Here is a 144179-nt window from a genome sequence, read left to right on the forward strand (position 1 = left end):
TCTTCCATGGTATTTTCACGAAGATGTTTATTGTTAAACATAATTCTTGTGACTGTTTTGCGCGTTTTGCACCTTTGCCTCAATAAAGTGTGCACCTGTTCACAAATCTCTGCTCTCCTGCACCTGACTTCGCTACCAGTACGCACACACCTGACACCTCCCCCTTTTTCCTTCAAACATAACGGTGGTCATTATGGCCAAACAGTTCTATTTTAGTTTCATCAGACCAGAGGTCATTTCAAATCAAATCAAAGTGTATTTGTCACGTGCGCCAAATACAACAGGTAGACCTTACAGTGAAATGCTTACTTACAGGCTCTAACCAATAGTGCAAAAAAGGTAGTAGGTGAACAATAAGTAAGTAAAGAAATAAAAACAACAGTAAAAAGACAGGGAAAATAACAGTAGCGAGGCTATATACAGTAGCGAGGCTATAAAAGTAGCGAGGCTACATACAGACACCGGTTAGTCAGGCTGATTGAGGTAGTATGTACATGTAGATATGGTTAAAGTGACTGTGCATATATGATGAACAGAGAGTACCAGCAGCGTAAAAGAGGGGTTGGGGTGGGGTCACAATGCAAATAGTCCGGGTGGCCATTTGATTACCTGTTCAGGAGTCTTATGGCTTGGGGGTAAAAACTGTTGAGAAGCCTTTTTGGCCTAGACTTGGCACTCTGGTACCGCTTGCCATGTGGTAGTAGAGAGAACAGTCTATGACTGGGGTGGCTGTGGTCTTTGACAATTTTTAGGGCCTTCCTCTGACACCGCCTGGTGTAGAGGTCCTGGATGGCAGGCAGCCATCGATGAGAATGGGGGGGTGGTCGGAAGTCTTGGTTACTTTGAGGGATAGGTTGTTATTCTGGCACCACCCGGCCAGGTCTCTGACCTCCTCCCTATAGGATGTCTCGTCGTTGTCAGTGATCAGGCCTACCACTGATGTGACATCTGCAAACTTAATGATGGTGTTGGAGTCGTGCCTCGCCATGCAGTCATGGGTGAACAGGGAGTACAGGAGGGGACTGAACATGCACCCCTGGGGGGCTCCAGTGTTGAGGATCAGCGTGGCAGATGTGTTGCTACCTACCCTCACCACCTTGGGACAGCCCGTCTAGAAGTCCAGGTTCCAGTTGCAGAGGGATGTGTTTAGTCCCAGGATCCTTAGCTTTGCGATGAGCTATGATGGTACTATGGTGTTGAATGCTGAGCGGTAGTCAATGAATAGCATTCTCACATAGGTGTTCCTTTTGTCCAGGTGGGAAAGGGCACTGTGGAGTGCAATAGAGATTGCATCATCTGCGGATCTGTTTGGGCGGTATGCAAATTGGAATGGGTATAGGGTTTCTGGGATAATGGTGTTGATGTGAGCCATGACCAGCCTTTCAAAGCACTTCCTGGCTACGGACGTGAGTGCTACGGGTCTGTAGTAATTTAGGCAGGCTGCCTTCGTGTTCTTGGGCACAGGGACAATGGCGGTCTGCTTGAAACATGTTGGTATTACAGACTCAATCAGGGACATGTTGAAAATGTCAGTGAAGACACCTGCCAGTTGGTCAGCACATGCCCGGAGCACCCGTCCTGGTAATCCGTCTGGCCCCACAGCCTTGTGAATGTTGACCTGTTTAAAACCTGTTGGGGCTAGGGGGCAGTATTTGCACGGCCGGATAAAAAACGTACCCGATTTAAACTGGTTACTACTCTTGCCCAGTAATGAGAATATGCATATAATTAGTAGATTTGGATAGAAAACACTCTAAAGTTTCTAAAACTGTTTGAATGGTGTCTGTGAGTATAACAGAACTCATATGGCCGGCCAAAACCTGAGAAGATTCCATACAGGAAGTGCCCTGTCTGACAATTTGTTCTCCTTCTGTGGCATCTCTATCAAAAATACAGCATGTCTGCTGTAACGTGACATTTTCTAAGGCTTCCATTGGCTCTCAGAAGGCGCCAGAAAGTGGAATGATGTCTCTGCAGTCTCTGGGCGAAAAACAGCAGGAGTTTTTGTGAGTGGTCAGGTAGGGAACAATGACACTGGAGATGAGCGTCCACGAGAGGACTCCATGTTTTTCTTTCAGTCTTTGAATGAATACAATGTCGCCCGGTTGGAATATTATCGCTATTTTACGAGAAAAATCGCATAACAATATATTTTAAACAGCGTTTGACATGCTTCGAAGTACGGTAATGAAATATTTTGAAAACAATTGTCACGAAATGCCGGCGCACGAACAAAACGGAGCTATTTCAATTTAACTATGGATTATTTGGAACCAAAACAACATTTGTTGTTGAAGTAGAAGTTCTGGGAGTGCATTCTGACGAAGAACAGCAAAGGTAATCCAATTTTTCTTATAGTAAATCTGAGTTTGGTGAGGGCCAAACTTGGTGGGTGTCAAATTAGCTAGCCTTGATGGCTGGGCTATCTACTCAGAATATTGCAAAATGTGCTTTTGCCGAAAGCTATTTTAAAATCTGACACCGCGATTGCATAAAGGAGTTCTGTATCTATACTTCTTTAAATAATTGTTATGTATTCTGTGAATGTTAATCGTGAGTAATTTAGTAAATTCACCGGAAGTTTGCGGTGGGTATGCTAGTTCTGAACATCACATGCTAATGTAAAAAGCTGGTTTTTGATATAAATACGAACTTGATTGAACAAAACATGCATGTATTGTATAACATAATGTCCTAGGAGTGTCATCTGATGAAGATCATCAAAGGTTAGTGCTGCATTTAGCTGTGGTTTTGGTTTTTGCAAGCGTCCCACCTTGCCCAGGGAGGTTAAAGGTCTTACTTCGGCTATGGAGAGTGTGATCACACAGTCGTCCAGAACAGCTGATGCTCTCACGCATGCCTCAGTGTTGCTTGCCTTGAAGCGAGCATAGAAGTAATTTAGCTCGTCTAGTAGGCTCGTGTCACTGGGCAGCTTGCGGCTGTGCTTCCCTTTGTAGTCTGTAATAGTTTGCAAGCCCTGCCACTTAGGACGAGCGTCGAAGCAGGTGGAGTATGATTCCATCTTAGCCCTTTATTGATGCTTTGCCTGTTTGATGGTTCGTCGCAGGGCATAGCAGGATTTCTTATAAACTTCTGGGTTAGAGTCCCACACCTTGAAAGTGGCAGCTCTCCCCACCTCCAGTTGACTCTCCAAAAAGTACGATCTTTGTCCCTATGTGCAGTTGCAAACCATAGTCTGGCTTTTTTCTGACAGTTTTGGAGCAGTGGCTTCTTCCTTGCTGAGCGGCCTTTCAGGTTATGTCGATATAGGACTCGTTTTACTGTGGATATAGATACTTTTGTACCTGTTTCCTCCAGCATCTTCACAAGGTCCTTTGCTGTTGTTCTGGGATTGATTTGCACTTTTCGCACCAAAGTACATTCATCTCTAGGAGACAGAACGCATCTCCTTCCTGAGCGGTATGACGGCTGCGTGGTCCCAAGGTGTTTATACTTGCATACTGTTGTTTGTTCAGATGAACGTGGTACCTTCAGGCGTTTGGGAATTGTTCTGAAGGATGAACCAGACTTGTGGAGGTAAACAACAAAGAAATTCTGAGGTCTTGGCTGATTTCTTTTGATTTTCCCATGATGGCAAGCAAAGAGGCATTGAGTTTGAAGGTAGGCCTTGAAATACATCCACAGGTACACCTTCAATTGACCCAAATTATGTCAATTCGTCTGTCAGGAAGCCATGATATCATTTTCTGGAATTTTCCAAGCTGTTTAAAGGCACAGTCAACTTAGTGTATGTAAACTTCTGACCCACTGGAATTGTGATACAGTGAATTCACAGGTAAACATCCAACTGTACATACTGACTCAGTAAATACAAAGTAATACAATGTAATTATATAGTAGTCATCTTTAGTCCTAAAGGTTAGTATTGAGGACCTTATAAGTACAAGATACTTTTATTTATCTATTACCATGTACTTACTACATGAATAACTTCAAATCAATCATCCTGACTTTGGTATTCTCACATGTTGTTTCTACAGTATGTACTTGTCTGATGGGTTGTAATGCTAGTTGACCCTCTCCTGTACAGCTCTCTGAGGGGTTGTATTGCTAGTTGACCCTCTCCTGTACAGCTGTCTGGGGGGTTGTAATGCTAGTTGACCCTCTCTTGTACAGCTGTCTGGGGGGTTGTAATGCTAGTTGACCCTCTCTTGTACAGCTGTCTGAGGGGTTGTAATGCTAGTTGAACCTCTCCTGTACAGCTGTCTGGGGGGTTGTAATGCTAGTTGACCCTCTCCTATACAGCTGTCTGAGGGGTTGTAATGCTAGTTGACCCTTTCCTATACAGCTGTCTAAGGGGTTGTATTGCTAGTTGACCCTCTCATATACAGCTGTCTGAGGGGTTGTAATGCTAGTTGACCCTCTCCTGTACAGCTGTCTGAGGGGTTGTAATGCTAGTTGACCCTCTCCTGTACAGCTGTCTGGCGGGGTTGTAATGCTAGTTGACCCTATCATGTACAGCTGTCTGGGGGGTTGTAATGCTAGTTGACCCTCTCATGTACAGCTGTCTGGGGGGTTGTAATGCTAGTTGACCCTCTCATGTACAGCTGTCTGGGGGGTTGTAATGCTAGTTGACCCTCTCCTGTACAGCTGTCTGAGGGGTTGTAATGCTAGTTGACCCTCTCCTGTACAGCTGTCTGAGGGGTTGTAATGCTAGTTGACCCTCTCTTGTACAGCTGTCTGGGGGGTTGTAATGCTAGTTGACCCTCTCCTGTACAGCTGTCTGAGGGGTTGTAATGCTAGTTGACCCTCTCCTATACAGCTGTCTGAGGAGTTGTAATGCTAGTTGACCCTCTCTTGTACAGCTGTCTGAGGGGTTGTAATGCTCGTTGACCCTCTCTTGTACAGCTGTCTGGGGGGTTGTAATGCTAGTTGACCCTCTCCTATACAGCTGTCTGAGGGGTTGTAATGCTAGTTGACCCTCTCTTGTACAGCTGTCTGGGGGGTTGTAATGCTAGTTGACCCTCTCCTATACAGCTGTCTGGGGGGTTGTAATGCTAGTTGACCCTCTCCTATACAGCTGTCTGAGGGGTTGTAATGCTAGTTGACCCTCTCCTGTACAGCTGTCTGAGGGGTTGTAATGCTAGTTGACCCTCTCCTATACAGCTGTCTGAGGGGTTGTATTGCTAGTTGGCCCTCTCCTGTACAGCTGTCTGTGGAGTTGTAACGCTAGTTTTAAAGCTGATCTAAGATCATATTTTACAGTCAAGTTTATCTTTTGAGTCTCACAGCTGTTTGTCACTGGAAAATTTAGACAAAGCTCTCACATGTTGTTACAGTAACCAGACATTTTGTTTGTAAGACTATTTTATTCTAAAATGTATTTCTGTATTTAGTCCATTCATGGTAATACTTTATTTCAGCACTCTATGTTAATATTGTCATTCCTTGATTCACACCATGTCATCGATAGAGTTTTGGGTCATCTCCAAGTCTGGCTTCACCATGTAGTGCACACATTCATAATAATTAGTAGTGGGCAAAAACATCCATAATTCGATATGAGCAAGGCATTTGTGAATCCAATCCTTGTCATAGCTCATCATCTCTCATTATTTCATCATGATCATAGCCCGATCTACCATCAGTGTCCAATAACTAGGCACTCAGTCAATGTTCATAGTTCAATCTTACATGAGGATTCAGCATCCCATAACTAGGCATCAATCAATGTTGAAATAGTTAGGTCGCAGCCACGACATAAATGTAAAATTAAAAAAATGTAACTTAGAAAAAGTCCAGTGAGCTTAGATATGGCTGTACCTAAAATTGGGAAATTGTTGAGCTGGCATGGAATACTCCATCAACCCATTCTAATCAATGTGGAATTTTTAAAAATAATTTGTAAACTTAAATATTGAACTTTGAAACACAAATAGCTGAGTTGATCACACGAGAGTATATTTTGCAGAGACTGCTTGTGTCACGTCCTGACCCTAGTAAGATGTCATTTTCTATAGTAGAGTAGGTCAGGGCGTGACAGAGGGTGTTTTGGGTTTATCTATGTCTATGTTTTAGTTCTAGTTTTTCTATTTCTATGTTGGGGTTGTTTGGGTTGATCTCCAATTGGAGGCAGCTGATCCTCGTTGCCTCTGATTGGAGATCGTATTTAAGTAGGGGTTTTTCTTCCTGGGTTTTGTGGGTAGTGGTTTTCTGTTTAGTGTATGTCACCTGACGGAACTGTTGTCGGTCGTTTTGTTTAAGTATATTCAAGTAAATATGAGCACTCTACACGCTGCGCCTTGGTCCCCTTTATACGACCCGTGTTACAGCTTGGTGGTTTAAAAAGTCATAGTCAGTAATGTAATAATACTCTTAGCAAAAATGATTATTTTTCATCATTTTTAATTTAAAATATATATAATCTATGAGAATAGAAGTGCATTCGGAAAGTATTCAGACCCAAAACTTTAGAAAACTCTGTTGGTTTAAAATGCATGTCTCATTAACACATTTCCCAGTGTGCTATCACTGAAATAACAGCCAACAATTGTCAATGTTGATATTCTATGTAAGGTTGTGATTCGTTGAAGTTGATAATAGATTGTTTCTTTTTTTTAACATATTTTTTTGGACTATAAATGGAACTAACAGAAATCGTGAAAATGGGTTTGCCCTGGCTACACTAATGAGAATGTTGTATCTCTTTATCTGGTCTGTGGTTAAAGATTTGATAGAACTCACTGTCTTGTCGTGTGTAACGAGTGTCGTGTGTGGAGGACCAAGACGCAACAGGGAAGTGTATACTCATCTTCTCTTTTTAATATAAGAAGGAGAAACAAAAATAAACACGTATACAATTAACAGAAACAACACTAACAGTTCTGTCAGGTGACAAGCACAAAACAGACTACAACTACCCACAATACAAACACACCCCTAATTATAGGACCTTCAATCAGAGGCAACGATAGACAGCTGCCTCCAACTGAAGGCCCCAACACCAATTAACTAAACATAGAAATACAAATGACTAGACAGAACATAGAAATAAACTAACATAGAACAATAACAAAAACCCTTGACTAATAAATCAAATACCCCTCTCTACATGGACACATACACACAACCACCCTGAACCACATAAAACAAATCCCCCTGCCACGTCCTGACCAAACTAAACACTAACAAATAACACCTTTACAGGTCAGAATGTGACATCGTGCCTGGAGAAATAGTTTTAACATTCCACTCCATTTCAACATGATACTGATATGAGAGATTGACATAATAGAAGAGATAATCCAGATAATCCATTGCAGCAGTAGCAGTTAGCTAGGGGGGCAGCAGCAGTTAGGTAGCAGGCCAGCAGCAGTTAGGTAGCGGGGCTGCAGCAGTTAGGTAGCATGGCAGCAGCTGTTAGGTAGCGGGGCAGCAGCAGTTAGGTAGCGGGGCAGCAGCAGTTAGGTAGCGGGGCTGCAGCAGTTAGGTAGCGGGGCTGCAGCAGTTAGGTAGCATGGCAGTAGCAGTTAGGTAGCGGGCTGCAGCAGTTAGGTAGCGGGGCAGCAGCAGTTAGGTAGCGGGCCAGCAGCTGTTAGGTAGCGGCGCTGCAGCAGTTAGGTAGCATGGCAGCAGCAGTTAGGTAGCGGGGCTGCAGCAGTTAGGTAGCGGGCCAGCAGCTGTTAGGTAGCGGGGCTGCAGCAGTTAGGTAGCGGGCCAGCAGCTGTTAGGTAGCGGCGCTGCAGCGGTTAGGAAGCATGGCAGCAGCTGTTAGGTAGCGGGGCTGCAGCAGTTAGGTAGCGGGCCAGCAGCTGTTAGGTAGCGGGGCTGCAGCAGTTAGGTAGCGGGCCAGCAGCTGTTAGGTAGCGGCGCTGCAGCAGTTAGGTAGCATGGCAGCAGCAGTTAGGTAGCGGCGCTGCAGCAGTTAGGTAGCGGGCCAGCAGCAGTTAGGTAGCGGGGCTGCAGCAGTTAGGTAGCATGGCAGCAGCAGTTAGGTAGCGGGGCAGCAGCAGTTAGGTAGCGGGGCAGCAGCAGTTAGGTAGCGGGGCTGCAGCAGTTAGGTAGCAGGGCTGCAGCAGTTAGGTAGCATGGCAGTAGCAGTTAGGTAGCATGGCAGCAGCAGTTAGGTAGCATGGCAGCAGCAGTTAGGTAGCAGGTCAGTAGCAGTTAGGTAGCGGGCTGCAGCAGTTAGGTAGCGGGGCAGCAGCAGTTAGGTAGCGGGCCAGCAGCTGTTAGGTAGCGGCGCTGCAGCAGTTAGGTAGCATGGCAGCAGCAGTTAGGTAGCGGGGCTGCAGCAGTTAGGTAGCGGGCCAGCAGCTGTTAGGTAGCGGGGCTGCAGCAGTTAGGTAGCGGGCCAGCAGCTGTTAGGTAGCGGCGCTGCAGCGGTTAGGTAGCATGGCAGCAGCTGTTAGGTAGCGGGGCTGCAGCAGTTAGGTAGCGGACCAGCAGCTGTTAGGTAGCGGGGCTGCAGCAGTTAGGTAGCGGGCCAGCAGCTGTTAGGTAGCGGCGCTGCAGCAGTTAGGTAGCATGGCAGCAGCAGTTAGGTAGCGGTGCTGCAGCAGTTAGGTAGCGGGGCAGCAGCAGTTAGGTAGCGGGGCTGCAGCAGTTAGGTAGCGGGCCAGCAGCAGTTAGGTAGCGGGCCAGCAGCTGTTAGGTAGCGGGGCTGCAGCAGTTAGGTAGCATGGCAGCAGCAGTTAGGTAGCGGGGCAGCAGCAGTTAGGTAGCGGGCCAGCAGCAGTTAGGTAGCGGGGCTGCAGCAGTTAGGTAGCATGGCAGCAGCAGTTAGGTAGCATGGCAGTAGCAGTTAGGTAGCGTGGCAGCAGCAGTTAGGTAGCATGGCAGCAGCACTTAGGTAGCAGGGCAGTAGCAGTTAGGTAGCGGGCTGCAGCAGTTAGGTAGCGGGGCAGCAGCAGTTAGGTAGCGGGCCAGCAGCTGTTAGGTAGCGGCGCTGCAGCAGTTAGGTAGCATGGCAGCAGCAGTTAGGTAGCGGGGCTGCAGCAGTTAGGTAGCAGGCCAGCAGCAGTTAGGTAGCAGGCCAGCAGCAGTTAGGTAGCGGGCCAGCAGCAGTTAGGTAGCGGGGCTGCAGCAGTTAGGTAGCATGGCAGCAGCAGTTAGGTAGCGGGGCAGCAGCAGTTAGGTAGCGGGGCAGCGGCAGTTAGGTAGCGGGGCTGCAGCAGTTAGGTAGCGGGGCTGCAGCAGTTAGGTAGCATGGCAGTAGCAGTTAGGTAGCGTGGCAGCAGCAGTTAGGTAGCATGGCAGCAGCAGTTAGGTAGCAGGGCAGTAGCAGTTAGGTAGCGGGCTGCAGCAGTTAGGTAGCGGGGCAGCAGCAGTTAGGTAGCGGGCCAGCAGCTGTTAGGTAGCGGCGCTGCAGCAGTTAGGTAGCATGGCAGCAGCAGTTAGGTAGCGGGGCTGCAGCAGTTAGGTAGCGGGCCAGCAGCTGTTAGGTAGCGGGGCTGCAGCAGTTAGGTAGCGGGCCAGCAGCTGTTAGGTAGCGGCGCTGCAGCGGTTAGGAAGCATGGCAGCAGCTGTTAGGTAGCGGGGCTGCAGCAGTTAGGTAGCGGGCCAGCAGCTGTTAGGTAGCGGGGCTGCAGCAGTTAGGTAGCGGGCCAGCAGCAGTTAGGTAGCGGGGCTGCAGCAGTTAGGTAGCATGGCAGCAGCAGTTAGGTAGCGGGGCAGCAGCAGTTAGGTAGCGGGGCAGCAGCAGTTAGGTAGCGGGGCTGCAGCAGTTAGGTAGCGGGGCTGCAGCAGTTAGGTAGCATGGCAGTAGCAGTTAGGTAGCATGGCAGCAGCAGTTAGGTAGCATGGCAGCAGCAGTTAGGTAGCAGGTCAGTAGCAGTTAGGTAGCGGGCTGCAGCAGTTAGGTAGTGGGGCAGCAGCAGTTAGGTAGCGGGCCAGCAGCTGTTAGGTAGCGGCGCTGCAGCAGTTAGGTAGCATGGCAGCAGCAGTTAGGTAGCGGGGCTGCAGCAGTTAGGTAGCGGGCCAGCAGCTGTTAGGTAGCGGGGCTGCAGCAGTTAGGTAGCGGGCCAGCAGCTGTTAGGTAGCGGCGCTGCAGCGGTTAGGTAGCATGGCAGCAGCTGTTAGGTAGCGGGGCTGCAGCAGTTAGGTAGCGGACCAGCAGCTGTTAGGTAGCGGGGCTGCAGCAGTTAGGTAGCGGGCCAGCAGCTGTTAGGTAGCGGCGCTGCAGCAGTTAGGTAGCATGGCAGCAGCAGTTAGGTAGCGGTGCTGCAGCAGTTAGGTAGCGGGGCAGCAGCAGTTAGGTAGCGGGGCTGCAGCAGTTAGGTAGCGGGCCTGCAGCAGTTAGGTAGCGGGCCAGCAGCTGTTAGGTAGCGGCGCTGCAGCAGTTAGGTAGCGGTGCTGCAGCAGTTAGGTAGCGGGCCAGCAGCTGTTAGGTATCATGGCAGCAGCAGTTAGGTAGCAGCGCTGCAGCAGTTAGGTAGCGGGGTAGCAGCAGTTAGGTAGCAGGGCAGCAGCAGATAGGTAGCAGGGCAGCAGCAGTTAGGTAGCATGGCAGCAGCAGTTAGGTAGCATGGCAGCAGCAGTTAGGTAGCAGCGCTGCAGCAGTTAGGTAGCGGGGTAGCAGCAGTTAGGTATCATGGCAGCAGCAGTTAGGTAGCGGCGCTGCAGCAGTTAGGTAGCATGGCAGCAGCAGTTAGGTAGCATGGCAGCAGCAGTTAGGTAGCAGCGCTGCAGCAGTTAGGTATCTGGGTAGCAGCAGTTAAGAAGGGTGGTCTTTCACCTTACCATAAATTGTCTGTCTTTTACTTTACCGTTAGTGAGGAACCAGAAAAGCAGGTCCGGGTCCAGCCTCCCATCAACACTTTGTTAGACAGGTGGAACAGGAAGCCATCATTGCTTTAAAAGCAATAATGGGAAGCTGCAGGGCTATTAAAGCGCAAAGCCCTGCATGGAGACAATTGAAGTCTGGTGTAAAACCAAACTTATACTGTAGATCTACAGAGACATCATGAGAACCACTGCAGCCATCCTATTGGTCCTCTGTCTCCTGGCCATCAGTCATGGTAAGTTACCATCATTTGAAGCATGCTTGATCAACTTGGAGTTGATGAAGTTTGCTCCATAATTTCATCCTCCATTTTATTAGTGCAATCTACTCATATGTCTTTGTCGCCACAGCATGGTGCTGTCATGAGGCAGTGGACATCAAGAATATTATACAGATTGATGCAGGACTGGGACAAGTGGTTGCAACTGACAAAAGTAAAACGTCCTACTACCTGTCAGGTTCCCTGAAGCATATCACTGAAGTTTATTTAACTAGACAAGTCAGGTAAGAACAAATTCTTAGTTACAATGACGGCCTACCCCGGCTTAATTGTGTGCCACCCTATGGGACTCCCAATCATGGATTTGAACCAGGGACTGTAGTGATGCCTCCTGCATTGAGAAGCGATGCCTTAGACCACTGCGCCACTCGAGAGCCCAGTACGGAGAGTGTCAGTTATTTTAAAACTGTTTCATATTATAACTGTTGAAATTGTCCTAAAACCCTGATTGAATCTGTTTGTTTCCAGCTGAATCAAGACTGCCAAAACAAGGGGTGGAGTCACATTGAAGGCAAGCTTTCCATGATTGAGGTGGCAACTGATGGTAGTGTCTTTGGGGTCAACTCTGCGGGTAGTGTTTATACCAGGTAAGGTTGCTACTGAACTATGTGTATGGTCCACCACCCCCCCCCCAACAGTATTAACTTGAAAATGACTTGTAATGATAACTAAGAATAATAATGATATACCTTTATGAATAACTCTGGTTCTTACAGTACATGCTTGTTTTGGTAAACAGATAACCACTCTCAAATTCATACAAAGGGCTACACATTTTTTTTTAAATAACATTGTTTAGAAACAATTGAATAAAAGCTTACATTTTGGCTTCTGATGCAGTTGTGTTAAGCTCTAGAGTTATTGGTGATATTCTTATAAAAATCAATAGCTATATAGAATTATTAAAGTCCACAAATGTTTTATAAACTTTGAACGCAAACCCCACCCCTTTCTTCAACACAGAGACGGCATCAGAGCCAGTAAACCAGAGGGCACCGGATGGAGCAATATCCCAATGTACATGCCAATGAAGCACGTGACCTACGACCTGGGCCGTCTTTGGGTCGTCTCCAAGTCTGGCTTCACCATGGTGTGCAAACATTAGCCTCTCCTCTGCATCTGAAGGCCGTTCGGGATCTGACAAGTTCACTTGCTAACTCATTGATCTCTCTGTCTGGAACAATCTCAATTCTCAACATTAATTCACAAGAATCCTTCATTCTAAAACCCATTGCTCTAACTATATTTTTCAGTACTTTATCTCTATCAATAGTAAACACTGATCTTAATGATATAAAGAATTTATCAATGATGTTTTCTTACACAATTTGGCAAGCAATAACGTTATAAAAGTTTATTCTTGATTAACACTTCAATTGAGCTTTGCCATGGCTGCTATTTGATCGTAGTGTAAACTTGGGCACGGTCACGATCCACATGGGTTTTGCTGTGCTTCAGAGGTCATCAATAGGATTGAATGGAGTCCTTGTCATTATCTCATTATATCATATTTTCCCGCAAATAAAGCATTCATTTTGAAACTCATTTCAGTGTGTTTTAAATCATATTGAACAGGGGGATTTAAGGTAGCTCTGCAAAGATCCAGTTAAAGATCTGTTTTGTGAATCTTCTTACTCAGAAGGTTAAATATGACTAGAGTACTACAGTGCTACAGTGTGCAGGAACTGGTGAACCTTTAGGTCCCTGATGCATAGTTTGATTGACAGGTGCCTTATTTATGTAGTGTCAGGTACATATTTGACAACACCTTTTATAGTGTGCTCTATTAAAGATGTGTAACTACCCACTAATCACTACACTACTCTTTGACGGACATGTGTAGTTTATTATTAACAAATGACTAGTTGCCAACAGTACATTGTGAACACTCTTTGTAGACCATATTGCTCTGTAAATAGACGGACTAATCCCCCCCAATACTGAACATGTATTAACATGCAGCAGATGGGGACACCTGCATAGAACTTCACAAACACTAAAGGATGAATCTGGGAGATGTCCTGCTGTTCGATGGTCATTTCAATATACCAGAGTTAAAAAGCCTTCACTCTTAGAAAACAAAGGTGCTACAGTATGTAACGCCTTAAAAGTGTTCTTCAAATCAAATGTTATTGGTCACGTACACATGATGTTAATGCAAGTGTAGCAAAATGCTTGTGCTTCTAGTTCCGACAGTGCAGCAAGCCCTGCAGTTGCGGTTGGTGCAGTTGCCGCCCGACAGGATGCTCTCAATTGTGCATCTGTAAAAGTGTGTGAGTGTTTTAGGTGTCAAGACAAATTTCTTCAGCCTCCTGAGGTTGAAGAGGCGCATTTACGCCTTCTTCAGCACACTGTCTGTGTGGGTGGAGCATTTCAGTTTGTCAGTGATGTGTACGCCGAGGAACTTGAATCTTTCCACCTTCTTCACTGTGGTCCCGTCGATGTGGATAGGGGTTGCTCCCTCTGCTATTTCCTGAAGTCCACGATCATCTCGGTCCAGCCTCCCATCAACTCTTTGATATACAGGTGGAACAGGAAGCCATCATTGCTTTTAAAGCTATGTGCCGGGCTATTAAAGCGCAAAGCCCTGCAATGGGACGATTGAAGTCTGGTGTAAAATCTCAATTTATACTGTAGATCTACAGAGACCATGAGAGCCGCTGCAGCCGTCCTATTGGTCCTCTGTCTCCTGACCATCAGTCACGATAAGTTACCATCATCTGAAACATGCTTGATGAACTTGGAATTGATCAAGATTTTATTGGTGCAATCTACTCATATGTCTTTGACTCTATAGCATGGGACAGTCAGGGAGCTAGTGGACATCAAGAATCTGATGCAGATTGATGTAGGACTGGGCAAGTGGTTGCAACGGACACAAGTAAAATGTCCTACTACCCGGTAGGTGATAATTGGGTCTGCCTGTCTGGTTCCCTGAATCATATCACTGTAGGACCAGCAGGGATCTGGGGTATCAACAAGGCAGACTCAATTCACAAGTGTGTGGCCAGTAACTGGGTGCAAGCTGCAGGTAAGTGGAGAGCACTGCTCAATATTTATCCAGACGACACCTGCTTCTTAGCTTTCCTGATACCATCAGGGTGTTGAAAAAATGATGAATGTTTTACAATTTTAACATGTAAGTCATTTGGCAGAATTCACAGATACGTGCTCCCGTTTGCTTGTCTGTCCGTCTGTCTTTGTTGTCTTCAGGCCTTCTGAAGCAGGTGGATGCTGGAGGTGTTCCATTTATTGTTGGACGATACTCCATACTGTCGGACACACACAAGGGACCAGACACCCCTTCCATGGACAAGAGCGCCAGGAAGTATGAAGTACTACAGTTGTGGACCCTTTGGCGTCAAGAATGACGATATCTACTTAATGAGTGTAAGATCTGGGAAAGAGTGTGAGAGCTGGAGTAGAGTAGTAGAAGATGAAGACTGTCAGTTATTTTAAAACTGTTTCATATTATAACTGTTGAAATTGTCCTAAAACACTGATTGAATCTGTTTGTTTCCAGCTGAATCAAGACTGCCTAAACAACGGGTGGAGTCCCATTGACGGCAAGCTTTTTATGACTGAGGTGGCAACTGATGGTAGTAGGGTCAACTTTTTTGGGTGATATTTATACTAGGTAAGGTTGTGTTAGGTTCTGAACAAACAGAGTAAAAACTCACGAAAAGCTCAAACTAAGTTAATTCACCCACTGGGTTAAACAACTGCAAAATACAAAAACATGATTGCACATACACATATATTTTTGTCCTCCCACTAGCCGGAATCAACTCCTTGCACATCTAGACAGCCAATACATCTCTGTTGCTAGTCAAGAACTTGTTTGGTTCCTCTCACTGGTGTAGTCATGGCCCCACCTGACGCTAAAACCTTTGTGGTCTGTTCCTTCTCACTCCATCTGACCTGTGACCTGGGCCGAATTCCTCTCTCCTCCTTAATCCACACCTGTCCTCCCTTATCTGTGACTGAAACCAGACATTTGCCCTGTGCTTCCCCCCTTAGGATACATGAGATTCAACAATAACATGTTTGACAGAACGTAAACTTTCTTCATTCCCATGTCTCAGTCAACAATTTTCCATACACCTTACAGTACCAGTCAAAAGTTAGGACACAACTACTCATTCAAGGGTTTTTCTTTAGTTTTACTATTTTCTACATTGTAGAATAATAGTGAAGACATCAAAACTGTGAAATAACACATATGGAATCGTGTAGTTACCAAAAAGTGTTAAACAAATCAAAATATATTTTAGATTCTTCAACGTAGTATCACATAGTGATCCAAGATGGCGTAGCAGTGCAGACGTGTTTGTCGTTGTCCTGTGTAAATTGTCTTTTTTCGTCTTTTGTATATATTTCTATCTCTTTTTCCATTTTTTTATTAAATATACCTTCCGGCAACCCGCCTCACCCAATGTGATACGGATCCGCTATTCTTTTAGACCTTACAGCTAGAACCTCCATCAGAAGATAGCCATCAGATGCTAGCCAGCTAATTAGCTACCAGCTATTTAGTCATTGTTAGCCACTGCTACCTCTAGCTCAGACACCAGCCGCTTTTACCCTGGATAAAACCCGCCAGTCTGCTCAGTGCAATATCAACCCTGAGAATTATTGGACTGCTTTTCTCCACCATTACTCCATTACTGGACCATTACTCCAGATCACCACAGCTAGCTAGCTGCTACCGAAAGTGGCCCAGCCCCGAAGCTAGCCTTTGAGCCAGGCCCATCTCCCGGCCTGCTCAGTGGACCCTATGATCACTCGGCTACACAGCTGATGCCCCCCGGACTCTTCACTAACACGACTAGAAGCCACTACATCGCCGGATTCCTGCCGTAAGCTCTGGACCTTTGCATCGGATCATCGCAACTAGCTAGCTGCTACCGAGTGGCTAACGCCCTTGTCCCGAAGCTAGTACAAGTTAGCCCCGAGCCAGGCGCATCTCCCGGCTAGCAAACAAAATTACTCCAGCTACAATACCTCTTTAACCAATTGACCTGGACCCTTTGTCGACACGGAGCCCCGCCGATCCATCACGTCTGGTCTGTCGACGTAATTCAGTCCGATGTTCCCTCAACCGCCCCTTTGTCGGATGTCGGTGAAGATGCTTCTGCTAGCACCGGCCTGCTAACCTTTATGAACGCTGTGTCTCCCGCTTGTTAGCGTAGTAACGACTTCCCTGTTTCATTTATTGCTGTTCACTGGACCCTATGATATCTGGCTTCATAGCTGATGCCTGCTGGACTGTTCATTAATTACGGTACTCCATTTTGTTTATCTTTTGGCCCCAGACTTCGAACTCAGGCCCTGTGTGTAGTTAACTGACCCTCTCTGCCCATTCATCGCCATTTTACCTATTGTTGTTGTCTTAGCTGTTGCTGTCTTACTCATTGTCTTAGCTACCTCTCCCAATCTACACCTGTGATTGCTTTATGTCTCTCTCTAATGTCAATATGCCTTGTATACTGTTTAGGGTAGTTATCATTATTTTATTTCACTGCGGAGCCCCTAGCCCCACTCAACATGACTCAGATACCGCTTTTGCCCCACCTCCCACAACTAGCATAACTAGCGCCTCCAGAGATGCAACCTTTCTTATCGTCACTCAATGCCTAGGTTTACCTCCACTCTACCTGCACCGTACCAAACCCCTGTCTGTACATTATGCCCTGAATCTTTTCTACCACGCCCAGAAATCTGCTCCTTTTATTCTCTGTCCCCAATGCACTAGACGACCAGATTTGATAGCCTTTAGCTGTAAATCAAATCAAAATCAAATGTATTTATATAGCCCTTCTTACATTAGCTGATATCTCAAAGTGCTGTACAGAAACACAGCCTAAAACCCCAAACAGCAAGCAATGCAGGTGTAGAAGGACGGTGGCTAGGAAAAACTCCCTAGAAAGGCCAAAACCTAGGACGATTTCTAGAGAGGAACCAGGCTATGAGGGGTGGCCAGTCCTCTTCTGGCTGTGCGGGATGGAGATTATAACAGAACAAGGCCAAGATGTTCAAATGTTCATAATTGACCAGCATGGTCAAATAATAATAATCACAGTAGTTGTCGAGGGTGCAACAAGTCAGCACCTCAAGAGTAAATGTCAGTTGGCTTTTGATAGCCGATCATTGAGAGTATCTCTACCGCTCCTGCTGTCTCTAGAGAGTTGAAAACAGCAGGTCTGGGACAGGTAGCACGTCCGGTGAACAGGTCAGGGTTCCATAGACGCAGGCAGAACAGTTGAAACTGGAGCAGCAGCACGGCCAGGTGGACTGGGGACAGCAAGGAGTCATCATGCCAGGTAGTAATGAGGCATGGTCCTAGGGCTCAGGTCCTCCGAGAGAGAGAATTAGAGAGAGCATACTTAAATTCACACAGGACACCGGATAAGAGAAATACTCCAGATATAACAGACTGGCCCTAGCCCCCCGACACACAAACTACTGCAGCATAAATACTGGAGGCTGAGACAGGAGGGGTCAGGAGACACTGTGGCCCCATCCAATGATACCCCGGACAGGGCCAAACAGGCAGGATATAACCCCACCCACTTTGCCAAAGCACAGCCTCCCACACCACTAGAGGGATAACTTCAACCACCAACTTACCATCCTGAGACAAGGCCGAGTATAGCCCACAAAGATCTCTGGCACGGCACAACCCAAGGGGGGGCGCCAACCCAGACAGGAAGACCACGTCAGTGAGTCAACCCACTTAAGTGATGCAGCCCTCCTAGGGACGGCATGGAAGAACACCAATAAGCCAGTGACTCAGCCCCTGTAATAGGGTTAGAGGCAGAGAATCCCAGTGGAGAGAGGGGAACTGGCCAGGCAGAGACAGCAAGGGCGGTTCGTTGCTCCAGAGCTTTTCCGTTCACCTTCACACTTCTGGGCCAGACTACACTCAATCATAGGACCTACTGAAGAGATGAGTCTTCAGTAAAGACTTAAAGGTTGAGACCGAGTCTGCGTCTCTCACATGGGTAGGCAGACCATTCCATAAAAATGGAGCTCTATAGGAGAAAGCCCTGCCTCCAGCTGTTTGCTTAGAAATTCTAGGGACAATTAGGAGGCCTGTGTCTTGTGACCGTAGCGTACGTGTAGGTATGTACGGCAGGACCAAATCGGAAAAATAGGTAGGAGCAAGCCCATGTAATGCTTTGTAGGTTAGCAGTAAAACCTTAATCAGACCTTGCCTTAACAGGAAGCCAGTGTAGGGAGGCTAGCACTGGAGTAATATGATCACATTTTTGTTGTTCTAGTCAGGATTCTAGCAGCCGTATTTAGCACTATCTGAAGTTTATTATTTAGCCATATTACAACCTATGTGTTGTGATAGTTGAGTTGTTTGCTCTATAAGATGTTAGTTCATATGCCTTGACATGTATGCCTAAGGCCGAGGCAATAAGAATACACCGTGACAGAATAAATTCAACCACACCTTTGTTTCATCATTTTCAGACCACTAAACAACTATTGATTTAGAACCACGTTACCCGCAAGTATAAAAAAATAAACAGGAGCTGCCTTCACTATTCCAGCACCATTTAATCTTCAACATTTTAACATCAAATCCCCTATGCTTAGTCTAATACAGTGACAACTAATATACCAAAATATACCAAAAACGATTTAGTCCAATCAATGTCCAATAAATGTAATCTCACTGTGTTCTTTGGGACCTTCAATGGTGCAGAAATGTGTTGGTATCCTTCCCTATATCTGTGCCTCGACACAATCCTGTCTCAGAGCTCTACAGACAATTCCTTTGATATCATGAATTGGTTTTTGCTCTGACATGCACTGTCAACTGTGGGACCTGATATAGACAGGTTTGTACCTTTCCAAATCATGTCCAATCAATTGAATTTACAACAGGTGGATGATCAATGAAAACAGGATGCACCTGAGCTCAAAATGAGTCTCGTATCAAAGGGTCTGAATACTTGTGTAAATAAGGTATTAATATTTTTTATATTCAACAAATGTGAAGAAAAAAATCTTGCTTTGTCGTTATGGGGTATTGTGTGTGCAGATGTCGTTTTGTGCCGTCTGCTTTGCATAATATAAGGAATGCAAAATTATTTGTACTTTTAATTTTGATAGTATATTTAGACCATTACTCATGGACTATTTTACTGGGTGACTTTCACTTGTAGGTGTGGACTCATCTAGTGGGCTGGACACTTGACGTTTTTACCATTAGAAGCCAGAGGTTGAGGGTAAATGGGTGCCTGTCAGGGAGCTGGCGTCATCAACAGGCTCACCTCTGGGACTTCCTCTCGCCACTCCGATATATACTGTATATTCTGTCGTAGCCACTACACTCTTAGAAAAAAGGGTTCCAAAAGGGTTGTTTGGCTGTCCCCATAGAATAACTATTTTTGATTCAAAGTAGAACCCTTTTTGGTTCCAGATAGAACTCTTTTGGGCTCCATGTAGGACCTCCCAAAAGGGTTCTACCTGGAACCAAAAGGGTTCTTCAAAAATGTTCCTATGGGGACAGCTGAAGAACCCTTTTGGATCTAGATCTCACCTTTTTTCCCTAAGAGTGTACGAGAACCAACTCAACCTGTTGTTTGTGGACGACTCAGTAATAGTCCTTCATGCAGTTAAAACTGATGATGATTTTGTACATTCATGCGACAGTTTATTCTTGTTCTAGCTGGTCTGACTAGCATGGTGTAGCTGGTTTTGCTAGTGACAGGCCTTCAGTGTATTTTGGACAATGGTGACAAGCCTTCATTCACTGTGTTTTCGACACAGGTGACAAACCTTCACTGGATTTTGGACACATACAAGCTTACAATGGTGATGCTGTTATACTGGTGACGAAGCTGGTCAAGCTGGTCTGACCACGTCCAACAGTTTGGGTAGTCGTATTTAGTATTATTTCTAACCCCGGCAGTCATTCTGGATGCATATTGTGTGAGAAGAAAAGTTCAAAATTGTTGATATCCCCACTCTGGCTGGATTCTGATAGGAATTAAACATCCCTTTTCAAGCTAGCATGACGTGACTTGATTCTGGTGACTGGCTTATTTTGGTCACCATCAAAAACACAGTGAAGTCTGGTCATCACAAAAACACAACAAAGAGACCACGGAAACACAGCGAAGGCTGTTCACCAGCATCGTCAACAGTCTCGTCCTGGTCTAGGCTGTTTTTCTCAGCAGAGGAGGCTGCCATCTTTATGCATGTGAATACTCTACACTTCAATTGTTGATCACACAGCGCTTGTGATTTACTGTAGGTTGACACAGCAAACGTACAGGCCTAAAGAAAGTCTACACCTCCATTTTGTTGTGTTACAAAGTGGGATTGAAAAATATGTAATTGTATAGTTTTTGTCATTTATCTACACAAAATACTCCATGAATACTCCATAATGTCAAAGTAAAAAAAACTAATCTGAAATGTTTTACAAATTAATAACCATTAATGAACTAAAATATAGTTGTTGCGTAAGTAGTTCAAAAGTAAAATGTGGCTTAACAAATCACATAAGTTATATGGACTCACTCTGTGTGAAATAATAGGGGGCTGACCCTTCCTCTGTCCCCCATACATACAGTGGCGGATTTAGGTATAGGCGACATGGGCAGCCGCCCAGGGAGGCATCTTGCCGGGGGCGGCACTAATACAACACTAAGACACATCTACATTGGTTGGTTACCAAGAAGACAGTGAATGTTCCTGAGTGGCCAAGTTACAGTTTTGAGTTAAGTCTGCTTGGAAATCTGTGGCAACACTTGCAAATTGCCGTCTAGCCATGATCCACAACACCTTTACATAAACTATATAACATAGTGGGGCCTAACCCAAACCACGAAAACCACCCCCAGACCATTATTTCTCCTCCACCAAACTTTACAGTTGGCAATATGCATTCGGGCAGGTAACTCTCTCCTGGCATCCGCCAAACCCAGATTCATCCTTCAGACTGCCACCTCAATTATCTCGACTAACCTGTGCTACACATTGACTATGTACCGGTACCCCCTCTATATAGCCTCACTACTGTTATTTTACTGCTGCTCTTTAATTATTTATTATTTTTATTTTTTACTTATCCATTTTTTACTTAATACTTATTTATTTCAACTAGTTTGTTGGTTAAGGGCTTGTAATTAAGCATTTCACTGTAAGGTGAACAGGAAGAACCACTGTGGACCGCCACGACATCCAGATACCCACTGGTCCAGTGTTTTAGAACCTGGACACGTTTAGAACCTGGACAAAAGTTTATTTGAAAAGCTTACGAGTCCAGCAGACATGTAAAATACAACCATACAATACATTATTCAAAAAGGTACCAAAAAGTACAGTAAAAATAACACTTCCCTCTCAGGGGGGTGAAAACTTATATAATCGAGGTACATTTGTGTTTTATTTTGCATTCATTTCAAAGTATATTAGATTTCTTTCACTTTGACACTACAGAGTATTTTGTGTAGGTTGTTGACGATAAAATTGTCATTATATTGCTATTATATCCGTTTTAATCCCACTTTGTGAATACAATCTGAAGAAATCCAAGGTGGGTGTGGACTTTCTATAGGCACTGTATTTCAAAATGTAAACAGAGAAAACGTGAGAAGAACAAAGGAACTCTCCTCTCCCCTCTCCCAGACACCGGACACCATCAAGTCTTCGCTAAACAGGTGGAACAGGAGCCATCATTGCTGACAGCTGTGTGCAGGGCTATAAAAGCGCAAAGTCTTCCAATGGGACAATTGAAGTCTGGTGTACAACCAAACGTATACTGTAGATCTACATAGACATCATGAGAGCCACTGCAGCCGTCCTATTGGTCCTCTGTCTCCTGACCATCAGTCATGGTAAGTTACCATCATCTGAAACATGCTTGATCAACTTGGAGTTTAAGTTTTTCTTGGTGTACTCTACTCATATGTCTTTGTCTCCATAGCATGGGACTGTCAGGAGGTAGTAAACATCAAGAATCTGATGCAGATCGATGCAGGACTGGGGCAAGTGGTTGCTACGGACACAAGTCAAATCCCCTACTACCTGGTAGGTGATAAATGGATCCGTCTGCCTGGTTCCCTGAAGCATATCACTGTAGGACCAGGAGGGATCTGGGGTGTCAACAAGGACTATGCAATCTACAAGTATGTGGCCGGTAACTGGGTGCAAGCTGCAGGTAAGTGGAGAGCATTACTCAATATTTATCCAGAGGACACCTGCTTATTAGCTTTCCTGATACCATCAGGCTGTTGAAAAAACGATTGATATTTTAAATTGTAACTTGTAGGTAATTTGGCAGTACTCACAGATATGTGCTCCTTGTTTGCTTGTCCGTCCGTCTGTCTGTCTTTGTGGTCTTCAGGCCTTCTGAAACAGTTGGATGCTGGAGGTAACCAGTTTGTTGTGGGGGCTAACATGAACGATACTCCATTCTGTCTGACAAGTAGTGCCACAGTTGGCTACAAGGGTCCAGGCTCACCCCTTCCATGGACAGGATTGCCAGGAGCTGTGAAGTACTACAGCTGCGGACCCTTTGGGTGCTGGGCAGTCAACAAGAACGATGATATTTTCTTAATGAGTGTAAGATCTGGGAAAGAGTGTGAGAGCTGGAGTAGAGTAGTAGAGGATGGAGAGTGTCAGTTATTTTAAAACTGTTTCATATTATAACTGTTGAAATTGTCCTAAAACCCTGATTGTATCATTTTGTTTCCAGCTGAATCAAGACTGCCAAAACAAGGGGTGGAGTCACATTGATGGCAAGCTTTCCATGATTGAGGTGGCAACTGATGGTAGTGTCTTTGGGGTCAACTCTGTGGGTAGTGTTTATACCAGGTAAGGTTGCTACTGAACTATGTGTATGGTCCACCACCCCCCCCCCCCAACAGTATTAACTTGAAAATGACTTGTAATAATAACTTAGAATAATAATGGTATACCTTTAATTATAACTCTGATCCTTACAGTACATGCTATGTGAATCTCCTTACACAAAAACTAAAATATTGTAGGTACATAAATAAAATCAGTTAAATATAATCAGATCTAAACTTATAGGACTTATTAAGAAATGTGTAGACAGTGTACGATAAAATATGTAAAAGTTGGATGTCCTGTAAAGCTACAGTTTGGGATAAAAAACAACAACTTCCCAGACACCCCACCACTTGTTCTGGTAAACAGCTGAGGAATGTAGTTAGAGAAATGTAACCACTCTCACATTCATACATGGAGCTACGGATGCAAATGACACAACAATTTTTTATTTAAAAAAAAAAATGTTTATATTTTCTTTTAAAGCTAAACATTGTTTGTTTACAATAACATTGTTTACAAACAATTGAGTAAAAGCTTACATTTTGGCTTCTAATGTGGTTGAATAAAGCTCAAGATGCAGAAGTTATATTCTTCAAAAATCTATGGCTATATTTAATTATTAAAGTCCAAAAATGGATGTACTTAAAAAAAATGGATAAGCTTTAAAACATGAACCCCAACCCTTTCTTCAACACAGAGACGGCATCACAGCCAGTAAACCAGAGGGCACCGGATGGAGCAATATCCCAATGGGCATGCTCATGGGCCACGTGACCTACGACCTGGGCCGTCTTTGGGTCGTCTCCAAGTCTGGCGGCACCATGGTGTGCACACATTAGCCTCTTCTCTGTAGCTGAAGGCCGTTCGGGATCTGTCTAAAGTTCACTTGCGAACTCATTGATCTCTCTTTCTGGAAAAGCCTTTAGTTCATTAGTTCATAAAAATCCTTAATTTTAAAACCTATTGCTCTACCTATTATTTTCAGTTCTTCAATTATCTTATTGCCATTTAAAAAAATATCAATGAAGATGTTATATTTTCTTGACCACTCCTTGATTAACACTTCAATAGATCTTTCCCATGGAGGCTATTTAAGTGTAGTGTAAACTAGGGCATGGTCATGTTGCTCACAATCCACATGGGTTTTGCTGTGCTTCAGAGGTCATCAATAGGATTGGATGGAATCCTTGTCATTGTTTATTATCTCATTATATAATCATTTCCTGCAAAAATAAAGCATTCATTTTGAAACTATTGTAATTTCTGTGTTATTGTTTTTTTTTATGATATTGAACAGAGGGATTTTAGGTTGCTCTGCCAGTGGTGATTTTAGCATCGAAATCTTGGTGGGGCAAACACAACCAATTTTTTTTTAGATACATGCCAGCAAAGCCACTGCACAACACAAACTGCCCACAAACTGTTAGGCCCTACATAAAGCTATCCCAACAGCAGAGCTTCCTTTCAGCACCATGGAGAGAATCCTTACCACCACTACACCTAGCTCTCAGCGGAGCCTGGCAACCTGGTCTCAGAGTATTTAGTATTATTCTGTACGTAAATCCGAGACACTCAATTTAGTATGATATGTTACATTTTGTTTGGGATGTATTCATTTGTGGATGTCCATTACCATTTAGTATGATATGTTACGAATTACAATTGGTAGTATATGTTAAAAATGTGCAAAGCGTACAATATGTTACACATTCTGGCTAAATGTCTAACGTTAGCTAGTTGGCTTTACTATTTTTAGTTAGGGGAATAACTTTTTCTTCCCTCCAAGCCTGAGGGCGCACACTTTCTAATGAAGATACGGCAAATAGGAGTAGCAATATCGTCCGCTATTATCCTAAGTAATTTTCCATCCAAGTTGTCAGACCTCGGTGACTTGTCATTGTTGATAGACAAAAAATAAAAATAAAATTCTGGCATGTCATGCCTAAGTTTGCTATTCTTGCCAATGAAAAATTCATTAAAGTAGTTGGCAATACAGGTGGGTTTTGTGATGAATGAGCAATCTGATTCAATGAATGATGGAGAGGAGTTTGCCTTTTTGCCCAAATTTTCATTGAAGGAACTCCAAAACATTTTACTATAATTCTTTAAGCTATTTATCTTTGTTTCATAGTGTAGTTTCTTCTTCTTTCTATTCAGTTTAGTCACATGATTTCTCTATTTATGGTATGTTTGCCAATCGGTATTACAGCCAGACCTATTTGCTATCTCTTTTGCCTCATCCCTCTCAACCATACAACTTTTCAATTCCTCATGTGCCAGACTATAACACTTTGGTGCTTAGCAACCTTATCAAACAACTCTACAAATATACCACCTACCAAGTACAGTAGGAGGGTCACAAAGGAAAACAACGGAAGCTTTAAAATCACTTATATCATGGCATCTTCGAATACTCGTTTTTAATTGTCTTGAAGGGCATTCTAGAGCGTGCATTATTTCTCTCTAACGAACGGTATATCAAAACATTACAATTCAATGGCAAGTTCATTCTTACATGTTCTACATTTGAGCTGCTTTTGAACCTACAAAAGTTCAATTCAAAACATTATTGGCATTGTTGAATTTGATTATCATAATAGCAGGCCACAACTGATGGTTTGGTTAGCTAAACTGGTAAGTCTCTGTTTGGTTACCAAGACAACTATTGTAGCTATCTATACTGAACAAAAACATGCAACAATTTCAAAGATTTTACTGAGTTACAGTTCATTTTAGGAAATCATTAGGTCCTAATCTATGGATTTCACATGACTGGGAATACAGATATGAATCTGTTGGTCACAGATGCCATAAAAAAAGTGGGCCTCACAACGGGCCTCAGGATGTCATCATGGTATTTCTTTACATTGAAATTGCCATCGATAAAATGCACTTGTGTTCGTTGTCTGTGGCTTATGTCTGCGCATACTATAACCCTACACGCACTCGTTTCACTGCAAACCGCTCGCCCACACAAAGCCATACAGATGGACTGCATTAGGCCAGATGGACATACTGACAAATTCTCTAAAAAGACTTTGGAGGCGGCTTATGGTAGAGAAATTAACATAAAATGATCTTGCAGCAGCTCTGGTGAACATTACTGCAGTCAGCTTGTCAAGTGCACGCTCCCTCAAAACATGAGATATCTGTGACATTGTGTTGTGTGACAAAACTGACCTTTTATTCTCCCCAGCACCTGTGTAATGATCATGCTGTTTAATCAACAAGGCCAACTCAATCTACAAGTATGTCACCGGTAACTGAGTGCAAGCTGCAGGTAAGTGGAGAGCATTGCTCAATATTTATCCAGAAGACACATGCTTCTTAGCTTTCCTGATACCATCAGGGTGTTCTTGGAAAAATTATTCATGTTTTACAAGTTTAACATTGTTATTGCAAGTCATTTTGCAGTACTCACACATAAGTGCTACTTGTTTGATTGTCTGTGTGTCAGTCTGTCTTTGTGGTCTTCAGGCCTTCTGAAACAGTTGGATGCTGGAGGTGACCAGTTTGTTGTGGGGGCTAACATGAACGATACTCCATTCTGTCTGACAAGTAGTGCCACAGTTGGCTACAAGGGTCCAGGCTCACCCCTTCCATGGACAGGATTGCCAGGAGCTGTGAAGTACTACAGCTGCGGACCCTTTGGGTGCTGGGCAGTCAACAAGAATGATGATATTTTCTTAATGAGTGTAAGATCTGGGAAAGAGTGTGAGAGCTGGAGTAGAGTAGTAGAGGATGGAGAGTGTCAGTTATTTTAAAACTGTTTCATATTATAACTGTTGAAATTGTCCTAAAACCCTGATTAAATCTGTTTGTTTCCAGCTGAATCAAGACTGCCAAAACAAGGGGTGGAGTCACATTGAAGGCAAGCTTTCCATGATTGAGGTGGCAACTGATGGTAGTGTCTTTGGGGTCAACTCTGTGGGTAGTGTTTATACCAGGTAAGGTTGCTACTGAACTATGTGAATAGTTCCACCCTTTTCCCCTCCAGTTGTAGTAATAACTTATACTTATTATTCTTTATGTATAAATCTTATACTTACTGTACATTCTTTGTGAAGCTCTTTACAGAAACACTTAAATAGATACATATATCAATTCTGGCAAGTGAAATCAGATCTAAACATATAATAGACTTATAAAGAAATGTGTAGACAGTGTAAGGTAAAATATGTAAAAGTTGGATGTCCTTTAAAGCTACAGTTTGTAGTACACAGACATCCCACCACTTGTTTTGGTAAACATCTGAGGTATGTAGCTAGACAAATGTAACCACTCTCAAAGTCTGCTGCCTCAGTTAGTATGATGGCAATTTGCATATACTCCAGAATGTTGTGAAGAGTGATCAGATGAATTGCAATTAATTGCAAAGTCCCTCTTTGCCATGCAAATGAACTGAATCCCCCACATTTCCACTGCATTTCAGCCCAGCCACAAAAGGACCAGCTGACATCATGTCAGTGATTCTCTCATTAACACAGGTGTGAGTGTTGACGAGGACAAGGCTGGAGATCACTCTGTCATGCTGATTGAGTTCGTTTAACAGACTGGAAGCTTCAAAAGGAGGGTGGTGCTTGGAATCATTGTTCTTCCTCTGTCATTCATGGTTACCTGCAAGGAAACACGTGCTGGCATCATTGCTTTGCACAAAAAGGGCTTCACAGGCAAGGATATTGCTGCCATTAAGATTGCACCTAAATCAACCATTTATCGGATCATCAAGAACTTCAAGGAGAGCGGTTCAATTGTTGTGAAGAAGGCTTCAGGGCGACCAAGAAAGTCCAGCAATCGCCAGGACCATCTCCTGAAGTTGATTCAGCTGCGGGATCTGGGCACCACCAGTACAGAGCTTGCTCAGGAATGGCAGCAGGCAGGTGTGAGTGCATCTGCACGCACAGTGAGGCAAAGACTTTTGGAGGATGGCCTGGTGTCAAGAAGGGCAGCAAAGAAACCACTTCTCTCCAGGAAAAACATCAGGGATAGATTAACATTCTGCAAAAGGTACAGGGATCGGACTGCTGAGGATTGGGGTAAAGTCATTTTCTCTGATGAATCCCCTTTCCGATTGTTTGGGGCATCCGGAAAAAAGCTTGTCCGGAGAAGACAAGGAGAGCGCTACCATCAGTCCTGTGTCATGCCAACAGTAAAGCATCCTGAGACCATTCATGTTTGGGGTTGCTTCTCAGCCAAGGGAGTGGGCTCACTCACAATTTTGCCTAAGAACACAGCCATGAATAAAAAATGGTATCTACCACATCCTCCGAGAGCAACTTCTTCTCCCAACCATCCAGGGACAGTTTGGTGACAAACACTGCCTTTTCCAGCATGATGGAGCACCTTGCCATAAGGCAAAAGTGGCAACTAAGTGGCTCGGGGAACAAAACATCGATATTTTGGGACCATTGCCAGGAAACTCCCCAGACCTTAATCCCATTGAGAACTTGTGGGCAATCCTCAAGAGGCGGGTGGACAAACAAAAACCCACAAATTCTGACAAACTCCAAGCATTGATTATGCAAGAATGGGCTGCGATGAGTCAGGATGTGGCTCAGAAGTTAATTAACAGCATGCCAGGGTGGATTGCAGACGTCTTGAAAAAGAAGGGTCAACACTGCAAATATTGACTCTTTGCATCAACTTAATGTAATTGTCAATAAAAGCCTTTGACACTTATGAAATGCTTTATTATACTTCAGTGTTCCATAGTAACATCTGACAAAAATATCTAAAGACACTGAGGCAGCAGACTTTGAAAATTTATATTTGTGTCATTCTCAAAATGTTTGGCCACGACTGTACATGTTGGTGGGGCAAACTGAACAAATTGTTTTAGATACATTCCAGCAACGCCACGACACAACACAACATTAAACCAGTGGTGTAAAAGGTATTCAATTGTCATACTTGAGTAAAAGTAAAGATACCTTAATAGAAAATGACTCAAGTGAAAGTCACCAAGTAAAATACTACTTGATTAAAAGTCTAAAAGTATTTGGTTTGAAATATACTTAAGTATTAAAAGTAAATGGAATTGCTAAAATGTACATAAGTATCAAAAGTACAAGTAAAAATTCCTTATTTTAAGCAAACCAGACGGCACAATAAATTGATGGATCGCTAGGGTCACACTTGAACACTGAGACAACATTTACAAACAATACATGTGTGTTTAGTGAGTCCACCAGTTCAGAGGCAGTAGGGATGACCAGGGATGTTCTCTGATAAGGGTGTGAATCGGACTATTTGCTTTTGGGTGTCAGGGAAAATGTATGGAGTAAAAGCACATTATTTTCTTTAGGAATGTAGTGAAGTAAAAGTACAAGTTGGCAAAAATATAAATAGTAAAGTAAAGTACAGATACCCCCCAAAATACTTAAGTAGTACTTTAAAGTATTTTTACTTAAATACTTTACACCACTGCATTAAACAATCCATTAATTGCAGTATAAGGGTGACAGACAGTGCCCACAAACTAGGGCCTACATAAAGCTATCCCGACAGCAGAGCTTTCCTTTCAGCACCATGGAGTGAATCCTTACCACCAATACACCTGGCTATCAGCGGAGCCTGGCAACCTGGTCTCAGAGTAATTAGTATTATTCTGTACGTAAATCCGAGACCACTATTTAGTACGATATGTTACATTTCGTATGGGATTTATTCATTTGTGGATGTCCATTACCATTTTCACACGATATGTTACGAATTATAATTTGTATTATATTTTACGAATTTGCAAAGCGTACAATGTGTTACATATTCTGGTTAGGTGGCTAACGTTAGCTAGCAGGCTAATGTTAGCTAGGCTAGGTTAGGGATTAAGTTTAGGAGTTAAGTTAAAGGGTTAAGATTAGGGGAACGGTTAGCTAAAAGGTTTAAGGTTAGGCGAAGGGTTAGCTAACATGTTCAGTAGTTTTAAAGTACCTAATAAATAGTAAGTAGTTGAAGTTGCTAATTAGCTAAATTGCTAAAGCTAGCCGTGATGTGATTCAAACGCGTTATACGCCCACCCATCCACCCAGACTTAAGTAATCATATGTCATACCAAACCTAACATATCATACTCATTTGAGTGTCCCAGACTTACGTTTATGAGACCAGGCTGAGCCTCGTCTGGCAGCAATACAGTTCATTCGGCCTAATTTACTGCATTTTTAAAAACATAGCTGATATGGCTGATTTGCTTAAATAAATATGGTTTACATTGATTCCTTGTGGATTTGTGTAACTTGATAAGAATCACTATCTGCTTCAATAATAGTGAATGCCGACATGAGTTTAGACTTTGAACCATACACAAACATTATTACATTCATGTTCAGTAAATGAATCATGTTTGTTCTGATCATTAGCAAACGAGCTGCGACGAGGTAGGCCTATTCCTTCAGTACTTTCAAAATGGACACTGACTGAAATTCAGATGTTAGTTCAGATAAATTCAGCAATGTGCTGAGGCCTTAAAATGGTGTAAAATAGTCATTTGTTTGAGAAATTGAAGTAATAGCATTTCTAAGGTATTTGAATAACGCGCCCCGGGATTCCACTGGCTGTTACGTAGGTGGGACGAAATCGTCCCACTGGCCCTAGAGAGGTTAATACCTTTACTCTTCTTTAAATCACCACACACACACACAGAGAGAGAGAGAGAGAGAGAGAGAGAGAGAGAGAGAGAGAGACGGTTAGCCTACCATTTGAAGTATTTTATTAGGCCTTTGTGGTCTAAAAAGGAAGGAAAATACAATCACGAGGATGCACTTTTATAGGCAATATACCGACTCTCAGACAGCGCATTGAGCAAACAAAACAACACTTGCAAAATCAACTGGAATTACATGGGTCTATAAACAAACTTTTTGTTGAAAATAAATATTTGAATGGAAAGAGACTGTCACTGGCAAACATGGTTACAGACCCAACAACATTGTATAGTGTCCCCTCCTCATGGAGAAAAACACCTGAGCTAATTATAATACACAAAGTAAGCAAAACAATTAAATGCATAAGTCAAAAATTACCTAAAATTATGAACAATATACTAATGAGATAGACCTATATAAGCAACATAACAATTGAGATGTACAAAATACAGCATAAGGGAACAATGAGCGGATAAGAGGGAAGCCATCATTTTGATTAAGACATTAATGAGCGAGTTTAAATGGACGTAGTTGATATGCCTATTTGTTTCAGCACTTTTGAAATGGACAGCAACAGAATGGGCCGTTCTTACAGTATTCTCCCTATACACCAAGTCAGAACCGTAGGATAAATAACAGGGGCATATAAGCAGACAATAAAAGCTCCTACAATATTCAATGATGACAGTTCTCTAAAACTGGCTATTGGCTACAGGTGCACCACCCGTCAGAACATTCAGCTAAGTTTTGAGGGGGAGAGGGAACAAGTTCTTATGGTGAGACACATGGGCTACCGGCATACTACACAACATACCTTAAGTGTTACTTTCTCAGCTACAGTTTACATATCTCCCTGGCATACTACATAATTTATGCAGCAGTTTACAATAAATATTTTTGGACTCACCATTGTTGTGCTGTGCTCACTTGAACAGGAAGGTGGCATGGCAGTCCCTCTTGTGGGCAAACTTTGTCATCATGAAACTTTGTCATCAAAGTCTGGCATTCTCTGGATGAAGTCATGCTGGATTGGTGCATGGCCAATGATTTCAACCTTTTCTGGCCCATAGTGTTGCGTGTGAATGTTTATCCTTTTAAGCTTGATAATGAGACCCTTTCAGAAAGATGTTTTCAAACCTTAAACCTAGACTTGGACCACACACCATCTCCACCGAATAGCAGGCAGGGAAAGCAAAATAGTGATTGCTTTGCGGCACTTGCAATTAGCCACTGATTCCTTCCAAACCACTCATTGTTGAATTTGTGATTTTCAACTTGTCGTGTAATGTTTATGTCCAGTGGCCGATGAGCAAAGAGATGTTTTATTTATAATTTATCTTCATATGACAAGGATTGGAAAGTATTTCCCAGTAGATTGTCAATGTGATTCATGATGATGAATGCTTGTCTTGCTAGCTAGCATGCTAGCTAAGATTTGGAAAGTATGATGTTGACATGATCAGTCCAATCAAATTTACGGTATAACGTAGCCTACAGTGTCGCCTGAAACCGCATTTTATGAATGCGGTTTCATGTGCTTCCATAGACGGCAGCATAAGAGTTCTGTATTTCTATCCAAGTCTGTACCCAAACAATTCGAGCTTCTACTTCTAAAAATGCACCTTTCCAGAAACAAGTCTCTCACTGTTGCCGCTTGCTATAGACCACCCTCTGCCCCCAGCTGTGCCCTCGACACCATATGTGAATTAATTGCCCCCCATCTATCTTCTGAGCTCGTGCTACTAGGTGACCTAAACTGGGACATGCTTAACACCCCGGCCGTTCTACAACCTAAGCTTGATGCCCTCAATCTCACACAAATTATCAATGAACCTACCAGGTACAACCTCAAATCCGTAAACACGGGCACCCTCATAGACATCATCCTAACTAACTCGTCGTCCAAATACACCTCTGCTGTTTTCTATCTCAGCGATCACTGCCTCATTGACTGCATCCGTAATGGGTCTGCGACCAAACGACCACCCCTCATCACTGTCAAACGCTCCCTAAAACACTTCTGCGAGCAGGCCTTTCCAATCGGCCTGACCGGGGTATCCTGGAATGACATTGACCTCATCCCGTCAGTAGAGGATGCCTGGTTATTCTTTAAAAGTGCCTTCCTCACCATCTTAAATAAGCATGCCCCATTCAAAAAATGTAGAACTAGGAATAGATATAGTCCTTGGTTCACTTCAGACCTGTCTGCCCTTGACCAGCACAAAAGCATCCTGTGGCGTTCTGCATTAGCATCGAACAGCCCCTGTGATATGCAACTTTTCAGGGAAGTTAGGAACAAATATACACAGGCAGTTAGGAATGCTAAGACTAGCTTTTTCAAACAGAAATTTGCATCCTGTAGTACAAACTCAAAAAACTTCTGGGACACTGTAAAGTCCATGGAGAATAAGAGCACCTCCTCCCAGCTGCCCACTGCTCTGAGGCTAGGAAACACTGTTACCACCGATAAATCCACTATAATTGAGAATTTCAACAAGCATTTCTCTACGGCTGGCCATGCTTTCCACCTGGCTATCGCTACCCCGGTCAACTGCCCGGCACCCTCCACAGCAACCCACCAAAGCCCCCACCATTTCTCCTTCACCCAAATCCAGATAGCTGATGCTCTGAAAGAGCTGCAAAATCTGGACCCCTACAAATCAGCCGGGCTTGACAATCTGGACACTATCTTTGTAAAATTATCTGCTGAAATTGTTGCAACCCCTATTACTAGCCTGTTCAACCTCTCTTTCCTATCGTCTGAGATTCCCAAAGATTGGAAAGCTGCCACGGTCATCCCCCTCTTCAAAGGGGGTGACACTCTAGACCCAAACTGCTACAGACCTATATCTATCCTACCCTGTCTTTCTAAGGTCTTCGAAAGCGAAGTTAACAAACAGATTACCGACCATTTTGAATCCCACCGTACCTTCTCCGCTATGCAATCTGGTTTCAGAGCTGGTCATGGGTGCACCTCAGCCATCGATAAGAGACATTACTGTGCAGCCGTATACATCGACCTGGCCAAGGCATTCGACTCTGTCAATCACCACATTCTTATTGGCAGACTCGACAGCCTTGGTTTCTCAAATGATTGCCTCGTCTGGTTTACCAACTACTTCTCTGATAGAGTTCAGTGTGTCAAATTGGAGGACCTGTTGTCCGGACCTCTGGCAGTCTCTATGGGGGTGCCATAGGGTTCAATTCTCGGGCTGACTCTCTTCTCTGTATACATCAATGATTTCGCTCTTGCTGCTGGTGATTCTCTGATCCATCTCTACGAATAAGACACTAATCTGTATACTTCTGGCCCCTCTTTGGACACTGTGTTAATTAACCTCCAGACGAGCTTCAATGCCATGCAACTCTCCTTCCGTGGCCTCCAACTGCTCTTAAATGCAAGAAAAACTAAATGCATGCTATTCAATCGATCACTGCCCGCACCAACCACCCGTCCAGCATCACTACTCTGGACGGCTCTGACTTAGAATACGTGGACAACTACAAATACCTGGGTGTCTGGTTAGACTGTAAACTCTCCTTCCAGACTCACATTAAGCATCTCCAATCCAAAATGAAATCTAGAATTGGCTTCCTATATCGCAACAAAGCATCCTTCACTCATGCTGCCAAACATACCCTCGTAAAACTGACCATCCTACCGATCCTCGACTTCGGCGATGTCATCTATAAAATAGCCTCCAACACTCTACTCAACAAATTGGATGCAGTCTATCACAGTGCCATCCGTTTTGTCACCAAAGCCCCATACACTACCCACCACTGCGACCTGTACGCTCTCGTTGGTTGGCCCTCGCTTCATACATGTCGCCAAACCCACTGGCTACAGGTTATCTAGTCTCTGCTAGGTTAAGCCCCGCCTTATCTCAGCTCACTGGTCACCATAGCAGCAACCCACTCGTAGCACGGGCTCCAGCAGGTATATTTCACTGGTCACCCCCAAAGCCAATTCCTCCTTTGGTCGCCTTTCCTTCCAGTTCTCTGCTGCCAGTGACTGGAACGAACTGCAAAAATTACTGAAGCTGGAGACTCATATCTCCCTCACTAGCTTTATGCACCAGCTGTCAGAGCAGCTCACAGATAACTGCACCTGTACATAGCCCATCTGTAAACAGCCCATCTATCTACCTCATCCCCTTACTGTATTTATTTTATTTATCTTGCTCCTTTGCACCCCAGTATCTCTACTTGCACATTCATCTTCTGCACATCTACCATTCCAGTGTTTAATTGCTATATTGTAATTACTTCGCCACCATGGCCTATTTATTGCCTTATCTCCCTTATCTTACCTCATTTGCACTCACTGTATATAGACTTTTTGTTTTCTTTTTTTGTACTGTATTATTAACTGTATGTTTTGTTTATTCCATGTGTAACTCTGTGTTGTTGTATGTGTCGAATTGCTATGCTTTATCTTGGCCAGATCGCAGTTGCAAATGAGAACTTGTTCTCAACTTGCCTACCTGGTTAAATAAAGGTCAAATAAAGATATAAAAATATTCCTGCCTAATGAGCGGGCCGGCCCTGCTTAGAGGGTAGGTACAGGGTACGACTGCGGTAAAAGAAAGCTATTCATAATTAAGACAAGCACACAACTCAGAATGGAGTCTATTTCATAAAAATAAAGCAGTAATCATTTGTAGCTCAAACCCTTCAGACTTTATAGACGTTTTTGTGAGAAGAACCGTTTTCAGGGTCTGCCCTGGTCTCACAAGCACTGCTCTAGCTCAGCCCCCGTTAGTCACACAGACATATGGTTGGTCTCAATAGATGCAGAATAAATAGACTCATGCAATGCAGCTCAAACACTCAATTTTTCAAAGGGGTTGGAAGCACTAAATCACGGAAATGATATTGTGGGATTCAAGGCATTTTGAACACATGAACCCCACCTCTTTCTTCAACACAGAGTCAGCATCACAGCCAGTAAACCAGAGGGCACTGGATGGAGCAATGTCTAAATGTGCAGGGATTGACGGTAAGGATTGTCCTATTGCCTCCTGGGGAAAGTGAACTGACCAGTCAAGCAAGTTAAGCCTGCTCTGAGGTAGCCCCACTGCTCTGAGGTAGCCCCACTGCTCTGAGGTAGCCCCACTGCTCTGAGTTAGCCCCACTGCTCTGAGGTAGCATCATTGGGCCGGTGATATAAAAAAGTGAATTCAAGCCAACTGAAACTAACTCCAGTAGTCCTAACCTAAAACAAATCTTTCTGGTTCCTCTACATTTAAGTGTAGTGAAAGACAGACAATGTATGGCAGTCAGGCTAGTTGAGCCTGTTCTGAGATTTCTTTTACTTAACAACCAAAATACATACGTCCACCGCTATGTGTAGTTAAAAGGCACTTCTGAGTATAAACAGCTCATTTACATTTTCAGGCAAGTGATCCAATCTTCAGGTAACCAAAAAAATACTCCTGACTTGCTCTATGGGCAGGTGCCTTTCAGACTTTAATGTAAATCCTTGATGTGCATGAAGCACGTGACCTACGACCTGTGTCGTCTTTGGGTCGTCTCCACGTCTGGCTTCACAATGCAGTGCACACATTGAGAATAATTAGTAGTGGGCAAAAACATCCATCATTCTGTATGAGCAAGGCACTTGAGAATGCAATCCTTGTCATAGCTCATCATCTCTCATATTACATCATGATCATAGCCCGATCTACCATCAGTGTGCAATAACTAGGCACTCAGTCAAGGTTCAAATGTTCATAGTTCAATCTTAGATGAGCAATCAGCATCCCATAACTAGGCAGCATAATAGGCATCCCATAACTACTCATCAATCAATGTTCAAATAGTTAGGTCGCAGACACGACATAAACACCTTACATAAATGTACACTTTAAAACATTTCACTTGAAAAAAGTCCAGTGAGCTTCGATATGGCTGTAGTTAAAATTGGGTAATTGTTCAGCAGACATGGAATACTCCATCAACCCAATGATTTCTGCTCAGTGTAAAACATTTTTGAACTTAAATATTGAAGTTTGCCTTTGCAACACAGATAGCTGAGTGGATCAAACAAGAGAGTATAATTTGCTGAGACTGACAACTTTAGAATACTCTGTTGGCTGAAAATACATGTCTCATTAAAATATTTCCCAGTCTGCTACCACTGAAATAACAGCCAAGTCTTGTCAATGTTGATATACCCTGTATGGTTGTGATGTCACGCCCTGACCTTAGAGAGACGTTTATTTTCCTCTAGTTTGGTTAGGTCAGGGTGTGATGTGGGGTGGGCAATCTAGTTTGTCTATTTCTTTGTGTTGAGCTGAGTATGGTTCCTAATCAGAGGCAGCTGTCTATCGTTGTCTCTGATTAGGAATCATACTTAGGCAGCCCTTTTTCCCCCCACCTTTAGTTGTGGGATCTTGTTTTTGTGTAGCTGCCTTTGAGCAGCCCCAGAACGTCACGTTTTCGGTTTGCTCCTGTTTGTTGTTTTGGTGAATTTCATTTTCATTAAAAAGATGTGGAATTCCATGCACGCTGTGCCTTGGTTTATTTATGATCTTGAGTTCGAAGATAGCGATTGTGACTTGTGGTTAAATAAAAAGCAACAGATTTGGTTTCCTTCCCTGTTTCGGCAGCCTCCCTGAATCTCCATCCGACACTCTAAAATGTAGATGACTGCCTTTAGCAAATTCTCTTCTTACCAGTGATAAACAAATAATTCACCAGATTTGTCAGTTGTGTTTGATCTGATCAAATGCCACTTGTCAAAACAACAGGGTTCTTGGCGCATATGCAGTTGATAATGTGTTAGTTAAAAAAGAATACAAGTAATCTGAGTACATTAGCTTTTCAATGGATCACAAACTGTTTCTGCATATTGATAAAAAAATAAATAATTGTACTATCAATGGAACTAACAGAAATTGTGAAAACGGGTTTGCCCTGTCTACACTAGTGAGATTGTTGTATCTGTTTATCTGGTCTGTGGTTACTCAGGCCAGGTTTCATAGAAGCCAGAGTCTTGTCGTGCCTGGAGAAATAGTTATAACATTCCATTTCAAAATGATACTGATATGAGAGATTGACAAAACAGCGTTGCGTTTCCCTTTAAGTTGCAGCAGTATCAGTTAGGTAGCAGGGCAGTAGCAGTTAGGTAGCGGGGCCGTATTAGTTAGGTAGCGAAGCTGCAGCAGTTAGGTAGCGGCGCTCCAACAGTTAGGTAGCGGGGCTGCAGCAGTTAGGTAGCAGGGCTGCAGCAGTTAGGTAGCGGGGCTGCAGCAGTTAGGTAGCGGGGCCGTATTAGTTAGGTAGCGGGGCTGCAGTAGAAGTTAGGTAGCAGGGCAGTAGCAGTTAGGTAGCGGGGCTGCAGCAGTTAGGTAGCAGGGCTGCAGCAGTTAGGTAGCGGGGCTGCAGCAGTTAGGTAGCGGGGCAGTATTAGTTAGGGAGCGGTGCTGCAGCAGTTTGGTAGCCGGGCTGCAGCAGTTAAGTAGCGGGGCTGCAGTAGAAGTTAGGTAACGAGGTCTTTCACCTATCCATTAATTGTCTGTATTTACCCTAACCATTAAAGAAGAACCAGAAAAGCCTGTCTCGGTCCAGCCTCCCATCAACTCTTTGATAAACAGGTGGAACAGGAAGCCATCATTGCTTTTAAAGCTATGTGCCGGGCTATTAAAGCGCAAAGCCCTGCAATGGGACGATTGAAGTCTGGTGTAAAATCTCAATTTATACTGTAGATCTACAGAGACCATGAGAGCCGCTGCAGCCGTCCTATTGGTCCTCTGTCTCCTGACCATCAGTCACGGTAAGTTACCATCATCTGAAACATGCTTGATGAACTTGGAATTGATCAAGATTTTATTGGTGCAATCTACTCATATGTCTTTGACTCTATAGCATGGGACAATCAGGAGCTAGTGGACATCAAGAATCTGATGCAGATTGATGTAGGACTGGGCAAGTGGTTGCAACGGACACAAGTAAAATTTCCTACTACCCGGTAGGTGATAATTGGGTCTGCCTGTCTGGTTCCCTGAATCATATCACTGTAGGACCAGCAGGGATCTGGGGTATCAACAAGGCAGACTCAATTCACAAGTGTGTGGCCAGTAACTGGGTGCAAGCTGCAGGTAAGTGGAGAGCACTGCTCAATATTTATCCAGAGGACACCTGCTTCTTAGCTTTCCTGATACCATCAGGGTGTTGAAAAAATGATTAATGTTTTACAATTTTAACATGTAAGTCATTTGGCAGAATTCACAGATACGTGCTCCCGTTTGCTTGTCTGTCCGTCTGTCTTTGTTGTCTTCAGGCCTTCTGAAGCAGGTGGATGCTGGAGGTGTTCAGTTTATTGTTGGACGATACTCCATACTGTCGGACACGCACAAGGGACCAGACACCCCTTCCATGGACAAGAGTGCCAGGAAGTATGAAGTACTACAGTTGTGGACCCTTTGGCTGCTGGGCAGTGAACAAGAATGATGATATCTACTTAATTAGTGTAAGATCTGGGAAAGAGTGTGAGAGCTGGAGTAGAGTAGTAGAGGATGAAGAGTGTCAGTTATTTTAAAACTGTTTCATATTATAACTGTTGAAATTGTCCTAAAACACTGATTGAATCTGTTTGTTTCCAGCTGAATCAAGACTGCCTAAACAACGGGTGGAGTCCCATTGACGGCAAGCTTTTTATGATTGAGGTGGCAACTGATGGTAGTGGGGTCAATTTTTTGGGTGATATTTATACTAGGTAAGGTTGTGTTAGGTTCTGAACAAACAGAGTAAAAACTCACGAAAAGCTCAAACTAAGTTCATTCACCCACTGGGTTAAACAACTGCAAAATACAAAAACATGATTGCACATACACATATATTTTTGTCCTCCCACTAGCCGGAATCAACTCCTTGCACATCTAGACAGCCAATACATCTCTGTTGCTAGTCAAGAACTTTTTTGGTTCCTCTCACTGGTGTAGTCATGGCCCCGCCTGACGCTAAAACCTTTGTGGTCTGTTCCTTCTCACTCCATCTGACCTGTGACCTGGGCCGAATTCCTCTCTCCTCCTTAATCCACACCTGTCCTCCCTTATCTGTGACTGAAACCAGACATTTGCCCTGTGCTTCCCCCCTTAGGATACATGAGATTCAACAATAACATGTTTGACAGAATGTAAACTTTCTTCATTTCCATGTCTCAGTCAACAATTTTCCATACACCTACAGTACCAGTCAAAAGTTAGGACACAACTACTCATTCAAGGGTTTTTTCTTTAGTTTTACTATTTTCTACATTGTAGAATAATAGTGAAGACATCAAAACTGTGAAATAACACATATGGAATCGTGTAGTTACCAAAAATGTTAAACAAATCAAAATATATTTTAGATTCTTCAACGTAGTATCACATAGTGATCCAAGATGGCGTAGCAGTGCAGACGTGTTTGTCGTTGTCCTGTGTAAATTGTCTTTTTTCGTCTTTTGTATATATTTCAATCTCTTTTTCCATTTTTAAATTAAATATACCTTCCGGCAACCCGCCTCACCCAATGTGATACGGATCCGCTATTTTTTTTAGACCTTACAGCTAGAACCTCCATCAGAAGATAGCCATCAGATGCTAGCCAGCTAATTAGCTACCAGCTATTTAGTCATTGTTAGCCACTGCTAGCGGCCTTTACCTCTAGCTCAGACACCAGCCGCTTTTACCCTGGATAAAACCCGCCAGTCTGCTCAGTGCAATATCAACCCTGAGAATTATTGGACTGCTTTTCTCCACCATTACTCCATTACTGGACCATTACTCCAGATCACCACAGCTAGCTAGCTGCTACCGAGTGGCCCAGCCCCGAAGCTAGCCTTTGAGCCAGGCCCATCTCCCGGCCTGCTCAGTGGACCCTATGATCACTCGGCTACACAGCTGATGCCCCCCGGACTCTTCACTAACACGACTAGAAGCCACTACATCGCCGGATTCCTGCCGTAAGCTCTGGACCTTTGCATCGGATCATCGCAACTAGCTAGCTGCTACCGAGTGGCTAACGCCTTTGTCCCGAAGCTAGTACAAGTTAGCCCCGAGCCAGGCGCATCTCCCGGCTAGCAAACAAAATTACTCCAGCTACAATACCTCTTTAACCAATTGACCTGGACCCTTTGTCGACACGGAGCCCCGCCGATCCATCACGTCTGGTCTGCCGACGTAATTCAGTCCGATGTTCCCTCAACCGCCCTTTGTCGGATGTCGGTGAAGACGCTTCTGCTAGCACCGGCCTGCTAACCTTTATGAACGCTGTGTCTCCTGCTTGTTAGCGTAGTAACGACTTCCCTGTTTCATTTATTTCTGTTCACTGGACCCTATGATATCTGGCTTCATAGCTGATGCCTGCTGGACTGTTCATTAATTACGGTACTCCATTTTGTTTATCTGTCGGCCCCAGACTTCGAACTCAGGCCCTGTGTGTAGTTAACTGACCCTCTCTGCCCATTCATCGCCATTTTACCTGTTGTTGTTGTCTTAGCTGATTAGCTGTTGCTGTCTTACTCATTGTTGTCTTAGCTAGCTCACCCAATCAACACCTGTGATTGCTTTATGCCTCGCTTTATGTCTCTCTCTAATGTCAATATGCCTTGTATACTGTTGTTTAGGGTAGTTATCATTGTTTTATTTTACTGCGGAGCCCCTATCCCCACTCAACATGACTCAGATAGCGCTTTTGCCCCACCTCCCACAAATAGGGTGACCTCAACTAGCATAACTAGCGCCTCCAGAGATGCAACCTCTTATCGTCACTCAATGCCTAGGTTTACCTCCACTGTACCCGCACCCTACCAAACCCCTGTCTGTACATTATGCCCTGAATCTTTTCTACCAGACCCAGAAATCTGCTCCTTTTATTCTCTGTCCCCAATGCACTAGACGACCAGATTTGATAGCCTTTAGCTGTAAATCATATCAAATGTTTTTATATAGCCCTTCTTACATCAGCTGATATCTCAAAGTGCTGAACAGAAACCCAGCCTAAAACCCCAAATAGCAAGCAAAGCAGGTGTAGAAGCACGGTGGCTAGGAAAAACTCCCTAGAAAGGCCAAAACCTAGGAAGAAACCTAGAGGAACCAGGCTATGAGGGGTGGCCAGTCCACTTCTGGCTGTGCCGGGTGGAGATTATAACAGAACAAGGCCAAGATGTTCAAATGTTCATAAATGACCAGCACGGTCAAATAATAATAATCACAGTAGTTGTCGAGGGTGCAACAAGTCAGCACCTCAAGACTAAATGTCAGTTGGCTTTTCATAGCCGATCATTGAGAGTATCTCTACCGCTCCTGCTGTCTGTAGCGAGTTGAGAACAGCAGGTCTGGGACAGGTAGCACGTCCAGTGAACAGGTCAGGGTTCCATAGCCCCAGGCAGAACAGTTGAAACTGGAGCAGCAGCACGGCCAGGTGGACTGGGGACAGCAAGGAGTCATCATGCCAGGTAGTCCTGAGGCATGGTCCTAGGGCTCAGGTCCTCCGAGAGAGAGAATTAGAGAGAGCATACTTAAATTCACACAGGACACCGGATAAGAGAAATACTGCAGATATAACAGACTGGCCCTAGCCCCCCGACACACAAACTACTGCAGCATAAATACTGGAGGCTGAGACAGGAGGGGTCAGGAGACACTGTGGCCCCATCCAATGATACCCCCGGACAGGGCCAAACAGGCAGGATATAACCCCACCCACTTTGCCAAAGCACAGCCCCCACACCACTAGAGGGATAACTTCAACCACCAACTTACCATCCTGAGACAAGGCCGAGTATAGCCCACAAAGATCTCTGGCGCACGGCAACCAAGGGGGGCGCCAACCCAGACAGGAAGACCACGTCAGTGACCCAACCCACTTAAGTGACGCACCCCTCCTAGGGACGGCATGGAAGAACACCAATAAGCCAGTGACTCAGCCCCTGTACTAGGGTTAGAGGCAGAGAATCCCAGTGGAGAGAGGGGAACTGGCCAGGCAGAGACAGCAAGGGCGGTTCGTTGCTCCAGAGCTTTTCCGTTCACCTTCACACTCCTGGGCCAGACTACACTCAATCATAGGACCTACTGAAGAGATGAGTCTTCAGTAAAGACTTAAAGGTTGAGACCGAGTCTGCGTCTCTCACATGGGTAGGCAGACCATTCCATAAAAATGGAGCTCTATAGGAGAAAGCCCTGCCTCCAGCTGTTTGCTTAGAAATTCTAGGGACAATTAGGAGGCCTGTGTCTTGTGACCGTAGCGTACGTGTAGGTATGTACTGCAGGACCAAATCGAAAAATAGGTAGGAGCAAGCCCATGTAATGCTTTGTAGGTTAGCAGTAAAACCTTAATCAGACCTTGCCTTAACAGGAAGCCAGTGTAGGGAGGCTAGCACTGGAGTAATATGATCAAATTTTTTTGGTTCTAGTCAGGATTCTACCAGCCGTATTTATCACTAACTGAAGTTTATTTAGCCATATTACAACCTATGTTTTGTGATAGTTGAGTTGTTTGCTCTATAACATGTTAGTTCATATGCCTTGACATGTATGCCTAAGGCCGAGGCAATAAGAATACACCGTGACAGAATAAATTCAACCACACCTTTGTTTCATCATTTTCAGACCACTAAACAACTATTGATTTAGAACCACGTTACCCGCAAGTATAAAAAAATAAACAGGAGCTGCCTTCACTATTCCAGCACCATTTAATCTTCAACATTTTAACATCAAATCCCCTATGCTTAGTCTAATACAGTGACAACTAATATACTAAAATATACCAAAAACGATTTAGTCCAATCAATGTCCAATAAATGTAATCTCACTGTGTTCTTTGGGACCTTCAATGGTGCAGAAATGTGTTGGTATCCTTCCCTATATCTGTGCCTCGACACAATCCTGTCTCAGAGCTCTACAGACAATTCCTTTGATATCATGAATTGGTTTTTGCTCTGACATGCACTGTCAACTGTGGGACCTGATATAGACAGGTTTGTACCTTTCCAAATCATGTCCAATCAATTGAATTTACAACAGGTGGATGATCAATGAAAACAGGATGCACCTGAGCTCAAAATGAGTCTCGTATCAAAGGGTCTGAATACTTGTGTAAATAAGGTATTCATATTTTTTATATTCAACAAATGTGAAGAAAAAAATCTTGCTTTGTCGTTATGGGGTATTGTGTGTGCAGATGTCGTTTTGTGCCGTCTGCTTTGCATAATATAAGGAATGCAAAATTATTTGTATTTTTAATTTTGATAGTATATTTAGACTATTACTCAAGGACTATTTTACTGGGTGACTTTCACTTGTAGGTGTGGACTCATCTAGTGGGCTGGACACTTGACGTTTTTACCATCAGAAGCCAGAGGTTGAGGGTAAATGGGTGCCTGTCAGGGGAGCTGGCATCATCAACAGGCTCACCTCTGGGACTTCCTCTCACCACTCTGATATATACTGTATATTCTGTCGTAGCCACTACACTCTTAGAAAAAAGGGTTCCAAAAGGGTTGTTTGGCTGTCCCCATAGAATAACTATTTTTGATTCAAAGTAGAACCCTTTTTGGTTCCAGATAGAACTCTTTTGGGCTCCATGTAGGACCTCCCAAAAGGGTTCTACCTGGAACCAAAAAGGGTTCTTCAAAGGATTTTCCCATGGGGACAGCTGAAGAACCCTTTTCGGTTCTAGATCTCACCTTTTTTTCTAAGAGTGTACGAGAACCAACTCAACCTGTTGTTTGTGGACGACTCAGTAATAGTCCTTCATGCAGTTAAAACTGCTGATGATTTTGTACATTGATGCGACAGTTTATTCTTACAACTGAATGTGACAAACACTAAAGATATGTGTATTGATTTCAGGCATTAACCCCATACCCCTCAGAACACTATCATCCACAGCCAGGTGGTAGACAGCAGGTGGTAGACATCATGTTCTAGCTGGTCTGACTAGCATGGTCTAGCTGGTTTTGCTAGTGACAAGCCTTCAGTGTATTTTGGACAATAGTGACAAGCCTTCATTCACTGTGTTTTTGACACAGGTGACAAACCTTCACTGAATTTTGGACACATACAAGCTTATAATGGTGATGCTGTTATACTGGTGACGAAGCTGGTCAAGCTGGTCTGACCACGTCCAACAGTTTGGGTAGTCATTCTGGATGCATATTGTGTGAGAAGAAAAGTTCAAAATTGTTGATATCCCCACTCTGGCTGGATTCTGATAGGAATTAAACATCCCTTTTCAAGCTAGCATGACGTGACTTGATTCTGGTGACTGGCTTATTTTGGTCACCATCAAAAACACAGTGAAGTCTGGTCATCACAAAAACACAACAAAGAGACCACGGAAACACAGCGAAGGCTGGTCACCAGCATCGTCAACAGTCTCGTCCTGGTCTAGGCTGTTTTTCTCAGCAGCGGAGGCTGCCATCTTTATGCATGTGAATACTCTACACTTCAATTCTGTAGGTGGACACATCAAACGTACAGGCCTAAAGAAAGTCTACACCTCCATTTTGTTGTGTTACAAAGTGGGATTGAAAAATATGTAATTGTATAGTTTTTGTCATTTATCTACACAAAATACTCCATGAATACTCATTACATTTACATTTACATTTAAGTCATTTAGCAGACGCTCTTATCCAGAGCGACTTACAAATTGGTGCATTCACCTTATGATATCCAGTGGAACAACCACTTTACAATAGTGCATCTAAATCTTTTAAGGGGGGGGGGGGTTAGAAGGATTACTTTATCCTATCCTAGGTATTCCTTAAAGAGGTGGGGTTTCAGGTGTCTCCGGAAGGTGGTGATTGACTCCGCTGTCCTGGCGTCGTGAGGGAGCTTGTTCCACCATTGGTGTGCCAGAGCAGCGAACAGTTTTGACTGGGCTGAGCGGGAACTGTGCTTCCTCAGAGGTAGGGGGGCCAGCAGGCCAGAGGTGGATGAACGCAGTGCCCTTGTTTGGGTGTAGGGCCTGATCAGAGCCTGAAGGTACGGAGGTGCCGTTCCCTTCACAGCTCCGTAGGCAATCACCATGGTCTTGTAGCGGATGCGAGCTTCAACTGGAAGCCAGTGGAGAGAGCGGAGGAGCGGGGTGACGTGAGAGAACTTGGGAAGGTTGAACACCAGACGGGCTGCGGCGTTCTGGATGAGTTGTAGGGGTTTAATGGCACAGGCAGGGAGCCCAGCCAACAGCGAGTTGCAGTAATCCAGACGGGAGATGACAAGTGCCTGGATTAGGACTTGCGCCGCTTCCTGTGTGAGGCAGGGTCGTACTCTGCGAATGTTGTAGAGCATGAACCTACAGGATCGGGTCACCGCCTTGATGTTAGTGGAGAACGACAGGGTGTTGTCCAGGATCACGCCAAGGTTCTTAGCACTCTGGGAGGAGGACACAAGGGAGTTGTCAACCGTGATGGCGAGATCATGGAACGGGCAGTCCTTCCCCGGGAGGAAGAGCAGCTCCGTCTTGCCGAGGTTCAGCTTGAGGTGGTGATCCATCATCCACACTGATATGTCTGACAGACATGCAGAGATGCGATTCGCCACCTGGTTATCAGAAGGGGGAAAGGAGAAGATGAATTGTGTGTCGTCTGCATAGCAATGATAGGAGAGACCATGTGAGGATATGACAGAGCCAAGTGACTTGGTGTATAGCGAGAATAGGAGAGGGCCTAGAACAGAGCCCTGGGGGACACCAGTGGTGAGAGCGCATGGTGCGGAGACAGATTCTCGCCACGCCACCTGGTAGGAGCGACCTGTCAGGTAGGACGCAATCCAAGCGTGGGCCGCGCCGGAGATGCCCAACTCGGAGAGGGTGGAGAGGAGGATCTGATGGTTCACAGTATCAAAGGCAGCAGATAGGTCTAGAAGGATGAGAGCAGAGGAGAGAGAGTTAGCTTTAGCAGTGCGGAGAGCCTCCGTGACACAGAGAAGAGCAGTCTCAGTTGAATGCCCAGTCTTGAAACCTGACTGATTAGGATCAAGAAGGTCATTCTGAGAGAGATAGCAGGAGAGCTGGCCAAGGACGGCACGTTCAAGAGTTTTGGTGAGAAAAGAAAGAAGGGATACTGGTCTGTAGTTGTTGACATCGGAAGGATCGAGTGTAGGTTTTTTCAGAAGGGGTGCAACTCTCGCTCTCTTGAAGACGGAAGGGACGTAGCCAGCGGTCAAGGATGAGTTGATGAGCGAGGTGAGGTAGGGGAGAAGGTCTCCGGAATTGGTCTGGAGAAGAGAGGAGGGGATAGGGTCAAGTGGGCAGGTTGTTGGGCGGCCGGCCGTCACAAGAAGCGAGATTTCATCTGGAGAGAGAGGGGAGAAAGAGGTCAAAGCACAGGGTAGGGCAGTGTGAGCAGGACCAGCGGTGTCGTTTGACTTAGCAAACGAGGATCGGATATCGTCAACCTTCTTTTCAAAATGGTTGACGAAGTCTTCCGCAGAGAGGGAGGAGGGGGGGGAGGGGGAGGAGGATTCAGAAGGGAGGAGAAGGTAGCAAAGAGCTTCCTAGGGTTAGAGGCAGATGCTTGGAATTTAGAGTGGTAGAAAGTGGCTTTAGCAGCAGAGACAGAAGAGGAGAATGTAGAGAGGAGGGAGTGAAAGGATGCCAGGTCCGCAGGGGAGGCGAAGTTTTCCTCCATTTCCGCTCGGCTGCCCGGAGCCCTGTTCTGTGAGCTCGTAGTGAGTCGTCGAGCCACGGAGCAGGAGGGGAGGACCGAGCCGGCCTGGAGGATTGGGGACAGAGAAAATCAAAGGATGCAGAAAGGGAGGAGAGGAGGGTTGAGGAGGCAGAATCAGGAGATAGGTTGGAGAAGGTTTGAGCAGAGGGAAGAGATGATAGGATGGAAGAGGAGAGAGTAGCGGGAGAGAGAGAGCGAAGTTTGGGACGGCGCAATACCATCCGAGTAGGGGCAGAGTGAGAAGTGTTGGATGAGAGCAAGAGGGAAAAGGATACAAGGTAGTGGTCGGAGATTTGGAGGGGAGTTGCAATGAGATTAGTGGAAGAACAGCATCTAGTAAAGATGAGGTCAAGCGTATTGCCTGCCTTGTGAGTAGGGGGGGAAGGTGAGAGGGTGAGGTCAAAAGAGGAGAGGAGTGGAAAGAAGGAGGCAGAGAGGAATGAGTCAAAGGTAGACGTGGGGAGGTTAAAGTCACCCAGAACTGTGAGAGGTGAGCCATCCTCAGGAAAGGAACTTATCAAGGCGTCAAGCTCATTGATGAACTCTCCAAGGGAACCTGGAGGGCGATAAATGATAAGGATGTTAAGCTTGAAAGGGCTGGTAACTGTGACAGCATGGAATTCAAATGAGGAGATAGACAGATGGGTCAGGGGAGAAAGAGAGAATGTCCACTTGGGAGAGATGAGGATTCCAGTGCCACCACCCCGCTGGCTCGATGCTCTAGGGGTATGCGAGAACACGTGGGCAGACGAAGAGAGAGCAGTAGGAGTAGCAGTGTTATCTGTGGTAATCCATGTTTCCGTCAGCGCCAGGAAGTCTAGGGACTGGAGGGTAGCATAGGCTGAGATGAACTCTGCCTTGTTGGCCGCAGACCAGCAGTTCCAGAGGCTGCCGGAGACCTGGAACTCCACGTGGGTCGTGCGCGCTGGGACCACCAGGTTAGAGTGGCAGCGGCCACGCGGTGTGAAGCGTTTGTATGGCCTGTGCAGAGGGGAGAGAACAGGGATAGACAGACACATAGTTGACAAGCTACAGAAGTGTTGTTTCTTGTATTATTGTCTCTTGTGTCTTTAGAGAACTGTTTCACTTTGATATCCTTTTTCTTCTGTCCTGATTTTCTCTTTCTTTTCTTCTGTTAACTAGATATTCTTTGTTGTTCTTCGTTAGCTAGCTAGCTTCTTCCAAAAGAGTCCCTAGCAACTGCTTAGCAACTGGTAAACAATTCAGCTAGCTAAGATAACTACAATTTTATGAAAAATAGTTATTTTTCAAAAGCCTATCTTCTTTGTTTGTTGCTTGTTTTTTCTCCTATTCAGTCTTGCAGTTTTCTTTTGCTTTTTTCCGATGTACTTCACTCTAAAAACCATGTAAATTTCAATATTTGTAGGAGCTCATTTTTCAGCTGCTGCTGCTCAAATTTGCTCAAAGAATACTCCATAATGTCAAAGTAAAAAAAACTAATCTGAAATGTTTTACAAATTAATAACAATTAATGAACTAAAATATAGTTGTTGCGTAAGTAGTTCAGAAGTAAAATGTGGCTTAACAAATCATATAACTTATATGGACTTACTCTGTGTGAAATAATAGGGGGCTGACCCTTCCTCTGTCCCCCATACATACAGTGGCGGATTTAGATATAGGCGACATGGGCAGCCGCCCAGGGAGGCATCTTGCCGGGGGCGGCACTAATACAACACTAAGACACATCTACATTGGTTGGTTACCAAGAAGACAGTGAATGTTCCTGAGTGGCCAAGTTACAGTTTTGAGTTAAGTCTGCTTGAAAATCTATGGCAACACTTGCAAATTGCAGTCTAGGCATGATCCACAACACCTTTACATAAACTATATGACATAGTGGGGCCTAACCCAAACCATGAAAACCGTCCCCAGACCATCATTTCTCCTCCACCAAACTTTACAGTTGGCAATATGCATTTGGGCAGGTAGCGTTCTCCTGGCATCCGCCAAACCCAGATTCATCCGTCAGACTGCCACCTCAATTACCTTGACTAACCTGTGCTACACATTGACTCTGTACCGGTACCCCCCTCTATATAGCCTCACTACTGTTATTTTACTACTCTTTAATTATTTGTTATTTTTTACTTATCCATTTTTTACTTAATACTTATTTATTTCAACTGCATTGTTGGTTAAGGGCTTGTAAGTAAGCATTTCACTGTAAGGTCTACCCCTGTTGTATTCGGCGCATGTGACAAACACAATTCTATTTTATTTGAGATGGTGAGGCGGAATTCATCACTCAAGAGAACGATGACATTGCTTTCAGAGGCAGTTTGGAACTCGATAGTGAGTGTTGCAACCGAGAACAGACTATTTTTACGTGCTACACACTTCAGCACCTTGGCAGTCCAGTTCTGTGAGCTTGTTTGGCCTACCACATCATGGCTGAGCCGTTGATGCTCCTAGATGTTTCCACTTTACAATAACAGCACTTACAGTTGACCGGGGCAGCTCTAGCAGGGCAGAAATTTGACGAACTGACTTGTTGGAAAGGTGGCATCCTATGACTGTGCCAAGTTGAAAGTCATTGAGCTCTTCAGTAAGGCCCTTCTAATGCCAATGTTTGTTTATGTTGATTGCATGGCTGTTTGCTCGATTTTAGACACCTGTCAGCAATGGGTGTTGCTGAAATAGCTGAATCTACAAATTTGTCGGTGTCCACATACTTTGTATATATAGTGTTGCTTTAAGAAGTTTTTAAAAGAGAAATGGGTAAATATTGCACAATATAGGTGTGCAAGGCTCTTATGAGACTAACCCAAGAAGACTCACCACTGTAATCGCTGCCAAAGGTGTTTTTACCATGTATTGATTCAGGGGGGTTAAAACTTATATAATTGAGGTACATTTGTGTTTTATTTTGCATTCATTTAAAAGTATATCAGTTTTCTTTCACTTTGACACTACAGAGTATTTTGTGTAGATGGTTGACAATAAAATTGCTATTATCTTGCTATTATATCCGTTTTAATCCCACTTTGTGAATACAATCTGAAGAAATCCAAGGTGGGTGTGGACTTTCTATAGGCACTGTATTTCAAAATGTAAACAGAGAAAACGTGAGAAGAACAAAGGAACTCTCCTCTCCCCTCTCCCAGACACCGGACCACCATCAAGTCTTAGCTAAACAGGTGGAACAGGAGCCATCATTGCTGACAGCTGTGTGCAGGGCTATAAAAGCGCAAAGTCTTCCAATGGGACAATTGAAGTCTGGTGTACAACCAAACGTATACTGTAGATCTACATAGACATCATGAGAGCCACTGCAGCCGTCCTATTGGTCCTCTGTCTCCTGACCATCAGTCATGGTAAGTTACCATCATCTGAAACATGCTTGATCAACTTGGAGTTGAAGTTTTTGTTGGTGTACTCTACTCATATGTCTTTGTCTCCATAGCATGGGACTGTCAGGAGGTAGTAAACATCAAGAATCTGATGCAGATTGATGCAGGACTGGGGCAAGTGGTTGCTACGGACACAAGTCAAATCCCCTACTACCTGGTAGGTGATAAATGGATCCGTCTGCCTGGTTCCCTGAAGCATATCACTGTAGGACCAGCAGGGATCTGGGGTGTCAACAAGGACTATGCAATCTACAAGTATGTGGCCGGTAACTGGGTTCAAGCTGCAGGTAAGTGGAGAGCATTACTCAATATTTATCCAGAGGACACCTGCTTATTAGCTTTCCTGATACCATCAGGCTGTTGAAAAAAACGATTGATGTTTTAAATTGTAACTTGTAGGTAATTTGGCAGTACTCCTTGTTTGCTTGTCTGTCTGTCTTTGTGGTCTTCAGGCCTTCTGAAACAGTTGGATGCTGGAGGTAACCAGTTTGTTGTGGGGGCTAACATAAACGATACTCCATACTGTCTGACAAGTAGTGCCACAGTTGGCTACAAGGGTCCAGGCTCACCCCTTCCATGGACAGGATTGCCAGGAGCTGTGAAGTACTACAGCTGCGGACCCTTTGGGTGCTGGGCAGTCAACAAGAATGATGATATCTACTTAATGAGTGTAAGATCTGGGAAAGAGTGTGAGAGCTGGAGTAGAGTAGTAGAGGATGGAGAGTGTCAGTTATTTTAAAACTGTTTCATATTATAACTGTTGAAATTGTCCTAAAACCCTGATTGTATCATTTTGTTTCCAGCTGAATCAAGACTGCCAAAACAAGGGGTGGAGTCACATTGATGGCAAGCTTTCCATGATTGAGGTGGCAACTGATGGTAGTGTCTTTGGGGTCAACTCTGCGGGTAGTGTTTATACCAGGTAAGGTTGCTACTGAACTATGTGTATGGTCCACTCCCCCCAACAGTATTAACTTGAAAATGACTTGTAATAATAACTTAAAATAATAATGGTATACCTTTAATTATAACTCTGATCCTTACAGTACATGCCATGTGAATCTCTTTACACAAAAACTAAAATACTGTAGGTACATGAATAAAATCAGTTAAATATAATCAGATCTAAACTTATAGGACTTATTAAGAAATGTGTAGACAGTGTACGATAAAATATGTAAAAGTTGGATGTCCTGTAAAGCTACAGTTTGGGATAAAAAACAACAACTTCCCAGACACCCCACCACTTGTTCTGGTAAACAGCTGAGGAATGTAGTTAGAGAAATGTAACCACTCTCACATTCATACATGGAGTTACGGATGCAAAGACACAACAATTTTTTGTTTACATTTTTTTTAACATGTTTTTTAAAGCAATACATTGTTTGTTTACAATAACATTGTTTACAAACAATTGAGTAAAAGCTTACATTTTGGCTTCTGATGTGGTTGAATAAAGCTCAAGAGGCAGAAGTTATATTCTTCAAAAATCAATGGCTATATTTAATTATTAAAGTCCCAAAATGGGTGTACTTAAAAAAATGGATAAGCTTTAAAACATGAACCCCAACCCTTTCTTCAACACAGAGACGGCATCACAGCCAGTAAACCAGAGGGCACCGGATGGAGCAATATCCCAATGGGCATGCTCATGGGCCACGTGACCTACGACCTGGGCCGTCTTTGGGTCGTCTCCAAGTCTGCCGTCACCATGGTGTGCACACATTAGCCTCTTCTCTGTAGCTGAAGGCCGTTCGGGATCTGTCTAAAGTTCACTGGCGAACTCATTGATCTCTCTTTCTGGAAAAGCCTTTAGTTCATAAAAATCCTTCATTTTAAAACCTATTGCTCTACCTATTATTTTCAGTTCTTCAATGATCTTATTGACATTTAAAAAAATATCATTGAAGATTTTATATTTTCTTGACAACTCCTTGATTAACACTTCAATAGATCTTTGCCATGGAGGCTATTTAAGTGTAGTGTAAACTAGGGCACGGTCATGTTGCTCACAATCCACATGGGTTTTGCTGTGCTTCAGAGGTCATCAATAGGATTGGATGGAATCCTTGTCATTGTTTATTATCTCATTATATAATCATTTCCTGCAAAAATAAAGCATTCATTTTGAAACTATTGTAATTTCTGTGTTATTGTTTTTTTTTTAATGATATTGAACAGAGGGATTTTAGGTTGCTCTGCCAGTGGTGATTTTAGCATCGAAATCTTGGTGGGGCAAACTCAACCAATTTTTTTTTAGATACATGCCAGCAAAACCACTGCACAACACAAACTGCCCACAAACTGTTAAGCCCTACATAAAGCTATCCCAACAGCAGAGCTTCCTTTCAGCACCATGGAGAGAATCCTTACCACCACTACACCTAGCTCTCAGCGGAGCCTGGCAACCTGGTCTCAGAGTATTTAGTATTATTCTGTACGTAAATCCGAGGCACTCAATTTTGTATGATATGTTACATTTCGTATGGGATGTATTCATTTGTGGATGTCCATTTCCATTTCGTATGATATGTTACGAATTACAATTGGTAGTATAAGTAAAAAATTTGCAAAGCGTACAATATGTTACACATTCTGGCTAAATGTCTAACGTTAGCTGGTTGGCTTTACTATTTTTAGTTAGGGGAATAACTTTTTCTTCCCTCCAAGCCTGAGGGCGCACACTTTCTAATGAAGATACGGCAAATAGGAGTGGCAATATCGTCCGCTATTATCCTCTCCAGCGTCCCGTCCCGTATGCGGGATCAAAATCCAGGGAAAACTCCTAGCGACATTAGCATAACGAAATGTAATATTTTTTTTTTTCAAATATAGGACTGTCTCATATCGTTTTATAGATACACCTCTCCTGAATCGACCCACGTCGTCCGATTTCAAAAAGGTTTTACAGGAAAAGCAAATCATTAGATTATGTTAGAGGAGTCCATCGTAAAAGCAGCAACATAGCCATTTTCCGACCAACCACATGCATCACAAATAACCAAAAAACAGCTAAATGCAGCACTAACCTTTTACAAACTTCATCAGATGACACACCTAGGACATCATGTTACACAATGCATGCATTCTTTTGTTCAATAAAGTTCATATTTATATATGAAAACAGCATTTTACATCGGCGTCTGACATTGACTAACTATTTTCCCGTCAAATGCATCCAGGGAAACAGTGCTACAATTTACTGAATTACTATTCGAAAACATTTTTAAAATGTAATATTGTCATTCTAAGATTTATAGATGAATATCTCTTGAAAGCACCTGTCATACCAGATTTAAAAATAACTTTACTGGGTAATCACACTTAGCGATAAAAGGGGATGCGATACTCAGAAAATGAGCTAGTAAACCGAGCTCGGCGCCATCTTGGAACAATCGCATATCACATCTAATCTTGTATAATATTGTCAATAATCGCTTACCTTTAGTTGTCTTCATCAGAAAGCACTTCCAGGAATCCCAGGTCCACAACAGATGTATTTTCGGTCGAAAAAGTCCATCCTTTATGTTCCATTAGCTTGCTGTTGTTAGCGCTTCTGAATGCTGTATCCAAATGCTCTGCCGGGCTACATTTCAAAATATATATTTTTTTTCCCATTTAGGTTCGTTCAAACATGTCAAACGTTGTATAACATAAATCTTCAGGGCCTGTTTCAACAAGAGAGCCAATAAGATTCGAGGGGGACGATTGCATTGTGTTTCAAAACGTTTCGAAAGGTGGGGGTAGACAGGGCCGCCGGCGTCATAATGGTGATGGCCCTCCCCCTGTGACCAATTTCCAACGGGTCTCATTCACTGAGTTTCGACAGTAGAAGGCTCAAAACACTTTGTAAAGACTGGGGACATCTTGTGGAAGCAATAGGAAGTGCTCAATGAACGATAGCTCACGGTGTGAATAATAGGCAACGACGTGAAGTTGAGTCCACAATTCAGAATTCCACTTCCTGTTTCAATCGGTCTCGGGGTTTTGACTGCCATATGAGTTCTGTTATACTCACAGACACCATTCAAACAGTTTTAGAAACTTTAGGGTGTTTTCTATCCACAGGTATTAATTATATGCATATCCTAGCTTCTGAGTTTGATTAGTAGGCCGTTGAAAATGGGCACGTATTTTTTCCAAAATGCGCTGTGGTGCCCCCTATCCTAGGGTAACGTCAAGAGGATTTATCCTAAGTAATTTTCCATCCAAGTTGTCAGACCCCAGTGACTTGTCATTGTTGATAGACATTTAACAACAAACAAAAAATTGTTTCTGGCATGTCATGCCTAAGTTTGCTATTCTTGCCAATGAAAAAATCATTAAAGTAGTTGGCAATACCAATGGGTTTTGTGATGAATGAGCAATCGGATTAAATGAATGATGGAGAGAAGTTTGCCTTTTTGCCCAAATTTTCATTGAAGGTACTCCAAAACATTTTACTATAATTCTTTATGCTATTTATCTTTGTTTCATAGTGTAGTTTCTTCTTTTCATTCAGTTTAGACACATGATTTCTCAATTTACAGTATGTTTGCCAATCGGTTGTACAGCCAGACCTATTTGCCATCACTTTTGCCTCATCCCTCTCAACCATACAATTTTTCAATTCCTCATGTGCCGGACTATAACGCTTTGGTGCTTAGCAACCTTATCAAAAAACTCTACAAATATACCACCTACCAAGTACAGTATGTGGGTCACAAAGGAAAACAACAGAAGCTTTAAAATCACTTATATCATGGCATCTTCGAATACTCGTTTTTAATTGTCTTGAAGGGCATTCTAGAGCGTGCATTATTTCTCTCTAACGAATGGTATATCAAAACATTAGAATTCAATGGCAAGTTCATTCTTACATGTTCTACATTTGAGCTGCTATTGAACCTACAAAAGTTCAATTCAAAACATTATTGTCATTGTTGAATTTGATTATCATAATAGCAGACCACGACTGATGGTTTGGTTAGCTAAACTGGTAAGTCTCTGTTTGGTTACCAAGACAACTATTGTAGCTATCTATACTGAACAAAAACATGCAACAATTTCAAAGATTTTACTGAGTTACAGTTCATTTTAGGAAATCATTAGGTCCTAATCTATGGATTTCACATGACTGGGAATACAGATATGAATCTGTTGGTCACAGATGCCATAAAAAAGTGGGCCTCACAACGGGCCTCAGGATGTCATCATGGTATTTCTTTACATTGAAATTGCCATCGATAAAATGCACTTGTGTTCGTTGTCTGTAGCTTATGTCTGCGCATACTATAACCCTACACGCACTCGTTTCACTGCAAACCGCTCGCCCACACAAAGCCATACAGATGGACTGCATTAGGCCAGATGGACATACTGACAAATTCTCTAAAAAGACTTTGGAGGCGGCTTATTGTAGAGAAATTAACATAAAATGATCTTGCAGCAGCTCTGGTGAACATTACTGCAGTCAGCTTGCCAAGTGCACGCTCCCTCAAAACTTGAGATATCTCTGACATTGTGTTGTGTGACAAAACTGACCTTTTATTCTCCCCAGCACCTGTGTAATGATCATGCTGTTTAATCAACAAGGCCAACTCAATCTACAGGTATGTCACCGGTAACTGAGTGCAAGCTGCAGGTAAGTGGAGAGCATTACTCAATATTTATCCAGTGGACACATGCTTCTTAGCTTTCCTGATACCATCAGGGTGTTCTTGAAAAATTATTCATGTTTTACAAGTTTAATATTGTTATTGTAAGTCATTTTGCAGTACTCACATATAAGTGCTACTTGTTTGATTGTCTGTGTGTCAGTCTGTCTTTATGGTCTTCAGGCCTTCTGAAGCAGGTGGATGCTGGAGGTGAACAGTTTATTGTGGGGGTCCACATGAAAGATACTTCATTCTGTCTGACATGTAGTGCCACAGTTGGCTACAAGGGTCCAGGCTCACCCCTTCCATGGACAGGATTGCCAGGAGCTGTGAAGTACTACAGCTGCGGACGCTTTGGGTGCTGGGCAGTCAACAAGAATGATGATATCTTCTTAATGAGTGTAAGATCTGGGAAAGAGTGTGAGAGCTGGAGTAGAGTAGTAGAGGATGGAGAGTGTCAGTTATTTTAAAACTGTTTCATATTATAACTGTTGAAATTGTCCTAAAACCCTGATTGTATCATTTTGTTTCCAGCTGAATCAAGACTGCCAAAACAAGGGGTGGAGTCACATTGATGGCAAGCTTTCCATGATTGAGGTGGCAACTGATGGTAGTGTCTTTGGGGTCAACTCTGCGGGTAGTGTTTATACCAGGTAAGGTTGCTACTGAACTATGTGTATGGTCCACTCCCCCCCCCAACAGTATTAACTTGAAAATGACTTGTAATAATAACTTAAAATAATAATGGTATACCTTTAATTATAACTCTGATCCTTACAGTACATGCCATGTGAATCTCTTTACACAAAAACTAAAATACTGTAGGTACATGAATAAAATCAGTTAAATATAATCAGATCTAAACTTATAGGACTTATTAAGAAATGTGTAGACAGTGTACGATAAAATATGTAAAAGTTGGATGTCCTGTAAAGCTACAGTTTGGGATAAAAAACAACAACTTCCCAGACACCCCACCACTTGTTCTGGTAAACAGCTGAGGAATGTAGTTAGAGAAATGTAACCACTCTCACATTCATACATGGAGTTACGGATGCAAAGACACAACAATTTTTTGTTTACATTTTTTTTAACATGTTTTTAAAGCAATACATTGTTTGTTTACAATAACATTGTTTACAAACAATTGAGTAAAAGCTTACATTTTGGCTTCTGATGTGGTTGAATAAAGCTCAAGAGGCAGAAGTTATATTCTTCAAAAATCAATGGCTATATTTAATTATTAAAGTCCCAAAATGGGTGTACTTAAAAAAATGGATAAGCTTTAAAACATGAACCCCAACCCTTTCTTCAACACAGAGACGGCATCACAGCCAGTAAACCAGAGGGCACCGGATGGAGCAATATCCCAATGGGCATGCTCATGGGCCACGTGACCTACGACCTGGGCCGTCTTTGGGTCGTCTCCAAGTCTGCCGTCACCATGGTGTGCACACATTAGCCTCTTCTCTGTAGCTGAAGGCCGTTCGGGATCTGTCTAAAGTTCACTGGCGAACTCATTGATCTCTCTTTCTGGAAAAGCCTTTAGTTCATAAAAATCCTTCATTTTAAAACCTATTGCTCTACCTATTATTTTCAGTTCTTCAATGATCTTATTGACATTTAAAAAAAATATCATTGAAGATTTTATATTTTCTTGACAACTCCTTGATTAACACTTCAATAGATCTTTGCCATGGAGGCTATTTAAGTGTAGTGTAAACTAGGGCACGGTCATGTTGCTCACAATCCACATGGGTTTTGCTGTGCTTCAGAGGTCATCAATAGGATTGGATGGAATCCTTGTCATTGTTTATTATCTCATTATATAATCATTTCCTGCAAAAATAAAGCATTCATTTTGAAACTATTGTAATTTCTGTGTTATTGTTTTTTTTTAATGATATTGAACAGAGGGATTTTAGGTTGCTCTGCCAGTGGTGATTTTAGCATCGAAATCTTGGTGGGGCAAACTCAACCAATTTTTTTAGATACATGCCAGCAAAACCACTGCACAACACAAACTGCCCACAAACTGTTAAGCCCTACATAAAGCTATCCCAACAGCAGAGCTTCCTTTCAGCACCATGGAGAGAATCCTTACCACCACTACACCTAGCTCTCAGCGGAGCCTGGCAACCTGGTCTCAGAGTATTTAGTATTATTCTGTACGTAAATCCGAGGCACTCAATTTTGTATGATATGTTACATTTCGTATGGGATGTATTCATTTGTGGATGTCCATTTCCATTTCGTATGATATGTTACGAATTACAATTGGTAGTATAAGTAAAAAATTTGCAAAGCGTACAATATGTTACACATTCTGGCTAAATGTCTAACGTTAGCTGGTTGGCTTTACTATTTTTAGTTAGGGGAATAACTTTTTCTTCCCTCCAAGCCTGAGGGCGCACACTTTCTAATGAAGATACGGCAAATAGGAGTGGCAATATCGTCCGCTATTATCCTCTCCAGCGTCCCGTCCCGTATGCGGGATCAAAATCCAGGGAAAACTCCTAGCGACATTAGCATAACGAAATGTAATATTTTTCTTTTTTCAAATATAGGACTGTCTCATATCGTTTTATAGATACACCTCTCCTGAATCGACCCACGTCGTCCGATTTCAAAAAGGTTTTACAGGAAAAGCAAATCATTAGATTATGTTAGAGGAGTCCATCGTAAAAGCAGCAACATAGCCATTTTCCGACCAACCACATGCATCACAAATAACCAAAAAACAGCTAAATGCAGCACTAACCTTTTACAAACTTCATCAGATGACACACCTAGGACATCATGTTACACAATGCATGCATTCTTTTGTTCAATAAAGTTCATATTTATATATGAAAACAGCATTTTACATCGGCGTCTGACATTGACTAACTATTTTCCCGTCAAATGCATCCAGGGAAACAGTGCTACAATTTACTGAATTACTATTCGAAAACATTTTTAAAATGTAATATTGTCATTCTAAGATTTATAGATGAATATCTCTTGAAAGCACCTGTCATACCAGATTTAAAAATAACTTTACTGGGTAATCACACTTAGCGATAAAAGGGGATGCGATACTCAGAAAATGAGCTAGTAAACCGAGCTCGGCGCCATCTTGGAACAATCGCATATCACATCTAATCTTGTATAATATTGTCAATAATCGCTTACCTTTAGTTGTCTTCATCAGAAAGCACTTCCAGGAATCCCAGGTCCACAACAGATGTATTTTCGGTCGAAAAAGTCCATCCTTTATGTTCCATTAGCTTGCTGTTGTTAGCGCTTCTGAATGCTGTATCCAAATGCTCTGCCGGGCTACATTTCAAAATATATATTTTTTTTCCCATTTAGGTTCGTTCAAACATGTCAAACGTTGTATAACATAAATCTTCAGGGCCTGTTTCAACAAGAGAGCCAATAAGATTCGAGGCGGACGATTGCATTGTGTTTCAAAACGTTTCGAAAGGTGGGGGTAGACAGGGCCGCCGGCGTCATAATGGTGATGGCCCTCCCCCTGTGACCAATTTCCAACGGGTCTCATTCACTGAGTTTCGACAGTAGAAGGCTCAAAACACTTTGTAAAGACTGGGGACATCTTGTGGAAGCAATAGGAAGTGCTCAATGAACGATAGCTCACGGTGTGAATAATAGGCAACGACGTGAAGTTGAGTCCACAATTCAGAATTCCACTTCCTGTTTCAATCGGTCTCGGGGTTTTGACTGCCATATGAGTTCTGTTATACTCACAGACACCATTCAAACAGTTTTAGAAACTTTAGGGTGTTTTCTATCCACAGGTATTAATTATATGCATATCCTAGCTTCTGAGTTTGATTAGTAGGCCGTTGAAAATGGGCACGTATTTTTTCCAAAATGCGCTGTGGTGCCCCCTATCCTAGGGTAACGTCAAGAGGATTTATCCTAAGTAATTTTCCATCCAAGTTGTCAGACCCCAGTGACTTGTCATTGTTGATAGACATTTAACAACAAACAAAAAATTGTTTCTGGCATGTCATGCCTAAGTTTGCTATTCTTGCCAATGAAAAAATCATTAAAGTAGTTGGCAATACCAATGGGTTTTGTGATGAATGAGCAATCGGATTAAATGAATGATGGAGAGAAGTTTGCCTTTTTGCCCAAATTTTCATTGAAGGTACTCCAAAACATTTTACTATAATTCTTTATGCTATTTATCTTTGTTTCATAGTGTAGTTTCTTCTTTTCATTCAGTTTAGACACATGATTTCTCAATTTACAGTATGTTTGCCAATCGGTTGTACAGCCAGACCTATTTGCCATCACTTTTGCCTCATCCCTCTCAACCATACAATTTTTCAATTCCTCATGTGCCGGACTATAACGCTTTGGTGCTTAGCAACCTTATCAAAAAACTCTACAAATATACCACCTACCAAGTACAGTATGTGGGTCACAAAGGAAAACAACAGAAGCTTTAAAATCACTTATATCATGGCATCTTCGAATACTCGTTTTTAATTGTCTTGAAGGGCATTCTAGAGCGTGCATTATTTCTCTCTAACGAATGGTATATCAAAACATTAGAATTCAATGGCAAGTTCATTCTTACATGTTCTACATTTGAGCTGCTATTGAACCTACAAAAGTTCAATTCAAAACATTATTGTCATTGTTGAATTTGATTATCATAATAGCAGGCCACAACTGATGGTTTGGTTAGCTAAACTGGTAAGTCTCTGTTTGGTTACCAAGACAACTATTGTAGCTATCTATACTGAACAAAAACATGCAACAATTTCAAAGATTTTACTGAGTTACAGTTCATTTTAGGAAATCATTAGGTCCTAATCTATGGATTTCACATGACTGGGAATACAGATATGAATCTGTTGGTCACAGATGCCATAAAAAAAGTGGGCCTCACAACGGGCCTCAGGATGTCATCATGGTATTTCTTTACATTGAAATTGCCATCGATAAAATGCACTTGTGTTCGTTGTCTGTAGCTTATGTCTGCGCATACTATAACCCTACACGCACTCGTTTCACTGCAAACCGCTCGCCCACACAAAGCCATACAGATGGACTGCATTAGGCCAGATGGACATACTGACAAATTCTCTAAAAAGACTTTGGAGGCGGCTTATTGTAGAGAAATTAACATAAAATGATCTTGCAGCAGCTCTGGTGAACATTACTGCAGTCAGCTTGCCAAGTGCACGCTCCCTCAAAACTTGAGATATCTCTGACATTGTGTTGTGTGACAAAACTGACCTTTTATTCTCCCCAGCACCTGTGTAATGATCATGCTGTTTAATCAACAAGGCCAACTCAATCTACAGGTATGTCACCGGTAACTGAGTGCAAGCTGCAGGTAAGTGGAGAGCATTACTCAATATTTATCCAGTGGACACATGCTTCTTAGCTTTCCTGATACCATCAGGGTGTTCTTGAAAAATTATTCATGTTTTACAAGTTTAATATTGTTATTGTAAGTCATTTTGCAGTACTCACATATAAGTGCTACTTGTTTGATTGTCTGTGTGTCAGTCTGTCTTTATGGTCTTCAGGCCTTCTGAAGCAGGTGGATGCTGGAGGTGAACAGTTTATTGTGGGGGTCCACATGAAAGATACTTCATTCTGTCTGACATGTAGTGCCACAGTTGGCTACAAGGGTCCAGGCTCACCCCTTCCATGGACAGGATTGCCAGGAGCTGTGAAGTACTACAGCTGCGGACGCTTTGGGTGCTGGGCAGTCAACAAGAATGATGATATCTTCTTAATGAGTGTAAGATCTGGGAAAGAGTGTGAGAGCTGGAGTAGAGTAGTAGAGGATGGAGAGTGTCAGTTATTTTAAAACTGTTTCATATTATAACTGTTGAAATTGTCCTAAAACCCTGATTGTATCATTTTGTTTCCAGCTGAATCAAGACTGCCAAAACAAGGGGTGGAGTCACATTGATGGCAAGCTTTCCATGATTGAGGTGGCAACTGATGGTAGTGTCTTTGGGGTCAACTCTGCGGGTAGTGTTTATACCAGGTAAGGTTGCTACTGAACTATGTGTATGGTCCACTCCCCCCAACAGTATTAACTTGAAAATGACTTGTAATAATAACTTAAAATAATAATGGTATACCTTTAATTATAACTCTGATCCTTACAGTACATGCCATGTGAATCTCTTTACACAAAAACTAAAATACTGTAGGTACATGAATAAAATCAGTTAAATATAATCAGATCTAAACTTATAGGACTTATTAAGAAATGTGTAGACAGTGTACGATAAAATATGTAAAAGTTGGATGTCCTGTAAAGCTACAGTTTGGGATAAAAAACAACAACTTCCCAGACACCCCACCACTTGTTCTGGTAAACAGCTGAGGAATGTAGTTAGAGAAATGTAACCACTCTCACATTCATACATGGAGTTACGGATGCAAAGACACAACAATTTTTTGTTTACATTTTTTTTAACATGTTTTTTAAAGCAATACATTGTTTGTTTACAATAACATTGTTTACAAACAATTGAGTAAAAGCTTACATTTTGGCTTCTGATGTGGTTGAATAAAGCTCAAGAGGCAGAAGTTATATTCTTCAAAAATCAATGGCTATATTTAATTATTAAAGTCCCAAAATGGGTGTACTTAAAAAAATGGATAAGCTTTAAAACATGAACCCCAACCCTTTCTTCAACACAGAGACGGCATCACAGCCAGTAAACCAGAGGGCACCGGATGGAGCAATATCCCAATGGGCATGCTCATGGGCCACGTGACCTACGACCTGGGCCGTCTTTGGGTCGTCTCCAAGTCTGCCGTCACCATGGTGTGCACACATTAGCCTCTTCTCTGTAGCTGAAGGCCGTTCGGGATCTGTCTAAAGTTCACTGGCGAACTCATTGATCTCTCTTTCTGGAAAAGCCTTTAGTTCATAAAAATCCTTCATTTTAAAACCTATTGCTCTACCTATTATTTTCAGTTCTTCAATGATCTTATTGACATTTAAAAAAATATAATTGAAGATTTTATATTTTCTTGACAACTCCTTGATTAACACTTCAATAGATCTTTGCCATGGAGGCTATTTAAGTGTAGTGTAAACTAGGGCACGGTCATGTTGCTCACAATCCACATGGGTTTTGCTGTGCTTCAGAGGTCATCAATAGGATTGGATGGAATCCTTGTCATTGTTTATTATCTCATTATATAATCATTTCCTGCAAAAATAAAGCATTCATTTTGAAACTATTGTAATTTCTGTGTTATTGTTTTTTTTTTAATGATATTGAACAGAGGGATTTTAGGTTGCTCTGCCAGTGGTGATTTTAGCATCGAAATCTTGGTGGGGCAAACTCAACCAATTTTTTTTTAGATACATGCCAGCAAAACCACTGCACAACACAAACTGCCCACAAACTGTTAAGCCCTACATAAAGCTATCCCAACAGCAGAGCTTCCTTTCAGCACCATGGAGAGAATCCTTACCACCACTACACCTAGCTCTCAGCGGAGCCTGGCAACCTGGTCTCAGAGTATTTAGTATTATTCTGTACGTAAATCCGAGGCACTCAATTTTGTATGATATGTTACATTTCGTATGGGATGTATTCATTTGTGGATGTCCATTTCCATTTCGTATGATATGTTACGAATTACAATTGGTAGTATAAGTAAAAAATTTGCAAAGCGTACAATATGTTACACATTCTGGCTAAATGTCTAACGTTAGCTGGTTGGCTTTACTATTTTTAGTTAGGGGAATAACTTTTTCTTCCCTCCAAGCCTGAGGGCGCACACTTTCTAATGAAGATACGGCAAATAGGAGTGGCAATATCGTCCGCTATTATCCTCTCCAGCGTCCCGTCCCGTATGCGGGATCAAAATCCAGGGAAAACTCCTAGCGACATTAGCATAACGAAATGTAATATTTTTCTTTTTTCAAATATAGGACTGTCTCATATCGTTTTATAGATACACCTCTCCTGAATCGACCCACGTCGTCCGATTTCAAAAAGGTTTTACAGGAAAAGCAAATCATTAGATTATGTTAGAGGAGTCCATCGTAAAAGCAGCAACATAGCCATTTTCCGACCAACCACATGCATCACAAATAACCAAAAAACAGCTAAATGCAGCACTAACCTTTTACAAACTTCATCAGATGACACACCTAGGACATCATGTTACACAATGCATGCATTCTTTTGTTCAATAAAGTTCATATTTATATATGAAAACAGCATTTTACATCGGCGTCTGACATTGACTAACTATTTTCCCGTCAAATGCATCCAGGGAAACAGTGCTACAATTTACTGAATTACTATTCGAAAACATTTTTAAAATGTAATATTGTCATTCTAAGATTTATAGATGAATATCTCTTGAAAGCACCTGTCATACCAGATTTAAAAATAACTTTACTGGGTAATCACACTTAGCGATAAAAGGGGATGCGATACTCAGAAAATGAGCTAGTAAACCGAGCTCGGCGCCATCTTGGAACAATCGCATATCACATCTAATCTTGTATAATATTGTCAATAATCGCTTACCTTTAGTTGTCTTCATCAGAAAGCACTTCCAGGAATCCCAGGTCCACAACAGATGTATTTTCGGTCGAAAAAAGTCCATCCTTTATGTTCCATTAGCTTGCTGTTGTTAGCGCTTCTGAATGCTGTATCCAAATGCTCTGCCGGGCTACATTTCAAAATATATATTTTTTTCCCATTTAGGTTCGTTCAAACATGTCAAACGTTGTATAACATAAATCTTCAGGGCCTGTTTCAACAAGAGAGCCAATAAGATTCGAGGGGGACGATTGCATTGTGTTTCAAAACGTTTCGAAAGGTGGGGGTAGACAGGGCCGCCGGCGTCATAATGGTGATGGCCCTCCCCTGTGACCAATTTCCAACGGGTCTCATTCACTGAGTTTCGACAGTAGAAGGCTCAAAACACTTTGTAAAGACTGGGGACATCTTGTGGAAGCAATAGGAAGTGCTCAATGAACGATAGCTCACGGTGTGAATAATAGGCAACGACGTGAAGTTGAGTCCACAATTCAGAATTCCACTTCCTGTTTCAATCGGTCTCGGGGTTTTGACTGCCATATGAGTTCTGTTATACTCACAGACACCATTCAAACAGTTTTAGAAACTTTAGGGTGTTTTCTATCCACAGGTATTAATTATATGCATATCCTAGCTTCTGAGTTTGATTAGTAGGCCGTTGAAAATGGGCACGTATTTTTTCCAAAATGCGCTGTGGTGCCCCCTATCCTAGGGTAACGTCAAGAGGATTTATCCTAAGTAATTTTCCATCCAAGTTGTCAGACCCCAGTGACTTGTCATTGTTGATAGACATTTAACAACAAACAAAAAATTGTTTCTGGCATGTCATGCCTAAGTTTGCTATTCTTGCCAATGAAAAAATCATTAAAGTAGTTGGCAATACCAATGGGTTTTGTGATGAATGAGCAATCGGATTAAATGAATGATGGAGAGAAGTTTGCCTTTTTGCCCAAATTTTCATTGAAGGTACTCCAAAACATTTTACTATAATTCTTTATGCTATTTATCTTTGTTTCATAGTGTAGTTTCTTCTTTTCATTCAGTTTAGACACATGATTTCTCAATTTACAGTATGTTTGCCAATCGGTTGTACAGCCAGACCTATTTGCCATCACTTTTGCCTCATCCCTCTCAACCATACAATTTTTCAATTCCTCATGTGCCGGACTATAACGCTTTGGTGCTTAGCAACCTTATCAAAAAACTCTACAAATATACCACCTACCAAGTACAGTATGTGGGTCACAAAGGAAAACAACAGAAGCTTTAAAATCACTTATATCATGGCATCTTCGAATACTCGTTTTTAATTGTCTTGAAGGGCATTCTAGAGCGTGCATTATTTCTCTCTAACGAATGGTATATCAAAACATTAGAATTCAATGGCAAGTTCATTCTTACATGTTCTACATTTGAGCTGCTATTGAACCTACAAAAGTTCAATTCAAAACATTATTGTCATTGTTGAATTTGATTATCATAATAGCAGACCACGACTGATGGTTTGGTTAGCTAAACTGGTAAGTCTCTGTTTGGTTACCAAGACAACTATTGTAGCTATCTATACTGAACAAAAACATGCAACAATTTCAAAGATTTTACTGAGTTACAGTTCATTTTAGGAAATCATTAGGTCCTAATCTATGGATTTCACATGACTGGGAATACAGATATGAATCTGTTGGTCACAGATGCCATAAAAAAGTGGGCCTCACAACGGGCCTCAGGATGTCATCATGGTATTTCTTTACATTGAAATTGCCATCGATAAAATGCACTTGTGTTCGTTGTCTGTAGCTTATGTCTGCGCATACTATAACCCTACACGCACTCGTTTCACTGCAAACCGCTCGCCCACACAAAGCCATACAGATGGACTGCATTAGGCCAGATGGACATACTGACAAATTCTCTAAAAAGACTTTGGAGGCGGCTTATTGTAGAGAAATTAACATAAAATGATCTTGCAGCAGCTCTGGTGAACATTACTGCAGTCAGCTTGCCAAGTGCACGCTCCCTCAAAACTTGAGATATCTCTGACATTGTGTTGTGTGACAAAACTGACCTTTTATTCTCCCCAGCACCTGTGTAATGATCATGCTGTTTAATCAACAAGGCCAACTCAATCTACAGGTATGTCACCGGTAACTGAGTGCAAGCTGCAGGTAAGTGGAGAGCATTACTCAATATTTATCCAGTGGACACATGCTTCTTAGCTTTCCTGATACCATCAGGGTGTTCTTGAAAAATTATTCATGTTTTACAAGTTTAATATTGTTATTGTAAGTCATTTTGCAGTACTCACATATAAGTGCTACTTGTTTGATTGTCTGTGTGTCAGTCTGTCTTTATGGTCTTCAGGCCTTCTGAAGCAGGTGGATGCTGGAGGTGAACAGTTTATTGTGGGGGTCCACATGAAAGATACTTCATTCTGTCTGACATGTAGTGCCACAGTTGGCTACAAGGGTCCAGGCTCACCCCTTCCATGGACAGGATTGCCAGGAGCTGTGAAGTACTACAGCTGCGGACGCTTTGGGTGCTGGGCAGTCAACAAGAATGATGATATCTTCTTAATGAGTGTAAGATCTGGGAAAGAGTGTGAGAGCTGGAGTAGAGTAGTAGAGGATGGAGAGTGTCAGTTATTTTAAAACTGTTTCATATTATAACTGTTGAAATTGTCCTAAAACCCTGATTGTATCATTTTGTTTCCAGCTGAATCAAGACTGCCAAAACAAGGGGTGGAGTCACATTGATGGCAAGCTTTCCATGATTGAGGTGGCAACTGATGGTAGTGTCTTTGGGGTCAACTCTGCGGGTAGTGTTTATACCAGGTAAGGTTGCTACTGAACTATGTGTATAGTTCCACCCTTTCCCCCTCAACATTATTAACTTGAATATGACTTGTAATAAGAACTTACAATAATAATGATATACCTTTATGAATAACTCTGATCCTTACTGTTGTCATGACGTTGCCCTCTTTGGGTACAGCGAGCACTATTCCCCCCCTCCCTCTGCAACAGCCTTTTTCTATGCACCATCCCCCTACCTCTGTCTCCCACACCCAGGCTGCTGTGGTCAGAAGAGGTCGTAAATTCCTAGAGAAGATCCTGCCTCATGGCCAGACAGTATAGAGAGAGTGAGTTTTCATAGAGAGAACAAAGGAATTTCTTCCACCTCACAGAACTTGACAACCGAACAATATTCAGGTTCTGGAGAAGGTATAAAAGATCGGTGAAGAATCCAGCTACGAACTGGTCCGTTTGGTTCAATTTTGTGAAATTCATGAGAAACAATACAGCCACATTACCATAACCATGTTTATAGAAGAGTCTCAGGTATGAGACTTACATCTAATGGTTGTATAAAATTAATGAATAAGGATGAAGCTATTTGTGAGGTGATGGGATGCTATGTAATGATGTTAATGTGAGAGAATTGTATTTCTGTTTAAAGTTTCACTAAGTCATTGGCACGCCCCTAGGGGCACAGACAGGACCTGGCGTCATGAGACAGCCTTTTCGATGTTCCGAATAAAATCCCCACCTGGGTTTTCCCACTTCAGACCAGCTTACCTCGATAACGAGAGGGCCAAGGTTTGAGAGGAGACCAGCTTACCTCGATAATGAGATGGCTAAAGGTTGCAGACCCTGCATTTCTCTTGCTGAATCTTTTAACCATCCCATGTGGTTATACTCTTAGACTATTGATACCGACAGAATTAGAACAAGTCTTTGGTACTAATTACTAGTCTGCAGCTAGGAATTCGGTATCATTGAACGGGAAGACCGACAACCGCCGAAACACCTATCCTATAACGACATGAATGAATGTCACTCTGAACTATCCATTCTAACCACGACAGAGAGCGAGAGAGGGCGGACAGACTCTTCAACAGAAACGAACGTTTCAACAGAGATCCCGACGACACACTGAGCATAAATATATATATTGATTGCAATTGTGCCCGAATGAGTGAGCGTTCATGTGCAAAGGATTAGCATTTCAATTGTTATAATATTCAACTCTGTAGTGTCTCCTCAGCTGACCCCCCACTCCCCGTTTGTCTAACAAGCCGCCATGCCGGTTTAGCCCACTAGGGCACATTCCTCTATCATTTCTTTGTAACCATATCTACTGTTTGTTATGCATTTCTGTGAATTACTTAGTTAGTAAATAAATGATTTTAAGACAATTGATGTATGGATGACTCATAGTGAAGACTGGGTTCGTGCAGATAACCAACAATTTACGACGTTTGGAATGAGACTAACGCGAGGTAAATAATAATTAATTAATTCGAAGGCTAATTGATCACATATTAAAATATCTGAAAGTTATATTAGGAAAATTATAACTTTGTAATCTGAATATTTTCCTTGGTGCCCCGATTTCCTAGTTAATTACAGTTACATGATGAATCAGGTTAATCGCGTAATAATAATTACAGAGAGTTATTTGATAAATAAGTCTTCAGTTTTAATGATGCCAAAGACACGACTCTGTACATGCTTTGTGAGTGTCACGAATGTCGTTGTAATGATGGTCGGACCAAGATGCAGCGTGGGATAGGTTAATCATAATTTTATTTATGATAACCGGCAACAAAACAATAAAGAGTAACCATAAATATGATCCCCAATCAGAGACGACGATAGACAGCTGCCTCTGATTGGGAACCATACCAGGCCAACATAGAAATACAAAAAACTAGAGTACCCACCCTAGTCACACCCTGACCTAACCAAAATAGAGAATAAAAAGGCTCTCTAAGGTCAGGCCGTGACAGTGAAGCTCTTTAAAGAAACATTTAAATAGATACATAAATAAAATCTGTCAAATTAAATCAGATCTAAACATATAACAGACTTATAAAGAAATGTATAGACAGTGTAAGGTAAAATATGTAAAAGTTGAATGTCACAGACAGCAGTCACATGTAGCTAGACAACAGTCACATGTAGCTAGACAAATGTAACCTCTCTCAAATTTATACATAGAGCTATGAATGCACAGACAGACAAATGTATTTTTTATTTTTCTTTGAAACATGTTTATTAAAGCTGTACATTGTTTGTTTACAATAACATTGTTTACAAACAATTTAGTAAAAATGTACATTTTAGCTTCTGATGCGGTTGTATTAAGCCCAAGAGGCAGAAGTTATATTCTTCAAAAATCAATGGCTATATACAATTATTAAAGTCCGAAAATGTATGTACTTAAAAAAAGGATAAGCTTTAAACCGTGAACCCCAACCCTTTCTTCAACACAGAGACGGCATCACAGCCAGTAAACCAGAGGGCACCGGATGGAGCAATATCCCAATGGGCATGCTCATGGGCCACGTGACCTACGACCTGGGCCGTCTTTGGGTCGTCTCCAAGTCTGTACAGTACTTTATCTCTATCAATAGTAATCACTGATCTTACTGACATTTTTTTTAAATCATACATTTTTTGATCACTTCTTGATTAACACTTCAATAGATCTTTGCCATGGAGGCTATTAGATCATAATGTAAACTTGGGCAAGGTCATGTTGGTCACAATCCACATGTTTTGCTGTGCTTCAGAGGTCATCAATAGGGTTGAATGTAATCCTTCTCATTGCTTATTATCTTATGATATAATAATTTCCCGCAAAAATAAATCATTCAGTTTTAAACTTGTAATTTTTGTATAATCTTATTGAACAGGGGGAAGTTTAGGTTGCTCTGCCAGTGTTAATTTTAGCATGTAAATCTTGATGGGGCAAACTCAACCAATTTCTTTTTATACATGCCAGCAAAGCCCCTACACAACACAACATTAAAAAATACATTAATTGCACTATAAGGGTGAGAAACGGTGCCCACAAACTGTTAGGGCCTACATAAAGCTGTCCCAACAGCGGAGCTTTCCTTTCAGCACCATGGAGTATTTCCTTACCACCACTAGAGTTGGCTCTCAGCAGAGCCTGGCAACCTGGTCTCAGAGCATTCCGTATTATTCAGTATGTAAATTTACTTTTTAGTCATTTAGCAGACGCTCTTATCCAGAGCGACTTACAGTAGTGAATGCATACACTTCATACATTTTTTTTTTCTTCCCGTACTGGTCCCCCGTGGGAATCGAACCCACAACCCTGGCGTTGCAAACACTATGCTCTACCAACTGAGCCACATGGCACCATGAATCTAAACAGTCCATTTAGTATGACATGTTGCATTTCGTATGGTATGTATTCATTTGTGGATGTCCATCAGCCATCTCGTATGATATATTACAGATTACAATTGGTATTATGTTATGAATTTGCAACGCGTACAATATGTTACGAATTCTGGCTAGGTGGCTAACGTTAGATAGATGGCTAATGTTAGCGAGGCTAGGTTAGGGGTTAAGTTTAGGAGTTAGGTTAAAGGTTAGGAGAAGGGTTATGCTAAGTAGTTGCAAAGTAGCTAAACAGTAGTAAGTAGTTCAATTTGCCAATTCGCTAAAATGCTAAAGTAATCCGTGATGAGATTTGAACTAGCAACCTTTGGTTTCCTTTATACGCCCACACATCCACCCCGACTTAAGTAACCATCTGTCTTGTCTAACAATACCAAACCTAACATATCATACAAATTGTTGAGTCCTGGACATATGTTTATGAGACCAGGCTAAGCATCGTCTGGCAGCGAAACAGTTTATTCAACTTCTTTTACTGCATTTAAAAAAAACGTAGCTGATATGGCTGACTTAAATAAATATGGTTTCTAGTGACTCCTTGTAGATTTGTGTAACTCGATAAGAACCACATTCTCCTTCAATAATAACAAATGCTGACATTAATCTAGACTTTTGAATCATACACAAACATTATTACATTTCTGTTCAGTAAATTCATGTTTGTTCTGGTCATTAACACTTATCTTTAAGTATAAGCAAGTGCAAGCAAACGAGCTGCGATGAGGTAGGCCTATTCCTTAAGCACTTTCAAAACGGACACAGACAGAAATTCAGATAGATGTTAGTTCAGATAAATTCAGCAAGATGTTGAGGCCTTAAAGAAGAGGCCTCAACATTTAATTTAAGTCACCACAGAGAGAGAGAGCGAGAGAGAGAGAGATGCGGTTAGCCTACCATTTTAAGTATTTTAATAGGCCTATAAGGTCTAAAAAGAAAGGAAAATACAATAATGAGGATCCACCTTTATAGACAATATACAGACACATTGCACAAACAAAACAACCCTTGCAATATCAACTGGAATTACATAGGTCTATTACTGAACTTTTTGTTGAAAACAATATTTGAATGGGAAGAGACTGTCACTGGCAAACATGGTTAAAGACCCAACAACATTATATAGTATCCCCTCCTCGTGGAGAAAAGCACATTAACTTATTATAAGACACAAAGTATGCAAAACAATGAAAAGCATCATTCCAACATTACCTAAAATTATGAATAAGATACTAATGAGTATTCAGACCCCTTGACTTTTTCCACATTTTGTTATGTTACAGCCTTATTTTAAAATGGATTAAATTGTTTTTTTTATCCTTATCTATCTACACACAATACCCCATAATGACAAAGCAAAAACAGGTTTTTAGAATTATTTGCAAACGGAAATATCACAATTACATAGTATTCAGACCCTTTACTCAGTACTTTGTTGATGCACCTTAGGCAGCGAATACAGCCTCGAGTCTTTTTGGGTATGACTCGACAAGCTTGGCTCACCTTTTTTTGGGGAGTTTCTCCCATACTTCTCTTTAGAGCCTCTCAAGCCCTGTCAGGTTGGATGGGGAGCGTCACTGCACAGCTATTTTCATGTGTCTCCAGAGATGTTCGATCGGGTTCAAGTCCAGGAACTGGCTGGGCCACTCAAGGACATTCAGAGGCTTGTCCCAAAGCCACTCCAGCGCTATCTTGGCTGTGTGCTTAGGGTCGTTGTCCTGTTGGAAGGTGAAGCTGGGCCCCAGTCGGAGGTCCTGAGCGCTCTGGAGCAGGTTTTCATCAAGGATCTCTCTGTACTTTCCTTTGTTCATCTTTCCTTTGATCCTGACTAGTCTCCAAGTCCCTGCCGCTGAAAATCATCCTCACAGCATGATGCTGCCACCACCATGCTTCACCATATGGATGGTGCCTAGGTTTCCTCTAGATGTGACGCTTGGCATTCAATCTTGGTTTCATCAGACCAGAGAATCTTGTTTCTCATGTTTTGAGATTCCTTTAGGGGCCTTTTGGCAAACTCCAAGCGGGCTGTCATGTGCCTTTTACTGAGGAGTGGCTTCCGTCTGGCCACTCTACCACAAAGACCTGATTGGTGGAATGCTGTTCTCCCATCTCCACAGAGGAACTCGGGTTCTTGGTCACCTCCCTGACCAAGGCCCTTCTCCGATTGCTCAGTTTGGCTGGGTGGCAAGCTCTAGGAATAGTCTTGGTGGTTCCAAACTTCTTCCATTTAAGAATGATGGAGGCTATTGTGTTCTTGGGGACCATCAAAGCTGCAGACATTTTTTGATACCCTTCCCCAGATCTGTGCCTCGACACAATCCTGTCTCGGAGCTCTACGGACAATTCCTTCAACCTCATGGCTTGGTTTTTGCTCTGACATGCACTGTCAACCTTATATAGACATGTGTGTGCCTTTCGAAATCATGTCCAATGAATTGAAAGTACCACAGGTGGACTCCAATCAAGTTGTAGAAACATCTCAAGGATGATCAATGGAAACAGGATTCACCTGAGCTCAATTTTGAGTCTCAAAGAAAAAGGGTCTGAATACTTATGTACACTGCTCAAAAAAATAAAGGGAACACTTAAACAACACAATGTAACTCCAAGTCAATCACACTTCTGTGAAATCAAACTGTCCACTTAGGAAGCAACACTGATTGACAATAAATTTCACATGCTGTTGTGCAAATGGAATAGACAACAGGTGGAAATTATAGGCAATTAGCAAGACACCCCCAATAAAGGAGTGGTTCTGCAGGTTGTGACCACAGACCACTTCTCAGTTCCTATGCTTCCTGGCTGATGTTTTGGTCACTTTTGAATGCTGGCGGTGCTTTCACTCTAGTGGTAGCATGAGACGGAGTCTACAACCCACACAAGTGGCTCAGGTAGTGCAGCTCATCCAGGATGGCAGATCAATGCGAGCTGTGGCAAGAAGGTTTGCTGTGTCTGTCAGCGTAGTGTCCAGAGCATGGAGGCGCTACCAGGAGACAGGCCAGTACATCAGGAGACGTGGAGGAGGCCGTAGGAGGGCAACAACCCAGCAGCAGGACCGCTACCTCCGCCTTTGTGCAAAGAGGAGCAGGAGGAGCACTACCAGAGCCCTGCAAAATGACCTCTAGCAGGCCACAAATGTGCATGTGTCTGTTCAAACGGTCAGAAACAGACTCCATGAGGGTGGAATGAGGGTCCGACGTCCACAGGTGGGGGTTGTGCTTACAGCCCAACACCGTGCAGGACGTTTGGCATTTGCCAGAGAACACCAAGATTGGCAAATTCGCCACTGGCGCCCTGTGCTCTTCACAGATGAAAGCAGGTTCACACTGAGCACATGTGACAAACGTGACAGTGTCTGGAGACGCCGTGGAGAACATTCTGCTGCCTGCAACATCCTCCAGCATGACCGGTTTGGCGGTGGGTCAGTCATGGTGTGGGGTGGCATTTCTTTGGGGGGCCGCACAGCCCTCCCTGTGCTCGCCAGAGGTAGCCTGACTGCCATTAGGTACCGAGATGAGATCCTCAGACCCCTTGTGAGACCATATGCTGGTGCGGTTGGCCCTGGGTTCCTCCTAATGCAAGACAATGCTAGACCTCATGTGGCTGGAGTGTGTCAGCAGTTCCTGCAAGAGGAAGGCATTGATGCTATGGACTGGCCCGCCCGTTCCCCAGACCTGAATCCAATTGAGCACATCTGGGACATCATGTCTCGCTCCATCCACCAACGCCACGTTGCACCACAGACTGTCCAGGAGTTGGCGGATGCTTTAGTCCAGGTCTGGGAGGAGATCCCTCAGGAGACCATCCGCCACCTCATCAGGAGCATGCCCAGGCGTTGTAGGGAGGTCATACAGGCACGTGGAGGCCACACACGCTACTGAGCCTCATTTTGACTTGTTTTAAGGACATTACATCAAAGTTGGATCAGCCTGTAGTGTGGTTTTCCACTTTAATTTTGAGTGTGACTGCAAATCCAGACCTCCATGGGTTGATAAATTGAATTTTCATTGATTATTTTTGTGTGATTTTGTTGTCAGCACATTCAACTATGTAAAGAAAAAAGTATTTAATAAGATTATTTCATTCATTCAGATCTAGGACGTGTTATTTTAGTGTTCCCTTTATTTTTTAGAGCAGTGTATATAAGGTATTTCTGTTTTTTTATTTTTAATACATTTGCAAACATTTCTAAAAACCTGTTATCGCTTCGTCATTATGGGGTATTGTTTATAGATTGATGATTTTTACATACATCTATTTTAGAATAAGGCTGTAACGTAAAAAAATGTGGATAAAGGGAAGGGGTCTAATAAATGGTTTCTGATAATGGCCCTCTGTACACCTACGTAGATATTCCAAAAGTAATCTGCTGTTTCCAGCTACAATAGTCATTTACAACATTAACAATGTCTACACTGTATTTCTGATCAATTTGGTGTTATTTTAATGGACAAAAAAAATTCCTTTTCTTTCAAAAACAAGGACATTTCTAAGTGACCCCAAACTTTTGAACAGTAGTGTACATATTTGTTATGTTGATTTAAATAAAGCATTTGACAACACCTTTCACACAGTCTGCTCTATTAAAGTTGGGTAAATGTGTAATTTATTATACTGAACAAAAATATGACTGCAACATGTAAAGTGTTGGTCCTATGTTTCATGAGCTGAAATAAAAGATCCCAGAAATGTTCCATAAGCACAAAAAGTTAATTTCTCTCAATTTCTGTGCACAAATTTGTTTGCATCCCTGTTAGTGAGCATTTCTACTTTGCCAAGATAATCCATCCACTTGACAGGTGTGGCATATCAAGAAGCTGATTAAACAGCATGATCATTACACAGGTGCACCTTGTGCTAGGGACAATAAAAGGCCACTCTGAAATGTGCAGTTTTCTCACAAACACAATGCCACAGATGTCTCAAGTTTTATGGGAGCATGCAATTGGCATGCTGACTGCAGGAATGTCCACCAGAGCTGTTGCCAGATAATGTAATGTTAATTTCCCTACCATAAGCCTCCTCCAACGTCGTTTTGGCAGGACCACGTATATGGTGTTGTGTAGGGCGAGCGGTTTGCTGATGTCAACGTTGTGAACATAGTGCCTCATGGTGGCATGGGCTTATAGTATGGGCAGGCATAAAGTACGGACAACTAACAGAGATATCGTGACAAGCTCCTGAGGCCCATTGCCGTGTGATTCATCACCTCATGTTTCAGCATGATAATGTCGCAAGGATCTGTACACAATTCCTGGAAGCTAAAAATGTCCCAGTTCTTCCATGGCCTGCATACTCACCAGACATGTCACCAGTTGAGCATGTTTGGAATGCTCTCGAGCAATGTGCATGACAGTGTGTTCCAGTTCCCAACAATATCCAGCACCTTTGCACAGCCATTGAAGAGGAGTGGGACAACATTCCACAGGCCACAATCAACAGCCTGATCAACACAATGCGAAGGAGATGTGTCACGCTGCTTGATGCAAATGGTGGTCACACCAGATACTGACTGGCTTTCTGATCCCGCAGCTATCTTTTTTAAAGGTATCTGTGACCAACAGATGCATATCTGTATTCCCAGTCATGTGAAAAATATATAGATTTGGGACTGATTTCCTTACGAAAATATTAATGCAACACGCAACCATTTCAAATATTTTACTCAGTTATAGATTCAGTTACAGAATATTTGAAATGGTTGCGTGTTGCATTAATATTTTTGTTCAGTATATTAACAGACGACTAGTTGCCAACAATACAAACATGGTCTACAAATGGTTTCCACAACATATTGCTAGGCAAATAGGCAAATTGCTAATTTACGTAAGCCTTCATTTTACAGCCCGGTTATTACTAGGCAATAACTAGGTTAATACTTAGTAACAAAAAAGAATTGTTGCTAACTATTTAGTCCCCACGTATTTACTTGGTAGCAAACAAGTAAGGACTACAGTTGAAGTCGGAAGTTTACATACACCTTAGCCAAATACATTTAAACTCAGTTTTTCACAATTCCTGACATTTAATCCTTGTAAAAATGTCCTGTCCTAGGTCAGTTAGGATCACCACTTTATTTTAAGAATGTGAAATGTCAGAATTTCAGTAGAGAGAATGATTTATTTCAACTTTATTTCTTTCATCACATTCCCAGTGGGTCATAAGTTTACATACACTCAATTAGTATTTGGTAGCATTGCCTTTAAATTGTTTATCTTGGGTCAAAAGTTTTGGGTAGCCTTCCACAAGCTTCCCACAAAAAGTTGGGTGAATTTTGGCCCATTCCTCCTGACAGAGCTGAAGTAACTGAGTCAGGTTTGTAGGCCTCCTTGCTCGCACACACTTTTTCAGTTCTGCCCACACATTTTCTATGGGATTGAGGTCAGTGCTTTATGGTGGCCACTCTAATACCTTGACTTTGTTGTCCTTAAGTCATTTTGCCACAACTTTGGAAGTATTCTTGGGGTCATTGTCCATTTGGAAGACCAATTTGCGACCAAGCTTTAACTTCCTGACTGATGTCTTGAGATGTTGCTTCAATATATCCATGTAATTTTCCTCCTCATGATGCCATCTATATTGTGAAGTGCACCAGTCCCTCCTGCAGCAAAGCACCCCCACAACATGATGCTGCCACCCCCGTGCTTCACGGTTGGGATGGTGTTCTTCGACTTGCAAGCCTCCTGTCACGACTTCCGCCGAAGTCGGCTCCTCTCCTTGTTCGGACGGTGTTTGGCGGTCGACATCACCGGCTTTCTAGCCATCGCCGCTCCATTTTTCATGTATCCATTTGTTTTGTCTTGTTCCCTGCACACCTGGTTTTCATTCCCCAATCAATCTACATGTATTTATTCCTCTGTTCCCCATGTCTTTGTGAAAGATTGTTTGTGTTACCTGTTTATTGTTGACGCACCAGACTGGTTTGTTTCTTCCATGGTATTTTCACGAAGATGTTTATTGTTAAACATAATTCTTGTGACTGTTTTGCGCGTTTTGCACCTTTGCCTCAATAAAGTGTGCACCTGTTCACAAATCTCTGCTCTCCTGCACCTGAATTCGCTACCAGTACGCACACACCTGACACCTCCCCCTTTTTCCTTCAAACATAACGGTGGTCATTATGGCCAAACAGTTCTATTTTAGTTTCATCAGACCAGAGGTCATTTCAAATCAAATCAAAGTGTATTTGTCACGTGCGCCAAATACAACAGGTAGACCTTACAGTGAAATGCTTACTTACAGGCTCTAACCAATAGTGCAAAAAAGGTAGGTGAACAATAAGTAAGTAAAGAAATAAAAACAACAGTAAAAAGACAGGGAAAATAACAGTAGCGAGGCTATATACAGTAGCGAGGCTATAAAAGTAGCGAGGCTACATACAGACAGTTAGTCAGGCTGATTGAGGTAGTATGTACATGTAGATATGGTTAAAGTGACTGTGCATATATGATGAACAGAGAGTACCAGCAGCGTAAAAGAGGGGTTGGGGTGGGGTCACAATGCAAATAGTCCGGGTGGCCATTTGATTACCTGTTCAGGAGTCTTATGGCTTGGGGGTAAAAACTGTTGAGAAGCCTTTTTGGCCTAGACTTGGCACTCTGGTACCGCTTGCCATGTGGTAGTAGAGAGAACAGTCTATGACTGGGGTGGCTGTGGTCTTTGACAATTTTTAGGGCCTTCCTCTGACACCGCCTGGTGTAGAGGTCCTGGATGGCAGGCAGCCATCGATGAGAATGGGGGGTGGTCGGAAGTCTTGGTTACTTTGAGGGATAGGTTGTTATTCTGGCACCACCCGGCCAGGTCTCTGACCTCCTCCCTATAGGATGTCTCGTCGTTGTCAGTGATCAGGCCTACCACTGATGTGACATCTGCAAACTTAATGATGGTGTTGGAGTCGTGCCTCGCCATGCAGTCATGGGTGAACAGGGAGTACAGGAGGGGACTGAACATGCACCCCTGGGGGGCTCCAGTGTTGAGGATCAGCGTGGCAGATGTGTTGCTACCTACCCTCACCACCTTGGGACAGCCCGTCTAGAAGTCCAGGTTCCAGTTGCAGAGGGATGTGTTTAGTCCCAGGATCCTTAGCTTTGCGATGAGCTATGATGGTACTATGGTGTTGAATGCTGAGCGGTAGTCAATGAATAGCATTCTCACATAGGTGTTCCTTTTGTCCAGGTGGGAAAGGGCACTGTGGAGTGCAATAGAGATTGCATCATCTGCGGATCTGTTTGGGCGGTATGCAAATTGGAATGGGTATAGGGTTTCTGGGATAATGGTGTTGATGTGAGCCATGACCAGCCTTTCAAAGCACTTCCTGGCTACGGACGTGAGTGCTACGGGTCTGTAGTAATTTAGGCAGGCTGCCTTCGTGTTCTTGGGCACAGGGACAATGGCGGTCTGCTTGAAACATGTTGGTATTACAGACTCAATCAGGGACATGTTGAAAATGTCAGTGAAGACACCTGCCAGTTGGTCAGCACATGCCCGGAGCACCCGTCCTGGTAATCCGTCTGGCCCCACAGCCTTGTGAATGTTGACCTGTTTAAAACCTGTTGGGGCTAGGGGGCAGTATTTGCACGGCCGGATAAAAAACGTACCCGATTTAAACTGGTTACTACTCTTGCCCAGTAATGAGAATATGCATATAATTAGTAGATTTGGATAGAAAACACTCTAAAGTTTCTAAAACTGTTTGAATGGTGTCTGTGAGTATAACAGAACTCATATGGCCGGCCAAAACCTGAGAAGATTCCATACAGGAAGTGCCCTGTCTGACAATTTGTTCTCCTTCTGTGGCATCTCTATCAAAAATACAGCATGTCTGCTGTAACGTGACATTTTCTAAGGCTTCCATTGGCTCTCAGAAGGCGCCAGAAAGTGGAATGATGTCTCTGCAGTCTCTGGGCGAAAAACAGCAGGAGTTTTTGTGAGTGGTCAGGTAGGGAACAATGACACTGGAGATGAGCGTCCACGAGAGGACTCCATGTTTTTCTTTCAGTCTTTGAATGAATACAATGTCGCCCGGTTGGAATATTATCGCTATTTTACGAGAAAAATCGCATAACAATATATTTTAAACAGCGTTTGACATGCTTCGAAGTACGGTAATGAAATATTTTGAAAACAATTGTCACGAAATGCCGGCGCACGAACAAAACGGAGCTATTTCAATTTAACTATGGATTATTTGGAACCAAAACAACATTTGTTGTTGAAGTAGAAGTTCTGGGAGTGCATTCTGACGAAGAACAGCAAAGGTAATCCAATTTTTCTTATAGTAAATCTGAGTTTGGTGAGGGCCAAACTTGGTGGGTGTCAAATTAGCTAGCCGTGATGGCTGGGCTATCTACTCAGAATATTGCAAAATGTGCTTTTGCCGAAAGCTATTTTAAAATCTGACACCGCGATTGCATAAAGGAGTTCTGTATCTATACTTCTTTAAATAATTGTTATGTATTCTGTGAATGTTAATCGTGAGTAATTTAGTAAATTCACCGGAAGTTTGCGGTGGGTATGCTAGTTCTGAACATCACATGCTAATGTAAAAAGCTGGTTTTTGATATAAATACGAACTTGATGAACAAAACATGCATGTATTGTATAACATAATGTCCTAGGAGTGTCATCTGATGAAGATCATCAAAGGTTAGTGCTGCATTTAGCTGTGGTTTTGGTTTTTGCAAGCGTCCCACCTTGCCCAGGGAGGTTAAAGGTCTTACTTCGGCTATGGAGAGTGTGATCACACAGTCGTCCAGAACAGCTGATGCTCTCACGCATGCCTCAGTGTTGCTTGCCTTGAAGCGAGCATAGAAGTAATTTAGCTCGTCTAGTAGGCTCGTGTCACTGGGCAGCTTGCGGCTGTGCTTCCCTTTGTAGTCTGTAATAGTTTGCAAGCCCTGCCACTTAGGACGAGCGTCGAAGCAGGTGGAGTATGATTCCATCTTAGCCCTTTATTGATGCTTTGCCTGTTTGATGGTTCGTCGCAGGGCATAGCAGGATTTCTTATAAACTTCTGGGTTAGAGTCCCACACCTTGAAAGTGGCAGCTCTCCCCACCTCCAGTTGACTCTCCAAAAAGTACGATCTTTGTCCCTATGTGCAGTTGCAAACCATAGTCTGGCTTTTTTCTGACGGTTTTGGAGCAGTGGCTTCTTCCTTGCTGAGCGGCCTTTCAGGTTATGTCGATATAGGACTCGTTTTACTGTGGATATAGATACTTTTGTACCTGTTTCCTCCAGCATCTTCACAAGGTCCTTTGCTGTTGTTCTGGGATTGATTTGCACTTTTCGCACCAAAGTACATTCATCTCTAGGAGACAGAACGCATCTCCTTCCTGAGCGGTATGACGGCTGCGTGGTCCCAAGGTGTTTATACTTGCATACTGTTGTTTGTTCAGATGAACGTGGTACCTTCAGGCGTTTGGGAATTGTTCTGAAGGATGAACCAGACTTGTGGAGGTAAACAACAAAGAAATTCTGAGGTCTTGGCTGATTTCTTTTGATTTTCCCATGATGGCAAGCAAAGAGGCATTGAGTTTGAAGGTAGGCCTTGAAATACATCCACAGGTACACCTTCAATTGACCCAAATTATGTCAATTCGTCTGTCAGGAAGCCATGATATCATTTTCTGGAATTTTCCAAGCTGTTTAAAGGCACAGTCAACTTAGTGTATGTAAACTTCTGACCCACTGGAATTGTGATACAGTGAATTCACAGGTAAACATCCAACTGTACATACTGACTCAGTAAATACAAAGTAATACAATGTAATTATATAGTAGTCATCTTTAGTCCTAAAGGTTAGTATTGAGGACCTTATAAGTACAAGATACTTTTATTTATCTATTACCATGTACTTACTACATGAATAACTTCAAATCAATCATCCTGACTTTGGTATTCTCACATGTTGTTTCTACAGTATGTACTTGTCTGATGGGTTGTAATGCTAGTTGACCCTCTCCTGTACAGCTCTCTGAGGGGTTGTATTGCTAGTTGACCCTCTCCTGTACAGCTGTCTGGGGGGTTGTAATGCTAGTTGACCCTCTCTTGTACAGCTGTCTGGGGGGTTGTAATGCTAGTTGACCCTCTCTTGTACAGCTGTCTGAGGGGTTGTAATGCTAGTTGAACCTCTCCTGTACAGCTGTCTGGGGGTTGTAATGCTAGTTGACCCTCTCCTATACAGCTGTCTGAGGGGTTGTAATGCTAGTTGACCCTTTCCTATACAGCTGTCTAAGGGGTTGTATTGCTAGTTGACCCTCTCATATACAGCTGTCTGAGGGGTTGTAATGCTAGTTGACCCTCTCCTGTACAGCTGTCTGAGGGGTTGTAATGCTAGTTGACCCTCTCCTGTACAGCTGTCTGGCGGGGTTGTAATGCTAGTTGACCCTATCATGTACAGCTGTCTGGGGGGTTGTAATGCTAGTTGACCCTCTCATGTACAGCTGTCTGGGGGGTTGTAATGCTAGTTGACCCTCTCATGTACAGCTGTCTGGGGGGTTGTAATGCTAGTTGACCCTCTCCTGTACAGCTGTCTGAGGGGTTGTAATGCTAGTTGACCCTCTCCTGTACAGCTGTCTGAGGGGTTGTAATGCTAGTTGACCCTCTCTTGTACAGCTGTCTGGGGGGTTGTAATGCTAGTTGACCCTCTCCTGTACAGCTGTCTGAGGGGTTGTAATGCTAGTTGACCCTCTCCTATACAGCTGTCTGAGGAGTTGTAATGCTAGTTGACCCTCTCTTGTACAGCTGTCTGAGGGGTTGTAATGCTCGTTGACCCTCTCTTGTACAGCTGTCTGGGGGGTTGTAATGCTAGTTGACCCTCTCCTATACAGCTGTCTGAGGGGTTGTAATGCTAGTTGACCCTCTCTTGTACAGCTGTCTGGGGGGTTGTAATGCTAGTTGACCCTCTCCTATACAGCTGTCTGGGGGGTTGTAATGCTAGTTGACCCTCTCCTATACAGCTGTCTGAGGGGTTGTAATGCTAGTTGACCCTCTCCTGTACAGCTGTCTGAGGGGTTGTAATGCTAGTTGACCCTCTCCTATACAGCTGTCTGAGGGGTTGTATTGCTAGTTGGCCCTCTCCTGTACAGCTGTCTGTGGAGTTGTAACGCTAGTTTTAAAGCTGATCTAAGATCATATTTTACAGTCAAGTTTATCTTTTGAGTCTCACAGCTGTTTGTCACTGGAAAATTTAGACAAAGCTCTCACATGTTGTTACAGTAACCAGACATTTTGTTTGTAAGACTATTTTATTCTAAAATGTATTTCTGTATTTAGTCCATTCATGGTAATACTTTATTTCAGCACTCTATGTTAATATTGTCATTCCTTGATTCACACCATGTCATCGATAGAGTTTTGGGTCATCTCCAAGTCTGGCTTCACCATGTAGTGCACACATTCATAATAATTAGTAGTGGGCAAAAACATCCATAATTCGATATGAGCAAGGCATTTGTGAATCCAATCCTTGTCATAGCTCATCATCTCTCATTATTTCATCATGATCATAGCCCGATCTACCATCAGTGTCCAATAACTAGGCACTCAGTCAATGTTCATAGTTCAATCTTACATGAGGATTCAGCATCCCATAACTAGGCATCAATCAATGTTGAAATAGTTAGGTCGCAGCCACGACATAAATGTAAAATTAAAAAAATGTAACTTAGAAAAAGTCCAGTGAGCTTAGATATGGCTGTACCTAAAATTGGGAAATTGTTGAGCTGGCATGGAATACTCCATCAACCCATTCTAATCAATGTGGAATTTTTAAAAATAATTTGTAAACTTAAATATTGAACTTTGAAACACAAATAGCTGAGTTGATCACACGAGAGTATATTTTGCAGAGACTGCTTGTGTCACGTCCTGACCCTAGTAAGATGTCATTTTCTATAGTAGAGTAGGTCAGGGCGTGACAGAGGGTGTTTTGGGTTTATCTATGTCTATGTTTTAGTTCTAGTTTTTCTATTTCTATGTTGGGGTTGTTTGGGTTGATCTCCAATTGGAGGCAGCTGATCCTCGTTGCCTCTGATTGGAGATCGTATTTAAGTAGGGGTTTTTCTTCCTGGGTTTTGTGGGTAGTGGTTTTCTGTTTAGTGTATGTCACCTGACGGAACTGTTGTCGGTCGTTTTGTTTAAGTATATTCAAGTAAATATGAGCACTCTACACGCTGCGCCTTGGTCCCCTTTATACGACCCGTGTTACAGCTTGGTGGTTTAAAAAGTCATAGTCAGTAATGTAATAATACTCTTAGCAAAAATGATTATTTTTCATCATTTTTAATTTAAAATATATATAATCTATGAGAATAGAAGTGCATTCGGAAAGTATTCAGACCCAAAACTTTAGAAAACTCTGTTGGTTTAAAATGCATGTCTCATTAACACATTTCCCAGTGTGCTATCACTGAAATAACAGCCAACAATTGTCAATGTTGATATTCTATGTAAGGTTGTGATTCGTTGAAGTTGATAATAGATTGTTTCTTTTTTTTAACATATTTTTTTGGACTATAAATGGAACTAACAGAAATCGTGAAAATGGGTTTGCCCTGGCTACACTAATGAGAATGTTGTATCTCTTTATCTGGTCTGTGGTTAAAGATTTGATAGAACTCACTGTCTTGTCGTGTGTAACGAGTGTCGTGTGTGGAGGACCAAGACGCAACAGGGAAGTGTATACTCATCTTCTCTTTTTAATATAAGAAGGAGAAACAAAAATAAACACGTATACAATTAACAGAAACAACACTAACAGTTCTGTCAGGTGACAAGCACAAAACAGACTACAACTACCCACAATACAAACACACCCCTAATTATAGGACCTTCAATCAGAGGCAACGATAGACAGCTGCCTCCAACTGAAGGCCCCAACACCAATTAACTAAACATAGAAATACAAATGACTAGACAGAACATAGAAATAAACTAACATAGAACAATAACAAAAACCCTTGACTAATAAATCAAATACCCCTCTCTACATGGACACATACACACAACCACCCTGAACCACATAAAACAAATCCCCCCTGCCACGTCCTGACCAAACTAAACACTAACAAATAACACCTTTACAGGTCAGAATGTGACATCGTGCCTGGAGAAATAGTTTTAACATTCCACTCCATTTCAACATGATACTGATATGAGAGATTGACATAATAGAAGAGATAATCCAGATAATCCATTGCAGCAGTAGCAGTTAGCTAGGGGGGCAGCAGCAGTTAGGTAGCAGGCCAGCAGCAGTTAGGTAGCGGGGCTGCAGCAGTTAGGTAGCATGGCAGCAGCTGTTAGGTAGCGGGGCAGCAGCAGTTAGGTAGCGGGGCAGCAGCAGTTAGGTAGCGGGGCTGCAGCAGTTAGGTAGCGGGGCTGCAGCAGTTAGGTAGCATGGCAGTAGCAGTTAGGTAGCGGGCTGCAGCAGTTAGGTAGCGGGGCAGCAGCAGTTAGGTAGCGGGCCAGCAGCTGTTAGGTAGCGGCGCTGCAGCAGTTAGGTAGCATGGCAGCAGCAGTTAGGTAGCGGGGCTGCAGCAGTTAGGTAGCGGGCCAGCAGCTGTTAGGTAGCGGGGCTGCAGCAGTTAGGTAGCGGGCCAGCAGCTGTTAGGTAGCGGCGCTGCAGCGGTTAGGAAGCATGGCAGCAGCTGTTAGGTAGCGGGGCTGCAGCAGTTAGGTAGCGGGCCAGCAGCTGTTAGGTAGCGGGGCTGCAGCAGTTAGGTAGCGGGCCAGCAGCTGTTAGGTAGCGGCGCTGCAGCAGTTAGGTAGCATGGCAGCAGCAGTTAGGTAGCGGCGCTGCAGCAGTTAGGTAGCGGGCCAGCAGCAGTTAGGTAGCGGGGCTGCAGCAGTTAGGTAGCATGGCAGCAGCAGTTAGGTAGCGGGGCAGCAGCAGTTAGGTAGCGTGGCAGCAGCAGTTAGGTAGCGGGGCAGCAGCAGTTAGGCAGCAGGGCTGCAGCAGTTAGGTAGCATGGCAGTAGCAGTTAGGTAGCATGGCAGCAGCAGTTAGGTAGCATGGCAGCAGCAGTTAGGTAGCAGGTCAGTAGCAGTTAGGTAGCGGGCTGCAGCAGTTAGGTAGCGGGGCAGCAGCAGTTAGGTAGCGGGCCAGCAGCTGTTAGGTAGCGCGCTGCAGCAGTTAGGTAGCATGGCAGCAGCAGTTAGGTAAGCGGGGCTGCAGCAGTTAGGTAGCGGGCCAGCAGCTGTTAGGTAGCGGGGCTGCAGCAGTTAGGTAGCGGGCCAGCAGCTGTTAGGTAGCGGCGCTGCAGCGGTTAGGTAGCATGGCAGCAGCTGTTAGGTAGCGGGGCTGCAGCAGTTAGGTAGCGGACCAGCAGCTGTTAGGTAGCGGGGCTGCAGCAGTTAGGTAGCGGGCCAGCAGCTGTTAGGTAAGCGGCGCTGCAGCAGTTAGGTAGCATGGCAGCGGCAGTTAGGTAGCGGTGCTGCAGCAGTTAGGTAGCGGGGCAGCAGCAGTTAGGTAGCGGGGCTGCAGCAGTTAGGTAGCGGGCCAGCAGCAGTTAGGTAGCGGGCCAGCAGCTGTTAGGTAGCGGGGCTGCAGCAGTTAGGTAGCATGGCAGCAGCAGTTAGGTAGCGGGGCAGCAGCAGTTAGGTAGCGGGCCAGCAGCAGTTAGGTAGCGGGGCTGCAGCAGTTAGGTAGCATGGGCAGCAGTTAGGTAGCATACAGTAGCAGTTAGGTAGCGTGGCAGCAGCAGTTAGGTAGCATGGCAGCAGCACTTAGGTAGCAGGGCAGTAGCAGTTAGGTAGCGGGCTGCAGCAGTTAGGTAGCGGGGCAGCAGCAGTTAGGTAGCGGGCCAGCAGCTGTTAGGTAGCGACGCTGCAGCAGTTAGGTAGCATGGGCAGCAGCAGTTAGGTAGCGGGGCTGCAGCAGTTAGGTAGCAGGCCAGCAGCAGTTGGGTAGCAGGCCAGCAGCAGTTAGGTAGCGGGCCAGCAGCAGTTAGGTAGCGGGGCTGCAGCAGTTAGGTAGCATGGCAGCAGCAGTTAGGTAGCGGGGGCAGCAGTTAGGTAGCGGGGCAGCGGCAGTTAGGTAGCGGGGCTGCGGCAGTTAGGTAAGCGGGGCTGCAGCAGTTAGGTAGCATGGCAGTAGCAGTTAGGTAGCGTGGCAGCAGCGTTAGGTAGCATGGCGCAGCAGTTAGGTAGCAGGGCAGTAGCAGTTGGGTAGCGGGCTGCAGCAGTTAGGTAGCGGGGCAGCAGCAGTTAGGTAGCGGGCCAGCAGCTGTTAGGTAGAGGGCGCTGCAGCAGTTAGGTAGCATGGCAGCAGCAGTTAGGTAGCGGGGCTGCAGCAGTTAGGGTAGCCGGGCCAGCAGCTGTTAGGTAAGCGGGGCTGCAGCAGTTAGGTAGCGGGCCAGCAGCTGTTAGGTAGCGGCGCTGGCAGCGGTTAGGAAGCATGGCAGCAGCTGTTAGGTAGCGGGGCTGCAGCAGTTAGGTAGCGGGCCAGCAGCTGTTAGGTAGCGGGGCTGCAGCAGTTAGGTAGCGGGCCAGCAGCAGTTAGGTAAGCGGGGCTGCAGCAGTTAGGTAGCATGGCAGCAGCAGTTAGGTAGCGGGGCAGCAGCAGTTAGGTAGCGGGGCAGCAGCAGTTAGGTAGCGGGGCTGCAGCAGTTAGGTAGCGGGGCTGCAGCAGTTAGGTAGCTGGCAGTAGCAGTTAGGTAGCATGGCGCAGCAGTTAGGTAGCATGGCAGCAGCAGTTAGGTAGCAGGTCAGTAGCAGTTAGGTAGCGGGCTGCAGCAGTTAGGTAGTGGGGCAGCAGCAGTTAGGTAGCGGGCCAGCAGCTGTTAGGTAGCGGCGCTGCAGCAGTTAGGTAGCATGGCAGCAGCAGTTAGGTAGCGGGCTGCAGCAGTTAGGTAGCGGGCCAGCAGCTGTTAGGTAGCGGGGCTGCAGCAGTTAGGTAGCGGGCCAGCAGCTGTTAGGTAGCGGCGCTGCAGCGGTTAGGTAGCATGGCAGCAGCTGTTAGGTAGCGGGGCTGCAGCAGTTAGGTAGCGGACCAGCAGCTGTTAGGTAGCGGGGCTGCAGCAGTTAGGTAGCGGGGCCAGCAGCTGTTAGGTAGCGGCGCTGCAGCAGTTAGGTAGCATGGCAGCAGCAGTTGGGTAAGCGGTGCTGCAGCAGTTAGGTAAGCGGGGCAGCAGTTAGGTAGCGGGGCTGCAGCAGTTAGTAGCGGGCCTGCAGCAGTTAGGTAGCGGGCCAGCAGCTGTTAGGTAAGCGGCGCTGCAGCAGTTAGGTAGCGGTGCTGCAGCAGTTAGGTAGCGGGCCAGCAGCTGTTAGGTATCATGGCGGCAGCAGTTAGGTAGCAGCGCTGCAGCAGTTAGGTAGCGAGGTAGCAGCAGTTAGGTAGCAGGGCAGCAGCAGATAGGTAGCAGGGCAGCAGCAGTTAGGTAGCATGGCAGCAGCAGTTAGGTAGCATGGCAGCAGCAGTTAGGTAGCAGCGCTGCAGCAGTTAGGTAGCGGGGTAGCAGCAGTTAGGTATCATGGCAGCAGCAGTTAGGTAGCGGCGCTGCAGCAGTTAGGTAGCATGGCAGCAGCAGTTAGGTAGCATGGCAGCAGCAGTTAGGTAGCAGCGCTGCAGCAGTTAGGTATCTGGGTAGCAGCAGTTAAGAAGGGTGGTCTTTCACCTTACCATAAATTGTCTGTCTTTTACTTTACCGTTAGTGAGGAACCAGAAAAGCAGGTCCGGGTCCAGCCTCCCATCAACACTTTGTTAGACAGGTGGAACAGGAAGCCATCATTGCTTTAAAAGCAATAATGGGAAGCTGCAGGGCTATTAAAGCGCAAAGCCCTGCATGGAGACAATTGAAGTCTGGTGTAAAACCAAACTTATACTGTAGATCTACAGAGACATCATGAGAACCACTGCAGCCATCCTATTGGTCCTCTGTCTCCTGGCCATCAGTCATGGTAAGTTACCATCATTTGAAGCATGCTTGATCAACTTGGAGTTGATGAAGTTTGCTCCATAATTTCATCCTCCATTTTATTAGTGCAATCTACTCATATGTCTTTGTCGCCACAGCATGGTGCTGTCATGAGGCAGTGGACATCAAGAATATTATACAGATTGATGCAGGACTGGGACAAGTGGTTGCAACTGACAAAAGTAAAACGTCCTACTACCTGTCAGGTTCCCTGAAGCATATCACTGAAGTTTATTTAACTAGACAAGTCAGGTAAGAACAAATTCTTAGTTACAATGACGGCCTACCCCGGCTTAATTGTGTGCCACCCTATGGGACTCCCAATCATGGATTTGAACCAGGGACTGTAGTGATGCCTCCTGCATTGAGAAGCGATGCCTTAGACCACTGCGCCACTCGAGAGCCCAGTACGGAGAGTGTCAGTTATTTTAAAACTGTTTCATATTATAACTGTTGAAATTGTCCTAAAACCCTGATTGAATCTGTTTGTTTCCAGCTGAATCAAGACTGCCAAAACAAGGGGTGGAGTCACATTGAAGGCAAGCTTTCCATGATTGAGGTGGCAACTGATGGTAGTGTCTTTGGGGTCAACTCTGCGGGTAGTGTTTATACCAGGTAAGGTTGCTACTGAACTATGTGTATGGTCCACCACCCCCCCAACAGTATTAACTTGAAAATGACTTGTAATGATAACTAAGAATAATAATGATATACCTTTATGAATAACTCTGGTTCTTACAGTACATGCTTGTTTTGGTAAACAGATAACCACTCTCAAATTCATACAAAGGGCTACACATTTTTTTTAAATAACATTGTTTAGAAACAATTGAATAAAAGCTTACATTTTGGCTTCTGATGCAGTTGTGTTAAGCTCTAGAGTTATTGGTGATATTCTTATAAAAATCAATAGCTATATAGAATTATTAAAGTCCACAAATGTTTTATAAACTTTGAACGCAAACCCCACCCCTTTCTTCAACACAGAGACGGCATCAGAGCCAGTAAACCAGAGGGCACCGGATGGAGCAATATCCCAATGTACATGCCAATGAAGCACGTGACCTACGACCTGGGCCGTCTTTGGGTCGTCTCCAAGTCTGGCTTCACCATGGTGTGCAAACATTAGCCTCTCCTCTGCATCTGAAGGCCGTTCGGGATCTGACAAGTTCACTTGCTAACTCATTGATCTCTCTGTCTGGAACAATCTCAATTCTCAACATTAATTCACAAGAATCCTTCATTCTAAAACCCATTGCTCTAACTATATTTTTCAGTACTTTATCTCTATCAATAGTAAACACTGATCTTAATGATATAAAGAATTTATCAATGATGTTTTCTTACACAATTTGGCAAGCAATAACGTTATAAAAGTTTATTCTTGATTAACACTTCAATTGAGCTTTGCCATGGCTGCTATTTGATCGTAGTGTAAACTTGGGCACGGTCACGATCCACATGGGTTTTGCTGTGCTTCAGAGGTCATCAATAGGATTGAATGGAGTCCTTGTCATTATCTCATTATATCATATTTTCCCGCAAATAAAGCATTCATTTTGAAACTCATTTCAGTGTGTTTTAAATCATATTGAACAGGGGGATTTAAGGTAGCTCTGCAAAGATCCAGTTAAAGATCTGTTTTGTGAATCTTCTTACTCAGAAGGTTAAATATGACTAGAGTACTACAGTGCTACAGTGTGCAGGAACTGGTGAACCTTTAGGTCCCTGATGCATAGTTTGATTGACAGGTGCCTTATTTATGTAGTGTCAGGTACATATTTGACAACACCTTTTATAGTGTGCTCTATTAAAGATGTGTAACTACCCACTAATCACTACACTACTCTTTGACGGACATGTGTAGTTTATTATTAACAAATGACTAGTTGCCAACAGTACATTGTGAACACTCTTTGTAGACCATATTGCTCTGTAAATAGACGGACTAATCCCCCCCCCAATACTGAACATGTATTAACATGCAGCAGATGGGGACACCTGCATAGAACTTCACAAACACTAAAGGATGAATCTGGGAGATGTCCTGCTGTTCGATGGTCATTTCAATATACCAGAGTTAAAAAGCCTTCACTCTTAGAAAACAAAGGTGCTACAGTATGTAACGCCTTAAAAGTGTTCTTCAAATCAAATGTTATTGGTCACGTACACATGATGTTAATGCAAGTGTAGCAAAATGCTTGTGCTTCTAGTTCCGACAGTGCAGCAAGCCCTGCAGTTGCGGTTGGTGCAGTTGCCGCCCGACAGGATGCTCTCAATTGTGCATCTGTAAAAGTGTGTGAGTGTTTTAGGTGTCAAGACAAATTTCTTCAGCCTCCTGAGGTTGAAGAGGCGCATTTACGCCTTCTTCAGCACACTGTCTGTGTGGGTGGAGCATTTCAGTTTGTCAGTGATGTGTACGCCGAGGAACTTGAATCTTTCCACCTTCTTCACTGTGGTCCCGTCGATGTGGATAGGGGGTTGCTCCCTCTGCTATTTCCTGAAGTCCACGATCATCTCGGTCCAGCCTCCCATCAACTCTTTGATATACAGGTGGAACAGGAAGCCATCATTGCTTTTAAAGCTATGTGCCGGGCTATTAAAGCGCAAAGCCCTGCAATGGGACGATTGAAGTCTGGTGTAAAATCTCAATTTATACTGTAGATCTACAGAGACCATGAGAGCCGCTGCAGCCGTCCTATTGGTCCTCTGTCTCCTGACCATCAGTCACGATAAGTTACCATCATCTGAAACATGCTTGATGAACTTGGAATTGATCAAGATTTTATTGGTGCAATCTACTCATATGTCTTTGACTCTATAGCATGGGACAGTCAGGAGCTAGTGGACATCAAGAATCTGATGCAGATTGATGTAGGACTGGGCAAGTGGTTGCAACGGACACAAGTAAAATGTCCTACTACCCGGTAGGTGATAATTGGGTCTGCCTGTCTGGTTCCCTGAATCATATCACTGTAGGACCAGCAGGGATCTGGGGTATCAACAAGGCAGACTCAATTCACAAGTGTGTGGCCAGTAACTGGGTGCAAGCTGCAGGTAAGTGGAGAGCACTGCTCAATATTTATCCAGACGACACCTGCTTCTTAGCTTTCCTGATACCATCAGGGTGTTGAAAAAATGATGAATGTTTTACAATTTTAACATGTAAGTCATTTGGCAGAATTCACAGATACGTGCTCCCGTTTGCTTGTCTGTCCGTCTGTCTTTGTTGTCTTCAGGCCTTCTGAAGCAGGTGGATGCTGGAGGTGTTCCATTTATTGTTGGACGATACTCCATACTGTCGGACACACACAAGGGACCAGACACCCCTTCCATGGACAAGAGCGCCAGGAAGTATGAAGTACTACAGTTGTGGACCCTTTGGCGTCAAGAATGACGATATCTACTTAATGAGTGTAAGATCTGGGAAAGAGTGTGAGAGCTGGAGTAGAGTAGTAGAAGATGAAGACTGTCAGTTATTTTAAAACTGTTTCATATTATAACTGTTGAAATTGTCCTAAAACACTGATTGAATCTGTTTGTTTCCAGCTGAATCAAGACTGCCTAAACAACGGGTGGAGTCCCATTGACGGCAAGCTTTTTATGACTGAGGTGGCAACTGATGGTAGTAGGGTCAACTTTTTGGGTGATATTTATACTAGGTAAGGTTGTGTTAGGTTCTGAACAAACAGAGTAAAAACTCACGAAAAGCTCAAACTAAGTTAATTCACCCACTGGGTTAAACAACTGCAAAATACAAAAACATGATTGCACATACACATATATTTTTGTCCTCCCACTAGCCGGAATCAACTCCTTGCACATCTAGACAGCCAATACATCTCTGTTGCTAGTCAAGAACTTGTTTGGTTCCTCTCACTGGTGTAGTCATGGCCCCACCTGACGCTAAAACCTTTGTGGTCTGTTCCTTCTCACTCCATCTGACCTGTGACCTGGGCCGAATTCCTCTCTCCTCCTTAATCCACACCTGTCCTCCCTTATCTGTGACTGAAACCAGACATTTGCCCTGTGCTTCCCCCCTTAGGATACATGAGATTCAACAATAACATGTTTGACAGAACGTAAACTTTCTTCATTCCCATGTCTCAGTCAACAATTTTCCATACACCTTACAGTACCAGTCAAAAGTTAGGACACAACTACTCATTCAAGGGTTTTTCTTTAGTTTTACTATTTTCTACATTGTAGAATAATAGTGAAGACATCAAAACTGTGAAATAACACATATGGAATCGTGTAGTTACCAAAAAAGTGTTAAACAAATCAAAATATATTTTAGATTCTTCAACGTAGTATCACATAGTGATCCAAGATGGCGTAGCAGTGCAGACGTGTTTGTCGTTGTCCTGTGTAAATTGTCTTTTTTCGTCTTTTGTATATATTTCTATCTCTTTTTCCATTTTTTTATTAAATATACCTTCCGGCAACCCGCCTCACCCAATGTGATACGGATCCGCTATTCTTTTAGACCTTACAGCTAGAACCTCCATCAGAAGATAGCCATCAGATGCTAGCCAGCTAATTAGCTACCAGCTATTTAGTCATTGTTAGCCACTGCTACCTCTAGCTCAGACACCAGCCGCTTTTACCCTGGATAAAACCCGCCAGTCTGCTCAGTGCAATATCAACCCTGAGAATTATTGGACTGCTTTTCTCCACCATTACTCCATTACTGGACCATTACTCCAGATCACCACAGCTAGCTAGCTGCTACCGAGTGGCCCAGCCCCGAAGCTAGCCTTTGAGCCAGGCCCATCTCCCGGCCTGCTCAGTGGACCCTATGATCACTCGGCTACACAGCTGATGCCCCCCGGACTCTTCACTAACACGACTAGAAGCCACTACATCGCCGGATTCCTGCCGTAAGCTCTGGACCTTTGCATCGGATCATCGCAACTAGCTAGCTGCTACCGAGTGGCTAACGCCCTTGTCCCGAAGCTAGTACAAGTTAGCCCCGAGCCAGGCGCATCTCCCGGCTAGCAAACAAAATTACTCCAGCTACAATACCTCTTTAACCAATTGACCTGGACCCTTTGTCGACACGGAGCCCCGCCGATCCATCACGTCTGGTCTGTCGACGTAATTCAGTCCGATGTTCCCTCAACCGCCCTTTGTCGGATGTCGGTGAAGATGCTTCTGCTAGCACCGGCCTGCTAACCTTTATGAACGCTGTGTCTCCCGCTTGTTAGCGTAGTAACGACTTCCCTGTTTCATTTATTGCTGTTCACTGGACCCTATGATATCTGGCTTCATAGCTGATGCCTGCTGGACTGTTCATTAATTACGGTACTCCATTTTGTTTATCTTTTGGCCCCAGACTTCGAACTCAGGCCCTGTGTGTAGTTAACTGACCCTCTCTGCCCATTCATCGCCATTTTACCTATTGTTGTTGTCTTAGCTGTTGCTGTCTTACTCATTGTCTTAGCTACCTCTCCCAATCTACACCTGTGATTGCTTTATGTCTCTCTCTAATGTCAATATGCCTTGTATACTGTTTAGGGTAGTTATCATTATTTTATTTCACTGCGGAGCCCCTAGCCCCACTCAACATGACTCAGATACCGCTTTTGCCCCACCTCCCACAACTAGCATAACTAGCGCCTCCAGAGATGCAACCTTTCTTATCGTCACTCAATGCCTAGGTTTACCTCCACTCTACCTGCACCGTACCAAACCCCTGTCTGTACATTATGCCCTGAATCTTTTCTACCACGCCCAGAAATCTGCTCCTTTTATTCTCTGTCCCCAATGCACTAGACGACCAGATTTGATAGCCTTTAGCTGTAAATCAAATCAAAATCAAATGTATTTATATAGCCCTTCTTACATTAGCTGATATCTCAAAGTGCTGTACAGAAACACAGCCTAAAACCCCAAACAGCAAGCAATGCAGGTGTAGAAGGACGGTGGCTAGGAAAAACTCCCTAGAAAGGCCAAAACCTAGGACGATTTCTAGAGAGGAACCAGGCTATGAGGGGTGGCCAGTCCTCTTCTGGCTGTGCGGGATGGAGATTATAACAGAACAAGGCCAAGATGTTCAAATGTTCATAATTGACCAGCATGGTCAAATAATAATAATCACAGTAGTTGTCGAGGGTGCAACAAGTCAGCACCTCAAGAGTAAATGTCAGTTGGCTTTTGATAGCCGATCATTGAGAGTATCTCTACCGCTCCTGCTGTCTCTAGAGAGTTGAAAACAGCAGGTCTGGGACAGGTAGCACGTCCGGTGAACAGGTCAGGGTTCCATAGACGCAGGCAGAACAGTTGAAACTGGAGCAGCAGCACGGCCAGGTGGACTGGGGACAGCAAGGAGTCATCATGCCAGGTAGTAATGAGGCATGGTCCTAGGGCTCAGGTCCTCCGAGAGAGAGAATTAGAGAGAGCATACTTAAATTCACACAGGACACCGGATAAGAGAAATACTCCAGATATAACAGACTGGCCCTAGCCCCCCGACACACAAACTACTGCAGCATAAATACTGGAGGCTGAGACAGGAGGGGTCAGGAGACACTGTGGCCCCATCCAATGATACCCCCGGACAGGGCCAAACAGGCAGGATATAACCCCACCCACTTTGCCAAAGCACAGCCTCCCACACCACTAGAGGGATAACTTCAACCACCAACTTACCATCCTGAGACAAGGCCGAGTATAGCCCACAAAGATCTCTGGCACGGCACAACCCAAGGGGGGGCGCCAACCCAGACAGGAAGACCACGTCAGTGAGTCAACCCACTTAAGTGATGCAGCCCTCCTAGGGACGGCATGGAAGAACACCAATAAGCCAGTGACTCAGCCCCTGTAATAGGGTTAGAGGCAGAGAATCCCAGTGGAGAGAGGGGAACTGGCCAGGCAGAGACAGCAAGGGCGGTTCGTTGCTCCAGAGCTTTTCCGTTCACCTTCACACTTCTGGGCCAGACTACACTCAATCATAGGACCTACTGAAGAGATGAGTCTTCAGTAAAGACTTAAAGGTTGAGACCGAGTCTGCGTCTCTCACATGGGTAGGCAGACCATTCCATAAAAATGGAGCTCTATAGGAGAAAGCCCTGCCTCCAGCTGTTTGCTTAGAAATTCTAGGGACAATTAGGAGGCCTGTGTCTTGTGACCGTAGCGTACGTGTAGGTATGTACGGCAGGACCAAATCGGAAAAATAGGTAGGAGCAAGCCCATGTAATGCTTTGTAGGTTAGCAGTAAAACCTTAATCAGACCTTGCCTTAACAGGAAGCCAGTGTAGGGAGGCTAGCACTGGAGTAATATGATCACATTTTTGTTGTTCTAGTCAGGATTCTAGCAGCCGTATTTAGCACTATCTGAAGTTTATTATTTAGCCATATTACAACCTATGTGTTGTGATAGTTGAGTTGTTTGCTCTATAAGATGTTAGTTCATATGCCTTGACATGTATGCCTAAGGCCGAGGCAATAAGAATACACCGTGACAGAATAAATTCAACCACACCTTTGTTTCATCATTTTCAGACCACTAAACAACTATTGATTTAGAACCACGTTACCCGCAAGTATAAAAAAATAAACAGGAGCTGCCTTCACTATTCCAGCACCATTTAATCTTCAACATTTTAACATCAAATCCCCTATGCTTAGTCTAATACAGTGACAACTAATATACCAAAATATACCAAAAACGATTTAGTCCAATCAATGTCCAATAAATGTAATCTCACTGTGTTCTTTGGGACCTTCAATGGTGCAGAAATGTGTTGGTATCCTTCCCTATATCTGTGCCTCGACACAATCCTGTCTCAGAGCTCTACAGACAATTCCTTTGATATCATGAATTGGTTTTTGCTCTGACATGCACTGTCAACTGTGGGACCTGATATAGACAGGTTTGTACCTTTCCAAATCATGTCCAATCAATTGAATTTACAACAGGTGGATGATCAATGAAAACAGGATGCACCTGAGCTCAAAATGAGTCTCGTATCAAAGGGTCTGAATACTTGTGTAAATAAGGTATTAATATTTTTTATATTCAACAAATGTGAAGAAAAAAATCTTGCTTTGTCGTTATGGGGTATTGTGTGTGCAGATGTCGTTTTGTGCCGTCTGCTTTGCATAATATAAGGAATGCAAAATTATTTGTACTTTTAATTTTGATAGTATATTTAGACCATTACTCATGGACTATTTTACTGGGTGACTTTCACTTGTAGGTGTGGACTCATCTAGTGGGCTGGACACTTGACGTTTTTACCATTAGAAGCCAGAGGTTGAGGGTAAATGGGTGCCTGTCAGGGGAGCTGGCGTCATCAACAGGCTCACCTCTGGGACTTCCTCTCGCCACTCCGATATATACTGTATATTCTGTCGTAGCCACTACACTCTTAGAAAAAAGGGTTCCAAAAGGGTTGTTTGGCTGTCCCCATAGAATAACTATTTTTGATTCAAAGTAGAACCCTTTTTGGTTCCAGATAGAACTCTTTTGGGCTCCATGTAGGACCTCCCAAAAGGGTTCTACCTGGAACCAAAAGGGTTCTTCAAAAAATGTTCCTATGGGGACAGCTGAAGAACCCTTTTTGGATCTAGATCTCACCTTTTTTTCCCTAAGAGTGTACGAGAACCAACTCAACCTGTTGTTTGTGGACGACTCAGTAATAGTCCTTCATGCAGTTAAAACTGATGATGATTTTGTACATTCATGCGACAGTTTATTCTTGTTCTAGCTGGTCTGACTAGCATGGTGTAGCTGGTTTTGCTAGTGACAGGCCTTCAGTGGATTTTGGACAATGGTGACAAGCCTTCATTCACTGTGTTTTCGACACAGGTGACAAACCTTCACTGGATTTTGGACACATACAAGCTTACAATGGTGATGCTGTTATACTGGTGACGAAGCTGGTCAAGCTGGTCTGACCACGTCCAACAGTTTGGGTAGTCGTATTTAGTATTATTTCTAACCCCGGCAGTCATTCTGGATGCATATTGTGTGAGAAGAAAAGTTCAAAATTGTTGATATCCCCACTCTGGCTGGATTCTGATAGGAATTAAACATCCCTTTTCAAGCTAGCATGACGTGACTTGATTCTGGTGACTGGCTTATTTTGGTCACCATCAAAAACACAGTGAAGTCTGGTCATCACAAAAACACAACAAAGAGACCACGGAAACACAGCGAAGGCTGTTCACCAGCATCGTCAACAGTCTCGTCCTGGTCTAGGCTGTTTTTCTCAGCAGAGGAGGCTGCCATCTTTATGCATGTGAATACTCTACACTTCAATTGTTGATCACACAGCGCTTGTGATTTACTGTAGGTTGACACAGCAAACGTACAGGCCTAAAGAAAGTCTACACCTCCATTTTGTTGTGTTACAAAGTGGGATTGAAAAATATGTAATTGTATAGTTTTTGTCATTTATCTACACAAAATACTCCATGAATACTCCATAATGTCAAAGTAAAAAAAACTAATCTGAAATGTTTTACAAATTAATAACCATTAATGAACTAAAATATAGTTGTTGCGTAAGTAGTTCAAAAAGTAAAATGTGGCTTAACAAATCACATAAGTTATATGGACTCACTCTGTGTGAAATAATAGGGGGCTGACCCTTCCTCTGTCCCCCATACATACAGTGGCGGATTTAGGTATAGGCGACATGGGCAGCCGCCCAGGGAGGCATCTTGCCGGGGCGGCACTAATACAACACTAAGACACATCTACATTGGTTGGTTACCAAGAAGACAGTGAATGTTCCTGAGTGGCCAAGTTACAGTTTTGAGTTAAGTCTGCTTGGAAATCTGTGGCAACACTTGCAAATTGCCGTCTAGCCATGATCCACAACACCTTTACATAAACTATATAACATAGTGGGGCCTAACCCAAACCACGAAAACCACCCCCAGACCATTATTTCTCCTCCACCAAACTTTACAGTTGGCAATATGCATTCGGGCAGGTAACTCTCTCCTGGCATCCGCCAAACCCAGATTCATCCTTCAGACTGCCACCTCAATTATCTCGACTAACCTGTGCTACACATTGACTATGTACCGGTACCCCCTCTATATAGCCTCACTACTGTTATTTTACTGCTGCTCTTTAATTATTTATTATTTTTATTTTTACTTATCCATTTTTTACTTAATACTTATTTATTTCAACTAGTTTGTTGGTTAAGGGCTTGTAATTAAGCATTTCACTGTAAGGTGAACAGGAAGAACCACTGTGGACCGCCACGACATCCAGATACCCACTGGTCCAGTGTTTTAGAACCTGGACACGTTTAGAACCTGGACAAAAGTTTATTTGAAAAGCTTACGAGTCCAGCAGACATGTAAAATACAACCATACAATACATTATTCAAAAAGGTACCAAAAAGTACAGTAAAAATAACACTTCCCTCTCAGGGGGTGAAAACTTATATAATCGAGGTACATTTGTGTTTTATTTTGCATTCATTTCAAAGTATATTAGATTTCTTTCACTTTGACACTACAGAGTATTTTGTGTAGGTTGTTGACGATAAAATTGTCATTATATTGCTATTATATCCGTTTTAATCCCACTTTGTGAATACAATCTGAAGAAATCCAAGGTGGGTGTGGACTTTCTATAGGCACTGTATTTCAAAATGTAAACAGAGAAAACGTGAGAAGAACAAAGGAACTCTCCTCTCCCCTCTCCCAGACACCGGACACCATCAAGTCTTCGCTAAACAGGTGGAACAGGAGCCATCATTGCTGACAGCTGTGTGCAGGGCTATAAAAGCGCAAAGTCTTCCAATGGGACAATTGAAGTCTGGTGTACAACCAAACGTATACTGTAGATCTACATAGACATCATGAGAGCCACTGCAGCCGTCCTATTGGTCCTCTGTCTCCTGACCATCAGTCATGGTAAGTTACCATCATCTGAAACATGCTTGATCAACTTGGAGTTTAAGTTTTTCTTGGTGTACTCTACTCATATGTCTTTGTCTCCATAGCATGGGACTGTCAGGAGGTAGTAAACATCAAGAATCTGATGCAGATCGATGCAGGACTGGGGCAAGTGGTTGCTACGGACACAAGTCAAATCCCCTACTACCTGGTAGGTGATAAATGGATCCGTCTGCCTGGTTCCCTGAAGCATATCACTGTAGGACCAGGAGGGATCTGGGGTGTCAACAAGGACTATGCAATCTACAAGTATGTGGCCGGTAACTGGGTGCAAGCTGCAGGTAAGTGGAGAGCATTACTCAATATTTATCCAGAGGACACCTGCTTATTAGCTTTCCTGATACCATCAGGCTGTTGAAAAAACGATTGATATTTTAAATTGTAACTTGTAGGTAATTTGGCAGTACTCACAGATATGTGCTCCTTGTTTGCTTGTCCGTCCGTCTGTCTGTCTTTGTGGTCTTCAGGCCTTCTGAAACAGTTGGATGCTGGAGGTAACCAGTTTGTTGTGGGGGCTAACATGAACGATACTCCATTCTGTCTGACAAGTAGTGCCACAGTTGGCTACAAGGGTCCAGGCTCACCCCTTCCATGGACAGGATTGCCAGGAGCTGTGAAGTACTACAGCTGCGGACCCTTTGGGTGCTGGGCAGTCAACAAGAACGATGATATTTTCTTAATGAGTGTAAGATCTGGGAAAGAGTGTGAGAGCTGGAGTAGAGTAGTAGAGGATGGAGAGTGTCAGTTATTTTAAAACTGTTTCATATTATAACTGTTGAAATTGTCCTAAAACCCTGATTGTATCATTTTGTTTCCAGCTGAATCAAGACTGCCAAAACAAGGGGTGGAGTCACATTGATGGCAAGCTTTCCATGATTGAGGTGGCAACTGATGGTAGTGTCTTTGGGGTCAACTCTGTGGGTAGTGTTTATACCAGGTAAGGTTGCTACTGAACTATGTGTATGGTCCACCACCCCCCCCCAACAGTATTAACTTGAAAATGACTTGTAATAATAACTTAGAATAATAATGGTATACCTTTAATTATAACTCTGATCCTTACAGTACATGCTATGTGAATCTCCTTACACAAAAACTAAAATATTGTAGGTACATAAATAAAATCAGTTAAATATAATCAGATCTAAACTTATAGGACTTATTAAGAAATGTGTAGACAGTGTACGATAAAATATGTAAAAGTTGGATGTCCTGTAAAGCTACAGTTTGGGATAAAAAACAACAACTTCCCAGACACCCCACCACTTGTTCTGGTAAACAGCTGAGGAATGTAGTTAGAGAAATGTAACCACTCTCACATTCATACATGGAGCTACGGATGCAAATGACACAACAATTTTTTTATTTAAAAAAAAAAAATGTTTATATTTTCTTTTAAAGCTAAACATTGTTTGTTTACAATAACATTGTTTACAAACAATTGAGTAAAAGCTTACATTTTGGCTTCTAATGTGGTTGAATAAAGCTCAAGATGCAGAAGTTATATTCTTCAAAAATCTATGGCTATATTTAATTATTAAAGTCCAAAAATGGATGTACTTAAAAAAAATGGATAAGCTTTAAAACATGAACCCCAACCCTTTCTTCAACACAGAGACGGCATCACAGCCAGTAAACCAGAGGGCACCGGATGGAGCAATATCCCAATGGGCATGCTCATGGGCCACGTGACCTACGACCTGGGCCGTCTTTGGGTCGTCTCCAAGTCTGGCGGCACCATGGTGTGCACACATTAGCCTCTTCTCTGTAGCTGAAGGCCGTTCGGGATCTGTCTAAAGTTCACTTGCGAACTCATTGATCTCTCTTTCTGGAAAAGCCTTTAGTTCATTAGTTCATAAAAATCCTTAATTTTAAAACCTATTGCTCTACCTATTATTTTCAGTTCTTCAATTATCTTATTGCCATTTAAAAAAATATCAATGAAGATGTTATATTTTCTTGACCACTCCTTGATTAACACTTCAATAGATCTTTCCCATGGAGGCTATTTAAGTGTAGTGTAAACTAGGGCATGGTCATGTTGCTCACAATCCACATGGGTTTTGCTGTGCTTCAGAGGTCATCAATAGGATTGGATGGAATCCTTGTCATTGTTTATTATCTCATTATATAATCATTTCCTGCAAAAATAAAGCATTCATTTTGAAACTATTGTAATTTCTGTGTTATTGTTTTTTTTTATGATATTGAACAGAGGGATTTTAGGTTGCTCTGCCAGTGGTGATTTTAGCATCGAAATCTTGGTGGGGCAAACACAACCAATTTTTTTTTAGATACATGCCAGCAAAGCCACTGCACAACACAAACTGCCCACAAACTGTTAGGCCCTACATAAAGCTATCCCAACAGCAGAGCTTCCTTTCAGCACCATGGAGAGAATCCTTACCACCACTACACCTAGCTCTCAGCGGAGCCTGGCAACCTGGTCTCAGAGTATTTAGTATTATTCTGTACGTAAATCCGAGACACTCAATTTAGTATGATATGTTACATTTTGTTTGGGATGTATTCATTTGTGGATGTCCATTACCATTTAGTATGATATGTTACGAATTACAATTGGTAGTATATGTTAAAAATGTGCAAAGCGTACAATATGTTACACATTCTGGCTAAATGTCTAACGTTAGCTAGTTGGCTTTACTATTTTTAGTTAGGGGAATAACTTTTTCTTCCCTCCAAGCCTGAGGGCGCACACTTTCTAATGAAGATACGGCAAATAGGAGTAGCAATATCGTCCGCTATTATCCTAAGTAATTTTCCATCCAAGTTGTCAGACCTCGGTGACTTGTCATTGTTGATAGACAAAAAATAAAAAATAAAATTCTGGCATGTCATGCCTAAGTTTGCTATTCTTGCCAATGAAAAATTCATTAAAGTAGTTGGCAATACAGGTGGGTTTTGTGATGAATGAGCAATCTGATTCAATGAATGATGGAGAGGAGTTTGCCTTTTTGCCCAAATTTTCATTGAAGGAACTCCAAAACATTTTACTATAATTCTTTAAGCTATTTATCTTTGTTTCATAGTGTAGTTTCTTCTTCTTTCTATTCAGTTTAGTCACATGATTTCTCTATTTATGGTATGTTTGCCAATCGGTATTACAGCCAGACCTATTTGCTATCTCTTTTGCCTCATCCCTCTCAACCATACAACTTTTCAATTCCTCATGTGCCAGACTATAACACTTTGGTGCTTAGCAACCTTATCAAACAACTCTACAAATATACCACCTACCAAGTACAGTAGGAGGGTCACAAAGGAAAACAACGGAAGCTTTAAAATCACTTATATCATGGCATCTTCGAATACTCGTTTTTAATTGTCTTGAAGGGCATTCTAGAGCGTGCATTATTTCTCTCTAACGAACGGTATATCAAAACATTACAATTCAATGGCAAGTTCATTCTTACATGTTCTACATTTGAGCTGCTTTTGAACCTACAAAAGTTCAATTCAAAACATTATTGGCATTGTTGAATTTGATTATCATAATAGCAGGCCACAACTGATGGTTTGGTTAGCTAAACTGGTAAGTCTCTGTTTGGTTACCAAGACAACTATTGTAGCTATCTATACTGAACAAAAACATGCAACAATTTCAAAGATTTTACTGAGTTACAGTTCATTTTAGGAAATCATTAGGTCCTAATCTATGGATTTCACATGACTGGGAATACAGATATGAATCTGTTGGTCACAGATGCCATAAAAAAAGTGGGCCTCACAACGGGCCTCAGGATGTCATCATGGTATTTCTTTACATTGAAATTGCCATCGATAAAATGCACTTGTGTTCGTTGTCTGTAGCTTATGTCTGCGCATACTATAACCCTACACGCACTCGTTTCACTGCAAACCGCTCGCCCACACAAAGCCATACAGATGGACTGCATTAGGCCAGATGGACATACTGACAAATTCTCTAAAAAGACTTTGGAGGCGGCTTATGGTAGAGAAATTAACATAAAATGATCTTGCAGCAGCTCTGGTGAACATTACTGCAGTCAGCTTGTCAAGTGCACGCTCCCTCAAAACATGAGATATCTGTGACATTGTGTTGTGTGACAAAACTGACCTTTTATTCTCCCCAGCACCTGTGTAATGATCATGCTGTTTAATCAACAAGGCCAACTCAATCTACAAGTATGTCACCGGTAACTGAGTGCAAGCTGCAGGTAAGTGGAGAGCATTGCTCAATATTTATCCAGAAGACACATGCTTCTTAGCTTTCCTGATACCATCAGGGTGTTCTTGGAAAAATTATTCATGTTTTACAAGTTTAACATTGTTATTGCAAGTCATTTTGCAGTACTCACACATAAGTGCTACTTGTTTGATTGTCTGTGTGTCAGTCTGTCTTTGTGGTCTTCAGGCCTTCTGAAACAGTTGGATGCTGGAGGTGACCAGTTTGTTGTGGGGGCTAACATGAACGATACTCCATTCTGTCTGACAAGTAGTGCCACAGTTGGCTACAAGGGTCCAGGCTCACCCCTTCCATGGACAGGATTGCCAGGAGCTGTGAAGTACTACAGCTGCGGACCCTTTGGGTGCTGGGCAGTCAACAAGAATGATGATATTTTCTTAATGAGTGTAAGATCTGGGAAAGAGTGTGAGAGCTGGAGTAGAGTAGTAGAGGATGGAGAGTGTCAGTTATTTTAAAACTGTTTCATATTATAACTGTTGAAATTGTCCTAAAACCCTGATTAAATCTGTTTGTTTCCAGCTGAATCAAGACTGCCAAAACAAGGGGTGGAGTCACATTGAAGGCAAGCTTTCCATGATTGAGGTGGCAACTGATGGTAGTGTCTTTGGGGTCAACTCTGTGGGTAGTGTTTATACCAGGTAAGGTTGCTACTGAACTATGTGAATAGTTCCACCCTTTTCCCCTCCAGTTGTAGTAATAACTTATACTTATTATTCTTTATGTATAAATCTTATACTTACTGTACATTCTTTGTGAAGCTCTTTACAGAAACACTTAAATAGATACATATATCAATTCTGGCAAGTGAAATCAGATCTAAACATATAATAGACTTATAAAGAAATGTGTAGACAGTGTAAGGTAAAATATGTAAAAGTTGGATGTCCTTTAAAGCTACAGTTTGTAGTACACAGACATCCCACCACTTGTTTTGGTAAACATCTGAGGTATGTAGCTAGACAAATGTAACCACTCTCAAAGTCTGCTGCCTCAGTTAGTATGATGGCAATTTGCATATACTCCAGAATGTTGTGAAGAGTGATCAGATGAATTGCAATTAATTGCAAAGTCCCTCTTTGCCATGCAAATGAACTGAATCCCCCACATTTCCACTGCATTTCAGCCCAGCCACAAAAGGACCAGCTGACATCATGTCAGTGATTCTCTCATTAACACAGGTGTGAGTGTTGACGAGGACAAGGCTGGAGATCACTCTGTCATGCTGATTGAGTTCGTTTAACAGACTGGAAGCTTCAAAAGGAGGGTGGTGCTTGGAATCATTGTTCTTCCTCTGTCATTCATGGTTACCTGCAAGGAAACACGTGCTGGCATCATTGCTTTGCACAAAAAGGGCTTCACAGGCAAGGATATTGCTGCCATTAAGATTGCACCTAAATCAACCATTTATCGGATCATCAAGAACTTCAAGGAGAGCGGTTCAATTGTTGTGAAGAAGGCTTCAGGGCGACCAAGAAAGTCCAGCAATCGCCAGGACCATCTCCTGAAGTTGATTCAGCTGCGGGATCTGGGCACCACCAGTACAGAGCTTGCTCAGGAATGGCAGCAGGCAGGTGTGAGTGCATCTGCACGCACAGTGAGGCAAAGACTTTTGGAGGATGGCCTGGTGTCAAGAAGGGCAGCAAAGAAACCACTTCTCTCCAGGAAAAACATCAGGGATAGATTAACATTCTGCAAAAGGTACAGGGATCGGACTGCTGAGGATTGGGGTAAAGTCATTTTCTCTGATGAATCCCCTTTCCGATTGTTTGGGGCATCCGGAAAAAGCTTGTCCGGAGAAGACAAGGAGAGCGCTACCATCAGTCCTGTGTCATGCCAACAGTAAAGCATCCTGAGACCATTCATGTTTGGGGTTGCTTCTCAGCCAAGGGAGTGGGCTCACTCACAATTTTGCCTAAGAACACAGCCATGAATAAAAAATGGTATCTACCACATCCTCCGAGAGCAACTTCTTCTCCCAACCATCCAGGGACAGTTTGGTGACAAACACTGCCTTTTCCAGCATGATGGAGCACCTTGCCATAAGGCAAAAGTGGCAACTAAGTGGCTCGGGGAACAAAACATCGATATTTTGGGACCATTGCCAGGAAACTCCCCAGACCTTAATCCCATTGAGAACTTGTGGGCAATCCTCAAGAGGCGGGTGGACAAACAAAAACCCACAAATTCTGACAAACTCCAAGCATTGATTATGCAAGAATGGGCTGCGATGAGTCAGGATGTGGCTCAGAAGTTAATTAACAGCATGCCAGGGTGGATTGCAGACGTCTTGAAAAAGAAGGGTCAACACTGCAAATATTGACTCTTTGCATCAACTTAATGTAATTGTCAATAAAAGCCTTTGACACTTATGAAATGCTTTATTATACTTCAGTGTTCCATAGTAACATCTGACAAAAATATCTAAAGACACTGAGGCAGCAGACTTTGAAAATTTATATTTGTGTCATTCTCAAAATGTTTGGCCACGACTGTACATGTTGGTGGGGCAAACTGAACAAATTGTTTTAGATACATTCCAGCAACGCCACGACACAACACAACATTAAACCAGTGGTGTAAAAGGTATTCAATTGTCATACTTGAGTAAAAGTAAAGATACCTTAATAGAAAATGACTCAAGTGAAAGTCACCAAGTAAAATACTACTTGATTAAAAGTCTAAAAGTATTTGGTTTGAAATATACTTAAGTATTAAAAGTAAATGGAATTGCTAAAATGTACATAAGTATCAAAAGTACAAGTAAAAATTCCTTATTTTAAGCAAACCAGACGGCACAATAAATTGATGGATCGCTAGGGTCACACTTGAACACTGAGACAACATTTACAAACAATACATGTGTGTTTAGTGAGTCCACCAGTTCAGAGGCAGTAGGGATGACCAGGGATGTTCTCTGATAAGGGTGTGAATCGGACTATTTGCTTTTGGGTGTCAGGGAAAATGTATGGAGTAAAAGCACATTATTTTCTTTAGGAATGTAGTGAAGTAAAAGTACAAGTTGGCAAAAATATAAATAGTAAAGTAAAGTACAGATACCCCCCAAAATACTTAAGTAGTACTTTAAAGTATTTTTACTTAAATACTTTACACCACTGCATTAAACAATCCATTAATTGCAGTATAAGGGTGACAGACAGTGCCCACAAACTAGGGCCTACATAAAGCTATCCCGACAGCAGAGCTTTCCTTTCAGCACCATGGAGTGAATCCTTACCACCAATACACCTGGCTATCAGCGGAGCCTGGCAACCTGGTCTCAGAGTAATTAGTATTATTCTGTACGTAAATCCGAGACCACTATTTAGTACGATATGTTACATTTCGTATGGGATTTATTCATTTGTGGATGTCCATTACCATTTTCACACGATATGTTACGAATTATAATTTGTATTATATTTTACGAATTTGCAAAGCGTACAATGTGTTACATATTCTGGTTAGGTGGCTAACGTTAGCTAGCAGGCTAATGTTAGCTAGGCTAGGTTAGGGATTAAGTTTAGGAGTTAAGTTAAAGGGTTAAGATTAGGGGAACGGTTAGCTAAAAGGTTTAAGGTTAGGCGAAGGGTTAGCTAACATGTTCAGTAGTTTTAAAGTACCTAATAAATAGTAAGTAGTTGAAGTTGCTAATTAGCTAAATTGCTAAAGCTAGCCGTGATGTGATTCAAACGCGTTATACGCCCACCCATCCACCCAGACTTAAGTAATCATATGTCATACCAAACCTAACATATCATACTCATTTGAGTGTCCCAGACTTACGTTTATGAGACCAGGCTGAGCCTCGTCTGGCAGCAATACAGTTCATTCGGCCTAATTTACTGCATTTTTAAAAACATAGCTGATATGGCTGATTTGCTTAAATAAATATGGTTTACATTGATTCCTTGTGGATTTGTGTAACTTGATAAGAATCACTATCTGCTTCAATAATAGTGAATGCCGACATGAGTTTAGACTTTGAACCATACACAAACATTATTACATTCATGTTCAGTAAATGAATCATGTTTGTTCTGATCATTAGCAAACGAGCTGCGACGAGGTAGGCCTATTCCTTCAGTACTTTCAAAATGGACACTGACTGAAATTCAGATGTTAGTTCAGATAAATTCAGCAATGTGCTGAGGCCTTAAAATGGTGTAAAATAGTCATTTGTTTGAGAAATTGAAGTAATAGCATTTCTAAGGTATTTGAATAACGCGCCCCGGGATTCCACTGGCTGTTACGTAGGTGGGACGAAATCGTCCCACTGGCCCTAGAGAGGTTAATACCTTTACTCTTCTTTAAATCACCACACACACACACAGAGAGAGAGAGAGAGAGAGAGAGAGAGAGAGAGAGAGAGACGGTTAGCCTACCATTTGAAGTATTTTATTAGGCCTTTGTGGTCTAAAAAGGAAGGAAAATACAATCACGAGGATGCACTTTTATAGGCAATATACCGACTCTCAGACAGCGCATTGAGCAAACAAAACAACACTTGCAAAATCAACTGGAATTACATGGGTCTATAAACAAACTTTTTGTTGAAAATAAATATTTGAATGGAAAGAGACTGTCACTGGCAAACATGGTTACAGACCCAACAACATTGTATAGTGTCCCCTCCTCATGGAGAAAAACACCTGAGCTAATTATAATACACAAAGTAAGCAAAACAATTAAATGCATAAGTCAAAAATTACCTAAAATTATGAACAATATACTAATGAGATAGACCTATATAAGCAACATAACAATTGAGATGTACAAAATACAGCATAAGGGAACAATGAGCGGATAAGAGGGAAGCCATCATTTTGATTAAGACATTAATGAGCGAGTTTAAATGGACGTAGTTGATATGCCTATTTGTTTCAGCACTTTTGAAATGGACAGCAACAGAATGGGCCGTTCTTACAGTATTCTCCCTATACACCAAGTCAGAACCGTAGGATAAATAACAGGGGCATATAAGCAGACAATAAAAGCTCCTACAATATTCAATGATGACAGTTCTCTAAAACTGGCTATTGGCTACAGGTGCACCACCCGTCAGAACATTCAGCTAAGTTTTGAGGGGGAGAGGGAACAAGTTCTTATGGTGAGACACATGGGCTACCGGCATACTACACAACATACCTTAAGTGTTACTTTCTCAGCTACAGTTTACATATCTCCCTGGCATACTACATAATTTATGCAGCAGTTTACAATAAATATTTTTGGACTCACCATTGTTGTGCTGTGCTCACTTGAACAGGAAGGTGGCATGGCAGTCCCTCTTGTGGGCAAACTTTGTCATCATGAAACTTTGTCATCAAAGTCTGGCATTCTCTGGATGAAGTCATGCTGGATTGGTGCATGGCCAATGATTTCAACCTTTTCTGGCCCATAGTGTTGCGTGTGAATGTTTATCCTTTTAAGCTTGATAATGAGACCCTTTCAGAAAGATGTTTTCAAACCTTAAACCTAGACTTGGACCACACACCATCTCCACCGAATAGCAGGCAGGGAAAGCAAAATAGTGATTGCTTTGCGGCACTTGCAATTAGCCACTGATTCCTTCCAAACCACTCATTGTTGAATTTGTGATTTTCAACTTGTCGTGTAATGTTTATGTCCAGTGGCCGATGAGCAAAGAGATGTTTTATTTATAATTTATCTTCATATGACAAGGATTGGAAAGTATTTCCCAGTAGATTGTCAATGTGATTCATGATGATGAATGCTTGTCTTGCTAGCTAGCATGCTAGCTAAGATTTGGAAAGTATGATGTTGACATGATCAGTCCAATCAAATTTACGGTATAACGTAGCCTACAGTGTCGCCTGAAACCGCATTTTATGAATGCGGTTTCATGTGCTTCCATAGACGGCAGCATAAGAGTTCTGTATTTCTATCCAAGTCTGTACCCAAACAATTCGAGCTTCTACTTCTAAAAATGCACCTTTCCAGAAACAAGTCTCTCACTGTTGCCGCTTGCTATAGACCACCCTCTGCCCCCAGCTGTGCCCTCGACACCATATGTGAATTAATTGCCCCCCATCTATCTTCTGAGCTCGTGCTACTAGGTGACCTAAACTGGGACATGCTTAACACCCCGGCCGTTCTACAACCTAAGCTTGATGCCCTCAATCTCACACAAATTATCAATGAACCTACCAGGTACAACCTCAAATCCGTAAACACGGGCACCCTCATAGACATCATCCTAACTAACTCGTCGTCCAAATACACCTCTGCTGTTTTCTATCTCAGCGATCACTGCCTCATTGACTGCATCCGTAATGGGTCTGCGACCAAACGACCACCCCTCATCACTGTCAAACGCTCCCTAAAACACTTCTGCGAGCAGGCCTTTCCAATCGGCCTGACCGGGGTATCCTGGAATGACATTGACCTCATCCCGTCAGTAGAGGATGCCTGGTTATTCTTTAAAAGTGCCTTCCTCACCATCTTAAATAAGCATGCCCCATTCAAAAAATGTAGAACTAGGAATAGATATAGTCCTTGGTTCACTTCAGACCTGTCTGCCCTTGACCAGCACAAAAGCATCCTGTAGGCGTTCTGCATTAGCATCGAACAGCCCCTGTGATATGCAACTTTTCAGGGAAGTTAGGAACAAATATACACAGGCAGTTAGGAATGCTAAGACTAGCTTTTTCAAACAGAAATTTGCATCCTGTAGTACAAACTCAAAAAACTTCTGGGACACTGTAAAGTCCATGGAGAATAAGAGCACCTCCTCCCAGCTGCCCACTGCTCTGAGGCTAGGAAACACTGTTACCACCGATAAATCCACTATAATTGAGAATTTCAACAAGCATTTCTCTACGGCTGGCCATGCTTTCCACCTGGCTATCGCTACCCCGGTCAACTGCCCGGCACCCTCCACAGCAACCCACCAAAGCCCCCACCATTTCTCCTTCACCCAAATCCAGATAGCTGATGCTCTGAAAGAGCTGCAAAATCTGGACCCCTACAAATCAGCCGGGCTTGACAATCTGGACACTATCTTTGTAAAATTATCTGCTGAAATTGTTGCAACCCCTATTACTAGCCTGTTCAACCTCTCTTTCCTATCGTCTGAGATTCCCAAAGATTGAAAGCTGCCACGGTCATCCCCCTCTTCAAAGGGGGTGACACTCTAGACCCAAACTGCTACAGACCTATATCTATCCTACCCTGTCTTTCTAAGGTCTTCGAAAGCGAAGTTAACAAACAGATTACCGACCATTTTGAATCCCACCGTACCTTCTCCGCTATGCAATCTGGTTTCAGAGCTGGTCATGGGTGCACCTCAGCCATCGATAAGAGACATTACTGTGCAGCCGTATACATCGACCTGGCCAAGGCATTCGACTCTGTCAATCACCACATTCTTATTGGCAGACTCGACAGCCTTGGTTTCTCAAATGATTGCCTCGTCTGGTTTACCAACTACTTCTCTGATAGAGTTCAGTGTGTCAAATTGGAGGACCTGTTGTCCGGACCTCTGGCAGTCTCTATGGGGGTGCCATAGGGTTCAATTCTCGGGCTGACTCTCTTCTCTGTATACATCAATGATTTCGCTCTTGCTGCTGGTGATTCTCTGATCCATCTCTACGAATAAGACACTAATCTGTATACTTCTGGCCCCTCTTTGGACACTGTGTTAATTAACCTCCAGACGAGCTTCAATGCCATGCAACTCTCCTTCCGTGGCCTCCAACTGCTCTTAAATGCAAGAAAAACTAAATGCATGCTATTCAATCGATCACTGCCCGCACCAACCACCCGTCCAGCATCACTACTCTGGACGGCTCTGACTTAGAATACGTGGACAACTACAAATACCTGGGTGTCTGGTTAGACTGTAAACTCTCCTTCCAGACTCACATTAAGCATCTCCAATCCAAAATGAAATCTAGAATTGGCTTCCTATATCGCAACAAAGCATCCTTCACTCATGCTGCCAAACATACCCTCGTAAAACTGACCATCCTACCGATCCTCGACTTCGGCGATGTCATCTATAAAATAGCCTCCAACACTCTACTCAACAAATTGGATGCAGTCTATCACAGTGCCATCCGTTTTGTCACCAAAGCCCCATACACTACCCACCACTGCGACCTGTACGCTCTCGTTGGTTGGCCCTCGCTTCATACATGTCGCCAAACCCACTGGCTACAGGTTATCTAGTCTCTGCTAGGTTAAGCCCCGCCTTATCTCAGCTCACTGGTCACCATAGCAGCAACCCACTCGTAGCACGGGCTCCAGCAGGTATATTTCACTGGTCACCCCCAAAGCCAATTCCTCCTTTGGTCGCCTTTCCTTCCAGTTCTCTGCTGCCAGTGACTGGAACGAACTGCAAAAATTACTGAAGCTGGAGACTCATATCTCCCTCACTAGCTTTATGCACCAGCTGTCAGAGCAGCTCACAGATAACTGCACCTGTACATAGCCCATCTGTAAACAGCCCATCTATCTACCTCATCCCCTTACTGTATTTATTTTATTTATCTTGCTCCTTTGCACCCCAGTATCTCTACTTGCACATTCATCTTCTGCACATCTACCATTCCAGTGTTTAATTGCTATATTGTAATTACTTCGCCACCATGGCCTATTTATTGCCTTATCTCCCTTATCTTACCTCATTTGCACTCACTGTATATAGACTTTTTGTTTTCTTTTTTGTACTGTATTATTAACTGTATGTTTTGTTTATTCCATGTGTAACTCTGTGTTGTTGTATGTGTCGAATTGCTATGCTTTATCTTGGCCAGATCGCAGTTGCAAATGAGAACTTGTTCTCAACTTGCCTACCTGGTTAAATAAAGGTCAAATAAAGATATAAAAATATTCCTGCCTAATGAGCGGGCCGGCCCTGCTTAGAGGGTAGGTACAGGGTACGACTGCGGTAAAAGAAAGCTATTCATAATTAAGACAAGCACACAACTCAGAATGGAGTCTATTTCATAAAAATAAAGCAGTAATCATTTGTAGCTCAAACCCTTCAGACTTTATAGACGTTTTTGTGAGAAGAACCGTTTTCAGGGTCTGCCCTGGTCTCACAAGCACTGCTCTAGCTCAGCCCCCGTTAGTCACACAGACATATGGTTGGTCTCAATAGATGCAGAATAAATAGACTCATGCAATGCAGCTCAAACACTCAATTTTTCAAAGGGGTTGGAAGCACTAAATCACGGAAATGATATTGTGGGATTCAAGGCATTTTGAACACATGAACCCCACCTCTTTCTTCAACACAGAGTCAGCATCACAGCCAGTAAACCAGAGGGCACTGGATGGAGCAATGTCTAAATGTGCAGGGATTGACGGTAAGGATTGTCCTATTGCCTCCTGGGGAAAGTGAACTGACCAGTCAAGCAAGTTAAGCCTGCTCTGAGGTAGCCCCACTGCTCTGAGGTAGCCCCACTGCTCTGAGGTAGCCCCACTGCTCTGAGTTAGCCCCACTGCTCTGAGGTAGCATCATTGGGCCGGTGATATAAAAAAGTGAATTCAAGCCAACTGAAACTAACTCCAGTAGTCCTAACCTAAAACAAATCTTTCTGGTTCCTCTACATTTAAGTGTAGTGAAAGACAGACAATGTATGGCAGTCAGGCTAGTTGAGCCTGTTCTGAGATTTCTTTTACATAACAACCAAAATACATGAGTCCACCCCTATGTGTAGTTAAAAGGCACTTCTGAGTATAAACAGCTCATTTACATTTTCAGGCAAGTGATCCAATCTTCAGGTAACCAAAAAAATACTCCTGACTTGCTCTATGGGCAGGTGCCTTTCAGACTTTAATGTAAATCCTTGATGTGCATGAAGCACGTGACCTACGACCTGTGTCGTCTTTGGGTCGTCTCCACGTCTGGCTTCACAATGCAGTGCACACATTGAGAATAATTAGTAGTGGGCAAAAACATCCATCATTCTGTATGAGCAAGGCACTTGAGAATGCAATCCTTGTCATAGCTCATCATCTCTCATATTACATCATGATCATAGCCCGATCTACCATCAGTGTGCAATAACTAGGCACTCAGTCAAGGTTCAAATGTTCATAGTTCAATCTTAGATGAGCAATCAGCATCCCATAACTAGGCAGCATAATAGGCATCCCATAACTACTCATCAATCAATGTTCAAATAGTTAGGTCGCAGACACGACATAAACACCTTACATAAATGTACACTTTAAAACATTTCACTTGAAAAAAGTCCAGTGAGCTTCGATATGGCTGTAGTTAAAATTGGGTAATTGTTCAGCAGACATGGAATACTCCATCAACCCAATGATTTCTGCTCAGTGTAAAACATTTTTGAACTTAAATATTGAAGTTTGCCTTTGCAACACAGATAGCTGAGTGGATCAAACAAGAGAGTATAATTTGCTGAGACTGACAACTTTAGAATACTCTGTTGGCTGAAAATACATGTCTCATTAAAATATTTCCCAGTCTGCTACCACTGAAATAACAGCCAAGTCTTGTCAATGTTGATATACCCTGTATGGTTGTGATGTCACGCCCTGACCTTAGAGAGACGTTTATTTTCCTCTAGTTTGGTTAGGTCAGGGTGTGATGTGGGGTGGGCAATCTAGTTTGTCTATTTCTTTGTGTTGAGCTGAGTATGGTTCCTAATCAGAGGCAGCTGTCTATCGTTGTCTCTGATTAGGAATCATACTTAGGCAGCCCTTTTTCCCCCCACCTTTAGTTGTGGGATCTTGTTTTTGTGTAGCTGCCTTTGAGCAGCCCCAGAACGTCACGTTTTCGGTTTGCTCCTGTTTGTTGTTTTGGTGAATTTCATTTTCATTAAAAAGATGTGGAATTCCATGCACGCTGTGCCTTGGTTTATTTATGATCTTGAGTTCGAAGATAGCGATTGTGACTTGTGGTTAAATAAAAAGCAACAGATTTGGTTTCCTTCCCTGTTTCGGCAGCCTCCCTGAATCTCCATCCGACACTCTAAAATGTAGATGACTGCCTTTAGCAAATTCTCTTCTTACCAGTGATAAACAAATAATTCACCAGATTTGTCAGTTGTGTTTGATCTGATCAAATGCCACTTGTCAAAACAACAGGGTTCTTGGCGCATATGCAGTTGATAATGTGTTAGTTAAAAAAGAATACAAGTAATCTGAGTACATTAGCTTTTCAATGGATCACAAACTGTTTCTGCATATTGATAAAAAAATAAATAATTGTACTATCAATGGAACTAACAGAAATTGTGAAAACGGGTTTGCCCTGTCTACACTAGTGAGATTGTTGTATCTGTTTATCTGGTCTGTGGTTACTCAGGCCAGGTTTCATAGAAGCCAGAGTCTTGTCGTGCCTGGAGAAATAGTTATAACATTCCATTTCAAAATGATACTGATATGAGAGATTGACAAAACAGCGTTGCGTTTCCCTTTAAGTTGCAGCAGTATCAGTTAGGTAGCAGGGCAGTAGCAGTTAGGTAGCGGGGCCGTATTAGTTAGGTAGCGAAGCTGCAGCAGTTAGGTAGCGGCGCTCCAACAGTTAGGTAGCGGGGCTGCGAGCAGTTAGGTAGCAGGGCTGCAGCAGTTAGGTAGCGGGGCTGCAGCAGTTAGGTAGCGGGGCAGTATTAGTTAGGGAGCGGTGCTGCAGCAGTTTGGTAGCCGGGCTGCAGCAGTTAAGTAGCGGGGCTGCAGTAGAAGTTAGGTAACGAGGTCTTTCACCTATCCATTAATTGTCTGTATTTACCCTAACCATTAAAGAAGAACCAGAAAAGCCTGTCTCGGTCCAGCCTCCCATCAACTCTTTGATAAACAGGTGGAACAGGAAGCCATCATTGCTTTTAAAGCTATGTGCCGGGCTATTAAAGCGCAAAGCCCTGCAATGGGACGATTGAAGTCTGGTGTAAAATCTCAATTTATACTGTAGATCTACAGAGACCATGAGAGCCGCTGCAGCCGTCCTATTGGTCCTCTGTCTCCTGACCATCAGTCACGGTAAGTTACCATCATCTGAAACATGCTTGATGAACTTGGAATTGATCAAGATTTTATTGGTGCAATCTACTCATATGTCTTTGACTCTATAGCATGGGACAATCAGGGAGCTAGTGGACATCAAGAATCTGATGCAGATTGATGTAGGACTGGGCAAGTGGTTGCAACGGACACAAGTAAAATTTCCTACTACCCGGTAGGTGATAATTGGGTCTGCCTGTCTGGTTCCCTGAATCATATCACTGTAGGACCAGCAGGGATCTGGGGTATCAACAAGGCAGACTCAATTCACAAGTGTGTGGCCAGTAACTGGGTGCAAGCTGCAGGTAAGTGGAGAGCACTGCTCAATATTTATCCAGAGGACACCTGCTTCTTAGCTTTCCTGATACCATCAGGGTGTTGAAAAAATGATTAATGTTTTACAATTTTAACATGTAAGTCATTTGGCAGAATTCACAGATACGTGCTCCCGTTTGCTTGTCTGTCCGTCTGTCTTTGTTGTCTTCAGGCCTTCTGAAGCAGGTGGATGCTGGAGGTGTTCAGTTTATTGTTGGACGATACTCCATACTGTCGGACACGCACAAGGGACCAGACACCCCTTCCATGGACAAGAGTGCCAGGAAGTATGAAGTACTACAGTTGTGGACCCTTTGGCTGCTGGGCAGTGAACAAGAATGATGATATCTACTTAATTAGTGTAAGATCTGGGAAAGAGTGTGAGAGCTGGAGTAGAGTAGTAGAGGATGAAGAGTGTCAGTTATTTTAAAACTGTTTCATATTATAACTGTTGAAATTGTCCTAAAACACTGATTGAATCTGTTTGTTTCCAGCTGAATCAAGACTGCCTAAACAACGGGTGGAGTCCCATTGACGGCAAGCTTTTTATGATTGAGGTGGCAACTGATGGTAGTGGGGTCAATTTTTTGGGTGATATTTATACTAGGTAAGGTTGTGTTAGGTTCTGAACAAACAGAGTAAAAACTCACGAAAAGCTCAAACTAAGTTCATTCACCCACTGGGTTAAACAACTGCAAAATACAAAAACATGATTGCACATACACATATATTTTTGTCCTCCCACTAGCCGGAATCAACTCCTTGCACATCTAGACAGCCAATACATCTCTGTTGCTAGTCAATAACTTTTTTGGTTCCTCTCACTGGTGTAGTCATGGCCCCGCCTGACGCTAAAACCTTTGTGGTCTGTTCCTTCTCACTCCATCTGACCTGTGACCTGGGCCGAATTCCTCTCTCCTCCTTAATCCACACCTGTCCTCCCTTATCTGTGACTGAAACCAGACATTTGCCCTGTGCTTCCCCCCTTAGGATACATGAGATTCAACAATAACATGTTTGACAGAATGTAAACTTTCTTCATTTCCATGTCTCAGTCAACAATTTTCCATACACCTACAGTACCAGTCAAAAGTTAGGACACAACTACTCATTCAAGGGTTTTTTCTTTAGTTTTACTATTTTCTACATTGTAGAATAATAGTGAAGACATCAAAACTGTGAAATAACACATATGGAATCGTGTAGTTACCAAAAAATGTTAAACAAATCAAAATATATTTTAGATTCTTCAACGTAGTATCACATAGTGATCCAAGATGGCGTAGCAGTGCAGACGTGTTTGTCGTTGTCCTGTGTAAATTGTCTTTTTTCGTCTTTTGTATATATTTCAATCTCTTTTTCCATTTTTAAATTAAATATACCTTCCGGCAACCCGCCTCACCCAATGTGATACGGATCCGCTATTTTTTTTAGACCTTACAGCTAGAACCTCCATCAGAAGATAGCCATCAGATGCTAGCCAGCTAATTAGCTACCAGCTATTTAGTCATTGTTAGCCACTGCTAGCGGCCTTTACCTCTAGCTCAGACACCAGCCGCTTTTACCCTGGATAAAACCCGCCAGTCTGCTCAGTGCAATATCAACCCTGAGAATTATTGGACTGCTTTTCTCCACCATTACTCCATTACTGGACCATTACTCCAGATCACCACAGCTAGCTAGCTGCTACCGAGTGGCCCAGCCCCGAAGCTAGCCTTTGAGCCAGGCCCATCTCCCGGCCTGCTCAGTGGACCCTATGATCACTCGGCTACACAGCTGATGCCCCCCGGACTCTTCACTAACACGACTAGAAGCCACTACATCGCCGGATTCCTGCCGTAAGCTCTGGACCTTTGCATCGGATCATCGCAACTAGCTAGCTGCTACCGAGTGGCTAACGCCTTTGTCCCGAAGCTAGTACAAGTTAGCCCCGAGCCAGGCGCATCTCCCGGCTAGCAAACAAAATTACTCCAGCTACAATACCTCTTTAACCAATTGACCTGGACCCTTTGTCGACACGGAGCCCCGCCGATCCATCACGTCTGGTCTGCCGACGTAATTCAGTCCGATGTTCCCTCAACCGCCCTTTGTCGGATGTCGGTGAAGACGCTTCTGCTAGCACCGGCCTGCTAACCTTTATGAACGCTGTGTCTCCTGCTTGTTAGCGTAGTAACGACTTCCCTGTTTCATTTATTTCTGTTCACTGGACCCTATGATATCTGGCTTCATAGCTGATGCCTGCTGGACTGTTCATTAATTACGGTACTCCATTTTGTTTATCTGTCGGCCCCAGACTTCGAACTCAGGCCCTGTGTGTAGTTAACTGACCCTCTCTGCCCATTCATCGCCATTTTACCTGTTGTTGTTGTCTTAGCTGATTAGCTGTTGCTGTCTTACTCATTGTTGTCTTAGCTAGCTCACCCAATCAACACCTGTGATTGCTTTATGCCTCGCTTTATGTCTCTCTCTAATGTCAATATGCCTTGTATACTGTTGTTTAGGGTAGTTATCATTGTTTTATTTTACTGCGGAGCCCCTATCCCCACTCAACATGACTCAGATAGCGCTTTTGCCCCACCTCCCACAAATAGGGTGACCTCAACTAGCATAACTAGCGCCTCCAGAGATGCAACCTCTTATCGTCACTCAATGCCTAGGTTTACCTCCACTGTACCCGCACCCTACCAAACCCCTGTCTGTACATTATGCCCTGAATCTTTTCTACCAGACCCAGAAATCTGCTCCTTTTATTCTCTGTCCCCAATGCACTAGACGACCAGATTTGATAGCCTTTAGCTGTAAATCATATCAAATGTTTTTATATAGCCCTTCTTACATCAGCTGATATCTCAAAGTGCTGAACAGAAACCCAGCCTAAAACCCCAAATAGCAAGCAAAGCAGGTGTAGAAGCACGGTGGCTAGGAAAAACTCCCTAGAAAGGCCAAAACCTAGGAAGAAACCTAGAGGAACCAGGCTATGAGGGGTGGCCAGTCCACTTCTGGCTGTGCCGGGTGGAGATTATAACAGAACAAGGCCAAGATGTTCAAATGTTCATAAATGACCAGCACGGTCAAATAATAATAATCACAGTAGTTGTCGAGGGTGCAACAAGTCAGCACCTCAAGACTAAATGTCAGTTGGCTTTTCATAGCCGATCATTGAGAGTATCTCTACCGCTCCTGCTGTCTGTAGCGAGTTGAGAACAGCAGGTCTGGGACAGGTAGCACGTCCAGTGAACAGGTCAGGGTTCCATAGCCCCAGGCAGAACAGTTGAAACTGGAGCAGCAGCACGGCCAGGTGGACTGGGGACAGCAAGGAGTCATCATGCCAGGTAGTCCTGAGGCATGGTCCTAGGGCTCAGGTCCTCCGAGAGAGAGAATTAGAGAGAGCATACTTAAATTCACACAGGACACCGGATAAGAGAAATACTCCAGATATAACAGACTGGCCCTAGCCCCCCCGACACACAAACTACTGCAGCATAAATACTGGAGGCTGAGACAGGAGGGGTCAGGAGACACTGTGGCCCCATCCAATGATACCCCCGGACAGGGCCAAACAGGCAGGATATAACCCCACCCACTTTGCCAAAGCACAGCCCCCACACCACTAGAGGGATAACTTCAACCACCAACTTACCATCCTGAGACAAGGCCGAGTATAGCCCACAAAGATCTCTGGCACGGCACAACCCAAGGGGGGCCGCCAACCCAGACAGGAAGACCACGTCAGTGACCCAACCCACTTAAGTGACGCACCCCTCCTAGGGACGGCATGGAAGAACACCAATAAGCCAGTGACTCAGCCCCTGTACTAGGGTTAGAGGCAGAGAATCCCAGTGGAGAGAGGGGAACTGGCCAGGCAGAGACAGCAAGGGCGGTTCGTTGCTCCAGAGCTTTTCCGTTCACCTTCACACTCCTGGGCCAGACTACACTCAATCATAGGACCTACTGAAGAGATGAGTCTTCAGTAAAGACTTAAAGGTTGAGACCGAGTCTGCGTCTCTCACATGGGTAGGCAGACCATTCCATAAAAATGGAGCTCTATAGGAGAAAGCCCTGCCTCCAGCTGTTTGCTTAGAAATTCTAGGGACAATTAGGAGGCCTGTGTCTTGTGACCGTAGCGTACGTGTAGGTATGTACTGCAGGACCAAATCGGAAAAATAGGTAGGAGCAAGCCCATGTAATGCTTTGTAGGTTAGCAGTAAAACCTTAATCAGACCTTGCCTTAACAGGAAGCCAGTGTAGGGAGGCTAGCACTGGAGTAATATGATCAAATTTTTTTGGTTCTAGTCAGGATTCTACCAGCCGTATTTAGCACTAACTGAAGTTTATTTAGCCATATTACAACCTATGTGTTGTGATAGTTGAGTTGTTTAATCTATAACATGTTAGTTCATATGCCTTGACATGTATGCCTAAGGCCGAGGCAATAAGAATACACCGTGACAGAATAAATTCAACCACACCTTTGTTTCATCATTTTCAGACCACTAAACAACTATTGATTTAGAACCACGTTACCCGCAAGTATAAAAAAATAAACAGGAGCTGCCTTCACTATTCCAGCACCATTTAATCTTCAACATTTTAACATCAAATCCCCTATGCTTAGTCTAATACAGTGACAACTAATATACCAAAATATACCAAAAACGATTTAGTCCAATCAATGTCCAATAAATGTAATCTCACTGTGTTCTTTGGGACCTTCAATGGTGCAGAAATGTGTTGGTATCCTTCCCTATATCTGTGCCTCGACACAATCCTGTCTCAGAGCTCTACAGACAATTCCTTTGATATCATGAATTGGTTTTTGCTCTGACATGCACTGTCAACTGTGGGACCTGATATAGACAGGTTTGTACCTTTCCAAATCATGTCCAATCAATTGAATTTACAACAGGTGGATGATCAATGAAAACAGGATGCACCTGAGCTCAAAATGAGTCTCGTATCAAAGGGTCTGAATACTTGTGTAAATAAGGTATTAATATTTTTATATTCAACAAATGTGAAGAAAAAAATCTTGCTTTGTCGTTATGGGGTATTGTGTGTGCAGATGTCGTTTTGTGCCGTCTGCTTTGCATAATATAAGGAATGCAAAATTATTTGTACTTTTAATTTTGATAGTATATTTAGACTATTACTCAAGGACTATTTTACTGGGTGACTTTCACTTGTAGGTGTGGACTCATCTAGTGGGCTGGACACTTGACGTTTTTACCATCAGAAGCCAGAGGTTGAGGGTAAATGGGTGCCTGTCAGGGGAGCTGGCATCATCAACAGGCTCACCTCTGGGACTTCCTCTCACCACTCCGATATATACTGTATATTCTGTCGTAGCCACTACACTCTTAGAAAAAGGGTTCCAAAAGGGTTGTTTGGCTGTCCCCATAGAATAACTATTTTTGATTCAAAGTAGAACCCTTTTTGGTTCCAGATAGAACTCTTTTGGGCTCCATGTAGGACCTCCCAAAAGGGTTCTACCTGGAACCAAAAAGGGTTCTTCAAAGGATTTTCCCATGGGGACAGCTGAAGAACCCTTTTCGGTTCTAGATCTCACCTTTTTTCTAAGAGTGTACGAGAACCAACTCAACCTGTTGTTTGTGGACGACTCAGTAATAGTCCTTCATGCAGTTAAAACTGCTGATGATTTTGTACATTGATGCGACAGTTTATTCTTACAACTGAATGTGACAAACACTAGAGATATGTGTATTGATTTCAGGCATTAACCCCATACCCCTCAGAACACTATCATCCACAGCCAGGTGGTAGACAGCAGGTGGTAGACATCATGTTCTAGCTGGTCTGACTAGCATGGTCTAGCTGGTTTTGCTAGTGACAAGCCTTCAGTGTATTTTGGACAATATTGACAAGCCTTCATTCACTGTGTTTTTGACACAGGTGACAAAACTTCACTGAATTTTGGACACATACAAGCTTATAATGGTGATGCTGTTATACTGGTGACGAAGCTGGTCAAGCTGGTCTGACCACGTCCAACAGTTTGGGTAGTCATTCTGGATGCATATTGTGTGAGAAGAAAAGTTCAAAATTGTTGATATCCCCACTCTGGCTGGATTCTGATAGGAATTAAACATCCCTTTTCAAGCTAGCATGACGTGACTTGATTCTGGTGACTGGCTTATTTTGGTCACCATCAAAAAACACACTGAAGTCTGGTCATCACAAAAACACAACAAAGAGACCACGGAAACACAGCGAAGGCTGGTCACCAGCATCGTCAACAGTCTCGTCCTGGTCTAGGCTGTTTTTCTCAGCAGCGGAGGCTGCCATCTTTATGCATGTGAATACTCTACACTTCAATTCTGTAGGTGGACACATCAAACGTACAGGCCTAAAGAAAGTCTACACCTCCATTTTGTTGTGTTACAAAGTGGGATTGAAAAATATGTAATTGTATAGTTTTTGTCATTTATCTACACAAAATACTCCATGAATACTCATTACATTTACATTTACATTTAAGTCATTTAGCAGACGCTCTTATCCAGAGCGACTTACAAATTGGTGCATTCACCTTATGATATCCAGTGGAACAACCACTTTACAATAGTGCATCTAAATCTTTTAAAGGGGGGGGGGGGGGTTAGAAGGATTACTTTATCCTAACAGTTTCAGCGAACAGTTTTGACTGGGCTGAGCGGGAACTGTGCTTCCTCAGAGGTAGGGAGGCGAGCAGGCCAGAGGTGGATGAACGGAGTGCCCTTGTTTGGGTGTAGGGCCTGATCAGAGCCTGAAGGTACGGAGGTGCCGTTCCCCTCACAGCTCCGTAGGCAAGCACCATGGTCTTGTAGCGGATGCGAGCTTCGACTGGAAGCCAGTGGAGAGAGCGGAGGAGCGGGGTGACGTGAGAGAACTTGGGAAGGTTGAACACCAGACGGGCTGCGGCGTTCTGGATGAGTTGTAGGGGTTTAATGGCACAGGCAGGGAGCCCAGCCAACAGCGAGTTGCAGTAATCCAGACGGGAGATGACAAGTGCCTGGATTAGGACCTGCGCCGCTTCCTGTGTGAGGCAGGGTCGTACTCTGCGAATGTTGTAGAGCATGAACCTACAGGATCGGGTCACCGCCTTGATGTTAGTGGAGAACGACAGGGTGTTGTCCAGGATCACGCCAAGGTTCTTAGCACTCTGGGAGGAGGACACAAGGGAGTTGTCAACCGTGATGGCGAGATCATGGAACGGGCAGTCCTTCCCCGGGAGGAAGAGCAGCTCCGTCTTGCCGAGGTTCAGCTTGAGGTGGTGATCCGTCATCTACACTGATATGTCTGACAGACATGCAGAGATGCGATTCGCCACCTGGTTATCAGAAGGGGGAAAGGAGAAGATGAATTGTGTGTCGTCTGCATAGCAATGATAGGAGAGACCATGTGAGGATATGACAGAGCCAAGTGACTTGGTGTATAGCGAGAATAGGAGAGGGCCTAGAACAGAGCCCTGGGGGACACCAGTGGTGAGAGCGCATGGTGCGGAGACAGATTCTCGCCACGCCACCTGGTAGGAGCGACCTGTCAGGTAGGACGCAATCCAAGCGTGGGCCGCGCCGGAGATGCCCAACTCGGAGAGGGTGGAGAGGAGGATCTGATGGTTCACAGTATCAAAGGCAGCAGATAGGTCTAGAAGGATGAGTGCAGAGGAGAGAGAGTTAGCTTTAGCAGTGCGGAGAGCCTCCGTGACACAGAGAAGAGCAGTCTCAGTTGAATGCCCAGTCTTGAAACCTGACTGATTAGGATCAAGAAGGTCATTCTGAGAGAGATAGCAGGAGAGCTGGCCAAGGACGGCACGTTCAAGAGTTTTGGTGAGAAAAGAAAGAAGGGATACTGGTCTGTAGTTGTTGACATCGGAAGGATCGAGTGTAGGTTTTTTCAGAAGGGGTGCAACTCTCGCTCTCTTGAAGACGGAAGGGACGTAGCCAGCGGTCAAGGATGAGTTGATGAGCGAGGTGAGGTAGGGGAGAAGGTCTCCGGAAATGGTCTGGAGAAGAGAGGAGGGGATAGGGTCAAGTGGGCAGGTTGTTGGGTGGCCGGCCGTCACAAGACGCGAGATTTCATCTGGAGAGAGAGGGGAGAAAGAGGTCAAAGCACAGGGTAGGGCAGTGTGAGCAGGACCAGCGGTGTCGTTTGACTTAGCAAACGAGGATCGGATATCGTCAACCTTCTTTTCAAAATGGTTGACGAAGTCATCCGCAGAGAGGGAGGAGGGGGGAGGGGGGAGGAGGATTCAGGAGGGAGGAGAAGGTAGCAAAGAGCTTCCTAGGGTTAGAGGCAGATGCTTGGAATTTAGAGTGGTAGAAAGTGGCTTTAGCAGCAGAGACAGAAGAGGAGAATGTAGAGAGGAGGGAGTGAAAGGATGCCAGGTCCGCAGGGGAGGCGAGTTTTCCTCCATTTCCGCTCGGCTGCCCGGAGCCCTGTTCTGTGAGCTCGTAGTGAGTCGTCGAGCCACGGAGCAGGAGGGGAGGACCGAGCCGGCCTGGAGGATAGGGGACAGAGAAAATCAAAGGATGCAGAAAGGGAGGAGAGGAGGGTTGAGGAGGCAGAATCAGGAGATAGGTTGGAGAAGGTTTGAGCAGAGGGAAGAGATGATAGGATGGAAGAGGAGAGAGTAGCGGGAGAGAGAGAGCGAAGTTTGGGACGGCGCAATACCATCCGAGTAGGGGCAGAGTGAGAAGTGTTGGATGAGAGCAAGAGGGAAAAGGATACAAGGTAGTGGTCGGAGATTTGGAGGGGAGTTGCAATGAGATTAGTGGAAGAACAGCATCTAGTAAAGATGAGGTCAAGCGTATTGCCTGCCTTGTGAGTAGGGGGGGAAGGTGAGAGGGTGAGGTCAAAAGAGGAGAGGAGTGGAAAGAAGGAGGCAGAGAGGAATGAGTCAAAGGTAGACGTGGGGAGGTTAAAGTCACCCAGAACTGTGAGAGGTGAGCCATCCTCAGGAAAGGGACTTATCATGGCGTCAAGCTCATTGATGAACTCTCCAAGGGAACCTGGAGGGCGATAAATGATAAGGATGTTAAGCTTGAAAGGGCTGGTAACTGTGACAGCATGGAATTCAAATGAGGAGATAGACAGATGGGTCAGGGGAGAAAGAGAGAATGTCCACTTGGGAGAGATGAGGATTCCAGTGCCACCACCCCGCTGGCTCGATGCTCTAGGGGTATGCGAGAACACGTGGGCAGACGAAGAGAGAGCAGTAGGAGTAGCAGTGTTATCTGTGGTAATCCATGTTTCCGTCAGCGCCAGAAAGTCTAGGGACTGGAGGGTAGCATAGGCTGAGATGAACTCTGCCTTGTTGGCCGCAGACCAGCAGTTCCAGAGGCTGCCGGAGACCTGGAACTCCACGTGGGTCGTGCGCGCTGGGACCACCAGGTTAGAGTGGCAGCGGCCACGCGGTGTGAAGCGTTTGTATGGCCTGTGCAGAGGGGAGAGAACAGGGATAGACAGACACATAGTTGACAAGCTACAGAAGTGTTGTTTCTTGTATTATTGTCTCTTGTGTCTTTAGAGAACTGTTTCACTTTGATATCCTTTTTCTTCTGTCCTGATTTTCTCTTTCTTTTCTTCTGTTAACTAGATATTCTTTGTTGTTCTTCGTTAGCTAGCTAGCTTCTTCCAAAAGAGTCCCTAGCAACTGCTTAGCAACTGGTAAACAATTCAGCTAGCTAAGATAACTACAATTTTATGAAAAATAGTTATTTTTCAAAAGCCTATCTTCTTTGTTTGTTGCTTGTTTTTTCTCCTATTCAGTCTTGCAGTTTTCTTTTGCTTTTTTCCGATGTACTTCGCTCTAAAAACCATGTAAATTTCAATATTTGTAGGAGCTCATTTTTCAGCTGCTGCTGCTCAAATTTGCTCAAAGAATACTCCATAATGTCAAAGTAAAAAAACTAATCTGAAATGTTTTACAAATTAATAACAATTAATGAACTAAAATATAGTTGTTGCGTAAGTAGTTCAGAAGTAAAATGTGGCTTAACAAATCATATAACTTATATGGACTTACTCTGTGTGAAATAATAGGGGCTGACCCTTCCTCTGTCCCCCATACATACAGTGGCGGATTTAGATATAGGCGACATGGGCAGCCGCCCAGGGAGGCATCTTGCCGGGGGCGGCACTAATACAACACTAAGACACATCTACATTGGTTGGTTACCAAGAAGACAGTGAATGTTCCTGAGTGGCCAAGTTACAGTTTTGAGTTAAGTCTGCTTGAAAATCTATGGCAACACTTGCAAATTGCAGTCTAGGCATGATCCACAACACCTTTACATAAACTATATGACATAGTGGGGCCTAACCCAAACCATGAAAACCGTCCCCAGACCATCATTTCTCCTCCACCAAACTTTACAGTTGGCAATATGCATTTGGGCAGGTAGCGTTCTCCTGGCATCCGCCAAACCCAGATTCATCCGTCAGACTGCCACCTCAATTACCTTGACTAACCTGTGCTACACATTGACTCTGTACCGGTACCCCCTCTATATAGCCTCACTACTGTTATTTTACTACTCTTTAATTATTTGTTATTTTTTACTTATCCATTTTTTACTTAATACTTATTTATTTCAACTGCATTGTTGGTTAAGGGCTTGTAAGTAAGCATTTCACTGTAAGGTCTACCCCTGTTGTATTCGGCGCATGTGACAAACACAATTCTATTTTATTTGAGATGGTGAGGCGGAATTCATCACTCAAGAGAACGATGACATTGCTTTCAGAGGCAGTTTGGAACTTGATAGTGAGTGTTGCAACCGAGAACAGACTATTTTTACGTGCTACACACTTCAGCACCTTGGCAGTCCAGTTCTGTGAGCTTGTTTGGCCTACCACATCATGGCTGAGCCGTTGATGCTCCTAGATGTTTCCACTTTACAATAACAGCACTTACAGTTGACCGGGGCAGCTCTAGCAGGGCAGAAATTTGACGAACTGACTTGTTGGAAAGGTGGCATCCTATGACTGTGCCAAGTTGAAAGTCATTGAGCTCTTCAGTAAGGCCCTTCTAATGCCAATGTTTGTTTATGTTGATTGCATGGCTGTTTGCTCGATTTTAGACACCTGTCAGCAATGGGTGTTGCTGAAATAGCTGAATCCACAAATTTGTCGGTGTCCACATACTTTGTATATATTGTGTTGCTTTAAGAAGTTTTTAAAAGAGAAATGGGTAAATATTGCACAATATAGGTGTGCAAGGCTCTTATGAGACTAACCCAAGAAGACTCACCACTGTAATTGCTGCCAAAGGTGTTTTTACCATGTATTGATTCAGGGGGGTTAAAACTTATATAATTGAGGTACATTTGTGTTTTATTTTGCATTCATTTAAAAGTATATCAGTTTTCTTTCACTTTGACACTACAGAGTATTTTGTGTAGATGGTTGACAATAAAATTGCTATTATCTTGCTATTATATCCGTTTTAATCCCACTTTGTGAATACAATCTGAAGAAATCCAAGGTGGGTGTGGACTTTCTATAGGCACTGTATTTCAAAATGTAAACAGAGAAAACGTGAGAAGAACAAAGGAACTCTCCTCTCCCCTCTCCCAGACACCGGACACCATCAAGTCTTCGGTAAACAGCTGGAACAGGAAGCCATCATTGCTGACAGCTGTGTGCAGGGCTATAAAAGCGCAAAGTCTTCCAATGGGACAATTGAAGTCTGGTGTACAACCAAACGTATACTGTAGATCTACATAGACATCATGAGAGCCACTGCAGCCGTCCTATTGGTCCTCTGTCTCCTGACCATCAGTCATGGTAAGTTACCATCATCTGAAACATGCTTGATCAACTTGGAGTTTAAGTTTTTCTTGGTGTACTCTACTCATATGTCTTTGTCTCCATAGCATGGGACTGTCAGGAGGTAGTAAACATCAAGAATCTGATGCAGATCGATGCAGGACTGGGGCAAGTGGTTGCTACGGACACAAGTCAAATCCCCTACTACCTGGTAGGTGATAAATGGATCCGTCTGCCTGGTTCCCTGAAGCATATCACTGTAGGACCAGCAGGGATCTGGGGTGTCAACAAGGACTATGCAATCTACAAGTATGTGGCCGGTAACTGGGTTCAAGCTGCAGGTAAGTGGAGAGCATTACTCAATATTTATCCAGAGGACACCTGCTTATTAGCTTTCCTGATACCATCAGGCTGTTGAAAAAAACGATTGATGTTTTAAATTGTAACTTGTAGGTAATTTGGCAGTACTCCTTGTTTGCTTGTCTGTCTGTCTTTGTGGTCTTCAGGCCTTCTGAAACAGTTGGATGCTGGAGGTGAACAGTTTATTTTGGGGGCTAACATGAACGATACTCCATACTGTCTGACAAGTAGTGCCACAGTTGGCTACAAGGGTCCAGGCTCACCCCTTCCATGGACAGGATTGCCAGGAGCTGTGAAGTACTACAGCTGTGGACCCTTTGGGTGCTGGGCAGTCAACAAGAATGATGATATCTACTTAATGAGTGTAAGATCTGGGAAAGAGTGTGAGAGCTGGAGTAGAGTAGTAGAGGATGGAGAGTGTCAGTTATTTTAAAACTGTTTCATATTATAACTGTTGAAATTTTCCTAAAACCCTGATTGTATCATTTTGTTTCCAGCTGAATCAAGACTGCCAAAACAAGGGGTGGAGTCACATTGATGGCAAGCTTTCCATGATTGAGGTGGCAACTGATGGTAGTGTCTTTGGGGTCAACTCTGCGGGTAGTGTTTATACCAGGTAAGGTTGCTACTGAACTATGTGTATGGTCCACTCCCCCCCCCAACAGTATTAACTTGAAAATGACTTGTAATAATAACTTAAAATAATAATGGTATACCTTTAATTATAACTCTGATCCTTACAGTACATGCCATGTGAATCTCTTTACACAAAAACTAAAATACTGTAGGTACATGAATAAAATCAGTTAAATATAATCAGATCTAAACTTATAGGACTTATTAAGAAATGTGTAGACAGTGTACGATAAAATATGTAAAAGTTGGATGTCCTGTAAAGCTACAGTTTGGGATAAAAAACAACAACTTCCCAGACACCCCACCACTTGTTCTGGTAAACAGCTGAGGAATGTAGTTAGAGAAATGTAACCACTCTCACATTCATACATGGAGCTACGGATGCAAAGACACAACAATTTTTGGTTTTACATTTTTTTAACATGTTTTTGCAGAAGTTATATTCTTCAAAAATCTATGGCTATATTTAATTATTAAAGTCCAAAAATGGATGTACTTAAAAAAATGGATAAGCTTTAAAACATGAACCCCAACCCTTTCTTCAACACAGAGACGGCATCACAGCCAGTAAACCAGAGGGCACCGGATGGAGCAATATCCCAATGTGTATGCTCATGGGCCACGTGACCTACGACCTGGGCCGTCTTTGGGTCGTCTCCAAGTCTGCCGTCACCATGGTGTGCACACATTAGCCTCTTCTCTGTAGCTGAAGGCCGTTCGGGATCTGTCTAAAGTTCACTGGCGAACTCATTGATCTCTCTTTCTGGAAAAGCCTTTAGTTCATTAGTTCATAAAAATCCTTCATTTTAAAACCTATTGCTCTACCTATTATTTTCAGTTCTTCAATGATCTTATTGACATTTAAAAAAAATATCAATGAAGATTTTATATTTTCTTGACCACTCCTTGATTAACACTTCAATAGATCTTTGCCATGGAGGCTATTTAAGTGTAGTGTAAACTAGGGCACGGTCATGTTGCTCACAATCCACATGGGTTTTGCTGTGCTTCAGAGGTCATCAATAGGATTGGATGGAATCCTTGCCATTGTTTATTATCTCATTATATAATCATTTCCTGCAAAAATAAAGCATTCATTTTGAAACTATTGTAATTTCTGTGTTATTGTTTTTTTTATGATATTGAACAGAGGGATTTTAGGTTTCTCTGCCAGTGGTGATTTTAGCATCGAAATTTTGGTGGGGCAAACTAAACCAATTTTTTTTTAGATACATGCCAGCAAAGCCACTGCACAACACAAACTGCCCACAAACATAAAGCTATCCCAACAGCAGAGCTTCCTTTCAGCACCATGGAGTGAATCCTTACCACCACTACACCTAGCTCTCAGCGGAGCCTGGCAACCTGGTCTCAGAGTATTTAGTATTATTCTGTACGGATATCCGAGACACTCAATTTAGTATGATATGTTACATTTCGTATGGGATGTATTCATTTGTGGATGTCCATTACCATTTCGTATGATATGTTACGAAATACAATTGGTAGTAAATGTTCAAAATTTGCAAAGCGTACAATATGTTACACATTCTGGCTAAATGGCTAACGTTAGCTGGTTGGCTTTACTATTTTTAGTTAGGGGAATAACTTTTTCTTCCCTCCAAGCCTGAGGGCGCACACTTTCTAATGAAGATACGGCAAATAGGAGTGGCAATATCATCCGCTATTATCCAAAGTAATTTTCCATCCAAGTGTCACGAGCGGAATTAACAGTTTAAGGAGTGAGTCAAACGCAGGAGACTGAGGTCCGTTGGAACAATCTTAATTGAATAAATCCACGGGTAAGTTTCACATACGGCTGGGAGCATAACCTGTTAGGGCTAGGGGGCAGTATTGACACGGCTGGATAAAAAACGTACCCGATTTAATCTGGTTACTACTCCTGCCCAGTAACTAGAATATGCATATAATTATTGGCTTTGGATAGAAAACACCCTAAAGTTTCTAAAACTGTTTGAATGGTGTCTGTGAGTATAACAGAACTCATATGGCAGGCAAAAACCTGAGAAGATTTCATGCAGGAAGTGGCCTGTCTGACAAGGTGTCGTTCTTCTTGTCTCTGTTTATTGAAGAGTGAGGATCTTAGCTGTAACGTGACACTTCCTACTGCTGCCATAGGCTCTCAGAAGGCGGCAAACTGCTGAATCGTGGCTTTGCAGGCTCTGGCTGAAAAAAAGTAGCGCGTTTGGGTAGTGGCTGGTTACAGTACTGTGAGACTCAGGCTCGTGCCCGCGTCGACCGAAAGCTTTGTTTTCTTTCCTCTGTTTAGCTAAATGGAGATTCCCGGTCGGAATATTATCGCTTTTTTTACGAGAAAAATGGCATAAAAATTGATTTTAAACAGCGGTTGACATGCTTCGAAGTACGGTAATGGAATATTTCGATTTTTTTTGTCACGAATTGCGCCATGCACGCGACCCTGATTTACCATTTCGGATAGTTTCTGGAACGCACGAACAAAACGCCGCTATTCGGATATAACGATGGATTATTTTGGACCAAACCAACATTTATATTGAAGTAGCAGTCCTGGGAGTGCATTCTGACGAAGACAACAAAAGGTAATCAAACTTTTGTAATAGTAAATCTGATTTTGGTGAAGGCTAAACTTGCCGGGTGTCTAAATAGCTAGCCCGTGATGGCTGGGCTATGTACTTAGAATATTGCAAAATGTGCTTTCACCAAAAAGCTATTTTAAAATCGGACATATCGAGTGCATAGAGGATTTCTGTATCTATAATTCTTAAAATAATTGTTATGCTTTTTGTGAACGTTTATCGTGAGTAATTTAGTAAATTGTTAGTAAATTCCCCGGAAGTTTGCGGGAGGTATGCTAGTTCTGAACGTCACATGCCAATGTAAAAAGCTGGTTTTTGATATAAATATGAACTTGATTGAACAAAACATGCATGTATTGTATAACATAATGTCCTAGGGTTGTCATCTGATGAAGATCATCAAAGGTTAGTGCTGCATTTAGCTGTGGTTTGGGATTTTGTGACATTATATGCTAGCTTGAAAAATGGGTGTCTGATTATTTCTGGCTGGGTACTCTGCTGACATAATCTAATGTTTTGCTTTCGTTGTAAAGCCTTTTTGAAATCGGACAGTGTGGTTAGATTAACGAGAGTCTTGTCTTTAAATAGCTGTAAAATAGTCATATGTTTGAGAAATTGAAGTAATAGCATTTCTAAGGTATTTGAAAATCGCGCCACTGGATCAGACTGGCTGTTGCGTAGGTGGGACGAATTCGTCCCGCCTAGCCCAGAGAGGATAAGTAACACCACACGTAACAACGAACAATCCCGCACAAAATCCTAGCTAAACACAGACAGACTAAATAACCCCCCCACTAATGACAAAACACAAAACAGGTGCAAACAAAAACCAGACATAACTAATAGACACTGAAACACAGATCGGTGGCAGCTAGTAGGCCGGCGACGACGACCGCCGAGCGCCGCTTGACCGAGGAGAGGCGCCCCCTCCTGTGGATGTTGTGACAGTACCCCTCCCCTGACGCGCGGGTCCCGCAGCGCGCCGACGCCGGCCTCGAGGACGACCCGGAGGGCGAGGCGCTGGGCGATCCGGGCGGAGGTTGTGGAAATTCCGCAACATGGCTGGATCCAGAATGTCCCTTGCCGGGACCCAGCACCTCTCCTCCGGACCGTACCCCTCCCAGTCCACGAGGTACTGCAGGCCCCCACCCGACGTCGGGGAGTCCAAGATGGCCCGGACTGTGTACGCCGGGGCCCCTCCGATGTCCAGGGGGGGCCTCCCGCACCTCAGCGTCCTGCAGCGGACCAGCTACCACCGGCCTGAGGAGAGACACATGAAACGAGGGGTTAATACGGTAATATGTAGGAAGTTTTAACCTATAACACACCTCGTTTATTCTCCTCAGGACTTTGAATGGCCCCACAAATCGCGGACCCAGCTTCCGGCAGGGCAGGCGGAGGGGCAGGTTCCGGGTCGAGAGCCAGACTATCCCCAGGGTTAAACACGGGGGCTTCACTGCGGTGGCGGTCAGCGCTCTCTTTGTGTCGTTCTCCAGCCTTCTTTATACACTCCTGGACCGCCTGCCAGGTCTCCCTAGAGCGCTGGACCCATTCCTCCACCGCAGGAGCCTCTGTCTGGCTCTGTTGCCATGGCACCAGGACCGGCTGATACCCCAACACGACCTGGAAGGGTGACAGGTTAGTAGAGGAGTGGCGCTGAGAATTCTGGGCCATCTCGGCCCAGGGTACGAACCGCGCCCACTCCCCTGGCCGGTCCTGGCAATATGACCGCAGGAACCTGCCTACATCCTGGTTAATGCGCTCTACCTGCCCATTACTCTCGGGGTGGAAACCCGAGGTCAGGCTGACCGAGACCCCCAGCCTCTCCATAAACGACCTCCACACCCTGGACGTGAACTGGGGACCCCGATCAGATACGATATCCTCGGGCACCCCGTAGTGCCGGAAGACGTGGGTGAATAGGGCCTCCGCGGTCTGTAGGGCCGTAGGAAGACCGGGCAACGGAATCAGACGGCAGGACTTCGAGAACCGATCCACAACAACCAGGATCGTAGTATTTCCCTGAGATGGCAGGAGATCCGTAAGGAAATCCACCTAGAGGTGAGACCAAGGTCGTTGTGGAACGGGGAGGGGCTGTAATTTCCCTCGAGGCAGGTGCCTAGGAGCCTTACACTGGGAGCACACCGAACAGGAAGAGACATAGTGTGTTACATCCTCTACCAAGGTAGGTCACCAGTACTTCCCCCTCAGGCCTCGCACTGTCCGTTCCACCCCAGGGTGACCCGAGGAGGGTAGAGTGTGGGCCCATCGGATCAAACGATCGCGAACACCAAGCGGAACGAACTTCCGACCCGCGGGACATTGAGGTGGAGTGGGTTCGAGCCGACCCGCCCGCTCGATGTCCGCATCCACCTCCCACACCACCGGCGCCACCAGACAGGACGCAGGGAGTATGGGAGTGGGATCGATGGTCTGCTCCTCGGTGTCGTAGAGACGTGACAGTGCGTCGGCCTTCCGGTTCCGAGAACCCGGGATGTACGAAAGGGTGAACTGAAACCTCATAAAGAACATGGCCCACCTGGCTTGATGAGGATTAAGTCTCCTCGCTGCCCGGATGTACTCCAGGTTACGGTGGTCGGTCCAGATGAGAAAAGGATGACGTGCCCCTTCAAGCCAATGTCTCCACACTGTCAAAGCCTTGACCACGGCTAACAACTCCCTGTCCCCCACATCATAGTTGCGCTCCGCCGGGCTCTGCTTCTTAGAAAAGAAAGCGCAGGGGCGGAGCTTCGGAGGAGCGCCCGAACGCTGCGAAAGCACAGCTCCCACCCCAGCCTCGGACGCGTCCACCTCCACTATGAATGGCAAAGAGGGATCCGGATGCGCCAGCACCGGAGCGTTGGTAAACAGAACCTTCAGACGACGGAAGGCTCTGTCCGCCTCTGCCGACCACTGCAATTGCACCGGACCCCCCTTCATCAGTGAGGTAATGGGAGCTGCCAACTGGCCAAAACCCCGGATAAACCTCCGGTAATAATTAGCGAACCCCAAGAACCGCTGCACCTCCTTCACAGTGGTAGGGGTCGGCCAATTACGCACAGCCGTAACGCGGTCATCTTCCATCACCACCCCTGTGGGGGAAATGCGATATCCCAGAAAAGAAACGGCTTGTTGGAAGAACTCACATTTCTCAGCCTTGACGTATAGGTCATGCTCCAGCAGCCGCCCAAGCACTTTACGCTCCAGAGCCACATGCGCGGCGCGAGTGGCGGAGTAGATCAAGATGTCATCGATGTACACCACCACCCCCTGCCCGAGCATGTCCCTGAGAACCTCGTCCACAAAGGATTGGAAGACAGCGGGAGCATTCTTTAACCCATATGGCATGACGAGGTACTCATAATGGCCGATGTGGTACTAAATGCGGTCTTCCACTTGTCTCCATCTCGGATACGCACCAAGTTATAAGCGCTCCTGAGATCTAATTTGGTGAAAAAGCGCGCCCCGTGGAATGACTCCACGGCCGTAGCAATGAGAGGTAGTGGGTAACTGAACCCCACTGTGATAGAATTTAGACCTCTATAGTCAATGCACGGGCGCAGGCCTCCCCCCTTCTTCTTCACAAAAAAGAAACTCGAGGAGACGGGTGATTTAGATGGCTGAATGTATCCCTGTCTCAAGGATTCAGTGACGTATGTCTCCATTGCCACTGTCTCCTCCTGCGACAGAGGATACACGTGACTTTTAGGAAGGGCCGCGCCAGCCTGGAGGTTTATCACACAATCCCCTTGTCGATGGGGTGGTAATTGAGTCGCCTTCATTTTACTGAAGGCGATAGCCAAATCGGCATATTCAGAGGGAATGTGTACAGTGGAGACTTGGTCTGGACTCTCCACCGTGGTTGCACCGATGGAAACTCCTATACACCTACCTGAGCACTCCCTCGACCACCCCTTAAGAGCCCTCTGCCCCCACGAAATCAGAGGATTGTGAGAGGCTAGCCAGGGAAGTCCCAGCACCACCGGAAACGCCGGGGAATCAATAAGGAACAGGCTGATACGTTCCTCATGACCCCCCTGCGTTACCATGACCAGTGGCACTGTTTCCTCCCTCACTTGGCCAGACCCTAGTGGTCGACTATCTAACGCGTGCACGGGGAAGGGTTTGTCCAGTTTAACCAGGGGGATCCCTAACTTATCAGCAACACTTCGGTCCATGAAACTCCCAGCTGCACCTGAATCGACTAGTGCCTTATACTGGGAGTGAGGGGAAAAACCAGGGAAGAAAACAGAGACATACATGTGGTCGACAGGGGGGTCTGGGTGAGGCTGGTGCGGACTCACCTGGGGGGTCGATGGAGTGCTCTGCCTGCCATCTGAGTTCCCGGGAGAACCTCTCCAGCACCGGTCCGCAGTGTGTCCTCTACGGCCACAGTGGGTGCAGGAGAGGCCCCCCCTCCGGTCCTCCTAGCAGCGGTCCCTCCAAGCTCCATGGGCGTTGGAGCAGGAGGGATGGGAGGTGGAATGAATAGGCCCCGATCGGAACGTCCCCGGGCAGTTAGCAGGTTGTCCAGCCTGATGGACAAATCAATCAACTGGTCCAGAGTGATGGTATGGTCCCGGCAAGCCAGTTCCCGGCGGACGTCCTCACGTAGACTACACCTGTAGTGGTCAATCAGGGCCCGCTCATTCCACCCCGATCCGGCGGCTAGAGTCCGAAACTCCAGCGCAAAGTCCTGAGCGCTCCTCGTCTCCTACCTCAGATGAAATAATCGCTCGCCCGCCGCCTTGCCCTCCGGGGGATGATCGAATACCGCCCGGAAGCGGCGAGCGAACTCTGGGTAGTTGTCCTTTGCTGAGTCTGGGCCCTCCCAGACGGCGTTGGCCCATTCCAGGGCTCTACCCGTGAGGCACGAGACGAGGACGCTCACCCTCTCTTCATCGGAGGGAGAGGGCCGGACGGTCGCCAGGTACAGGTCCAACTGGAGCAAAAACCCCTTGCACCCAGCGGCCGTCCCATCGAACTCCCTGGGCGCCATGATCTGTATCCCGCTTGTACTGGGTTCGGTTGGATTCGGTAGGGGCGCAGGGCGATGAATTGGTCCTGGTGGGGGTGATGGAGCGACTCGCTCCCAGCTCTCCAATCGGGTCAGCACCTGGTCCATGGCCGTACCCAGTCGCTGGAGGAGACTGGCATGTTGGCCGACTTGTTCCTCCATTGACAATGTTCCTGTCCCTGCTGACTCCATAAGTGGTGCGGGATTCTGTCACGAGCGGAATGAACAGTTTAAGGAGTGAGTCAAACGCAGGAGCCTGAGGTCCGTTGGAACAATCTTAATTTAATAAATCCACGGGTAAGTTTCACATACGGCTGGGAGCATAACAGTCAGAAGAATTGACAAAAAGAAGCTCCGTTCAAAAGGCAGACGGGGCGCAGCCCGGCAACCCTAATGCCTAGATAATTTAAGTAACACCACACGTAACAACGAACAATCCCGCACAAAATCCTAGCTAAACACAGACAGACTAAATAACCCCCCCACTAATGACAAAACACAAAACAGGTGCAAACAAAAACCAGACATAACTAATAGACACTGAAACACAGATCGGTGGCAGCTAGTAGGCCGGCGACGACGACCGCCAAGCGCCGCTCAACAGAGGAGAGGCGCCCCCTTCTGTGGATGTTGTGACACCAAGTTGTCAGACCTCGGTGACTTGTCATTGTTGATAGACAATAAAAAGTAAAAAGATTGTTGCCTTTTTGCCCAAATTTTCATTGAAGGTACTCCAAAACATTTTACTATAATTCTTTAAGCTATTTATCTTTGTTTCATAGTGTAGTTTCTTCTTCTTTCTATTCAGTTTAGTCACATGATTTCTCTATTTATGGTATGTTTGCCAATCGGTATTACAGCCAGACCTATTTGCCATCTCTTTTGCCTTATCACTCTCAACCATACAACTTTTCAATTCCTCATGTGCCAGACTATAACACTTTGGTGCTTAGCAACCTTATCAAAGAACTCTACAAATATACCACCTACCAAGTACAGTAGGTGGGTCACAAAGGAAAACAACGGAAGCTTTAAAATCACATATCATGGCATCTTCGAATACTCGTTTTTAATTGTCTTGAAGGGCATTCTAGAGCGTGCATTATTTCTCTCTAACGAACGGTATATCAAAACATTAGAATGGCAAGTTCATTCTTACATGTTCTACATTTGAGCTGCTTCTGAACCTACAAAAGTTCAATTCAAAACATTATTGTCATTGTTGAATTTGATTATCATAATAGCAGGCCACAACTGATGGTTTGGTTAGCTAAACTGGTAAGTCTCTGTTTGGTTACCAAGACAACTATTGTAGCTATCTATACTGAACAAAAACATGCAACAATTTCAAAGATTTTACTGAGTTACAGTTCATTTTAGGAAATCATTAGGTCCTAATCTATGGATTTCACATGACTGGGAATACAGATATGAATCTGTTGGTCACAGATGCCATAAAAAAAGTGGGCCTCACAACGGGCCTCAGGATGTCATCATGGTATTTCTTTACATTGAAATTGCCATCGATAAAATGCACTTGTGTTCGTTGTCTGTAGCTTATGTCTGCGCATACTATAACCCTACACGCACTCGTTTCACTGCAAACCGCTCGCCCACACAAAGCCATACAGATGGACTGCATTAGGCCAGATGGACATACTGACAAATTCTCTAAAAAGACTTTGGAGGCGGCTTGTGGTAGTGAAATTAACATAAAATGATCTTGCAGCAGCTCTGGTGAACATTACTGCAGTCAGCTTGCCAAGTGCACGCTCCCTCAAAACTTGAGATATCTGTGACATTGTGTTGTGTGACAAAACTGACCTTTTATTCTCCCCAGCACCTGTGTAATGATCATGCTGTTTAATCAACAAGGCCAACTCAATCTACAAGTATGTCACCGGTAACTGAGTGCAAGCTGCAGGTAAGTGGAGAGCATTACTCAATATTTATCCAGAGGACACATGCTTCTTAGCTTTCCTGATACCATCAGGGTGTTCTTTGAAAAATTATTCATGTTTTACAAGTTTAACATTGTTATTGCAAGTCATTTTGCAGTACTCACACAGAAGTGCTACTTGTTTGATTGTCTGTGTGTCTGTCTGTCTTTGTGGTCTTCAGGCCTTCTGAAACAGTTGGATGCTGGAGGTGACCAGTTTGTTGTGGGGGCTAACATGAACGATACTCCATTCTGTCTGACAAGTAGTGCCACAGTTGGCTACAAGGGTCCAGGCTCACCCCTTCCATGGACAGGATTGCCAGGAGCTGTGAAGTACTACAGCTGCGGACCCTTTGGGTGCTGGGCAGTCAACAAGAATGATGATATTTTCTTAATGAGTGTAAGATCTGGGAAAGAGTGGGAGAGCTGGAGTAGAGTAGTAGAGGATGGAGAGTGTCAGTTATTTTAAAACTGTTTCATATTATAACTGTTGAAATTGTCCTAAAACCCTGATTGTATCATTTTGTTTCCAGCTGAATCAAGACTGCCAAAACAAGGGGTGGAGTCACATTGAAGGCAAGCTTTCCATGATTGAGGTGGCAACTGATGGTAGTGTCTTTGGGGTCAACTCTGCGGGTAGTGTTTATACCAGGTAAGGTTGCTACTGAACTATGTGAATAGTTCCACCCTTTTCCCCTCAAGTTGTAGTAATAACTTATACTTATTATTCTTTATGTATAAATCTTATCCTTACTGTACATGCTTTGTGAAGCTCTTTACAGAAACACTTAAATAGATACATTAATCAATTCTGGCAAGTGAAATCAGATCTAAACATATAATAGACTTATAAAGAAATGTGTAGACAGTGTAAGGTAAAATATGTCAAAGTTGGATGTCCTTTAAAGCTACAGTTTGTAGTACACAGACATCCCACCACTTGTTTTGGTAAACATCTGAGGTATGTAGCTAGACAAATGTAACCACTCTCAAATTCATACATAGAGCTATGAATGCAAGACAGACCCCACATGTTTTTTTGGGGAACATGTTTATCAAAGCTATACATTGTAAACAATGTTATTATAAACAAACAAACAATTGAGTAAAAGCTTACATTTTGGCTTCTGATGGAGTTGTATTCATCTCAATAAGCATTTATAAGTTATCTTGTTCAACAATCAATGGCTATATACAAATAATAAAGTCCAAAATTGGATGTACTTAAAAAAATGCATAAGTTTTAAAACATGTGAACCTCACCCCTTTCTTCAACGCAGAGATGGCATCACAGCCAGTAAACCAGAGGGCACTGGATGGAGCAATATCCAAATGGGCATGCGCATGGGCCATGTGACCTATGACCTGAGCCGTCTTTGGGTTGTCTCCAAGTCTGGCGGCACCATGTTGTGCACACGTTAGCCTCTCCTCTGCATCTGATGGCCGTTCGGGAATTGTCTAAAGTTCACTTGCTAACCCATTGATCTCTCTTTCTGGAACAGCCTTCTGCTTGTGAATGCTCAACATTAGTTCATAAGAATCCTTCATTCTAAAACCTACTACTCTAACTATACTTTTCAGTACTTTATCTCTGTCAATAGTATTCACTGATCTTAGGGATCTTGCTCACAAGCCACATGGGTTTTGCTGTGCTTCAGCGGTCATTCATAGAGATGGAGGGAATCCTTTTCAATGCTTATTATCTCATTATATAATATTTTCCCGCTAAAATAAATCATTCAGTTTCAAGCTATTGTAATTTCCGTGTTTCTTTTTTTTTCTCATATTGAACAGGGGGGTTTTAGTTTGCTCTGCCAGTGGTGGTTTTAGCATGTACAGTCTTGGCCAAAAGTTGAGAATGACACCAATATTAATTTTCAGAAAGTCTGTCACGTCCTGACCATAGTAAGTTGTTATTTTCTATGGTAGAGTAGGTCAGGGCTTGACAGGGGGTGTTTGTTAATGTTTTGTATTTCTATGTTCAGTTTCTAGTTTTCTATTTCTATGTTGGTTTTGTTTGGTATGATCTCCAATTAGAGGCAGCCGGTTGTCGTTGTCTCTAATTGGAGGTCATATTTAAGTTGATGTTTGTCCCACCTGTTTTTGTGGGTGATTCATATTTGTGAGTAGTGTTTGTTTCTCCTCTGCGTCACGGTTTGTTGTTTTTGTAATTTTCAGTTATTTGATGTATTGCATCGTATCACGGATTAAATAAATATGTGGAATGAAACACATGCTGCACTTTGGTCCGCTCCTTTCGACAGCCGTGACAAAGTCTGCTGCCTCAGTTTGTATGATGGCAATTTGCATATACTCCAGAATGTTATGAAGAGTGATCAGATGAATTGCAATTAATTGCAAAGTCCCTCTTTGCCATGCAAATGAACTGCATCCCCCACATTTCTACTGCATTTCAGCCCTGCCACAAAAGGACCAGCTGACATCATGTCAGTGATTCTCTCATTAACACAGGAGTGAGTGTTGACGAGGACAAGGCTGTAGATCACTCTGTCATACTGATTGTGTTCGAATAACAGACTGGAAGCTTCAAAAGGAGGGTGGTGCTTGGAATCATTGTTCTTCCTCTGCCATTCATGGTTACCTGCAAGGAAACACGTGCTTTGCACAAAAAGTCCTTCACAGGCAAGGATATTGCTGCCAGTAAGATTGCACCTAAATCAACCATTTATCGGATCATCAAGAAATTCAAGGAGAGCGGTTCAATTGTTGTGAAGAAGGCTTCAGGGCGCCCAAGAAAGTCCAGCAAGCGCCAGGACCATCTCCTGAAGTTGATTCAGCTGCGGGATCTGGGCACCACCAGTACAGAGCTTGCTCAGGAATGGCAGCAGGCAGGTGTGAGTGCATCTGCACGCACAGTGAGGCGAAGACTTTTGGAGGAATGGCCTGGTGTCAAGAAGGGCAGCAAAGAAACCACTTCTCTCCAGGAAAAACATCAGGGATAGACTAACATTCTGCAAAAGGTACAGGGATTGGACTGCTGAGGACTGGGGTAAAGTCATTTTCTCTGATGAATCCCCTTTCCGATTGTTTGGGGCATCCGGAAAAAAGCTTGTCCGGAGAAGACAAGGAGAGCGCTACCATCAGTCCTGTGTCATGCCAACAGTAAAGCATCCTGAGACCATTCATGTTTGGGGTAGCTTCTCAGCCAAGGGAGAGGGCTCACTCACAGTTTTGCCTAAGAACACAGCCATGGATAAAAAATGGTATCTACCACATCCTCCGAGAGCAACTTCTCCCAACCATCCAGGGACAGTTTGGTGACGAACAATGCCTTTTCCAGCATGATAGAGCACCTTGCCATAAGGCAAAAGTGGTAACTAAGTGGCTCGGGGAACAAAACATCGATATTTTGGGACCATTGCCAGGAAACTCCCCAGACCTTAATCCCATTGAGAATGTGGGCAATCCTCAAGAGGCGGGTGGACAAACAAAAACCCACAAATTCTGACAAACTCCAAGCATTGATTATGCAAGAATGGGCTGCCATGAGTCAGGATGTGGCCCAGAAGTTAATTGACAGCATGCCAGGGTGGATTGCAGACGTCTTGAAAAAGAAGGGTCAACACTGCAAATATTGACTCTTTGCATCATCTTAATGTAATTGTCAATAAAAGCCATTGACACTTATGAAATGCTTTTTTATACTTCAGTGTTCAATAGTAACATCTGACAAAAATATCTAAAGACACTGAGGCAGCAGACTTTGTGAAAATGTATATTTGTGTCATTCTCAAAATGTTTGGCCAAGACTGTACATGTTGGTGGGGCAAACTGAACAAATTGTTTTAGATACATTCCAGCAAAGCCACTACACAACATAACATTAAACCAGTGGTGTAAAAAGTACTCAATTGTCATACTTGAGTAAAACTAAAGATGCATTAATAGAAAATGACTCAAGTAAAAGTGAAAGTCACCAAGTAAAATACTACTTGATTAAAAGTCTAAAAGTATTTGGTTTGAAATATACTTAAGTATTAAAAGTAAATGGAATTGCTAAAATGTACATAAGTATCAAAAGTAAAAGTACAAGTAAAAATTCCTTATTTTAAGCAAACCAGACGGCACAATAAAAAATTTACGGATCGCTAGGGTCACACTTGAACACTGAGACAACATTTACAAACGATGCATGTGTGTTTAGTGAGTCCACCAGTTCAGAGGCAGTAGGGATGACCAGGGATGTTCTCTGATAAGGGTGTGAATCGGACCATTTGCTTTTGGGTTTCAGGGAAAATGTATGGAGTAAAAGCACATTATTTTCTTTAGGAATGTAGTGAAATAAAAGTACAAGTTGGTAAAAATATAAATAGTAAAGTAAAGTACAGATACCCCCCAAAATACTTAAGTAGTACTTTAAAGTATTTTTACTTAAGTACTTTACACCACTGCATTAAACAATCCATTAATTGCAGTATAAGGGTGACAGACGGTGCCCAAACTAGGGCCTACATAAAGCTATCCCGACAGCAGAGCTTTCCTTTCAGCACCATGGAGTGAATCCTTACCACCAATACACCTGGCTATCAGCGGAGCCTGGCAACCTGGTCTCAGAGTAATTAGTATTATTCTGTACGTAAATCCGAGACCACTATTAAGTACATTTCGTATGGGATGTATTCATTTGTGGATGTCCATTACCATTTTCACACGATATGTTACGAATTATAATTTGTATTATATGTTACGAACTTGCAAAGCGCACAATATGTTATATATTCTGGTTAGGTGGCTAACGTTAGCTAGCAGGCTAATGTTAGCTAGGCTAGGTTAGGGATTAAGTTTAGGAGTTAGGTTAAAGGGTTAAGGTTAGGGGAACGGTTAGCTAAAAGGTTTAAGGTTAGGCGAAGGGTTAGCTAACATGTTCAGTAGTTTTAAAGTACCTAATAAATAGTGGGTAGTTGAAGTTGCTAATTAGCTAAATTGCTAAAGCTAGCCGTGTTGAGATTCAAACGCATTATACGCCCACCCATCCACCCAGACTAAAGTAATCATATGTCATACCAAACCTAACATATCGTACTAATTTGAGTGTCCCAGACTTACGTTTATGAGACCAGGCTGAGCCTCATCTGGCAGCAATACAGTTCATTCAATTTACAGCATTTTTAAAAACATAGCTGATATGGCTGATTTGCTTAAATAAATATGGTTTCCATGGATTCCTTGTAGATTTGTGTAACTTGATAAGAATCACTATCTGCTTCAATAATAGTGAATGCCGACATGAGTTTAGACTTTGAACCATACACAAACATTATTACATTTATGTTCAGTAAATTAATAATGTTTGTTCTGATCATTAGCAAATGAGCTGCGACGAGGTAGGCCTATTCCTTCAGTACTTTCAAAATGGACACCGACAGAAATTCAGATGTTAGTTCAGATAAATTCAGCAATGTGTTGAGGCCTTAATACCTTTACTCTTCTTTAAATCACCACACACACACACAGAGAGAGAGAGAGAGACGGTTAGCCAACCATTTGAAGTCTTTTGTTAGGCCTTTGTGGTCTAAAAAGGAAGGAAAATACAATAAC

General features: G+C 43.5%; 6 protein-coding genes and 6 pseudogenes across 9 annotated transcripts; all 12 read left to right on the forward strand.

Moving 5' to 3' along the window:
* Nucleotides 1-10683: 10683 nt before the first annotated feature.
* On the forward strand, nt 10684-14665 carry LOC106597846 (fish-egg lectin-like; annotated as a pseudogene).
* Nucleotides 14666-21831: 7166 nt separating this feature from the next.
* On the forward strand, nt 21832-24107 carry ll (leukolectin protein). The gene is given in 5 exon segments (NM_001159373.1): nt 21832-21886; nt 21976-22209; nt 22396-22613; nt 22747-22865; nt 23545-24107. Coding segments are annotated over 5 exon segments (768 nt in total). The 3' UTR covers nt 23687-24107.
* A 1962-nt stretch (nt 24108-26069) lies between these two features.
* Nucleotides 26070-36062, forward strand: LOC123723918 (fish-egg lectin-like; annotated as a pseudogene).
* A 2054-nt stretch (nt 36063-38116) lies between these two features.
* On the forward strand, nt 38117-39216 carry LOC123728261 (fish-egg lectin-like; annotated as a pseudogene).
* Nucleotides 39217-50335: 11119 nt separating this feature from the next.
* LOC123728260 (fish-egg lectin-like) lies at nt 50336-58042 on the forward strand. 2 transcript variants are annotated; one of them, XM_045700108.1, is made up of 5 exons: nt 50336-50494; nt 50584-50817; nt 56350-56567; nt 56701-56819; nt 57487-58042. In XM_045700108.1, the coding sequence occupies exons 1-5, from the start codon at nt 50440-50442 to the stop codon at nt 57626-57628; spliced, it is 768 nt and encodes a 255-aa protein (XP_045556064.1). In that variant the 5' UTR covers nt 50336-50439; the 3' UTR covers nt 57629-58042. The 2 variants fall into 2 exon arrangements, with proteins under 2 accessions (XP_045556064.1, XP_045556063.1); XM_045700107.1 differs by lacking the exons at nt 56350-56567; nt 56701-56819; nt 57487-58042 and adding exons at nt 50983-51200; nt 51334-51452; nt 52118-52672.
* Nucleotides 58043-58253: 211 nt separating this feature from the next.
* On the forward strand, nt 58254-63408 carry LOC123728088 (fish-egg lectin-like). Its single transcript, XM_045698657.1, has 4 exons — nt 58254-58317; nt 61719-61936; nt 62070-62188; nt 62854-63408. Exons 1-4 carry the CDS (start codon nt 58254-58256, stop codon nt 62993-62995), a joined length of 543 nt encoding a protein of 180 aa, XP_045554613.1. The 3' UTR covers nt 62996-63408.
* A 214-nt stretch (nt 63409-63622) lies between these two features.
* Nucleotides 63623-70150, forward strand: LOC123728089 (fish-egg lectin-like). Its single transcript, XM_045698658.1, has 4 exons — nt 63623-63686; nt 67086-67303; nt 67437-67555; nt 70000-70150. The coding sequence occupies exons 1-4, from the start codon at nt 63623-63625 to the stop codon at nt 70148-70150; spliced, it is 552 nt and encodes a 183-aa protein (XP_045554614.1).
* Nucleotides 70151-88537: 18387 nt separating this feature from the next.
* On the forward strand, nt 88538-92679 carry LOC106593244 (fish-egg lectin-like; annotated as a pseudogene).
* A 6870-nt stretch (nt 92680-99549) lies between these two features.
* LOC106590936 (fish-egg lectin) lies at nt 99550-101958 on the forward strand. The gene is made up of 5 exons (XM_045700109.1): nt 99550-99738; nt 99828-100061; nt 100248-100465; nt 100599-100717; nt 101396-101958. The coding sequence occupies exons 1-5, from the start codon at nt 99684-99686 to the stop codon at nt 101535-101537; spliced, it is 768 nt and encodes a 255-aa protein (XP_045556065.1). The 5' UTR covers nt 99550-99683; the 3' UTR covers nt 101538-101958.
* A 1963-nt stretch (nt 101959-103921) lies between these two features.
* Nucleotides 103922-113910, forward strand: LOC106576609 (fish-egg lectin-like; annotated as a pseudogene).
* A 1920-nt stretch (nt 113911-115830) lies between these two features.
* On the forward strand, nt 115831-116931 carry LOC123728262 (fish-egg lectin-like; annotated as a pseudogene).
* Nucleotides 116932-127933: 11002 nt separating this feature from the next.
* On the forward strand, nt 127934-139290 carry LOC106603265 (fish-egg lectin-like). Of its 3 annotated transcripts, XM_014196679.2 has the most exons (5): nt 127934-128107; nt 128197-128430; nt 128596-128813; nt 128947-129065; nt 129636-130199. In XM_014196679.2, the coding sequence occupies exons 1-5, from the start codon at nt 128053-128055 to the stop codon at nt 129775-129777; spliced, it is 768 nt and encodes a 255-aa protein (XP_014052154.2). In that variant the 5' UTR covers nt 127934-128052; the 3' UTR covers nt 129778-130199. The 3 variants fall into 3 exon arrangements, with proteins under 3 accessions (XP_014052154.2, XP_045556062.1, XP_045556061.1); XM_045700106.1 differs by lacking the exons at nt 128947-129065; nt 129636-130199 and adding an exon at nt 139154-139290; XM_045700105.1 differs by lacking the exons at nt 128596-128813; nt 128947-129065; nt 129636-130199 and adding exons at nt 138803-139020; nt 139154-139290.
* The last annotated feature ends 4889 nt before the right edge of the window (nt 139291-144179 follow it).

The sequence above is a fragment of the Salmo salar genome, chromosome ssa17, assembly GCF_905237065.1.
Source record: "Salmo salar chromosome ssa17, Ssal_v3.1, whole genome shotgun sequence".
Classification (NCBI taxonomy): domain Eukaryota; kingdom Metazoa; phylum Chordata; class Actinopteri; order Salmoniformes; family Salmonidae; genus Salmo; species Salmo salar.

Excerpts from the sequence above, each read along its gene's own strand:
- LOC123728088 (XM_045698657.1), top strand. The coding sequence starts at position 58,254 with ATGGAGAGAATCCTTACCACCACTACACCTAGCTCTCAGCGGAGCCTG. Across the intron at positions 61,937-62,069 it reads ATGATATCTTCTTAATGAGT|CTGAATCAAGACTGCCAAAA; the intron begins GTAAGATCTGGG and ends TTTTGTTTCCAG. Across the intron at positions 62,189-62,853 it reads GCGGGTAGTGTTTATACCAG|AGACGGCATCACAGCCAGTA; the intron begins GTAAGGTTGCTA and ends TCTTCAACACAG.
- LOC123728260 (XM_045700108.1), top strand. The coding sequence starts at position 50,440 with ATGAGAGCCACTGCAGCCGTCCTATTGGTCCTCTGTCTCCTGACCATC. Across the intron at positions 50,495-50,583 it reads TCTCCTGACCATCAGTCATG|CATGGGACTGTCAGGAGGTA; the intron begins GTAAGTTACCAT and ends TTGTCTCCATAG. Across the intron at positions 56,820-57,486 it reads GCGGGTAGTGTTTATACCAG|AGACGGCATCACAGCCAGTA; the intron begins GTAAGGTTGCTA and ends TCTTCAACACAG.
- LOC106603265 (XM_014196679.2), top strand. The coding sequence starts at position 128,053 with ATGAGAGCCACTGCAGCCGTCCTATTGGTCCTCTGTCTCCTGACCATC. Across the intron at positions 128,814-128,946 it reads ATGATATCTACTTAATGAGT|CTGAATCAAGACTGCCAAAA; the intron begins GTAAGATCTGGG and ends TTTTGTTTCCAG. Across the intron at positions 129,066-129,635 it reads GCGGGTAGTGTTTATACCAG|AGACGGCATCACAGCCAGTA; the intron begins GTAAGGTTGCTA and ends TCTTCAACACAG.
- LOC123728089 (XM_045698658.1), top strand. The coding sequence starts at position 63,623 with ATGGAGAGAATCCTTACCACCACTACACCTAGCTCTCAGCGGAGCCTG. Across the intron at positions 63,687-67,085 it reads CCTGGCAACCTGGTCTCAGA|GCCTTCTGAAGCAGGTGGAT; the intron begins GTATTTAGTATT and ends TATGGTCTTCAG. Across the intron at positions 67,304-67,436 it reads ATGATATCTTCTTAATGAGT|CTGAATCAAGACTGCCAAAA; the intron begins GTAAGATCTGGG and ends TTTTGTTTCCAG.
- LOC106590936 (XM_045700109.1), top strand. The coding sequence starts at position 99,684 with ATGAGAGCCACTGCAGCCGTCCTATTGGTCCTCTGTCTCCTGACCATC. Across the intron at positions 99,739-99,827 it reads TCTCCTGACCATCAGTCATG|CATGGGACTGTCAGGAGGTA; the intron begins GTAAGTTACCAT and ends TTGTCTCCATAG. Across the intron at positions 100,718-101,395 it reads GTGGGTAGTGTTTATACCAG|AGACGGCATCACAGCCAGTA; the intron begins GTAAGGTTGCTA and ends TCTTCAACACAG.